This window comes from Pinus tabuliformis, chromosome 7 (assembly GCF_031772625.1).
Source record: "Pinus tabuliformis cultivar Carrire ecotype Pingquan chromosome 7, CPIR1, whole genome shotgun sequence".
Lineage (NCBI taxonomy): Eukaryota > Viridiplantae > Streptophyta > Pinopsida > Pinales > Pinaceae > Pinus > Pinus tabuliformis.
Window position 1 is genome coordinate 755,583,536 of NC_142293.1, and position 144,179 is coordinate 755,727,714.

The window sequence follows — 144,179 nt, forward strand, 5'->3', positions numbered from 1 at the left end:
AAATTAGAATCCTGCCAACAAAACCAAAGTCAATGTTGGTCAAATACTCTAAGTAAATGCTAGTCAACGCATGCCCTAATCTTTGAAATTTCCGGCCTTTAAAACTAGTCCATAAATATGTCCTCTTCCACACGTGCGAAGTAGAGAGCCTCCAAGTTGTACGAACCAATCAAGAGAGGAGAGAGAAGATGATATGATGAGTTGAGATGATGTGCAAATGAGAGAAGGGTCACTTTTATTTATGCACTTTGTTGAGGGGTGAGGAGACACATCCATTGGGCTTCATGAGCCTACATTTGACTGAGGTCGACCTTGACAATTTGTCCATGAGAAATAATAAATTCAAAGTTCCATTTCTTCTTGTCAGAGTGAGATGATCTTTATATCAAAATTGTACCTCTCGAAAAGAGGAATCCAATGCAGTAATCATCTCCATCATATGTGTTGTCATAAGGTGGAAGTTAGCCCTAGCTGCCAATTTTAACAAGTTCAGATTATAGAGAAATTGGTCGATGCATTAATCACTGATTTCATTGATATGGAGGATCAATTTGACAAATCAAGGAGAATGCTCAAAGAGCTATTACAATGATAATGTGATCCTAAAATACATTCTCCCAATTTGCCCATTATTACTAAGATCCATAAATTTGTTGTCTTACATGCATGAAATACTCATTTACATTTTGTCAAACCATCGACACAAGATAATAAAAGGCTCAAAGATTATCTCATGTAATCAATTGCTCAATCGTTAAAGGACACAAAGATGTTGAAGGTTTACACATATGACACTCTTCAAGAAGCTAAAAAGCTAAGGCTGGCAATGCAGAACAACACGATTGAATTTAGTAGAAGGCACAACAATTGATAGTTGTTCACTTCGAGCTAACTTGAGAATTCCTAATTAAACATTCAATGATTATCATGTCATAAAGGTTATGAATGAACAAATTATCCAAATGATCCCATTATTGGAAACTCAAATGGTTAGATGTCGGGTCAATATTCAACCTCAAACACCTTATGAATTGGAAAATCTTCTTTAGATTTATATTCAATGGCAATGAGTCAACCAGCCTTTGCTATCAGCTTCTACTACTCAATGATGACTTCACTTCAACTTTTCAGTTCAACCTACTTTCTATTCATTCAAAGTTTGTTTTACTTTAGTTAAAAATATTCAAGAGATGAAATAGTTCTCCCTTTTGATATGTAATCTATATAAATAACTCTAAGACTCTGTAGAAGGGGTTCTAAAATTTTGTAAGCAAAACCTTGTTGCACTTTTGTACATTGCTTTTGCTTTAATATAAGCTGTGAACCATTTTGTCAATTCCATGTTACAAAGGAGCACAATAGAATTGGTACTTTTATCAATTGTGTTTTTCTACAGTTCATAATTGGAATATTTCCTTATATATTGTTGCTTATGCTTATGATTGATTGACATGTTATCACTATTGATATATTGCTTTCTATTGATGTTATGTATGAATGCTTTATGGAATTAATTCAATTAACTATTTAATTGAATATTTATCTTCATATTGTTTTAATTAACAATATAACTTGTAAATCTATATTTCGAGTTACATGTAATCTTTATGTTATTTACCATTTTCATTAAGCATTACTGATCTACTCCACAAAAACGTGTCTAACTTGAGGTTCTAATCAGGTTATCTCCCAAATATTGATAAATGAAATTTTAACCATCAACACCACCTTTTTTTTCAGACAGAAAAATCATCATAGATTTATATTAAGATAATATAAAGAACACAATACATTTTCATATGACAGTGGGAACTGTCAAGCTATAAAAGCATATGGAACAGAATTGAAAGATCCCCAAAAGATCAGAGCCAAAATCTCAAAAATATACACAAGTATTGAAAAGTTTATGCGGCTATACATCATGGAAAGATATAAACCAAATAAAAAATGCAAGTCATATGAACCAGATTGAAGAAAGTCACCACCTTACATAATACAAATTTAAATTAATTAAAACAACATTTAACGACCTTAGCCATGATACCCATAACACTTAAAATTTCATACCCATGGTGTCTAGATACTCACTAAAACCTATGATACATTGTTTTCTTTGTCTAAATACTCATTAAAACCTATGATATATTGTTTCCTTTGATTAAATATCACATGGTGACATGACAACTTTCACAAGTTTAATTATTTTATAGGCCCACCAACAAATCAATTAAAAAGTACTATACTTTACCAAAATTGAAAATCTAGACCTTTCTGACGATATGTTCCCCACCGCTTTTTGATGTTAACTCATCCACCATGATGACAGGCCTTAATGAACGAGAGTCGAGCTCAAAGGTCATTCGGATTGACTTTGCATTCATTTTATCTAAAAAGTAATGATAAAAAAAAGGTTAAAAGGAGAAGAGTGAACCAAAAAAATTAAAAGGAAAAGAGTGAAAAAGGAGCACATGGCATGGCATGCCACCCACTCCATGCAAAATTTGAAAATGGAAAAATAACTAAAAACTGAAAAATAAGAAGCCTTTTAACTGCTTTGGCTCCTTCATTTTCTCAGTTCACTGTGTGAGGGGTTTCTCTAATTCCAGCTCTGGTTAGCGGGCACCAAGTGGAAAACAGGGCGTACGACCTCCAATGACAGAGGCGAACAGGTGCCATCAACGTTTCCTTCCTTATCAAATTTCAATGTATTAAAAAGGCTTGTTTGCCACCTTGTATCATGGATTTTTTTCGAGTTTGTTTTTTGGTTTGGATTTTTATTACTGGAAAAAGAAATGGTTGAAGTTCAGATTTTAATTACTTGAAAAAAAATGGTTGAAGTTCAGATTTTAAGTACTTGAAAAAAAATGGTTGAAGTTCAGTGCATGGCTAAGTTTGAGTGTGGTAGCTTCTATTTCAGAGTTTGTGTGTTGATTTGAATTGCTTTTAGCTGAGTTGGGCCGTAGTGGGCACGCGTTTCAGATATTCATTGCTATTTCAAATTGTCCATGGCTGAGATTAGCTTATGGTTCAGAAAAATTGTTGTTTTAGAGGTTGTAACTAAGTATGTTTCTGAGTGAAATTTTGCAAGAGGGAGGGGATTTGAACCCCTCTTGGGCATTACGCCCTAGCCCCAGGACGTCTTGAAATTTCTGGGTCGCTGCCTGTACTTACTAAATTGTGGGGGATGGGGTTTGAACCCCAGACCACCTACTTTTCCACTGAGACATGAAAGAAAAACGACCAAATTGGAGGGAGAAACGACCATAAGGCTTGCCCTTCCTCAGAGCTGCCAGAGAAACCAGCAAGTATAGAAGGGGGGCTACCAAACCCTCTTTGGTAACTAGACAGAATGGAGACACTGTAAATAGAAAGGCAAAGTCCCCCTTCCTTAAGTATCGGCTCGAAAGGAGGGAGAAACCAGCTAGCAAAACTTGTAGCTGGGTAACTCCAGCTAGTAAATAGAAGAAAAACTCAGACCCCTTACAGATAACTCCAGCTAGAAGCGGAAGTTTCAGGTCTGGGACGACCCACTTTTGCTTTTAAAGGTTATAAGGCTATGATCCCCGTTTCCGATTCCTAGGTCCTTATTCACAATAAAGGTACCTTATGCTTACTCCCTATCAAGGGCTGAAGGTATTGTCTGTTCTCCCATTCACTGGGCATGTGTTTGATCCGTTGACATGTTTGATAGGTTTGGTCCGTTGGGATAAGGATTAGAGTAAGTGACCTAAGGATTAGAGGAAGAGACTGACCTAAGGATTAGAGGAAGAGACTTTTGGATAGATTCTATTTCATTGGGGTTGAACTCTGGATAGATTCTAAATTTAGGGGTTGAATACATTCTTATGTAATGATTCTATTTTATTAGGGTCGTTTTTAAGTTATTGGTATATATGGTTTATTGGCTATAAGATATGCTCTTAGTAGTTAGTTTTATAGTTACAATGATAGAAAGATAAATTTAAATAAAAATATCTTTTTTGGACACTACTCTCTCCAACCAAGACTACTTTATTTAAATCTAGCAGCCAATTACATTAAATAAATATTGCTGGCACTGAACATTCTTGTTTAAAACCACCAAAAAAATTAATAGGGCCCCATTAAGCTTTCAGTTTGGTTTTGGATAGAAACAACGTTCTAGTTGGGCGATCTCTTTCGAGTAATTGAACGTGTCGGTCTTCCACTTTTATTACGGGTCTTCTACCTGGGTTCTGGCCTCGTCAATGAATTTGAAGAGATGTGACCAAGCAGCTATAAAAATGAAAAGCAATACTTCATATTACAGTCCGCCTCTTTCAAAATCTATCCACGATTTAACAATCTATCTATCTATCTCTTTTAAAATCTATCCACGATCTAGCAATCTATCTATCCAAGTAGTCTAATTGGTAATCATTTTTGCCCGGGCATCTTTTCCTTATCTGGCAGTGACATTTTTGGAATTGTTAGTGTTGGCATTTTTTAATAATTGCTAGTTTTAGGTGTGTAATTTACAGAAATCTCACGATATAAGTATTTTCCAGGGGGCTGAATTTATCTATACTTTTAAAAACACATTTTAAATCTCAAAAAATCAAGATTTTTGTAAAAATTACATTTTAAATCTCAAAAAATCAAGATTTTTGTAAAAATTACATTTTAAATCTCAAAAAATCAAGATTTTTGTAAAAATTGTCAAAATTTTATTGTCAAATTCTGGCCTTAACAAAAAAAATTGGACAAATTTTATTGTTGAATTCTGACATTAGGGGATTTGTCCTAGTTTAACGAAAATAGTGGAAATTCCTAAATGATTTTGACGTTTGGGTAATCCAAATTACAGCTATAAAACTTCAAGATTTTGTGTGCCCAGAGTTTTTGATGATACTCTGTCTCTTAAAGTTTCAAGATTTTGTGTACCCTAAATTCTTATTGCTGCAGTTTCAAGATTTTGTGTACCCTAAATTTTTGATAATACTATATCTTATCCCTAGATTTTGTGTACCCAAAATTTTTGATAATACCATATCTTATCCCAAGATTTTGTGTACCCAAATTTTTTGATAATACCATATCTTATCCCAAGATTTTGTGTACCCAAAATTTCTGATAATACTATATCTTATCCCTATAAAACTTCAAGTTTTTGTTTTTCCAAATTTTTTGATAATACCATATCTTATCCCAAGATTTTGTGTACCCAAAATTTCTGATAATACTATATCTTATCCCTATAAAACTTCAAGTTTTTGTTTTTCCAAAATTTTTGATGGCGCTATGTCTAAGTAATTGTTTTAATGACCTTGACCACGACGCATGTCTAAGTAATTGTTTTAATGACCTTGATGACCTATCTGATGCGTGCTTATTTAACGACATGATATCGAGTAAATACTTTACGTCGTAAGTCCGGATTCCGGTCCGCTTCGCGATCCCGGCAGGCAGCAATTCCTCCATGAATGGACAGGGAGCCCTGGTGTATAAAACCTCTGTTGTAAACCTCGGAACCATATGAATGGGAATTGACAACCTCCCACATCTGCCTTTTTAATCGTAATAGCTGTACGAGGTGGGCCGCGTTGTTACTCCACGCATCAAAAACTAGATTATTATAGTCGGTCGCCCTTTTCAGATATTCCCACTATCCCGACTCGATTTTACCGATCACATGCCCATTTCTTCATATGGGCCATGCCATCTTGTCCCACTTCTTCGACGTGGGCTGCGTTGATAACTCCACGTATCAATCACCGCCAAACTATGAACGGTTTTTCAGATGCCCCGCTATTCATTTGACAGATAATATGTGATTTTCTCCGCATGGGCCATGCCATGTAAGGCCAATTTCAAAGTATTTCGACATTCCTTTATTCAACAGTGTCAGGGTAGGGCCAGGGATCCCTTCATTCAACAGTGTCAGGGTAGGGCAGGCATCTTTCGAGTGCGTTCAATAGCCTGATACCGTACCTAATGTTTAACCTTTTTATTTTATTTTTGCTTTTTTGGATTCTTTTGGCTGAAATCCGGCCATATAATTTTGGACGTATTACCTCATGTTTAACTTTTTATTTTGTTGGAATGAGATAATCGATTGTGATATTTTATTATTAAAAACGTATAAAGCAATTTGTTGTTTTTGCTGAATTTTTTTGTTTTTTTGGAAATAGACAATAAATTATGATATTTCCTTGTTTAAAAGGTATTTATAACTGTATAAATCAATTTCTTACCCTAAACTATTCTAACAAATACCTAACACATTTTAGAGAAAATTAATTGAAAATTGACTCAATAAATTAGAAACTATTCTAACAAATCTCTATATAGAAACCATTCTAACAAATACCCAACACATTTTAGAGACACATTTTAGAGAAATTGAAAATTGAGTCAATTTGGAAACTATTCTAACAAATACCCAACACATTTTAGAGAATTAAATTAATTGGAAATTGACTAATATGCCCAGAAAAGAAAAGAATTAAAATGTGGAAAATGACAAAGAATAAATTAAAAATTAAAATGAAAAGAATTAAATGTGGAAGATGATTCAAAATTAAAAATAACGCAACTAAAAAGCGGACTCAACATTTCACATTACTTAGTACCCCTTAAATAAATTACAAGGAAAACCAGGAGTAATAAATGACAAGTAAAACTCACACTCAACTAATTTAAACTTAACCAAAACTAATTATCATACTTACCCAATCAGAACAGATGGTTGCAATTATTTTCTCCAACAAAAAATTAGCACCCATATCTTGGGGTGATCTTGGATATAGATAATTATGCCATCTGCGCGTAGATCTAGAGGCAATTTTGTATAAAGATCTTAATTAAGTGGGAATACTTAGAGACCAAGTACGATCTAGAGGCAATCTTGTATAAAGATCTTAATTAAGTGGGAATACTTATAGACCAAGTACGATCTAGAGGCAGACGCATCCTGACGTGGATGGACCTTGGCCTGAGAGTGACTGATGTGACGCGTCATAAAGTCATTCAATCGGGTGAGACGTGAGTGGTTATTGACCATCGGGGTTTTTCTGGAAAACTCTCAGCTACCTGTTCATGTTTTTATTGTGTTTGTTTTGATTAGGTTGATTCATAATTGTTATTTAAGGAAATTTTTTTTTTTGTGATTATTATATTTGCTGTTATACTTTTCAATAAAGTAAAAGTTAATTTATATTGATTTTTATAAAATTTAGTTAAAAAATTGTGCTGAAAAGCAACCAATATTTTTGGAACTATAATTCCATTAAACCACCCATCAATCTAAAACTAACCTATATTAACTCGTACATTAATAAAACTATAACTCTAAAAAATATTAATTGCCTTACTAAAATAAAGCATACTCTTAAGTGTACGTGCCACATTAATAAAACTATGACTCTAAAAAATATTAATTGCCTTACTAAAATAAAGCATACTCTTAAGTGTACGTGCACATTAATAAAACTATGACTCTAAAAAATATTAATTGCCTTACTAAAATTAAGCATACTCTCAAGTGTACGTGCATAACTGCAGGATATTTAATATGATGGAAGTCAATTTATTTCGACTCCTATCAAAATCCACTCCCATAAAAACGGGCTAAGAAGCCGTGCTGGAGTAGGGCATCCTCCGTTTTTTTTTTTAAACTGTACGTGCGTAATCGTAGGATATTTTTTAATAGGGGGGAAGTCCATTTATTTCGACTCCTATAAAAACTGGCTAAGAAGTCGTGTTAGAGTCACGGAAATTCCTATTTCCGTAGCGAAGTTAATGCGCTTTGACATGCGTTTTCGATAGTCAGATATAACATACCTAAGCCGTGTTAAGAAGCCGTGTTAGAGTCACGGAAATTTTTATATAAAAACGGGATAAAAAGTCGTGTTAGAGTCACAGAAATTCCTATTTCCATAGCGAAGTTAATGCGCCCTGACATGCGTTTTCGATAGCTAGATATAACATACCTATAGTGATATCAAGCGGCTTATTAACTTTACTATAAAAGTGGAAATGGGAGTTTCCTAGAGTCAAAATACCTGCGTAACGGTAGGATATTTTTGAATAGGATGGAAGCCAATTTATTTGAAAATTTTAAAAAGCCCTTTTTTTCTGTCATTTATTAACTGTACTGTCATTTATTAACTGTACGTGCGTAAGCGTACGATATTTTTGAATAGGGTGGAAGGCAATTTATTGGAAAATTTTAAAAACATTTTTCGTTGTTTTTGTTTTTGTTTGTATTTTTTTAAATACGTATTTATTTTTTTATGGGTAGTTAATATTGAATTGAAATTTTTCTTTAATTTAAAATATATCTTTGGCCAAAAAACAATTTATAGTTTCATGGTTACGTAAAACACATCATTTTCCATTATTAATTTTTTTTTTTTACAAAGTGGTAAACTCCAGTATCATAGAATGATCGATCATCGAGAGGTGTCATTTTTTAACATTATTTAGTAATGTGGATTTACACGCAATGTTACAAAGGGAAAACTATATTTTTTCAAATTGAAATTACTTGCTCGTTAGTCCAACTGAAGCAATTTTATGTCATACTTGGGTCCAAAAAAATTAATATTAATATATATTATATTAATATTATTATTGAGTGCAATATAGCCCCCGGGGTCACGGGTTTTTTCATGCCAATTGGTTCTTCTTTACCCATTTTCATGAGGATGGTTGTTTCTTAACCATTCTCACTACCTTTTAGAAAAGGATTCTGCTTTTGTGTTGGCGATTTTCTATAGGTAATGCTTTCTCTCTTCATGCGCGCCTTTCAAGTAAGTTCAACTATACAAGCAAGACCTATTGCATAGGTGTAACCTTCCAAAATCATTTCTTAATACTATCTATTAATATAAATTAACAGATAATATTACTATGTATTAACCCATAATATTATAAAAGAGAAAACCATATCACTATCTATTAATATAAATTTACAGATAATATTACTATTTATTAACCCTTAATATTATAAAAGAGAAAACCATATCACTATCTATTAATTAATTTACACATAATATTACAAAGGGGAAAATCCATATCACCTTAAATGACTCGCCACGTTCTCAAATTATTAACTTTCTCCTTACTTTCAAGCTTTTACTCAACCATAAACACTTTTAAGATATACCGTAGGTCAAAAGACATGATCATTCTTATAAGAATTTTTTGTTTTATTTTTTAATTTATTTCGAATGAATGAATTTTATTACAAATTTGTTTGATAATAATATTTTTTCATTTTAATTTGAAAATTCCTTACCTGGTTAATCATTTAATATATATAATATATAAAAATTCGGACGGAATAAATTATATTTTTATTTATGATATTATATATATTTTTCAATTTTTTTATTTATGATATTATATATATTTTTCAATTTTAAATTAGTAAATAAAAAATTGCATTAAAATTAATTCACTAGTTTTATTATTAATTATAATATAATAAATTAAAATTAAAATTAAATAAAAAATTAAATTATACTCAAATTATTAATATTTTTGGGTTCCAAGTTTTGAAGATTTATAGTTTTTCTCATAGTATTGTTTTTTAATATAATGAGTAAGAATACTATATTTCTACCATTTAGTATGGTAGAAATGTTGAAATGCAATGTTTATTTGAGTAAGTCAAAGTATATATATATCAAATTATTAACTTTCTCCTTACTTTCAAGCTTTTACTCAACCAACACTTTTAAGATATACCGTAGGTCAAAAGACATGATCATTCTTATAAGAATTTTTTGTTTTATTTTTTAATTTATTTCGAATGAATGAATTTTATTACAAATTTGTTTGATAATAATATTTTTTCATTTTAATTTGAAAATTCCTTACCTGGTTAATCATTTAATATATATAATATATAAAATTCGGACGGAATAAATTATATTATTTATGATATTATATATATTTTCAATTTTTTTATTTATGATATTATATATATTTTTCAATTTTAAATTAGTAAATAAAAAATTGCATTAAAATTAATTCACTAGTTTTATTATTAATTATAATATAATAAATTAAAATTAAAATTAAATAAAAAAATTAAATTATACTCAAATTATTAATAATTTTTGGGTCCAAGTTTTGAAGATTTATAGTCATAGTATTGTTTTTTAATATAATGAGTAAGAATACTATATATATATAATAAATTAAATAAAATATTAATGTAATGTAAACATTTTAACTTGGCTAAAATAAAATAAAAAATAAAACAAAAATAATTCTATAAAAGTAAAATAATAATAAAATAAAAATGACTCATGGTATTCATGTGGAATATAACCTATTTAAAGAGGGAAATTAAGCTAATTTAGATCCATCTACCAAAGACTTTAGAGGGATCAAATATCTTGATATGCAAACATTTTTAGAGTGAAAAGAGATTTGATCCCTCTTGACACTTGGTAGATCGGAAGTTAAGATGAATATAAGGTAGTGTATATTGAGATGTTGTAATGTACTGTCTTGAGCCTAGAGGTGATCTAGGATGGGTGACCTCTCGGGAAGTCTTGGTTACCGGGTGCAAGCCCTGGAAGTGATGATTGACACCATGTGATTCATTTCACTAGTTTCAATCCCACGTCCTCACCTGTGTGAACATCACCTGATGCAATGAGTGAGAAGTGGACTATTCAAAAATCTTGAGAAATTAGTCAGTTACGACTACCTCTCATGGAAATGGTCATAGATGAATGACTTATTTAACCCAGTTGAATCCCAAAATGATAACTAATATAATGCATAGCTAAAACCCCAATACTTAATTCAAAAATTTATTTATTATAAATCTTTTATAGTTTAGACCGTTTAGTTTAGTTATTTAATTAATCATATTTTGAATTTAATATAAAATCGAAGATAAAAAATATGAAATTAATGATAAAAAAGAAGTGGACTATTCAAAAATCATGAGAAATTAGTCAGTTACGACTACCTCTCATGGAAATGGTCATAGATGAATGACTTATTTAACGCAGTTGAATCCCAAAATGATAACTAATATAATGCATAGCTAAAACCCCAATACTTAATTCAAAAATTTATTTATTATAAATCTTTTATAGTTTAGACTTGATGCAGGAGCATCCGGACACGTCGATGAAAGAAAATTAGAGGAAGGAGACATGTGGGCAGCCACATGGGCAGCCAGGCCAATCTTGAACAAGATTCGGTTATTGAACTAATTTTATTTTAAAAAATCAGTTATGACTGAACGTATGTATAAAGAACTTAAAGATTCTTTAGTGAATCAAGAAGAAAAGAAGACGAGATTAGAAAACCCTGTGCGTGTGAGAGAGGGAAACAATGTAGTCGTTGGAGAATTCCGGATTAAGGCTGCGATGCCTTAAGACTGTAATCTAAGTGTGTGCATAATACAAATGTGTTTTTGTGAATTTATGTCTTAGTGTGTTTTTGTTTGAAACGTTTTCTGGTTTTCTTTTCTGCTGAAAATGAAAATAGGAATGCCACGGAACAGGCATGTCTTGGGTTTGTTTTTTTTCGAGGCAGACTATGAAAGCGAGCGTGTGTCGAGGTTGTGTTCATGCCAGCGTGTTCTTCGTAGCCTGACATTCTAAGAGCACTAAGAGTAAGGATGGGAAGGTCGTGGTCAAAGAGAAAAAGAGGAGGGGCAGGAAACCACGGGCGCAGTTGCAGAACGACCACGAGGGTTCCGAGAGTACTAAGAATTCGAAGCCGCCAGGGAAGAAGAGAGGGCGGAAACCGAAGATACGCAAGCCGGAGGACGAGGAACAAGAATTCCCCGTGTTGGAATCTGAAAAGCGTTTGAAGAGGAAGAGAAAAAGAACGAAGAATGAGGATACTGATCATAATCCCGTGAGAAAGAAGAAGAGAGCCAAGAGGAATGACGAAGACATTGTACGGGAATTGACCGCGGAGCCTTCACGTAATGGGCGCCCAGGTTCGGCGGAGGCTCCTTTGCAGTTCTCAAAGGTGTTCGATAAGCCAGAAACTTTGCGAAGGTCCCGCAGCTCTGCCTTCGCCCAAAAGGTCTTTGGACATGTCCGCTGTTTGAAAGCAACGCACCCTGTCAGAGTTGAAGAAGACGGTGTGTGTGTGGACTGAGGACGAGGAGCACCGTCATGCATTGTTACCTGGTTTGTTCCGGCGTGGGCCTTCCTTAATTAAAATGTAGCAAGAGAGATCAGAATGCAGCAGCGGAGGCGTTTTTGGGCCATAACCCACAGGTCCCAAGATCGAGCGTGTAAAAATACTGAAAATGGAGACACCCCAGACTCCGTTTTCATCAAGACTGTTTAGTTTAGTTATTTAATTAATCATATTTTGAATTTAATATAAAATCGAAGATAAAAAATATGAAATTAATGATAAAAAATAAAAAAATAATTATTTATTAAATTTTATTTATTTATTATCTTTAATTTCATATTTTTTGAATTAATTTTGTTTGATGAGAAATTGTATATAAAAAAATATATATGTTTCAATTTTATGAACTCATTTAAATTTAAGTGTAAGGTTTAAAATCACTATAACAAAGTTTACTATCTCATTTCAGAGAATTAAACACCGTAAAATACTTGGTGAAATTACATAAAAAAATAAAAAAATAAAATAAAAAAATCAAATTTATAATTAATTATAATTAATAATTAAATTAAATCAACTCAAATTCATCTTAACTCGAGATCTACCAAACCTTGAGAGGTGCAAATATATTTTAGAGCGAAAAAAATTGATCCCTCTAGGAGCTTGATAGATCAGGAGTTAAGATAGATCTAGCTTGGTTGAGCCCACAGGCTCATTCTACAACCCAATATGAGAGAGATATGTAAGTATGTCCTTGTTCAACTTGGAGTTGACACCAGTCCCTTCTAATATATATATAATCACTAAAGAGAAGTACAAATATTTCAAGGAGGTTGATAGATCGGGAGTTAAGATAGATCTAGCTTGGTTGAGCCTAGAGGCTTATTCTTATGAGAGAGATATGTAAGTATGTCCTTGTTCAACTTGGAGTTGACACCAACCCCTTCTAATATATATATATATATATATAATCACTAAAGAGAAGTGGTACAAATATTTCACTCACTCAATTATAAATAAAAAATTTATTGTAGATATAATAAAAAAATAAAAATAAATATACATGTTTGGTTTGTTTAATTAAAAGCATAATAAAACATTAATAATTTAATTCTCAGTGTCCATACTAAGGAGAAATGGTAAAAATATTTCACTCTCACTCTCAACTATAAATAAAATATTTTGATGTCCATATGAAACAACATAATCTTATATCAACTTTAAGATAAATAAAGTAGTTAAAAGTTAATAGATATATATATATATATATATATATATATATATATATATATATATATATATATATATATATAAAGTAATTGAAAAAAAATATTTTTTTTTTTATAGTTAAAACATTTTAGGCTAAGAAAAGTCTTTTTGGTAGAAATCACATAGACTATGTTAAATTGTCACTATTTTTTGCCCAAGTAAATTTTGATTCGTTTTATACATTAAAAATGCAACACAAATAATGAAAAATTAGAAGTGATATATATATATATATATATATATATATATATATATATATATATATATATAATCAAATTTGTGGAGGTGCAGAGAATTTATTCAAATTTTCCAATTTAAAAAAATTTCCACTTCATGAAATTTGATCCGTGTTTAAGATGGATCCATACTAATTCATAATCTTATATCAACTTTAAGATAAATAAAGTAGTTAAAAGTTAATATATATATATATATATATATATATATATATATATATATATAAAGTAATTGAAAAAAATTTTTTTTTTTTTATAGTTAAAACATTTTAAGCTAAGAAAAGTCTTTTTGGTAGAAATCACATAGACTATGTTAAATTGTCACTATTTTTTGCCCAAGTAAATTTTGATTCGTTTTATACATTAAAAATGCAACATAAATAATGAAAAATTAGAAGTGATATATATATATATATATATATATATATATATATATATATATATATATATAATCAAATTTGTGGAGGTGCAGAGAATTTATTCAAATTTTCCAATTTAAAAAAATTTCCACTTCATGAAATTTGATATGTGTTTAAGATGGATCCATACTAATTTATACAGATTTGGTGCATGTGTTTATATTTTTATTTATCTAGATATACTCTAGTTCCAAAAAACATCATCATTCTTATAAACATTATATCTTTGATTTTTTAATTTCTATTTATTTATTTTTTATTTATGAATGAATTTTATCACAAATTTAAGTGTGGAGAAACCTACTTCTGGAACTAACTCATGAAATTTGAAACCAGATGAAAAACTATTATTATTTTTCTACTAATAAATGTATTAATGAAATCATTATATTTTGGTAAAAGGGAAAAAATCAGAAATTTAGAGACTCTGGTTCACAATTTTTTAAGCATTCGTCTATACTTTGATGTTCTTATTATCGCCATTAAAAATCTTTATGGACATGGGACCTGATGAAGGAGCATTCAGGCCTAGTCAGCAATGTGATAGCATGATCACATGTTGTGACTAGCAAGGGGTTGAAAGACAAAGAGTTTAGTTGATTTTATTTATTTAAATATATGAGAGTGTTTATTTATTGTAAAAATGATTAAAAAGGGGTATAGTAGTTGATTGATTCTCCCAGTGTGGAGATCAGGCCAAACTATTAGATTTAATTGGTTTGAATAGAAAATGAGGAAACTGAAAGCTTGATTTAGTGGTTGTTTAGAAAAGAGTGGAGCTGAAGAGACTTTTTAGGAGAGGTTGAGAGATTTCTGGTTCTGAACCAAAAATGGTTCATGAATCCACTTTTGTAGAAAGTGTGAACTATTTGTATAATTATGGGGTTGGTTAGCTAGAGTAGGAGAGAGGCTGGAAGATTAGCAAGAGAGGCAAAAAGGAGGAAGCGAGGATTTCACTGTAACAGAGGTTTGTTATCGCATTGTCAAGCCAGAGGCGAGACTTTGAATATAGTGTTATATGGAATAAATGTTTCGGTACATGTGTTAATAGGCCATTTGTATGGGATCCTTTGCTTTTCTGTGTGTGTATGTCTGCGGAAGAACCTAAGCCTTCTTCTCTGTTTTATGTATGCGATTACGAATAGCTGTATTGAAATAGCTTGATTAATCTTGGTTCCTTAGCAGCGTTTGAGCGTTTTTATACTCAGTCAATTATTTAAAGCCTTCCCGGAGTAATTATATAAGAAATCATCATTGAAGACAGAAAGTGGCCGGGAAGCGTTTTTAACGCCGAGTTCATTGAAGATATGCGAAATCAAGACTAAAGGAAACAGTCGCGAGAAGACTCAGCAATCGTTAGATCTAAAGGATCAACGGTCGAGATTGATCACATTGGCAGAAGCCTTCGTGGATAGATTGGGTCTTAACCCTTTGCAAACACCAATTGTGATAGTGCAACGCAATGTAGACCGTTGGATCAGAGTTGATCGGACGACGGAGGACTGATCGCTTATCGCAGGATAGGAGGACCGATGGACAGGGTATCGGGATGCCGATATAGCGATCGCCGATAAATCGGAGATCAGCAATCGGGCAATGCAGAGTTTGAGCCTATCGGAGGAGTGGCGACTTAAGGTGGACCCGATATGTTATATAGGCGGGTGAATATTATTTGAGATCCGACCTATGCGTCATGGGCGGATTTCTTTGTAATTCCTTGTAAATTGCGGAGATCAGAGTCGGAGGAATGTGAGGTATATATAATTGTGCTAAAGACCCGCGGTAGGGCTGATTGTGATCAGCGATGAGGTACAACCTCGGGTCCTGTGCGGAGGTTGTACCAAAAGGTGGAAACAATGTTTTTGCGGGATTTCCTTTGTAGTTGGGTTAAAAGGGAATTAAGCGCCGATACGTGGTTTGTGTGGTTTATACATATGAACCAACGTTTTAAGGGGGAAAAGGTATTATATATGTGAATTTTGGGTTGCGACATGGATTTAAGTCCCGACAGAGGATTCGGCGGGGTGATTGAGTTCCAATAACAAGGAATTGTTATAAAGGGCTTAACCATTTGGGGATTGAAGATTTGACTCCTTAGGGAGTTACACATTTGGAACAGTTATTTTTATGCGTTTCATGCATACTGCGGGTATGTGCAGGGTTAGCCCTGCATCATTTTTGGTATTAGAGCAAGCTTATTGCTCTGTGGAGATTGATTGAGGAACTGAATTTATTTTCCAGCATATATAACTGGCATTGTAATGGATCTGATACAGTGGGAGCGCAAGGAGTCATGCGCAGAGGAATTTTGACATGTTACAGGCAATGAATACTGCAGCTGGTTATTCAAGAGAGACAGTGGAAAAGGGATTTGAGGAAGTTAGGATCAGAAAGGATCTCGCAGTTTTAAAGCTGTAATGTTATGTGTAGGTCAATGCAGGTAATGAAATTGCAGCAAAACTATTGTAAGGAAAGAAAGTGAATATGGATGTACTCAGCAAGAACAAGAATTTGGTTGAAAGAAGGATTGAAGTGTGGACAACGAAAGGTAAAACAACGTGTGTATTGTCCAGCCAGAGCGAGATGAAAGAGATAGATTAGCAGGTATGAGTTGTATTTTGATGATTGGTTCATTTGAATTGTTTTTTATAAAGGGAAGAGAGTGATAGCAGCAACACACAATAGTAGACTGTGTAAGGAACGAGAAGAGTTGTGTTAGTGGCAGTGAACCTAAATATTCTAGCTGAAAGTTGGACAGGGAGAACAGTTAAAGTGTTCTTAAGAGAAGGTGAGTTGAGGATACAAGCCTAAAGAGAGCAGAAGAGGATGCTCAAGAGGTTCCAGAGATAGAGAACCAGTGCTTACCAAAAGGCCAAGTCCAGAGAAGGGATTGGTGAGTTAAGTGACAGCAGGAAGGACTTGTTGTCACAACATTCAGAACAAAGTAAAGACAAAGAAGATTGTTTCAAGACAAGACAATGTGACAAGTTTGACATGTCATATATACATCAAGAGGATGACAAATTAGAAAATTTATGGAACAGAATTAATGAGGAGAGAGATGGAAATGGTAATATATTTTCTGACTTTGAATTAATAATTGTTGAATGTGATTTTCAAGATGAAGGACAAGCTACTCTTAGAGATATGTTTGCACTAATGAATATGAAGGAAGGTGTAAATTCTGGAGCTGCAGAAAGTTAGTCTTCCTTATGGAAACAAGAGGATGAGAGTAAGCAATGAGTTGACTTAGAAGCTTGGAATAGAGGAAGGAGAGTTGGCATAGCTCTTAACCAAGTTATTGCAGAAGAGGAAGAAGATTTCGGGAGATGTGGAAGTATAGTCCACAGACAGATTTTGCTCTTAATACAAAGAAGACTTAAATGTCGAGAGTTTATATTGAGGATGCAATTGGAAAATTGGGTGAACAGTTCAACTAAGGTTGATAAGAAAATGGAGAAAATTGAACAAAGTTCAATAATTAACATATTTGCAGCCAGAGGACAATATATAGTTGAAAGGCTATATGTTCTTGTATTAAAAAATGCCCAATCTTCTTTTGAGATTAGAGTCCATAGATGGATGATGAAAACTACAAAGATAATGAGTATAAGGAATTGTCGAAGTCAACGAATCAAGGGAAGATGGAAGGATATACAGAACAACATAAAGAAATTGGTCTATAGACAGAAGGAGATGCTGAGGATTGAGTCAGAAGTTAAAAGGAACAACCAGGTACAACAGGAGAAAATACATGAAGATAGAGATCAATTCTATTGGTATAATGACAGGACAACAGTGGATAGAGAAGCAGAGATTTATGTTGTTTGAGGAGGTGTTTATACAGGGTATCAACACCAAAACATTATGCAAAGGAGATGCTTATGAATGCAGAACAAAAAGACATCCACAACAAAAAGATTGGCAACCACGAGAAACAAAGGAGGCAGAAAATACACTTGCAGATGAAAAGGATCAGGTAACCAGTTGGGTAACGAATTCTGATGAAGTGTACAACAGAGGAAGCAGAAAGACTCATGAACAGGAGTCCATGGAAACTTTCAACTTTGGGAGTCTGATGCAGGAGCATTCAGGCCTAGTCAACAATGTGATAGCATGATCACATGTTGTGACTAGCAAGGGGTTGAAAGACAAAGAGTTTAGTTGATTTTATTTATTTAAATATATGAGAGTGTTTATTTATTGTAAAAATGATTAAAAAGGGGTATAGTGGCTGATTGATTCTCCCTGTGTGGAGATCAGGCCAAACTGTTAGATTTAATTGTTTTGAATAGAAAATGAGCAAACTGAAAGCTTGATTTAGTGGTTGTTTAGAAAAGAGTGGAGTTGAAGGGACTTTTTAGGAGAGATTGAGAGATTTCTGGTTTTGAACCAGAAATGGTTCATGAATCCACTTTTGTCTAAAGTGTGAACTCTTTGTATAATTCTGGGGTTGGTTAGCTAGACTAGGAGAGAAGCTGGAAGATTAGCGAGAGAGGCAAAAAGGAGGAAGCGAGGTTTTCACTGTAACAGAGGTTTATTATTGCGTAGTCAAGCCAGAGGCGAGACTCTAAATATAGTGTTATATGGAATAAATATTTCAGTACATGTGTTAATAGGCCATTTGTATGGGATCCTTTACTTTTCTCTGTGTGTATGTCTGGAAGAACCTAAGCCTTCTTCTATGTTTTATGTATGCGATTACGAATAGCTGTATTGAAATAGCTTGATTAATCTTGGTTCCTTAGCAGCGTTTGAGCGTTTTTATACTCAGTCAATTATTTAAAGCTTTCCTGGAGTAATTATATAAGAAATCATCATTGAAGACATAAATTGGCTGGGAATCGTTTTTAACGCAGAGTTCATTGAAGATAAGCGAAATCAAGACTAAAGGAAACAGTCGCGAGAAGACTCAGCAACCGTTAGATCTAAAGGATCAATGGTCGAGATTGATCACATCGGCAGAAGTCTTCGTGGATAGATCGGGTCTTAACCCTTTGCAAACGCTGATTGCGATAGTGCGACGTAATGTTGACCGTTGGATCAGAGTTGATCGAACAACGGAGGACTGATCGCTTATCGCAGGATAGGAGGGCCGATGGACAAGTTATCGGGACGCCAATATAGCGATCACTGATAAATCGGAGATCGGCGATCGGGCCAAGCAAAGTTTGGGCCTATCGGAGAGTGGCGACTTAAGGCGGACCCGATATGTTATCTGGGCAGGTGAATATTATTTGAGATTCGGCCTACATGTTGTGGGAGGATTTCTTTGTAATTCCTTGTAAATTGCGGAGATCGGAGTCGGAGGAATGTGAGGTATATATAATTGTGCTAAAGACCCGCGGTAGGGCCGATTGTGATCAGCGATGGGGTACAACCTCGGGTCCTGTGCGGAGGTCGTACCAAGAGGCGGAAACAATGTTTTTGCGGGATTTCCTTTGTAGTTGGGTTAAAAGGGAATTAAGCGCTGATACGTGGTTTGTGTGATTTATACATATGAACCAATGTTTTAAGGGGGAAAAGGTATTATATATGTGAATTTTGGGTTGCGATGTGGATTTAAGTCTCGACAGAGGATTCGGCGGGGTGATTGAGTTCCAATAACAAGGAACTGTTATAAAGGGCTTAACCATTTAGGGATTGAAGATTTGACTCTTTAGGGAGTTATACATCTGGGACAGTTATTTTTATGTGTTTCATGCATACTGTGGGTATGTGCAGGTGTAGCCTTGCATTAGGACCTTAACCACTATAGGGTGTGGTCTTTGACATGCTTTAAGAAAAGAATGGTCGTTAACATCATTTAATGGTTTTTTTTCCAAGTATTTATGTGAAAATATATGAATTATATTTATAAATATTATATTATATTAAAAGAAGTGAGGTGTATTATTCTCTTCAACTTTGCACATATATGTATACATGCTTACTCTCATTGTTAAAAATTGAAGACAAATAATATGTTCAATAAATTGAGTAAGGTGAGGGCTTCACTTGGAGGCAGAACACTCTACACACTTTTCATTAACAATCAATAATATATAGTTTACGAGCAAATAGGGAGGTTAGAACAACTACCTAGAAAAGAGGAACAAATTCCTAATCTAAGTCTCACACGTAACTAATGAACAGACTCTCTTAGAATACATTTCTCCATTAACTTTAACACTCCTCCTTAATGGAGAAAGGGTTCACTATCACTCCTAACATCTCCATAAATAACTCAAATTTAATTCTTCCAAGAGGCTTAGTAAAAATAACTGTAATATTGTCACAAGTATTACAATATTCAATATGGATTTCCTTTCACTGAACCTTCTCCCTAACAAAGTGAAATTGTGTAATAATATGCTTTGTGTTTTTATGAAACACTGGATTCTTTGCAAGTTTGATTGAGCTCTGGTTATCACATTTGATAACAGTTGCATATTTTTGTTCCTCCGGCATCCTGGATAAGTCTTCTCAACCAAAATGCCTCACATGTTGTTGCGCCCATTGCTTGATACTCTGCTTCTGCTGACGACAAGGATACAATGTTCTGCTTCTTGCTGCTCCATGCAATGACCTCAGACCCAATGCTGAATGCATGACCTGTTATGGATCGTCGATCATCTAGAATTCTGGCCCAATCTGAGTCTGAGAAACCTGTCAATCTGACATCAACTGAATCAATATATTTAATACCAAAGTCTAAGGTTCCTTGAAGATATCTTAAGACGCCTTTTGCTACAACCCAATGATTCTCAAGAGGATTTGACATGAATTGGCTCAATACACTGATTGCAAAAGCCAATTGCGACCTAGTTGTAATCAAGTAAATTAGTCTCCCAACCAGCGGTCTATAAAGTGTTGCATCAACCTCCTTAGAATGATCATTATTCTGAAGTTTGGTATTCTGCTGTAAAGGCATTGATGCTGCTTTGCACTAATCCATTATGAACTTTTTCAATAAACTTCTGACATACATTTCTTGAGACAGAAATGTCTGGCCAGGATCCCTCCAGACTTCAAGACCCAAACAATAGTGTAACTCTCCGAGGTCTTTCATCTCAAAAATTTGTGACATTTGCTCTTTGATTTCTTTAATGAGTTCATCAAAATTTCCTGTAATGATAAGAACATATACATATAAAGAAATCAAAACAATTTGCCCCTTTTCATCAAACACGGTATGAAAATTAGGATCATTCTTGCTTCTTTTATAACTATGTTGTAGGAAAAATGAATCAATTTTATCATACCCCAACCTGGGTGCTTGTTTTAGTCCATACAATGCTTTCTTCAATCTACAGGCTAAATGTTCCTCCCCCTGTTTAACAAACCCTCCAGGTTGCATTAAATACACATCTTTCTTTAATTCCCCATTTAAGAATGCATATTTCACATCTAACTGGTGTATCATCCAATGATGTTTGGTAGCTAAATAAATTAACATTCTAATTGTGTTTAATTTAGCTACAGGGGCGAAGGTTTCCTCACAGCCTATGCTTTCTTTTTGCGATTACCCCTTTGCAAACAGCCTAGCTTTATATTTGTCTCCCATCTACTTTAAATTTAGGCTTGTATAACCATTTGCAACATATGGGTTGTTTGCCTTCAGGTAGTTCAACTAGATCCCAAGTTTTGTTTTTAAGTATTGACTCATATTCCTCTTCCATGGCTGCCCTCCATTCACTATATTGACTTGCTTCTTTATAATTAGAGGGTTCAATAACATTTAACATACTAGTTATAAGAGCATGATCCCTATATCTTGCTGGCAACTGAATTTTCCTACCTGATCTCCTGAGTGGCGGATTGGCTTTAAATCTATTCTGATCATCCCTTGGTGGACTTGGCCTGCTACCTGCATTTGTACCATCCACATATTCCTTTTTTCTATTGCTGCTCATCATTGTCCCTTTCATCACTTCCATCTTCCACCAGTAAAGGCATGTGCCATTCTTCATTGCTTCTATCATGGTTTCCATCATCAACCTGCTCATGGAATACTACATCTCTACTTGCAAACACTTTATGAGTAGAGGGATTAAACAATTTATAAGCTTTAAACTCTGTGCAGTACCCAACAAAAATGCATTTAATGGCCTTTGAATCCAGTTTCTTCCTATCCTCTTTTGGAACATGAGCAAAAGCTTTGGAGCCAAAAAACTCTTAAATGGTTAAGTGCATACTTAAAACCTAATAAAGCTTCAAATGGAGTTTTAAAATCAAGGCTTTTTGTTGGACTCCTATTCTTCAAATATACTGCAGTATTTATTGCTTCTGCCCAAAAGCCATTAGACAGGTTCTTACCTTTTAACATGCTTCGAGCACACTCCACAAGGGTTCTGTTCTTCCTCTCTGCAACCCCGTTTTGTTGAGTGTGGGGTACTGTGAACTGCTGAACTATCCCATGGTCCTTGCAATATTTGATGAAACCACCCTTCTTGTATTCTCCCCCTTGATCTGAGCGGAGAATTTTGATGAATTTTCCTGTCTGTTTTTCAATCATGCTTCTGAACTCTTTAAAATATTCAAAAGTATGACTCTTCTTTCTGAGAAAATATACCCAAGTAAATCTCGTGCAATCATCAACAAATAATAGGAAATAATAGGCACCTCCTAATGACCTCGTTTGCATCGACCCACACAAATTAGTGTGCACAAGCTCTAGTATATCTCTCTTCTTTCTATCTACATTTGTAGGAAACTCATCTCTATGCATCTTCCCAAGAGCACATGCTTCACAATCAACATGAACATTCTTTAAAACAGGAAGACCATTAACCATACCTCGTTTCTGAAGTAGCAGCAGGTCATTGAAATTGATATGACTGAATCTTTGATGCCATAAGTCTTCTGCAATCATAACTGATGAGGTCAAGGCTTGGTGTGGTGCGCTTCTTACATTCAACTTATACAATCCTCCCACTCGAATACCTGATGCAATTGGCTTCATACGATCCAACAGATCTTTAATAACACAATAAGACTTAAAAAACTCTACCTTAAGGTTATGATCTATTATCATAGAAACAAAGATTAGATTCTTTTTGATTCCAGGTACATACATTACATTTTGAATATGTCTAATATTTCCATTAGGCAAAATGATAGGAACATTACCATACCCTTTGATTTGGTACCCTCTATCATCACCAAGGTAGATATTTGCACCACTGTTGGTTTCTTTAAAATTCTCAAACCAATGTTTGTTACCTGTCATGTGAGTGGAAGCTCCTGAGTCCACAAACCAAGTTTCTGCTTCATCATCCTCAGTAGAGAACGCAGAATCAGATACAAACAATATGAGATTCTGATTCTGATCTTCATCAACAAAGTGCCTTGCATGCTTCTTATGTCTATGGCGACCTTCATCAAACTTCTTCTTCTGGCAGTTTTTAGCTATGTGACCAACTCTACCACAATAAAAACATTTGGGTCCTGAATCACTTCTGTTTGAGGACATACCTTGAGGTGGTTTTCTTTGTGGTGTACTTCTGCCTTTCTGTCCTGCATTTGCCTTCCCTTTGAAGGGGCTTCTTCTTCACCATTAGAGCAAGATCTGAACTTTGGGTTTCAGAGTCATCCACCTCTCTTCCTCTTGCATCAGGATTCCTGTCAATTCTTCGAAATTGGGGGCTTTCTCTCTCGCATTCAAGCCTGTGATAAACATCTAATAGTCATCAGTCATACCATTCATGGTGATCGTGACGAGATCAGTGTTTGACACTATCTCTCCTATGTCACCCAACTTATCTCTGAGCTCCTTGATTCGAGAGATGAACACAACCACTGATTCATTCTCCTCCATTTTAATGGAGAGAATCTTTCTTTTCAAAAACAACAGGTGATTTGTGTTTTGATCTCGTACAGGTCCTTGAGGGTTTTCCAGATGTCGTTTGCTGATTTACATTCACGGATGTGAGGGATAATACAGTCTTTCACTGACAATTTTAACAACACTTTTGCTTTGTTCTCCCTCTTTTCCCAGTCCTGGATTGTTGCTGTTGTTCCGCCTGTAGCTAGGGTTGGCTTCAACTCATCACCGCTTGCAATCGTCCATGCATTTTGCCCCTCCAACAGGGTCTGCAACTTAAATTTCCAATTAGAGTAATTGGATCCGTCGAGCTTATTGCTCTCGTTCAGATATGCCTCTACCATCTGGTTATTCATCTTGACAGGTCTACCTCAAAGGAAACTTTGTCCTCCAGCAATTGATTAAAAAAATGGATCTATCTCTAGATCCAGAGAAGGGATCTCTCATATATATATATATATATATATATATATATATATATATATATATATATGGGTGACCTCTATTAAAAAATATAAAACAATCCCTCTCCCTCTTTTCTAAAATGCAACCCCATAACTTTCTTTAAAAAATGTACCCCCTTTTTGAATGCGCCCCAAAATGACCTCTCAAAAAATATTCTTTGATCAAAAAATCAACGATCACAAAAAACAATACCCTTCAAAAAGAAGACGGTCTCCAAACGATCAACCTTTAAATGTTGGCACAACACCTCCCACCTAGCACGCAACTTCATCAAAATTACACGCAGCTTCATGAAATTGACTTAGAAATTACGTACACAGGACTTTGAAGTGTCAACTACACCGTCGTCTGTAGAGTCTTCACGACTCACTATCGGCGTGGAGCGTTCACGCACTTTGGCCTTGTTGCACCATCATGTAGAGGGGTTCAAGCTGCCACCGAACAAGGCACCACTTCGGCCTTGAAGCGAGACAATGGGGACGAGGGAACCACCATCGACCCGTTGGAGGTTGACAACTTCGTTTGATGAACTTCATGCCAAGACGTTGTCCCTTTTGAACGCTCCGCTATGGCCCTTTGTTAGGACTCCAATATGTACCATTTTGTTATATATTTTGATATCATTTTGCCCTCAAAACTATGAGCTTCAATGTCTTTTTCATTCACTATATCCTAAGGTATATGGAAACCTTCTCTTTATTATATGGTTAATCTGTTTTACATTTAATTCCATAATACTCTTATATTTTATCAACTATTGAAGTGCATTGTTGCTAACATAAAGTTGAAGATCGCAGATAAAGTTATATGCCTTGATGAGAACGAGCGGCTGTAGCTGAAACAGCTGACTAAGTTGCGGGAACAGCCAACTACTTGCTGAAACAGCTGGTCCCGTTGCTGAAATAGCTGGTCCCGATGCTGAAACAGTTAACTCAGCTGCTGAAACAGCCGACACAGCACGCAAATTCCGTTTTGCGTAATTTGCGATTCTGAAGAACTTTTTGTGGATAATAGCAGCAAGCCGAGGATATGGTTACCGAAATTATTGTAAAGATAGCATGACTGTTGTAACAGTAACTCTTTTCAAAGAAGAACAGAGTAGTTTTGTTTTGAACAGAATCAAGATATCCGCTCTTGTGTAAATTTGTAAATGATGTCTCCTCTTTAAAAAGAGGAGACATCATCATTAGAGGGGAGCAAATTGTATTTTTGAGAACAGCATTGTGTGAACAGGAGCTAGTCTCCTTCTTGTATGTACCAGTTTTCTTGACAGATGAATAAAGACCTGTTTTGAGCATTCTCGTTTAATTCTTTCTCTCGGGGAATCTTGTGAGAAGGAAAGGGCCCGCCTTCCTCACAAGATCCACCCCTTTATTCTGTAGTTGTTTATTTCTTTGCATTATAGTTAATTCTGTTGCTGAAACACTAGTTACATGGTTTGTGATGCTCTGTTTCTTAGCGCTACATGTATTGATTGCACGAGTGGATGATGAGAGCATGTGCTGAAGATCTCTGTACATAGAGATAGGGTCTTGCTCCCATTGATTGCCTTCTTTTACTTGCAGTGTGATTGGAAACGAGAGGCCAAGTGCTGAAGATTCCTGTTCCTGGGAATAGGGTCTTGACCTCTTAAGGTTACTTCTTTTGCAGTGTGATTAGTGCCAGGCAGCAGGTGCTGAAGTTCCCACTAAGGAATAGGGTCCTGTTCCTGCTATAGTTGAATGATTTCTTTTCCCATACATTTATTTTCCCTTTGCTGTAACAGAGAAATCGTGTCTGCTATAAGTTAATTTACTTCAGCTTTAATTAAGTAGACTGTGAATTAGTAGATTGCTGAATTTAACAGTTGTGTGTGACTTTCTCTTACTACAACATTGAACTGCTTTTGAAATTGAGCATATCCAGTGCGTTATTACCTTTGGAATAAAAAGACCTTCTCGGGTTGACAATTTATGTGGAGCTCGAATTGTGAAAACAATTAGAGCGGCCAACATTTTGGCGCCGTTGCCGGGGAAGGTAATTATAGATTTCAAAAAGCATTTATCTATTTGTCCTAATGTGCAGATTGTATGAGAGGACGAGGAAACCAGAAGAAAAATAACCGCGCAGGTGGCAAGGGCTGGGGAGGACGAAAAACGTTTATTGACGAGATTGTATCAAAAGCTGAATCATCACAAAGATTGAGTTCTCGGAAGTCAAAATTTCAGCGTTCCCCTCAGTCGGATTACAGAACAGAAGAAGTCGTGGGTCCTGAAAATACAGAAGAAGTTGTGGGTCCTGAAAATACAGAAGAACCAGCAGTCAGCGCTGAAGAATCAGAGGAAAGTAGCAGAATAGAAGAATACATCGAGGAGATAGTAGAAAGCGCTGGACGACCAGTAGGAAATATTGAAGAACCAATAGAGGATTCTGACGATCGAGAAAGTGCAGTAGGAGGACCAACAATGGAAGACAACAATGAAAATTTCCTCTTTGGAGGAGGACGTACAGGTCCTGAAGAAGAGAGAAGGGATGAAAATTCTCTTTCTACCTTGGGATTTCCCATCAGTGATCTGCCTGCAGGAACAATGAAAAATATCCCATTGTCTGCCCTACCTAACTTTCATGGTTTATCTACTGAGGATCCTGATGAGTTCCTTTTTGAATTTGATATTTTATGCAGAAGCTATGATTATGTTACTAATGCTCAAAAGTTGAAACTGTTTCCAGCCACCTTAAAAGGGAATGCCTTGAGATGGTTCATGAGCCTTGGAAGCCAGGTAATCACAACATGGGAGCAAATGAAACAAAAATTTCTGCTTAAATATCAGGACTACTGCCGGACGAGAGAGAAGAAGGATGAATTATTCAATATGGCACAAAAATCGGACGAAAGCTTGGAGGACTACATCGAAAGATTGCAATACAACATACAGAGATCCGATCATCCAGATATAAGTAAGGAAATTCGCAAAACAATATTACTTAGAGGGTTAAGGGATGATTGTTTAAACATGTTAAATATGCTTGCTAAGGGAGATATATCTAAAGAATCATATGATGAGATTTGTGAACTTGCTAAAAGATGTTCTAGGGGAGCTGCAAGAAACAGAATAAGAGATTCCACCTATTCAAGGGTACAGAAATCAGCCAATGGAGGAGCAACAAGAGCAGAGATAGGTAATTTGCTTGAAGAATTTAAAACCGAAATGCTAAGTTCTTTTGCTTCGCAGATTGACACTTTGCAGGTTAAGAAGAAGCAGGCTGAGGCAGAAGCAACTCTGGCTGTTTACTGCCCGAAATGTAGAGATAAACATCCACTAAGGGAGTGCCCAAGAGATAAAGCACCAGTTTGCACCCTTTGTGAGAAAGATCATGAGACAGAACAATGTCCATCTCTACCGGGGATAAAAGCAGCGATGCAGCCAACAGAGGAAGAAGCTGAAGCAGTCTACCTTCTAACTCAAAGAAGACAGTGGCAACCTAAAGGGCAAGGTACGAATTCTGGTATGCCATTTAATCGTTGGAACAATTATTCTGCTTTTGGCCAAACAGGCTACCCCCCCTTCAACCAAATGCAATATCCACTTTTCAATCAAATGAGTTTCCCACCCATGCAAATGCAAAACCCTCCCTTTGTTGATCCTTCCATGTGGACTCCTTGGCCTCCACAGCAACCACCTCCTTTCAATCCTTGGAACCCAAGTTGGAATAATCAATCATACCCAAATCAGATGCCTCAATTCCAACAATCACTCTCTCTGCCATCAAATGCCCCACCAAACAACCAAATGAGACCCCAACTACCTGCGCAACCAAATCCTAACCCCAACAATAAAGCTGTGCAAGTTATTGAAATTCAGAATCAGTCTATATCCCCTACTATGCAATGTAATGATATTCACTTGAGATCTGGAAGAGTAGTAGAGCCTATTATTGATGATGTAACTGATTCAGATAAAAATGAAACCGAAAAGCAAAAAGAAGCTCAACCACCGTCTAACAAAAATGCTGAATTAACTGAACCTCCATTCCCCGAGCGTTTGGTTTTAACCAAAACAGCCGAAACACCTGCTTTTAATTTTATGGGGGAATTGCAAAATTTGTATATTAAGATTCCACTTTTACAAGCATTAAAAGATGTACCAATTTATGCCAAAACATTAAGGGATATTTGTGTGAAGAAACCTGGTAGGAAAACCAAGGATCCCCTTACAGTACATGTGATGGGAGACTTGTCTGCATTAATGTCCGGAAAAACCCCTCCTGTAAAATATGGTGATCCTGGCCATCCTACTGTTACAGTTCAAATAGGTAAAGCAGTAATCCCCCGAGTTTTGGTAGATTTAGGTGCAGCAATTAATATAATGACTCTGGAAACTTCACAATTGTTACAGCTGAATAACACAATCAGAGATACACCCACCATTCTAGAGTTAGCTGACCGTTCCACAATTAAGCCAGAAGGGGTTGTTGAAGACCTGCTCATATCAGTTGAATCCTGGAAATATCCAGCTGATTTTGTTGTATTGCAAACTAAAACAAAGCTGGGGGGACATCCCTTAATTCTAGGAAGGCCATGGTTGGCCACAGCTGATGCATTTATAAGTTGTAGATCTGGTTCAATGACAATTTCTAATGGTTATGAAACAAAGCAGTTAACTCTTTATCCTCACGCTACGCCAGTAGTTAATAATGAAGATTCTATATGGATGGATTATGATGATAATGCTGTTCAGCCAATTCTAACTATAGGACAAGCTTTAGCTCTTAAAGACAATACAGAAGATGAAATAATTAATAACTTTATTTGTGAACCTTCTTCTGTCATTGCTGAAACACACAATCAATTAACTGCAATTTTTGAAACTGATATACAAGAAAAGATTGAACCTGAAGATTCAGCTCAAACTTTAAACACGATCCCATCTAAGAGCGTAACGGTTGAAATTGAACCCGGTAAGACATTAAACATAAATCCTGATTTAACAGACACTGAAACAGAGCAGCTAATGAAGTTATTACACAAATATAAGGGGGCATTTGCCTGGGATTACACAGACATGAAAGGTATTTCTTCTGAATTATGTACTCATAGAATTTACATTAAAGAAGGATGCCGACCTGTTTGTCAACCCCAAAGACGGATGAATCCTAATTTACGAGAAATTGTTAAAGAAGAACTTCAAAAATTGCTTAATGCAGGGTTTATATACCCCATATCTGACAGTGAATGGGTTTCCCCGTTAGTAATTGTTCCTAAGAAAAACGGGAAATGGAGGGTATGTGTTGACTATAGGGCTTTAAACAAAGCTACCCAAAAGGATCACTTTCCCTTACCTTTCATTGATCAGGTGTTGGACAGTCTTGCAGGGAAGAAATTCTTCTCTTTTCTAGATGGATTCAGTGGTTATAATCAGATAAAAATTGCACCCCAGGATCAAGACAAGACCACTTTCACCAGTCCTTGGGGAACTTTCGCCTATAGAGTTCTCCCATTTGGATTATGCAATGCACCAGCAACTTTTCAAAGAGCTGTTATAGGAATTTTCTCAGATATGCTGAATGACTGTATGGAAATATTTATGGATGATTTTACCCCCTATGGTGTTTCTTTTGAAGAGGGATTACAAAACCTTGAGAAAGTGCTAAAAAGATGTATTCAAGCCCACCTTTCCTTAAGCACCGAAAAATGCCACATGATGATGAGTGAGGGAATAGTGCTTGGACATTTTATTTCATCTCTAGGTATTCAGGTAGATCCATCTAAAATATTAGTCATTCAGAATCTTTCTGTTCCTAAAACTCAAACTGATGTGAGAAGTTTTTTAGGACATGCTGGTTATTATAGGAGATTTATTAAAGATTTCTCTAAAATAGCTTCTCCATTGTTTGTATTGCTTATGAAAAATGCTGAATTCAAGTGGACTAGCTCTTGTCAAAAAGCTTTTGAAGAATTGAAGCATCAGCTGTCTACTGCTCCTATTTTGAGGGGGCCTGACTGGAATCTTCCATTTCACATATCCTCTGATGCTTCAGACAGTGCTATTGGAGCAGTCCTGGGACAAGAGGAAAATCATCTTCCTTATGCTATATACTTTATCAGTAAGAACATGACCTCTGCTGAGCTTAACTATACAGTTACCGAGAAAGAGTTCCTTGCAGTAATCTATGCCATTAATAAATTCAGACACTATATTACTGGTTATCCTACGTTTGTGCACACTGATCATTCAGCTATTAAATACTTAATGAACAAATCTGTTACAAATGCTAGAGTTACCAGATGGCTATTACTATTGCAGGAATTTGATATTACAATTATAGATCGGCCTGGTAAAGAAAATGTGGTGGCTGATTTTCTTTCACGGTTAAAAACTGATAATGATATTCCAGTAGATGATAGTTTTCCTGACGAATATTTGTTTGCAGTTTCTGCTCATTCTCCATGGTATGCAGATATTGCTAACTACTTGGTTGCAGGAAAACTACCAGCACACCTGTCATATAGGGAAAAAAGAAGAATTGTTCAACAAAGTGCCAGGTATAGCTGGATCAGCGGATGTCTCTTTTATACTGGGCTTGATCAGGAGATTCGAAGATGCATTAGAGAAGATGAAGTGTATGACATACTGAAAGCTTGTCATGATGGCCCTTATGGAGGCCATTTTGCTGATAAAAGAACAGCGCATAAAATTCTGAGGATGGGTTACTATTGGCCCTCACTATTCAAGGATGCAAAGAAGTATGTAAGGGCTTGTGATAGTTGCCAGAGAATGGGTCAACCCAATCATAGAGACCAAATGCCACTAAACCCCCAGGTAGTTTCTGAACCATTTGAAAGATGGGCCTTGGACTTCATAGGACCCATTAACCCTCCATCCAATCAAAGAACCTATATATTAGTCTGCACAGACTATATGACTAAGTGGGTGGAAGCCAAAGCACTTATTAGAGCCAATGAAGAGGCTGTTTTGTCCTTCTTGTTTGAAGATATTTTCACTAGATTTGGAATCCCCAGAGAGCTAGTTACTGATGGAGGACCTCCATTCAATTCTCATGGTTTTAAATCTACTCTTCACAAATATCATATTCAACATAGAATGACTACACCATACCACCCCCAGGCCAATGGGCAGGTGGAAAGCACAAACAAAGTTTTAGAGGCCATTCTAACTAAAACAGTGAAGGACAACCGAAAGGATTGGTCCCAAAGGCTCCCTGAGGCATTATGGGCTTACAGGACTACTTGGAGAAACACTACCGGTTTTTCTCCCTATGAATTGGTTTATGGTAAAAATGCTATTTTTCCTGTGGAATTTGAAATTAAAACTTTAAAGACTGCCTTAGCTGTTAATCTTGATTTGAATGATGTGCAGACAGCTAGATTGCAGCAACTTTTGGAGTTGGATGAAAAGAGATTGGATGCCATTCACCAAACAAACATGATTCAGCAACAAAGGATGAAATGGCATGACAAAATTATCAAACACAAGCAGTTCCAAAAAGGTAATTGGGCCTTGCTGTATGATTCACGGTTTGAAAATTTTCAGGGAAAGCTACGCACACGTTGGCTTGGACCATATGAAGTAGAAGATGTCTTTCCAAATGGAACGGTAAGACTTGTAACAATTGATGATGCTAAAACACCTCTACTAGTCAATGGCCATAGGCTCCGTTTATATGAGCGCCCTGTTTCTAGAGAAGATTTCAAGACTGCTTGCATGACTGATATTCATTATCTTTTTCCAGGGGAGTCTTCTGCTCCTCACAGCACTTAATTTTCTGCACTATATTTTTAGTAGTAGATTAGATTTAGCACTAATAATCCCTGTCAAGGATTGGCATGTTACAATTGAATTTTGCAGATTCTGGAAAGGCAATAAGGAGGACTGATTCATCATGAGAAGATCTGAAGCTTTAAATCAAGAAGCTTCCGCCCATCATTTTATCCTCTTCCCCAATCATTCCCACCACTCCCGAAATATCTTCTTTCAGTCTGCGTTACCCATCCCTTACTGTTGAAATAAACCCTTATCATTCACAGACCTAAGTCAGTTATCACAATTTCCTGATTTTTCCCGTGGCTGAAACACCTGTTTTAGCAACGTAACACCAATTTTTCCCGTTGCTGAAACACCTGTTTCAGCAACGCAACACCAATTTTTCCCATTGCTAAAACTCCTGTTTCAGCAACATAACACCAACTTTTTCCGTTGCTGAAATACCTGTTTCCGCAACATACCATTGATTCTACCCATTGCTGAAACACCTGTTTCAGCAATACATTATCAATTTCCCCCGATTGATGAAACACCTGCTTCAGCAATGTATCGTTCGTTGTCAGTTGCTCAAACATCAGTCTCAGCAACTTGATTTTATCAAAGCAGCATCTCTCTTTGACGACATATAAGCTTTCGGGTCCTTCATGACCATATTTCAGATCCTTTTGGTGAAAAATTACTTGCAATATACCAGAATCAATTACACAGACCCTTCTATGATCATTCAAGGCTATTGCAACCAACACTTCGAGTTATTAATTAAAGGTAAAGTATGAGGTATATGGTTTTAATGTAATTCGGTTAAAACATATTAAAAGAGAAGATTTCATGTCATAAATGATTGCATATCTCCCCGCGTCCAATCACTATCATACCATACGTAGGAGGGGGGAATTCCAAAAATGGAATGATTATTTCGCATGCACCAACCTGCCGCCGGCTATCATACCCATTTTTGCCGTCATTTAGACTATGCAGCCATTGTTGCAACTACTAAGTCTGATCAGGGTCTGAGAGTACTGAATTGTGCTTCTGCGGAAAAACTCAGAGCTTTAGCCATGGGAAAGGCGGCCATTAGAAATGAGCCCGGCTCCATAAGTCTTCTACAGCTCTTTCCTGAAGCATATCAGATCTTCCAACGAGCAGGGTGGACAGCATATTTCGAAAGGTTGGGAGATTTTAACGCAGAGGACGTATTAGAATTCGCACAGAACTTTGAAGGCAATTTCTCAGTGGTCCGAGGGGTTCGAATCTCAGTGACAGAGGATGACATAGTTCAGGTATCAGGGTTGCCAGCTGAGGGCATTCGCTGGTTCAGCAGGAAGACGGTCGTTCTTAATGCGCAACAAGACTTTTTGCGCCCGGACGAGCAAGTGGAACCTAGAGGCCGCGGGGTCAGTCTGCATTCACTTCCTCAACCATGGCCATCAGTGGCAGAATTCGTCAAACACTACCTCACATGCGAAGGGCGTTATCAGGTAGTGTACAATCACGACTTTGTTCTGCTGAATCATTTGAGAAATGGAAGATTGGTTAATATCCCCTATTACCTGCTTGGTTGTATTAAAAATATGTCGTATTACTGTAAGCAAGCCAAATCTCCCATGACATCCCTTACCCATCATCGCTTATGTCAGCTGTTAATACAGAGGGGTTTTGCTCAGCAAAATCCCCCTCTGCAGGCCCTACCTGAAATTCCTTTGCAGGCCCCACCTGAAGCTCCTCTGCAAGCCTCACCAGAAATTCCCCAACCACCTGAAGCCCCACCACAAATTCCCCAACCACCTGAAGCCCCTTTGCAAGCCCCACCCGAAACTCCTCAACAGGAGAAAACGTCCCAATTGTCTGAAAATCCTCATGAAGAACAACAGGAGGAAACCCTGAATTCTCCCGTCAACCCAACCCCGAGCTCGCCACAGTTAGCAGAGCTAACACCCTCTACTATTCCTGTCCCTAGTGATGATTCTCCAACACCCCCTTCTTCACCCATTAAGAAAAAAAGGAAAACCCCAACAGTCACAAGTTCTAGACCGCGGACAAGGTCCACATCCAAAATTCCTATCTCTCCGCAAAACCCTGTCCTGAAGAAAAAGCACTCCCATTTGAGAAAAAGGAAAGGCAGCGATTTTGCTACCTTCCTACCAAAAAGAAAGAGGACAAAGACTGTTGAGGCAGAATTTACCTCCATTTTCCCTAACCCTGCCACTATTGTATTGAAACCCTTATCCCCATCCCGAACTCCTCAGCCGGCTTCGTCCGAAGACACTGTCCCACAAAAATCAGTACCTCGGGATAATACGACAATGGTTATGGATCAAGAAGTGACTGCTCCACAAGAACCAGTCACTTGCCCAGCGACTGTAACACAAGAACCAGTCACTGAGGAAGAAGAATACACCAAGCAGGTTGATAACGGGAAATGCCCAGTGACTGTTCCACAAGAACCAGTCACTGAGGCAGCAGAATTTACAGAGCAGGTTGATATTGAAAAATGCCAAGTGACTGTCCCACAAGAACCAGTCACTGAGGCAGAGGAATTTACAGAGCAGGTTGTTAGTGGAGAATGCCCAGTGACTGTTCCACAAGAGCTAGTCACTGAGGCAGAAGAATTCACAGAGCAGATCAATACTGAAGAATGCCCAGTGACTGTTCCACAAGAACCAGTCACTGAGGCACAGGAACACAACAAGCAAGATGATAGTGGGAAATGCCCAGAGATTGAAATGACAGAACTAGAGACTGAAATGCCAGAACTAGAGACTGAAATACCAGAGCTCGAGATGGAAATACCAGAATTGGAGATTGAAGTGCAGGAATCCATTCCTAACCCGGTGGATGAAACACAAGAACCACCCACTGTGGTACCAGAACTGGAAACCGGAACACAAGATTCCATTCCTAACCCGGTGGATGAAACACAAGAACCACCCACTGTGGTACCAGCATTAGTCACTGAGAAGCAAGAATTCATAGGGGAAATACAAGCACCACTCACCGTGGTATCAGAACTAGTAGCTGAGGAACAAGGATTCATTCCTGACAGAGCACGAGGACTATTTACTGTGGTATCAGAACTAGTTTCTGAAGAACAAGAATCCATTCCTGGCACGATGGATGAAACACAAGAGGCACCCATTGTGGTGCAACAACCAGCTACCACTGTGCACCAGCAAAATATTCCAGCAGAAACAACTAGCATACAAGGCCCACATACGATGGCATCTCTACTGCAGGAAAATGAGTTCCTGAAGTCTGAAATAGAAGCCTACAAAGCTGAGTTAGCCATGGCTCGAGAGGCTTTTGAAAAAGAACTCAATCTCCATACATTAGCACAAGTAGCCTCAATGCAGAACAGGGAGACATGTATAGAATATATGTGCAAGGAGTGTGGCACAATTTATCAGAATGCAGGCTATAAAGTAGTTGAAATTTCACTCCCTGAGACAATTATGACAGAGGGAACACAAGAGGAATGCCCCACTGCTCCACAAGAGCCAGTAGGACCTCCTGTGATGCAAGAAGAAGAAGAAGAAATCGAACAAGAGATATCTCATCCCTTGGGGACTGATGCAGCAATCCCGGCAGAAGAAACACTGCCAGAGCACACCACTATTGATTCAGACATTCCAGCAGAAGAAACATTGCCAGAGCATATGACTATTGATTCAGACATTCCAGCAGAAGAAACATTGCCAGAGCATATGACTATTGATTCAGATATTCCAGCAGAAGAAACATTGCCAGAGCACATGATTATTGATTCAGATATTCCAGCTGAGGAAACATCGCCAGAGCATACTACTACTGAAACAGCTGTTTCGGCAGAAGAGACACTGCCTCAGCACACTACTGGTGCAAGTATCCCAACAGAAGAAATAATGCCTCAATGCATTTCCTCTGAGGCAGCCATACAGACAGAGGGAATAGTGCCTAAGCCTACTACTTCTGTTAAAAAGACACAGACTCGGCTATGGGACCCATTGGAACAATTCAACAGATGGAAGAAGGAACATGCTGAGAAACAGGATATAGTATTACAACAGCATAAGTTGCAATGGCAAAACTTTGTATACACTAACTGGGAGAACTTGGAGCAATTACTGCAAGAGCACAGGGAATATAAGAAGGAAGCCAGACAGTCTAAGGAACGGATAGCCCTGATGTTTTCATTGGTAAGGAAGTTGATGGTCACACGCAAACCTTCTGTAAATTATGCTCTTTTTCTTGCTGAACGACTAGCTTATTTTCAAATTAAATCATTAGCACATGGTAGACCACATGAAGTATTGACTTCAGAAAAGTTTGTTGAGACCTTCAAGGAGGCCCCTGAAAGCGACCAGCATCTGCTGTGCGAACTCTACCTTCATAATGAAGCCATGCCTGAAGAAAGAAGAATTAATCTTATTCCAATTGCAGGGGACATACAAATTAGGGCATTTTCTTCATTTTTGTCTAATCAGCTCACTTGGCAGACTGCATTCAATACAAGCAGTCATAATGAGGAGAATAAACTCCTGTGGATTAGGCCAGAGCCGGCAAGCCCAGCCATGTTTATAGCACAGTACTATGAGTTCTTGCAGAAGCCAGGTATGAGCGAGCACATAGAGCAATTACAGGCTTCAATCCTTTTCAAGTGTCAAGAGCATATTCGAATGAAGGGTCCTGCTGCACTAAAGGCCAATGATCTCTTTTGGCAACATTCAGATAAGGAAAGACAGGACTATCATCCTTTTAACCCTCTCAATTTTCATGCTGCATTGTATAGAGTCCCTAAGTATATTGATTGCATTCAGCATTGTGGAGTCAACTGGATTGGGTATCATTTCCGTTTTCCAAGCTTATGGCTGCCTTCTGAAAAATATCAAAATCATTACTTGTTGACTGACGAAGAGGAAGCCTCGGCATGGCAACAGTTGCAGACCAACAGCGGATTTCGAGCTCCTACAGATGCCACTTTCTCCAGCTACTGCTTGAGTAATCTGCATTGCCAGTCCCAGTACTCAGACTCTGATTCAGACGAAGGGGTTGCCTGAGGACATGCAACATTTTTAGCTGGGGGGGATGTTAGGACTCCAATATGTACCATTTTGTTATATATTTTGATATCATTTTGCCCTCAAAACTATGAGCTTCAATGTCTTTTTCATTCACTATATCCTAAGGTATATGGAAACCTTCTCTTTATTATATGGTTAATCTGTTTTACATTTAATTCCATAATACTCTTATATTTTATCAACTATTGAAGTGCATTGTTGCTAACATAAAGTTGAAGATCGCAGATAAAGTTATATGCCTTGATGAGAACGAGCGGCTGTAGCTGAAACAGCTGACTAAGTTGCGGGAACAGCCAACTACTTGCTGAAACAGCTGGTCCCGTTGCTGAAACAGCTGGTCCCGTTGCTGAAACAGCTGGTCCCGTTGCTGAAATAGCTGGTCCCGATGCTGAAACAGTTAACTCAGCTGCTGAAACAGCCGACACAGCACGCAAATTCCGTTTTGCGTAATTTGCGATTCTGAAGAACTTTTTGTGGATAATAGCAGCAAGCCGAGGATATGGTTACCGGAATTATTGTAAAGATAGCATGACTGTTGTAACAGTAACTCTTTTCAAAGAAGAACAGAGTAGTTTTGTTTTGAACAGAATCAAGATATCCGCTCTTGTGTAAATTTGTAAATGATGTCTCCTCTTTAAAAAGAGGAGACATCATCATTAGAGGGGAGCGAATTGTATTTTTGAGAACAGCATTGTGTGAACAGGAGCTAGTCTCCTTCTTGTATGTACCAGTTTTCTTGACAGATGAATAAAGACCTGTTTTGAGCATTCTCGTTTAATTCTTTCTCTCGGGGAATCTTGTGAGAAGGAAAGGGCCCGCCTTCCTCACAAGATCCACCCCTTTATTCTGTAGTTGTTTATTTCTTTGCATTATAGTTAATTCTGTTGCTGAAACACTAGTTACATGGTTTGTGATGCTCTGTTTCTTAGCGCTACATGTATTGATTGCACGAGTGGATGATGAGAGCATGTGCTGAAGATCTCTGTACATAGAGATAGGGTCTTGCTCCCATTGATTGCCTTCTTTTACTTGCAGTGTGATTGGAAACGAGAGGCCAAGTGCTGAAGATTCCTGTTCCTGGGAATAGGGTCTTGACCTCTTAAGGTTACTTCTTTTGCAGTGTGATTAGTGCCAGGCAGCAGGTGCTGAAGTTCCCACTAAGGAATAGGGTCCTGTTCCTGCTATAGTTGAATGATTTCTTTTCCCATACATTTATTTTCCCTTTGCTGTAACAGAGAAATCGTGTCTGCTATAAGTTAATTTACTTCAGCTTTAATTAAGTAGACTGTGAATTAGTAGATTGCTGAATTTAACAGTTGTGTGTGACTTTCTCTTACTACAACATTGAACTGCTTTTGAAATTGAGCATATCCAGTGCGTTATTACCTTTGGAATAAAAAGACCTTCTCGGGTTGACAATTTATGTGGAGCTCGAATTGTGAAAACAATTAGAGCGGCCAACACCCTTCAAATTAGTTAAGACTCTCATGTCGCCCTCCACTGTCTCGTTACTGTCTCTCAGCGGCTACAAGGAAAGCACACGCAGTAAAACTTACATCGTTGTCACAGATTGATGAACGTGGAGGTGCAGCTCTACCAATAGTGAAATTCGACATCGACGATCCACCACTGCTTCACACAACACCTCACTCTGCCTCGCCCCAACGTCTTCTTCAATTAACCAATGTGGCAGCTGTGTGTGGTCTTAGCTAAACAACGCATCCACACTGACCACTCCAAGATGGGGTCGTGCGCAAGAAGTCCCAGATTCTCTGCAGCCACACCACGCCAGATTTGCTGCAACCACACCACGCCTCCATTGCCCCAGATCCGCTGCTCTCAGGTCAACCGACCTTGCCCATGATTCACTGCAAAGATCTCCACCCCTGCTACTCCACGATTTCAAAAAGAAACCGCAGATCCACCAACAGACAACAGATTTGCCAACAATCTCCACGGATCACGCAACACACTAGCAAATCAGAGATCAACTCAGTCGCAACCCATCTAGCAGTAGATTTACTTAGCACCTTCGGATCCCATTGCTGCAGATCCACTCAATTTCCGACCCACGCAACACACCGAGCTCAAATCCGGTCAAAACTCACGGTTCAAACTCCACGTGGACAGAGCAACGCGTTTTCTCCCTTAAATTCCACGTTGATGGCCCACGCTGAGAGAAATTGCTTAAAGGAACGACCTAAAAGCGTATGTTTCTCCCCAGTAAGGGCACTGATCAACACCTAAAAGTGCGTTTCTTGAGCCAAAATGAGCGCTGATCAAGCAGAGAAAAAAAACAAATTTTCTCCAAACTTTCTCCGCCACCAAGAACAGACCCGCCACTAAGGGCCACACTACAGCTACCGGGGACTCTCAGTCACCAAAGCACTCTCGCTTTGACTCACTCAACCCTGAAGCTCTGATACCATGTTAAAAACTGAAGACAAATAATATATTCAATAAACTAAGCAGCTCTCAGGCGAGGGCTTCACTTTGAGACTGCCTTTGGCTGAACGCTCTACACACTTCTCATTAACAATCAAGAATATATAGTTTACGAGCAAATAGGGAGGTTAGAACAACCACTTAGGAAATAGGAACAAATTCCTAATCTAAGTCTCACACGTAACTAATGAACTGACTTTCTCCTTGAATACATTTCTCCATTAACTTTAACAAAAAATCCAATCAAATTTATAATGATTTAAATCTAATTACAAGGATAAACTTATAGATGTTAATATTCATTTTAATATTTATAATATATGCTATATTATTTTTAACACTATTCTAATATATACACATATACATTATTTATTTTTATTTTATTTCAACTTCTAAAATTTTGGAGATTTGGTTTGGCTTGGTTTTTTTTTTCGAGATTGGATAGGTGATTTGTATTATATGAGATTACAAAATATAGCATAAGATTGTCTTGTTATGCACATCAATATTGCACAAGGGAAACCGTGCCAGTAGTATAACAAAAGTGTTTTTGTCTAAGTAAAAGTGGCATGAAAAAAAAATTCAATCAATTTTTTTTGGGACTTCACGTTAAAAGTGGCATGCTTTTGACTTTGGGAGGTGCCATGAAGGTACCTTCTTCCCATAAACTTGGTGAGTATGGGAACCATGAGGGAGGCAAGAGACAAGGACATCAAGAAAGGGGAGGGAATAGTTATCTTCAAGTTCCATAGTGAATTGCATGTGAGGGGATTTTTGTTTTCCATATTTGTCTAATTTAATTAATCTACCCATTTAAATTAATTTGAATTCAATTCTAACTCTTTTATTTGATATTTTAATTCCCTATTTCCTTAATTACTTAAATAATTAATAATTAAACCATTATTTAATAATATCAACGGTCTCATCATTCCCCTACACTAACGGATATATTCCAACTCTATCCTCTATTTATATTGGTCTAGCGCTCTTCCCACCATCAATTTGGTTTCTGTCCCTAATGATGGGTAGAGTTCACTTGAAACATCAAACATGTCAACAAATACAACACACAATTTACCAGAAGCTTTCATCAACATCAAGTTAATGACTGTGAAAATCTTCATGCTAAAGTAGTATTTCTTCTTTTGGGTTGCCATCTTGGAAACCATAACAAAAACAGTGAAGCATAGAGTAAAAAACGAACAAAATTAAGTTTAACAGATTGAACAAGAGTTGAAAATTCCATTGTTTCCCCACCACTGGGGAAACCAACAACAAGAAACAAAATCGAAAACCTTTGGAGACTGCTTAGTCCGAGTAAAAAAAAAAAAAAACTAAATAGGAACTCTGAGAGAAACATATCAATAGCCCAAAGGGCAGGCAAAAAGAGCAAGAACTAGGATGAAAATGCAGTGAAGCTGAGCATTGAGATGACATCGATGTATCAAGGTTGATAGATTGTTCCTCAACCTTGCATGGCAGTGGAATTGGAGAGCTAGGCGACGAACCTATCTCGAGCTTGGATATCCATTTGATTTAATTTGGATCATTATATTGTTTTTCATCCATCTTGATGATTTCAGAGCGGAAAATGTGGAGGAATCAACTTACAAAATGTTTTTTTACCGGCGAGACCCAATTTGGCAAATTGGGGTTTGAAACCTTCTGGGAGTAGTTTGAGGCATCAAGTGACATTTTATGGGGGGTAAAACTTTACCACTTAAGCAGCATACCATTGTTTTAGCTATTCTCCACATAGAGACCTTCCCAACGATGTAATAATTACCTCAATCAGAGTCCATATTTAAAAGTTATGCCACTTTGAAGTTGACCTTCCCTTTTTTACCACCATAATTTGAGAGGATTCCATGTCATCCCCCATTATTCATGGAAAAGGGGTTAGCCACATGATCATGATGAAGAAGACTTTGGAAGAGTTAATATTGCAACTCTAGTTAAGAATTGAAGGAGTCAAACCTAACCACTAGTAGGTTATTGGGTTGTGTTATAACTTGGTAAGTAGGAGGAAAAGGGGTTCCATTTCATTCGAGTGCATTTTGTTCCATAGAAAAGTAAAATACCAAAAAGAGGAGAGGGGGAGAGAAAAGATAGAGGATTTGTGCACTATAACAACCCACGAGTCACAGGTTTCATTTCTTTGTATTTGCATTCATTTTCCATTCAGAGAAAGAGAGTAGAGTGACCTCACTTTTCAACGAAGTTTTCTCTTGGAAGGGGTTCCTAGGTTATATCTTGTGTTAATTTGTGGTTTGTGAGTTTTATTTCATTGTTCTCTATTTTTTGCATAATTATAATTCGCATGCATATGCAATAAACAATAGTTTACAAATCCAAAAGTATAAGGATAAATAAACCCTCATAGTGTAGATTTTGGATTTTAAGCATAATTTTTATTGGATCTATTGTGACAAACTGTTCGAGTACCATGAACCATGTACCATTCATAGTCCTTACTCAAAATGAAAGTGAAGGTAGACCTCAATCGGTACCAAGGTGAGAATTGATGCTATGAAGTTGAATCATTGGTTGTAGCAATTAGAAGTTTATTTTAGTGTTCATCATATAGATGAAGAACAAAATGCTTGGCTAAAATTAGATGGCCATGCCCTGACCTGGTGGGAAAGTGGGATCCTCTAGTGACTAAGTGGGAGGATTTCAAAAGCCTCATCAAGTCACAAATTTACCCTATCAGGTAATGTAGAGGACCAGTGGATATGATGACATTATTTTAGGCAAAAGCAAGGGTAGAGTGTATATAAGTACACCAAATTAAAAAAGATGGCCATAATGCTAGGTATCTCCCCAAATAACCCAAATGTACTCCTCAAGTATCTAGGGGGTCTAAATAGCCACTAGCAGCAACAATTGATGTTGTTCAGACCTAAATCAATGGATGAGGCTTGCGTACAAGCACAATACTTGGAGAACATATGCCAAAAGAAATGGAAATCGAGTGGAACGCAACAGAAACAACATCAGACTACTTCTAAGGAGGGGAAGAGGAATTATAAAGGGGGAAAAGATAAAAACACGACAACCACAACACACAAGTGCAAAGATTCCAACAACCACTGCAACCACTGTAACATTGATGGTCATACAAAGGAGAAGCACCAAAAGTTGCATCCAGAGGTTAGCCTGAAGAAAGAAAAGAAAGACAATATGAAGAAGAATCTCATGGTCACTGATTTAAGCAACCAAGTTGAAAGAAGCTCGAATGTGGATGAGAAGATCGTATGTACATCAATGTAGAATGAGGTGAATTTGAGTAGCCTTTAGCAACAAGAAGAGAACAAAAAGACCAGACCCTTCCACATAAAGATATAAGCTAAGAAGGCCAAGTTTGATCCTCTGTTCGACTCATGATCATTAGCAAATTTCATTGCAACAATGTTAGTCAAAAATTGGGATTGGGAGTTCGTTATCATCCCAACCTCATGTTCATTGGGATGGGTAAATAAGGATGCATAAGTTAAAGTAACCAAATAGTGTGAAATCGATCTGCTTTAAGTGTTGATTTTATTGATGAAGTAGAATTCGATGTACTTCCCCTTGATGCATGTGGAGTAGTATTTGGAAGTCTTTATATGTACATACATAATGCAATCTTCATGAAGAGAACCAACCACTACCGCGTCATCAAGCATGATTTTTTTTTTTTTACCATCAACGCACATAAGGGCAAGTTGAAAATTTCGCTAGTAAGTACCAACCAAGCCAAGAAACTGATTAGTTTTAGCAAAAAGTATGTTTTATTGTTTTTAAGAGAAAATCAGTGTAGACGAGTAAGTGAAAGAAAAGTCTTCCTTGGATGGGTGTATTAAGAAATAGAAACAACAATTAGAAGAGTTGTTATAGGCATGCAAAGATGTGTTCCAAGAACTTAAAGGGCTACTACTAAAGAGGGAAGTGGAGCATGATATCCAACTATTGTTGTACTCCCCATTCACAAACGCTAGGCAATACAAACACTTTGTTATAAAGGCAAGTGAGGTAAAGAGGAAGTTGTAGGAACTACTAGAACAATGTGCCATTCGACCTAGTACCTCACAATGTGGTTCACCCATCATCACTGTGCCAGATAAGGATGGTACTTAACAAATGTGTATACATTATAAGGCATTAAACAAAATTTTGCTCAAGAACATGTACTCCTTGCCTAGGATAGATGATCTATTGGATAATTTGTAGCAAGCCAAATACTTCACCAAGATGGGCTTAAAGTTTGGATATAATCAGGTTTCAATCAGAGAAGAAGATACTTGGAAGACTGCATTCAAAACCAAGTAAGGTTTGTATGAATGGTTAGTCATGTTGTTTGACCTATGCAATACACCAACTACATTTATGAGTTTAATGAATGATATACTACGCCCTTTTATAGATTCATTTGTTATTGTTTATTTCGATGATATATTGGGATGCAATGCTACTTGGGGGGATCATATTGCACATTTGACGTAGGTGCTAGAGATAATAAAGAAGCAGCAACTGCTAGAAAACTTCAAGAAGTGTGAGTTTGCACATAAATCTTTGGTGTATGTAATACATGGAGGGGAGCTAAAGATAGATCTTGCAAAGATGGAGGCCATCATGAAGTAGTCAATGCTTATTAATGTTTATAAGGTTAGGGATTTTGTTGGGGCAACACAGTACTTCAGGAAATTCATAGCCTCTTTTTTAGCAGTGGCAACACCACTCCATGCCATAAAGTAAGTGGTAGGAGTTTCCAATGGGGAAAGTGTCAACATAGGGTCTTTAAGGAGTTAAAAAAGAAGTATAGTCAAGCACTAATTTTGGCATTATCAAACTTGCAATAACCCTTTGAGGTGGAGACAATTATGAGTGGGTATGCTATGGGAGCTGTCTTGTTGCAAGGAAGAAGGCCTCCATGCTACCATTTTAAAATATTTCATGGGGTAGTTGTTAACTACCTTATTTATGGCAAGGAACTCTATGTCATGGTGCAAGTTGTGAAGAAGTGGAAGCACTATTTTATGGGAAAGTAGACAATAATCCACAAATATCACTAGCCGCTACATTATCTGTAGACTTAGACTAAGCCAAGTGGATGGGGTTTTTATGGCAATTTAATATAGTAATCAAGTATATGAAGGGTAGCACAAACAAGTTGGCTTACATGCTTTCAAGGCCACCCACATCAAAGATCACAACTTTTGGAACTGTGATGCACATGGAGCTATTCAACCATGATGCATATAGAGAGGCATATTCAGAGGATGAGGACTTCAAAGAGGTGTTTTAGTAGTTGCAAAGCTAGAGTCATGTACACAATGGTGACAACATATTTGACTACCATCTCCAATACAGGTTACTTTACAGGCTAGATAAGTTATTTGTTCCTAAAGGTGAGCAATTGCAATTAATTAGAGAGGCTCACACCTCCAAGGTTGTAGGGCACTTTGATAAAGGGAAGATAGTGGCCAACTTGAAAAGATGTGTGTATTGGCCTAAGATGCAAGAACATGTAGCTAGGTTCATAACATGATGCATGTTTTATTATACTACCAAGTCTAGTAATACAAAACAAGGTCTATATCATCCCTTACTTGTACCCACTCATCCTTGGGAAAGCATTTCCATGGAATTTTTAGAAGGTTTACAAACAATTAGGAAGGGACATGACTACTTGTTCATGGTAGTTGACAAGTTCAACAAGATGTGTTCTGATGCCTTATAAAAAGACCATGAGTGAGCTAGAAGTAGCAAACTTGTTCTTTGGACAAGTTTGGGTGCACTTTGGGATATCAAGAAACATTGTTTTAGACAAAGACACAAGATTTCTTAGTGCATTTTGGACTACATTGTGGGAGAATATGGACACAAAGTTTAAGAGGTTTATAACATTCCATCCTCAAATAGATGGGTAGACAAAAGTAATCAACATGACTTTGATGCAACTTTTGAAGAGTTACACTCAAAAGCATCTAAAGGCCTGGGATGAAAAATTGGTATATATTCAACACTCTTATAACAAATATGCTCACACTTTACTAGTAATTTCTCATTTGAAACTTGTTTTGTATATTTGCCACCTTCACTTTTGGATATGCATATGGGCGACAAAGAAGAGCGAGGGAGGATCTTATAAGGGATACCTTGAGGGCTAAAAAATTTATTGAGATCATCAGGTAAATCCATATATAAGTGCAAGAGACATTGTAGAAGTGTAACACCCTCCTCCCACATCTGCCCAAGTAACCAGCCAACCAGGGTAAACATGTGACGAGAGACTACTATGATTGGATTCGACCTCCTATGCGACCTTAGGGAAGTGGAATTGACGGAAACATAACACACAAACATTCCACATCAGCTTCAAGACCCTCAGGAACTAATCCAACACTTCAGACAGCTTACCCTTGGGTCCCACTATGCTTTTGGACAACTTAGGCCTCAGTCGCTCTCATGCTATAGGCATAACAGCGTTTAGAACCCCATAGTCTCTCTCACGGGCTTGCTTGCCAGCATCCAGAGATCCATTTTGCCAGTTCTGTGCCATCGTCCCCAAGATTTGAGCCACTTTTTCAGCCCTAGAGTCTAGGCCACTGCCCAGAATGGAACAATAACTTAGGAGCAGCAAAAGAACATGGAAACAATGATGCAAAAGCAATAAGTTAAACAAGACCTTAATCAGGGTCCTACTAGCCATGACAGACATTTCGTCAAACATATTGCAAACATGTAATCTACAGGTGTAACTAACAAAATTAAACATAGGGATCTCATAATTATCTAAGAATCGCTAAGAACCATTGTTCTCTCATGTCATTTGCTTCATTATAATCTATTAGGTCATAGGTACATTATCCATTCATTTACAAGTAAAAACATGTTGAGAGCCATACATAGTCACTATCATAAAAAATACATATAATCAACGCATTAACAACATAAATACCATAAATATATCAGCCTTAAGATCCACATATAAATCAGTACATTAACACATGAAACTAAGGGAATGAATTCTTCGTTACAATAAACCAACCGGAGATGGGACTACCACGTTCCACCTGACCATAGATTGGCTGAGCCAAGTCTCTCTTCAGCCAATCATCCCCGTGCCATATTCCAAGCATGAATGTGGGACTCATAGAACACACCAAAAACACCAACAAGCATGGATGCCACTAGAGTTCTCCACCTACACCGTGAGGAATTTGAGTGCCTCCTAGTCTCTTAGGCTTTACCGTAATCCACAGTCTGATCCAGGGATCACTAGGCCCTACACCGAGACACACTCTCTAGGATTTACCCTACATCCCATCCTCGGGCTACTATGCCCAAAGGAGAGAAATCCACCTCTTGGCTTTATCGTATATCCTGCGATTTGTCGGCAAGAATTCCTAGGCCCACCAAGGCCCACAATCTCGGCTTTACTGCAACCCACAGTCTGGTTTAGGAGTTACTAAACCAATGGCTTTACCGTGATCCACAGTCTGGTTCAGGGACCAGTAGGCCATGTGCTTCTCATTTCGGAGATCCACCCCACTTAGCTTCGAATCCATCTGGCCATCCAACATTAACCGAAGTCTGAGAACCCATCTCATCAAAGCTATCAAGAAATGGCAAGGCTAGGCTAAAGAATATTGTCACACCTGGCAAAACCCTTGCCATGATAGAAAAGAACCACATGTAATACCATGCATGCCAAATCTAGCAAAGAAAATGCACATGCAAGTCGGTACCTGCAATGACTCCTGCTGTAGCTGCCTGATCCTGCCTTTCTCTGCTTGATATTTTCTTCCTCTTGCCTTCTTTGTCGTTCTTGCTCCAATGCCAAAGTGCTCCAAGAAAACTCTAAGTGTCCAAGAGTGAGTGAGAGAGAGAGAATAATGAGAGAGCTCCAAAACTACACTGACAAAAGGTTACCAACTGATCCTCAGAAGCCTTTTTATGAACGAAGCCTCTATTTTCTTCATTTTCCATTATTTTCCTTCAATTTCCTCCTCATATGCAACTTGTGACCTTTCAACTCGTTTTTCTCCTAATTTCCATTATTTTCATAAATAAATGTGCCAAAATTGCCATTTTTCCTTTCTAAAGCCTTAGCCATTGCCTTTGCCAATTTCCTTAGCCATAAACAACCAAATGAACACCCCTTAGGATGTCTTGCCCAACATTCAGCTTGGAATAAGTGTCCCATCAATCGTGGTTATTATTTTTAACTTTTATTACGTGGAATTTTCACCATGGCTGTTATAGAACCCTCCCCCTTGGGGGACACCGTCCTCGGTGTTCAATCACACATATACCTCAACAAACTACTGGAAAGAAGACATATTGCTCATGGAGCTTTATAACATAGCTCGATGCAGTATTTACAATGATCACTCTGCTGAGTACCAAACCACATGACATCATAGCAACATGATAACATAGTATAATGACAACATAAATATAATGACATGACACCCATACCACTTAGTGAAGCTTTATAACATAGCTCATGGCGGTATTTACATCCATATACATATGTACATATATCAATATCACCAAAACATATACCAAGACATCATATTAAAACATATACTATAACACCATATCAAAACATATACCAAAACACCATCTCAAGACTGCTTTGCCTCAATCGGCAAACAAGGAAGGATGCATAGCCCACATTTAATCTGCCATCTCCCATGTAGCTTCATTGGGCCCAAAGTGCTTCCACTGCACTTTAACTTGCTCGATTACTTGGTTACGTAGCATGAAAATCTTTTTATGCAATATACACTTAGGCTCCGACGGGAATTCTCCATCTGGTTCCACCTGCAATAAAGATTAGTCAATCACATGATCAACATCTTTAACATACTTCTTAAGCAATGATACATGGAAAACATCATGGACTTTCACTGTCGGAGGTAGTACAAGTTGATAGGCTACTAGCCCAATCCTCTTAATGATACTGAAGGGTCCACAAAACCATGGTGCCAACTTGGCACATGATCCAATCTGCAAGGGGCTCTTCTTCAGTTAAATACGCAAGTACACCTGTTCCCCAAACTTGGAACTCCTTCAACAACCTGTTCCAATCTGCATAGCTCTTCTTCCTATCCTGTGCTGCCTTTAGATTCTTCTTGATCACCTACATTTCCTGTTCCATTTCTGCGAACATATCTGGTCCAATCAATACCATGTTAATCGAATCACTCCAATTGATGGGAGTGTTGCAACTTCACCCATACAATGCCTCAAAAAGTCTCATCTTCAATGACTCTTGATAACCATTGTTGCAGGCAAACTCAACCAAGGGAAGATACTCCTCCCACTTCCGCTGCTGATGCATCACATACATACTCAACATGTCCTCCAACATCCTGTTGATGCTCTCAGTCTCTCCATTTGTTTGTGGATGATATGCTGTATTGAAGTCCAACTCTGTACCCAAACCTGCAAACAACTCCTTCCAAAACTTGGAGGTGAACTTTGCATCCTTGTCTGACACAATCTTCTTTGGAGAACACCATGCAATTTGACCACATCTTTGATGAATACCTGTGCTACATCGCTAGTTGAGAATGTAGACTTCACTGGAATGAAGTGTGCAACCTTTGTCAACCTATCCAAAACAACCATGATGGAATCACGTTGTCTCGTTGTCTTCGAAAACCCTGTGATGAAGTCCATGGAAATGACCTCTGTTGTCACTAAAACTGTGCACTGCAAATAACATACATCCTTTCCTACGACTACGCTTTGCTTTCATAACTATCACTATCCTAACTGATGTGGCTTTCTTCTTACCCTGCAAGACTCTTGCTTCCCCATTGTCATCAACACACTTAATGGATTTGTCATAACAATCTACCGTGGTTCTATGAAGATACAACCAATCCATGCCTAACAACATATTGTATGATCCCAATGGTAATACATTTAGATGTGTTGTGGTAGGCATACCATTTAAATAAAATGTGCAAGCTCTTACCCAATGATGAACTCTCTTCTTTGTACTTGTAGCCATCTGCACTAACCAAGACTTTGTATGCAATTCTGTTAATTTTAGGTATGTTCTATGCTTAGAGCAATTTATTTCAATTTTCACAGTTAGCTCAATATCTTTTCCAGATTAGCAATCACATCAGAATTAAAGTAAATTGCAGATAGAACATAAACATAGATTGCAGAAGACAAGCCAAGACAAGAGGACACAAGATGTGGTGCTAGCTAGGGACAAACCCCAATGTGGGGAAACCCTTGATCAATTCTTCTTATATGTTCTTCAATAGTTCAACAGAGAGAGAGAGAGAGAGAGAGTACATTTGCAACAGAAGTCAACACTTTGACTTGTCTAAATAAGAGCATAGATCATATCTAAGAAGATGATACATGAGGTAGCTGAACTCAGTTGAAGACATACTGCTTCAATTGATTCTCCATCGCCTTGCTGCACCTGTCATTGTGCTGCTCATCATCATGCTGCACCTCACTGTGCTGCACCATGTTGCACCCATCATCACTATGCTGCATCTCATCATGCTTCACTAGTCATGGTTGTACCCATCACTGTGCTCAATGTATACTGCAAAGTATCATCACGCTGCACCACTGTCATTAAGCTGCTCTTCATCACATGCTCCCATCATTGGGCTGCACTCGATCATTATGCAGCACTATACTAACATGTTGCATCAACTGCTGTAGCCAACCATAATGCTTCATCAATATTATCCACCATGTGACCTTGCTGTCCCATGCATCTTTGCAGCACTATGTAGCCCAACTGTCCCATGTATCTTTGCAGCACTATGTATCCCAGCTGTTCCATGTATCTTGCTGCACTAGTCACCTTGCTGTCCCATGTATCATGGCTCCACCAAGCTCCATTGCCTAGCTGTCCCATTTACTAGCACTGTTGTCCCTTCAACACTGTTGTTCCAAGTCTGCCTTCACTGCTGCTTATATTGTGACTGGTTAGGGCATCTGGTAGTCCTTACACACCCATCTATCAGTCCACAAACAACCCTCAAGGACTGCAACATACCTTCATGAGTCACCTCCCCTAGCACGTTGCTATTCAGGGCATATTTGAGCCCTCAATTCACCTTACGCAAGTCCTAATTGTGATGCTATGGCCTGCGGCCTAGCACACAGTACTTCTGTAGCTTACGACCCACATATCAAGCCCAAAACATGCCTCATCTACCTTGGCCTTCAAGGAAGGTACTTCAGCCCTTTATAACAGCAATTCAGTCTTCATAAAATGACCCTAAAACAATCCACATTGATTTGTTCCTCTTGCTGGTTAGGGCAACCTTAGGATTGCGGTTAGGGTCACTCTAAACCACCAGCTTGTGGCACTTGTTTGGATTATGGCCAGGGCTTGTATAGACCTCCTCTAAACATCGTTGTGGTAGCCTCCTTTACAGCGTTGAGGCTTCTCCTTCAAGACTGTGTTAGGCCTCTTTCTAGGACAATGTTAGGCCTCTTCTAGACTGCGTAGAGACTAGCGTATAGGTTAGGGCTGTCTTCCTTGATGGCGTTAGGGCTTCTCTTCTTCCAAACTTGACTACGTCCTCTTGGTTAGGGCAGACTGCGGCTGGACATCCTTTAGGACAATGTTAGGGCAACTTTAGGTTAGCGTAGAGGTTCCTTCCATGGCTTTGCTGGCCTGTCATCTTTGCTGCGGCTAGGGCAACCTCCTTTCCTACAACGTCTAGGGCTTCTTCCTCCTAGATTTCTCTCGCACTAAAACCCAAGACAAGTGGAGAGAAATCAAGTGAGAAGTGTGTGTGAAATGACTCTCAAGTCATCTCCTTTTATACTAAAACGTTGAGCACATGAGGAGTTTATTGTTTGCTGGCCGACCTTGATGAATTGTCTTATAACACAAATAAATTCATAACTCCATGAATACTTATCGGAATCGGATGATCTTTAGATCAATCCTACACCTCTCGATGAGAGGGATCAAAGAAAAATATCAGCTGCCATAAATAAGATGACCCACATGGAGTTTGGCCCTAGTTGCCAATTTTAATACTCCCTCTCAACTAGGGAGAACTCCATCTGCTGATCCATCTGCCAGACTGTATTATCTTTGCCATCAGTGCCCTGCACTACTCTGCTCTGTTTTGCTGAACCATGAAGAAGAAGAATTGCTCGAGAATGTCTCATACCATTCTCTACTGACCCGAAGTCATTTCCATATGAAGAGAGTGTGTCATACCACTCTTACTGACCTGAAGTAAGTTTCATTGATCCCAGATCAGTTTCGTTGATCCCAGATCAATGGAGGTCATCCTAGCATAGGGAGTACGGTAGATACAATGATGTATCCATCGATAGTACTACTATGGTCCCTAATCCCATTTCCCTGCCCATTGGTCAGATGAGAGGTACTTCCCATGAGTCCCAAACTGCATGGGTAGGATGCCTCGACAGGAGAACCACTCATCCTGTCCCTACGTCGCCACAGTATCACAGGGGAAGGCTGAGCCATTCACTGTATACACAATGCACCATTAAGGGAGGGTGAGTTGCCCTATGGTTTCTTGTTGCTCCAAGAAGAACCCCATCCGCTGATCCATCTGCTAGACTGTATTATCTCTGCCATCAGTGCCCTGCACTACTCTGCTTTGCTCTGCTGAACCATGAAGAAGAAGAATTGATCGAGAATGTCTTGTACCATTCTCTACTGGCTCGAAGTCAATTCCATATGAAGAGAGTGTGTCATACCACTCTTACTAACATGAAGTAAGTTTCATTGATCCCAAATCAATATCACAAGAGAGTGTCTCAAACCACTCATATTGATCCCAGATCAGTTTCATTGATCCCAGACCAATGGCGGTAATCCTAGCATAGGGAGTATGGTAGATACAACGATGCGTCCATCGATAGTACTACTATGGTCCCTAATCCCATTTCCTTGCTCATTGGCCAGATGAGTTCCAAACTGCATGGGTAGGATGCCTCGACAGGAGAACCATTCATCCTGTCCCTAAGTTGCCACGGGTATCACAGGGGAAGGTTGAGCCATTCACCCTATACACATCGCACCATCAAGGGAGGGTGAGTCACCTTGTGGTTGCTTGTTGCTCCAAGAAGAACCCCAAGGCCCCCCGGAGCTCCTAGAGCTCAATGCATGCATCATGCAGGACCCTCATAAGAGGGTCTCTCAACGACTCTATAAGTCGTTCGGGAAAGTCACAAATTTGACCTTTCCCTGGGGCTTTCACAGAATGTCTATGACCTGTACATCAGTCACAATGCGATGGAGCCCCCTCGCTCGTCGACGTACCACATCCCAGATACGGTAGTCCCTGATGTCTATATGCTGGAGCAATCATAGAATACGAGATTTCTCAACAATCGAATCCACCCTGGTTGACACAGAAGATCACGGTGGTATCCATCATGTGCACAAACAACTCACTGAAGAGCTTCCGCAACCAGGCAGCTTCACACGAGATCATACTCGTAGCTATGTATTCGGTCTCAGCGGTGCTCAAAGCAACTGTCTTCTGCTTCCTGCTCATCCAGGATATCGAATAGAACCCAAAGAGAATCAACACCCAAAAGTGCTCTTAAGATCCTCCACACTGCCTGCCCAGTCAGCATTCGAATAATCATGTAGCTTCACATTTCCGGCAGTGTATCTCAATCCATGAGAGATTGTGCCCCGAAGATATCTCAGAAGATTCTTGGCACCAATTCAGTGAGGCCCAACCATATATGAGCTCACCATGCTAACTGCAAAACATATATCTGGACGAAATTTCACCAAGAACATCAATGCGAATGAGTTTATGGGACTCAGAGGCATTTCCCAAATCTGGTTTGGCATCACTACCACATAACTTCTGAAAGTTAAGCTCCATCGAGGTAGTCATGGGCTTGCAGTTCACTATTCCAAATCTGGAATCCAAATCCCTCTTACTTCTGCAAATGAGAGGGTCTGCACCTGTCAGAAAGAGGTCGACTTTAAAAGGTGTTGGTATGAGAGGTCTATCATCCACAACCTTCAAGCAATGATTTGGATCGGATTCACTCCTAATGAATCTCAACTTCATCAGACAACTATCAATCCTCTCATACTACGCTTAGGTGTTTTGCTTCAAGCCATAGAGGGCTTTCATCCACATGCATACATGAGATTCCCGATCATGAATCTTAAACCCCTCGGGTTGTCCAAACTTGTGGACCTACTACATGAGGGGAATGGTCCCCTTGTAAGATTTTCCTTCGGTACATCTCAGACATGTACCTTCATGCTCTTCTTGAATTCAGGCATCCCTGTCACCATCTGACTCACATCGGGTAGGGCCCCATAATAAGTAGACCTCCGGTGCTATAGATGAGATGTGTCGACTGACATGGTCCCCAATGGACCATCCTGCAACTTGATACAAATTGCCAACCCTGAACTCAAAAGCATCTTTGAAAATTTCATTTTCAAACACGTACCTTTCCATCGATGAATGCCACCCTGAAACCTTTGACTTCCATTGCTGAAATGGACACCAGGTTCTTCTTGCGATCAAGTACATAAAAGAGATTTTGTAAATGAATCGAGTTACCCTTATTCACTTGAGGGGTAACATTCCCTACACCCTTTCCGGGACCGGTGGCATCGACTCCAAGTATAATCCCACGATTGTTTCCATCTCTACCAAATTAGAGAGAGCACCCTTCTATCCAATGAAGTGCCTTGAAGCACTACAATCAATAAGCCAGATTCCCAAAGAGTCTGAAGGAGAGGGCCAATACAAGATAACACTTCTTTATTTTATCAGAAACAATATTTGATTCTTCATACCTGGGGTTCCTTGCTTTCTTTGAAGAGTCCTCCATTTCCTTGATGACCTGCATTACTTTTCATTCCTCTGATCATTGAAGATGTCCCTGGAATGATTGTTATCATCATCAAGTGATGTGTCCCTACCATTCAGACATTCCTTCGCATAATGGCCAGATTTATTACAACCAAGGCATCTGCCTTTCCTTCCACCCTTAGATTCAAACTTCCCATTGAAGTGATCTTTAGGTAGGCCATCAGAAGCTTCCACTGCGCCATTCTGATAATATTCTTTGTTTTGATTTCACCCTTGGTGAATTTGAAGAGGAATGAGGAATCCATTGATCCTTTTGTCCTTTCCCAACTGTCTTCGGTGATTTCTCTCTCACTCTTGCTTGTGCTTTGTCTTCACCTCAGCTCTCATACCATGTTAATTTTAGGTATGTTCTATGCTTAGAGCAATTTATTTCAATTTTCACAGTTAACTCAATATCTTTTCCAGATTAGCAATCACATCAGCATTAAAGTAAATTGCAGATAGAACATAAAGATAGATCGCAGAAGACATGCCAAGACAAGAGGACACAAGATGTGGCGCTAGCCAAGGAAAAACCCCAATGTGGGGAAACCCTTGCTCAATTCTTCTTATATGTTCTTCAATAGTTCAACAGAGAGAGAGAGAGAGAGAGAGAGAGAGATCGTACATTTGCAACAGAAGTCAACACTTTGACTTATCTAAATAAGAGCATAGATCATCTCTAAGAAGATGATACATGAGGTAGCTGAACTCAGTTGAAGACATGCTGTTTCAATTGATACTCCATCGCCTTGTTGCACTTGTCATTTTGCTGCACCTCATCATCATATTGCATCTCACTGTGCTACACCATGTTGTACCCATCATCACTATGCTGCATCTCATCATGCTTCACTATTCATGGTTGTACCCATCACTGTGCTCAATGTATACTGCAAAGTATCATCACGTCATGCTTCACTATTCATGGTTGTACACATCACTGTGCTCAATGTATACTGCAAAGTATCATCACGCTGCACCACTGTCATTAAGCTTCTCTTCATCACATGCTCCCATCACCGGGCTGCACTCGATCATTATGCAGTACTATACTAACACGTTGCATCAACTGTTGTAACCAACCATAATGCTTCATCAATATTATCCACCATGTGACCTTGCTGTCCCATGCATCTTTGTAGCACTATGTAGCCCAGCTGTCCCATGTATCTTTGCAACACTATGTGTCCCAACTGTTCCATGTATCTTGCTGCATTAGTCACCTTGTTGTCCCATGTATCATGGCTCCACCAAGCTCCATTGCCTAGCTGTCCCATTTACTAGCACTATTGTCCCTTCAACATTGTTGTTCCAAGTCCGCCTTCACTACTGCTTATATTGTGACTGGTTAGGGCATTTGGCAGCCCTTACACACCCATCTATCAGTCCAAAAACAACCCTCAAGGACTGCAACATACCTTCATGAGTCACCTCCCCAAGCACGCTGTTGTTCAGGGCATATTTGAGCCCTCAATTCACCTTACGCAAGTCCTAACTGTGATGCTATCGCCTGCGACCTAGCACACAGTACTTCTGTAGCTTACGATCGACATATCCAGCCCAAAACATGCCTCATCTACCTCGGCCTTCAAGGAAAGTACTTCAACCCTTTATAACAGTGATTTGGTCTTCATAAAATGACCCTAAAACAGGCCACGTTGTTTTGTCCCTCTTGCTGGTTAGGGCAACCTTAGGACTGTGGTTACGGTCACTTTAAACCACCAGCTTGTGGCACTTGTTTGGACTGTGGCCAGGGCTTGTAGAGGCCTCTTGTAAACAACGTTGTGGTAGCCTCCTTTACAACGTTGAGGTTTCTCCTTCAAGACTGCGTTAGGCCTCTTTCTAGGACATCGTTAGGGCTCTTCTAGATTGCGTAGAGACCAGCATATAGGTTAGGGCTGTCTTCCTTGATGGCATTGGGGCTTCTCTTCTTCCTAACTTCACTGCGTCCTCTTGGTTAGGGCAGATTGCGGCTGGACATCCTTTAGGACAATGTTGGGGCAGCTTTAGGTTAGCGTAGAGGTTCCTTCCATGGCTTTGCTGGCCTGTCATCTTTGCTGCGGCTAGGGCAGCCTCCTTTCCTCCAACGTCTAGGGCTTCTTCCTCCTAGATTTCTCTCACACTAAAACTCAAGACAAGTGGAGAGAAATCAAGTGAGAAGTGTGTGTGAAATGACTCTCAAGTCATCTCCTTTTATGCTAAAACGTTGAGCACATGAGGGGTTTATTTGGTTGCTGGACGACCTTGACGAATTGTCTTATAACACAAATAAATTCATAACTCCATGAATACTTATCGGAATCAAATGATCTTTAGATCAATCCTACACCTCTCGATGAGAGGGATCGAAGAAAAATATCAGCTCCCATCAATAAGATGACCCACATGGAGTTGGCCCTAGTTGTCAATTTTAACAAATTTCTTACGCAAACCACACTTATCCACCAAGTCAGGACTAACATAGCTATAATTAGATACAAGGTCAATCAAAATAGAAATAACTTGATCACAAAGTTTACCTTCCATCTTTATGATAAATGCTTGGTGCTCTGCCTGTCTGTTGTCCATGACTGCATAGATACAAGGAATACTCTGCCCTACATCTTCAACAGTTTGTGCCTGTTGTGCACTGTATATGTTAGGCCTACCACCCTATTGCTGAGGAAAATCTCTCCTGAGATGTTCCTCACCACATGTCAGCCACTCCAATCAACTAGTGCCCTCACCTCTATGCTGCTGCTGTGACCCATGTCCCTGTCTAGCTACATTGAACTTCTTTTGTGGTGCCATATTTTCTTTCCCATCTACATTCTGAGACCTTGTTCTCTTAGGCTGCCATTTACCTTTCCTTTTGTCTTTCCCTTTCCATCCTTGTCGAGATTCATTCTTACAGTTTGACTGTTCATAACAATGCTTCAATTTCCCAATGACTTCCTCAAGTTACCAAGGTTCATCATACTCAATCTGATCTCTAAATGCTAATGGAAAACCATTTACAAATTGTTGAACTTTAGCTTCAGGACCCTCAGGGACTGATCCAACACTTCATAGAACTTACACTTGGGTCCCACTGAGCTTTTGGAAAACTTAGGCCTCAGTAGCTCTCATGTTATAGGCATGACAACGTCTAGAAACCCAGAGTCGCTCTCATAGGCTTTCTTGCCAACGTCTAGAGACCCATTTTGCCAGTTCTTTGCCAGCGTCCCCGAGATTTGAGCCACGTTTTCAGGCCTAGAGGCCAAGTCACTGCCTAGAATGGAATGATAACTTAGGAGTAGTAAAAGAACAAGGAAACAATGATGCAAAATAAAAAAGTTAAATAAGACCTTAATCAGGCCCCTACTAGCCATGACATCCATTTCGTCAAACATACCTCAAACATGTAATCTACAGGTGTAACCAATAGAATTAAACATAGGGAACTCGTACTTATATGAGAATCACTAAGAACCATTGCTCCCTCATGTCATTGGTTGCATTATCATTTATTAGGTTATAGATACATTATTCATTCATTTACAAGTAAAAACACTGAGAGCCATACATAGTCGCTGTCATAAAACATACATATAACCAACACAGTAACAACATAAATACCATAAATATATTGGCCATAAGATCCACATATAAATCAGTACATTTACGCATGAAACCAAGGGAATGAATTCTTCGTTAATGAAAGCAATAAACCAATCGGAGATGGGACTACCTCGTTCCACTCAACCATCGATTGGCTGACCCAAGTCTCTCTTCAGCCAATCACCCCTGTGTCATATTCCAAGTATGAATGTGGGACTCATCGAACACACTAAAAACACCAACAAGCATGGATGCCACCAGAGTTCTCCACCTACACTGCGAGGACTTTGAGTGCCTCCTAGTCTCTTAGGCTTTGTCGTAATCCACTGTTGGATCTAGGAATCCTTGCCATTCGTTGGCAAGGATTCCTAGGCCCACCGAGGCACACAATCTTGGCTTTACTGCAACCCACAGTTTGGTTCAGAGGTTACTAGGCTAGTGGCTTTACCGTGATCCACAGTTCGGTTCAGGGACCAGTGCGCTATGTGTTTCTCATTTCGGAGATCCACCCCACTCAGCTTTGAATCCATCCGACCATCCCACATTAACCGAACTCTGGGAACCCATCTCATCAAAGCTATCAGGAAATGGCAAGCCTAGACTGAAGAAAACTATCACACCTGGAAAAACCTCTGCCATGATAGAAAAGAACCACATGCAATACCATGCATGCGAAATATAGCAAGCAAAATACACATGGAAGTCGATACCTGCAATGAAGCCTGTTGTAGCTGCTTGATCTTGTCTTTCCCTGTTTGATCTTTGCTTTCTCTTACTTTCTTTTCCGTTCTTGCTCCAATGGGAAAGTGCTCCAAGAAAACTCCAAGTGTCCAAGAGTGAGAGAGAGAGAGAGAATAATGAGAGAGCTCCAAAACCAGACTGACAAAAGGTTACCAACTGATCCTCTGAAGCCTTTTAATGAATGAGGCCTTTGTTTTCTTCATTTTCCATTAGCCCAACATTCAACTTGGAATAAGTGTCCCATCAACCGTGGTTATTATTTTTAACTTTTATTACATGGAATATTCACATGGACTATTACAGAACTCTCCCCATTGGGGGACATCGTCCTCAGTGTTCAATCACACAAATACCTCAACAAACCATTGGAAAAGAAGACATACTACTCATGGATTTCTATAACATAGCTTGATGCAGTATTTACAATGATCACCATGCTGAGTATCAACCCACATGACACCATAACAACATGATAACATAACCACATGATAGCATAGTAGCATGACAACATAATCATAATGAAATGACACCCATACCGCTTAGTGGAGCTTTATAACATAGCTCATGGTGGTATTTACATCCATGTACATATGTACATATAGCAATACCACAAAAACATATACCAAGACATCATATCAAAACATATACCAAAACACCATCTCAAGACTGCTTTGCCTCAATCGACAAACAAGGCAGGATACATATCCCACATCTGATCCACCATCTCTCATGTAGCTTCATCGGGCCTAAAGTGCTTCCACTGCACTTTAACTTGCTCGATTGCTCGGTTCTGGAACATGAGCACATTTTTCTGCAATATACATTGAGGCTTCGGCTGGAATTATCCATTTGCTTCCACTTGTAATACAGATCAGTCAATCACATGATCAACATCCTTAACATACTTCTTAAGCAATGATACATGGAAAACATCACAGACTTTCACTGTTGGAGGTAGTGCAAGTCGATAGGCTATTGGCCCAATCCTCTCAATGATATTGAAGGGTCCACAAAACCGTGGTGCTGGCTTGGTACATGATCCAATCAACAAGGATCTCTTCTTCAGTTTAATACACAAGTACACTTGTTCCCCAACCTGGAACCCCTTGAACAACCTGTTCCGATCTGCATAGCTCTTTTGACTATCCTGTGCTTCCTTTAGATTCTTCTTGATCACATGCATTTCCTATTCCATTTCTGCCAACATATCTGGTCCAATCAATACCCTGTTAACCAGATCACTCCAACTGATGGGAATGTTGCAACTTCATCCATACAATGCCTTGAAAAGACTCATCCTCAATGACTCTTCATAACCGTTGTTGTAGGCAAACTCAACCAAGGGAAGATATTCCTCGCACTTCTGTTGCTGATGCATCACATAAATCCTCAACATGTCCTCTAATATCTTGTTGATCCTCTCTGTCTATCCATCTGCCTGTGGATGATAAGCAATACTGAAGGCCAACTCTGTGCCCAAACCTGCAAACAACTCCTTCCAAAACTTGGAAGTGAACTTTGGATCCCTGTCTGACACAATCTTCTTTAGAACACCATGCAATTTGACCACATCTATGATGAATACCTATGCTACATCGCTAGCTGAGAATGTAGACTTCATTGGAATGAAGTGTGCAACCTTTGTCAACCTGTCCACAACAACCATGATGGAATCATGTTGTTTCACTGTCTTCGGCAACCCTATGATGAAGTCCATGGAAATGACCTCCCATTTCCACTCTGGAATCGCGATCGGTTGTAGCAATCGACCTGGATGTTTACATCTTGCTTTCACTCACTGACAATCAAAACAACTAGCCACAAACTTTGCTACATCCCTTTTTAGATTCAACCAATAATAAAATTTCTTCACTGCAGTTAATATCTTCTGATAATCTGGGTGACCTGAATAAGGTTTCACATGAAACTCTCTCAAGATCACCTTCTTGAGCTCGTTGCTATTTGGCACATATATTTTGTCTCCGAATTTGACGAATCCATTCACTGTAAGACAATAATCCACACCCTGTGCACCTGCCCCTGTACCTGTGCCTGTGCCTGTACTATCACCTGTACCTGTACCACCACATGTACCTGTATCTATACTATGCTGCAATGTATGCATAATCTCAATATATCTAACATCCTGCTGACCTACCTACAAGATCCTATCCTATAAGTCTGTCCCATAGGAGCTCATAATTGCCAAGTGATTTACCTGTACCTGCCTGCTGAGAGCATCTGCCACCCTGTTCTCTTTAACTTTGATGTACCTGATCTTGAAATCAAACTCACTGATCGTGGCCAACCATCTAGCCTACCTGGTGTTCAAATTTGGCTAGTCAAACAAATATCTCAACCCAATATGATCACTCATCAGTACAAACCTCCTGCCAAGAAGATAATGTCTCTACATCTTCAATGCATGTATGATCGCTGCTAACTGAAGATCATGTGTCGGGTAGTTCTGCTCATGCTCATTCAACTTTCGCGACCCATAGCATACCACCTATCTATTCTACATAAGGACTCCACCAAGTCCTCTCTTGCAAGCATCTGTGCATACTACAAATTCTTTGGCCGTATCTACGATTTGTAGCACTGGTGCATGTGTCAACCATTGCTTAAGTTGCTCAAAGCTAGCCTCACACTCCTCTATCCATTTGAACTTCTTACCTTTCCTTTGCAATGATGTGATAGGATAAGCAATCTGTGAGAAATTCTTGATGAACCTCCTATAGTAGCTTGCCAACCTCATGAAGGACCTCACCTCATCCACATTCTTAGGAGCTACCCACTCCATGATGGCTCTTATCTTCTCTGGATCTACTGCAGTGCCCTCCTTGGAGACAACATGCCCCAAGTAATGTACCTTAGTTTGAAAGAAATTACACTTGCTAAGCTTAGCATACAACTGATGCTCCCTCAACAACCTCAATACTGCTGCTAAATGCTTGACACGCTCTTCCTCATTTTTAGAATATACCAGTATATCATCAATGAACGCAATAACAAACTTATCTAAATACGGACGTAACACACTATTCATCAAGCACATAAATGTACTTGGAGCATTAGTTAAGCCAAATGAAACTACAACAAACTCATAATGCCCATACCTAGTTCAAAAAGCTATCTTGTAAAGGTTCTCCTCTTTGATGCATGCCTGATGGTATCCAGATCTTAGATCGATCTTCGAGAACACTGTTGCTCCCTTCAGTTGATCGAACAAGTCATCAATCCTCGGTAAAGGGTACTTGTTCTTGATGGTCACTTTGTTCAACTGCCTGTAGTCCATGCATAATTTGAGGGTTCCATCTTTCTTCTTTACGAACAACACTGATGCGCCCCAAGGTGATACACTTGGCCAAATGTATCCCTTGTCCAACATTTGCTTCAACTGTAGTTTTAACTCAACCAACTCAGGTGTGTTGATCATGTAAGGTGCTTTTGATGCTGGAGTTGCCCCTTGCACTAACTCAATAGAAAAGTCTACTTCCATGTGAGGTGGCAACTCTATAATGTCCTTAGGAAATACATCTCGAAACTGCTGCAAAACTGGGTCCCTGTTCAACACATCGACATCCTCAACCTCCTTACCCTTGTCATTAGAAATGTGCATTGCAAATAACATACACCTTTTCCTGTGACTACGCTTTGCCTGACTGTCACCATCCTAACTGATGTGGCTTTCTTCCTACCCTGCAAGACTCTTGGTTCCCCATTGTCATTAAGACACTCAATGGCTTTGTCATAACAATCTACCTTGGTTCTATGAAGATACAACCAATCCATGCCCAACAACTTACTGTATGATCCCAATGGTAATATGTTTAGATGTGCTGCAGTAGGCATACCATTTAAATCAAATGCGCAAGCTCTTACCCAGTGATGAACTCGCTTCTTTGTACTTGTAGCCAACTGCACTAACCAAGACTTTGCATGCAATTCTTTACTCAAACCACACTTATCCACCAAGTCAGGACTAACATAGCTATAATTAGATCCCGGGTCAATCAAAATAGAAATAACTTGATCACAAAGCTTATCATCCATCTCTATGATAGATACCTGGTGCGTTTCCTGTTTATTGTCCACGACTGCATAGATACGAGGAATTCTCTTCCCTATATCTCCAATAGTTTGTGCCTCCTGTGCACTGTATATCTTAGGCCTACCACCCTGATGCTGCGGACAATCTCTCCTAAGATGTTCCTCACCACATGTTGACCAATCCAACCAACTAGTGCCCTCACCTCTATGTTGCTGTTGCAACCCAAGTCCCTGTCTAGCTACATTGAAATTCTTTTGCTGTGCCATATTTTCTTTCCCATCTGCATTCTGAGGCCTTGTTCTCTTAGGCTGCCATTTACCTTTACTTTTGTCTTTCCCTTTACATCCTTGCCGAGATTCATTCTTATGCTTTGACTGTTCATAACAATGCTTCAATTTCCCAATGACTTCCTCAAGTGACCGAGGCTCATCATACTCAATTCGATCTCTAAATGCTAATGGAAAATCACTGACAAATCGTTGAACTTTAGCCTTCTCATCAATAAGATATAGTACATACCTCAATAGCTTTAGAAACTTGGCCGTGTACTCTTCATCTGTCTTTGACCCCATCTTTAGCTCATAGAATTCTTTGGTCTTACTGTCGTAGTACCTTTTTGACAAGTATTTCTTCCTGAAAAGCCTCTTGAACTCATGCCAACTCAAGTCATCCGTCCTGATGTCTCTGACCCGCTTAACATCTTCCCAACAAATGTCTGCTTTACCTTTCAAGCTGAAGATAGCGATTTTGGCCTTCATGTTATCTGTGTACTCATGAAACTCAAAGAATTTGTTCATCCCAAGTATCCAAGCCTCTGCATCTTCCGACTTCTTCACATCTCCATCAAAAGTAGATGGCTTCACTTTATTAAACTGATCTGGCAAGTGTCCCATATAATTCCTCTGGTAGGGATGATAACGATGCCAATTATGATGTCTGTCAGAACCAGAACTAGAATAGTACCTTTACTCACCGTCACTCCTATCCAGAGTCTCCAACAACCTGCCATATCTCACTGTATCAGATCTGTCTGACTTGTGTCTACCAGGAGACCTACCGCCATATGCTCCATTAGTTCTGTCGTCTTGTCCATGGCTGATACGAAGTGGTCCTTGTCGTTGCAATTGACAAACTCTGAAGAAGTATAGCATTAACCTCTGCTTGCTTCTCTTATGCTAGTATGATCTTGTCATTATCCACTTTACAACTTCTTATTTATTCCTTTAAGCTTCTCAGTGTAATTGCTAAATCGGAAGAGTTCCCAACGCCATACCGCTTTTCGGATTCATAGGGAGAGTCTTTGTAGTCAACCATCTTGCTAGCCATTTGATATTTCTTTCCTGCAATGCATAATATGTCAAATAAGCCAAGTCACAATAAATCAACGTACCTTAGTATAATTTGGGGAGATATCTTGTTTGCAATATCAACGAATTAGCATGTCACATGTATAACATAAATATAACAGCGTATAGACATATGCAAATAAATGCATCAACACATAAACATCATTCTAGTTAGGGTCCAGTTATCAATGCAAGACCATATCAGCAATGCATGCTATGGCCTCATGCATGATAACAACCACTACATTGTACACATTGCCACATGCAACCATCAACATGCATAAGTAATGCCTAATCAACTACAGATACGCAAAAGCACATGTAGTTGAGCATAAACGATCAACTCTTGTAACCAAACCTACAAGACTGATACCTGTAATCAAACATACAAGAATGCAAACTAACATATAAGGTGTAATCAAGCGACATATAACAATATGTAACCAGTCATATACTCATGATGATGCACCCCACAAAATCAATCATCAAGTTCCTCACGACAACCCTACTACAACCATGATCAACATTATGCAATGCAACAAGCACATGGAATGCAAGTGTAAGAGACACAATACAACTGACATGCATGCATGACCAACACACACCTCCCATCCAATCCGAGGGGTGAGCAATGCTTTGATACCACTCTGTAACACCCTCCTCCCACATCTACCAAAGTAACCAGCCAACCAGGGTAAACATGCGACGAGAGGATACTATGATTGAATTCAACCTCCTATGTGACCTTAAGGAAGTGGAATCGACGGAAACATAACACACAAACATTCAACATAAGCTTCAAGACCCTCAGGAACTAATCCAACACTTCAGACAACTTGCCCTTGGGTTGCACTGAGCTTTTGGACAACTTGGGCCTCAGTCCCTCTCATGCTATGTGCATGACAACGTCCAGAAAATCAGAGTCGCTCTCACAGGCTTGCTTGCTAGAGTCTAGAGACCCATTTTTCCATTTTTGTGCCAGCAACCCTGGGATTTGAGCCACTTTTTCAGGCCCAGAGCCCAGGTCACTGGCCAGAATGGAAAGATAACTTAGGAGCAGTAAAAGGATAAGGAAAAAATGATGCAAAAGAAATAAGTTAAACAAGACCTTAATCAGACCCCTACTAGCCATGACAGGCATTTTGCCAAACATATCGCAAACTGGTAATCTGTAGGAGTAACCAACAAAATTAAACATAGGGGTTTCGTACTTATTTGAGAATCGCTAAGAACCATTGTTCTCTCATGTCATTTGCTGCATTATCATCTATTAGGTCATAGATACATTATCCATTCATTTACAAGTAAAAACATGCTGAGAGCCATACATAGCTGTTGTCATAAAACATACATATAACCAACATAGTAACAACAGAAATACCATAAATATATCAGCCATAAGATCCACATATAAATCAATACATTTACACATGAAACCAAGGGAATGAATTCTTCATTAATGAAAGCAATAAACCAATCAGAGATGGGACTACCACATTCCACCCAACCATAGATTGGCTGAGCCAAGTCTTTCTTTAGCCAATCACCCCATCCCATATTCTAAGCATGAATGTGGGACTCATAGAACACACCAAAAACACCAACAAGCATAAATGCCTCCGGAGTTCTCCACCTACACCATGAGGAATTTGAGTGCCTCCCAATCTCTTAGGCTTTACCGTAATCCATAGTCTGATCCAGGGATCACTAGGCCCTACACTGAGACACTCTCCAGGCTTTACTATTCATCCCATCCTGGGTCTACTAGGCCCAACGTAGAGAAATCCACCTCTTGGTCTTATCGTATATTCTGCCATTCGCTGGCAAGGATTCCTAGGCCCACCGTGGCACACAATCCTGGCTTTACCGCAACCCACAATATGGCTCAAGGGTTACTAGGTTAGTGGCTTTACCATGATCCACATTCCGGTTCAGGGGCCACTAGGCCATGTGTTTGTCATTTCGGAGATCCACCCCACCTAGCTTCGAATCCATCAATCCATCCCACATTAACCGAAGTCTGAGAACCCATCTCATCAAAGCTATCAGGAAATGGCAAGGCTAGGTTGAAGAATACTGTCACACATGGCAAAATTCCTACTCTGATAGAAAAGAACCACATTCCATACCATGCATGCCAAATCTAGCAAGGAGAATACACATGCAAGTCGATACTTGCAACGAAGCCTACTGTAGCTACTTGATCCTGCCTTTCCTTGCTTGATCTTTGCTTCCTCTTGCCTTCTTTGTCGTTCTTGCTCCAAAGCGAAAGTGCTCCAAGGAAACTCTAAGTGCCCAAGAGTGAGAGAGAGACAGAATAATGAGAGAGCTCCAAAATCAAAGTGACAAAATGTTACTAGCTGATCCTCAGAAGCCTTTTTATGAATGAGGCTTCTATTTTCTTCATTTTCTATTATTTTCCTTCAATTTCCTCCTCACATGTAACTTGAGACATTTCACCTCCTTTTTCTCCTAATTTCAATTATTTTTATAAATAAATGTGTCAAAAATGCCATTTTGCCTTTCCAAAGCCTTAACAATTTTCTTTGCCAATTTCCTTAGCCATAAACAACCAAATGAACACCCCCTAGGATGTCTTGCCCAACATTTAGCTTGGAATAAGTGCCCTATTAATCATGTTATTATTTTTAACTTTTATTACATGGAATTTTCACTAGGGCTGTTACAAGAAGTCACAAGAAAAATATAACCCTCAACATGATCAACATAGAACATAGAAGTCCTTCAAGGTGGGATAAAGATTAAGGTTACATTTGAATAAGGAGAGGCTAATAAAAGTAAAACATGTAACATGGTACCTTTGAGATAGTTGAGAAGGTGGGCGATAACGTCAATAGGCTTTGTCTACCCCCATTCAAGTGCATTTACTTAATGGCAAATATATAGAATTTGAAGCTTTATGAGCCCTCCATGCTAGAGGAGGAAGAGGAATAAGTTCTACATTTTCTAGAGGATTTTGCACTAGATGCTCCGACAAAGTAGATTGATGATACAATTTTGTAGAAGAAGTCCAAGACTACAAGACAAGGAAAGCATGACCTTTGGTAGATTGGGTTGAAAGGACAACCTCTAGCAAAGGCTAAATGATACACCCAAGAGAAGGTGGAGGAAATATTTCCTCACTTCATTTAGTAGAAGCTTTGGGGACCAAAAACCTCCCAAAATGGGTAGAAGTGATCCAGATTGGGTAATTATATTATTTTTCATCTATCTCTATGCTTTCAGAGTGGAAAAAGTAAAGAGATTAGCTCATATAACCATTTTTACCAATAAGACCCAATTTGGCAACTTGAGATCTGAAACGTTTTAGGAATAATTTGAAGCATCAAATGACATTTTTTGGAGATAAAACTTTGCCATTTAAAAATATTAAATTATATAAAATATATTAAAATTAAATATTCTAAAAAATATTTTAAACTTTTAAAATGTCTTTTTAATGTTGAAATCTTCACTGTTTTAAAGATCACTTACTCATTCCCTTGTAAACAAAATGAATTTTCATTTAAAAAAACTTAAATTATATAGAATGTATTAAAATAAAATATTTTGTTTCATTGAATTTTTTTAAATTATATAAAATGTATTAGATCAAAATATTTAAAAATTTTCCTATTTGTAAATAGAGTATAGAATTTCTAGGAATGTTCCCTCTTTTAGTTTTAGAACTCTATTGTTTTATGGGACACTTAACTCGTTCCCCAAAACAAAATGAGTCTTATATACAATGTGTTAGAATTAAATATTCTAAAGCCTTGAAAAAGAGGATCTCGTTGAATATGCAATTATTTATTTATAGCGAATGATTAAAGTTATTAAAAAATAATAATGTAAGAGGGAAAAACAAATGAACTAAAAATATATTTAAAAATTTAAAACTTATACTTATATATATATATATATATATATATATATATTTTTAACAAGGTCAGGTAGTTGATATATTATCAAAAGCTTTGTTGGAGCAAGCTCATATTACAAACGACTGCAAAAAGAAAAACATCTAAGCTAGGAGATAAGAATGTAGTCTCTTCTCCTAGGCTAGTGTTCAAGACTTCATGTATTTTTATGGGTATTCTAGTGTACTGCCTAACAAACTGACCTATTAGAAAGAGAAATTTACAAGCCATGGGTTCTCTGACGGTTTTTTAAGGCTTATAGACTGTTTGCTCCTGAGTTGGCTGTTTCTTCTTTTCATATTTGATCGAGTTCTCTCCTTCATTACTTGTGCTGCTGATTTTGTAATGTGCCACTGTGGTTCCATTTGAGTTGATTTCCTGTTCTTCCTTTGGCTTTGCATTCTGCTCCTTGTTTGCTGTGCTTCCTTGGATTTGTAATGCCTGAGGTGCTTTTTCTTCTTCTGGTGTTGACCGCTTTCCTTTTGTCGGGCCATTGGAATTGACGAACGAGATTTTCAGTTTAATAACTGCCCAGATTAAGTTGCAAAGATTGGAATCATGGGAAGGACGGTAGAGATTATCCAGAGGTGCTGCAGTCTGGAGGAACTGTCGCTGCCGTCGATGAATCAAATCAACGGTCATCGGGCGCGAAAAGGTTCGAAAGATAATCAATGAGAAAGGCGGGATTAAAGGCGAAGGTGGTATTTCGGGCGGATAAGAAACCGTGAGTGGTAAAAAGGGGAGGGCGCCCGATTCCATTGACCGGGCGACACGTAGCAGCGGAGGAGAGAGAGAAAACCGCTTTTTGGGCGGGTAATCTCCGAGCATGTTGTCGGCCTGAAATCGATAAGAACCGTCAGATCCGATGGGGACAGATCGACGGTGGGAGAAAGTCGCACAAGTTTGGAAGGGCGGGCTGATCGCCAACCGTCGGATCAGGCGCCAGATCAACGATCCAGCTTTGATCGGAGAGAGGAGGGAGAAGCGGTGCGATGAAGGCTTGGGGGGGCAGACCCGACGATATATTTAGGTGCAAATGAAAGCTTATTTGAAGTCTGAATTAAGCTCTCAGTCATGATTTTCCATTGTATTTCGGTAATAATGAGGTCCCAAAGAGGATCGAAATTTGAACATAACAGAGGCTTTGCGCTGCAATGGGGCGCTCGGTGGAGGGAGCGGAGGGGATGGGGGGATATGGGGTGAACGAACTGGGTAAGAAGAGGGGAGAGGGCTTAATGTGAAGTCTGCGCACTTAGTAGAGGTAACGCTGAGGGCTATTATATAAGGAAAGAAGGGGCTTTGAAGCCAAAAAAGCACTATACTGACCTGGAAGGTGAAGATTTCTTCACTGATATTGCTTCTAAGATGATTGCACCCTCTATCCTTATAGTGCTTTAACGCCACCCGATCCCTGCCTTTGATGAAATATTTGCAACATGGTTCTTGTGGCCATGATTGCGATCTTCCTTCCTACTATTTCTCATGCTACAGTCTAAAGATTCATGGATTCCTTATGCATTTCTGTGACTTCCTGGCTGTTACTACAGTGATGAGTCCTTTGTTGCTTTTTGACTGTTGTTTTTTGATTTATTGCTTTTATCCTTGTGGTTTTTCCTTGATTTTGGTGATCTTTATACTTGTGCTTTTTGCTGCTCATTAAGGAACAAAGTTATGGTATTCTTCCTGGTTTTCACGAACATGCCCTTCATTTCTTTCCGCTGCTTGGTTTGCAAAATAGTCCGCCTGCTGATTGTGAACTCTCAAGATATTTCTGAAGATTACATTTCCAGAGCCTTCCAAGTTCTTCCTTATTCTTCTAAGAATTCTGTTCATGAACTCATTGCTTGGGTTTTTGTTTCTTGCCATTGCCTCTATTATTATGGCTGAATCGCCTATTATGATAGGATTTTGAATTTCTCTTTTTTTGATAATTCTTGTTCCCATCAGCAAGCTGTATGCTTCTGCGTTATTATTTGGGATTTGTCCCAATCCCCATTCATATGTGACATTTTCTTTCCCATCAGGATCTACGATTATTCCCCTTGACCCTGCCTTTCCCGGGTTATGCTTTGAGGCCCCATCAAAGTATAAACAGTGTCTGTTTTGATTTTTCCTCCAGTTTGTCAGTTCCTCTTCACTCATTCTTATTTTCCAAATATTTCCTGAGTTTATCTTCCTGTTTCCTTTTTGTCCATTATTGTTTATTATGGCTTTGCTGAGCCAATCTCGCTCTTCCTGCTGAAGAGTGCTATGATCTATTGGTGCTGTTCCTTTGACATTGAGGATTTCAGAAGTTAAACCCCACGTTTTTGAGAGGGTCTTCCCTATCCTTGGAATTTGATTTTTGAAAATGCACTTATTTCGAGTCAACCAAATTTGCCAACATAGAACAACTGGGATGCATTTCCTTATCCTTTGAATTGTGACTTTCTTCTTTGCAGTGTATAGATAGGCCTTCTCGAGGGTCTGAAGAAAGTCCGGCAAGGGCTGTTCAAAATTTATTCTTATTTCCAGAGGACTTATCAGCTGCTGCCAACATTCTTTGGCAAAGGTGGATTCTTGGAATAAGTGCTGAATAATTTCTTCAGCCTGCATACATAATGGGCATCGTTTTGGGCCTTGAAAGCCCTTTTTTCTTAGGTTGTCACTGGCCAATATTCTCCCTTTTAGTAGAGTCCAGATGAACATTTTGATCTTAGGCAGACTTTCTGATTTCCAAGCTATTTTCCAAGAATCCCAGTCTTGTTGATTTGGTTGTCCTTGAAGAATTTTATATCCAGTCTTAACTGTGTAGTGTCCACCGCTTGGGTCCCAAAGATAAGCATCTTCCTCATCAAAGTGGATTGGCGCTGCGCCTTTTAAGAGCTGCCTGATTTTGCTCCATTGCCCTTCCATATCTATCGGGATTGCCAAGCTTTTCCAATCTTGCCACTCCTTTTGATCCCAAAGAGATATAGAGTGTAAGGTGTTAAAACCTTAGCTTTCATCCACTCATGTATGTCTTCAGTTTCTGGATGAGTCTGTAATGGTTCTTTTCCATGATTCTGTCCTCCCAAATTGAAGTTGTTTTTCCATTGCTTGGGATTTTAGAAATATTTCTACTCATTAATGGAATTGTTTTTTAAACCAGCGTCCATACTTGGGTACATGGTCTTATTGGGATATTTCCATTGAGCAGTCTTTTCCTGGTGCCATCCATATATTTTGTTATAAGAGTCCTTTTCCACCAACTCTCTTTTCCTGTAATTGGTCTCCATACTATTTTCATTCCCAGTGTTGCATTCATGAGGCCTCCTTGTTCATAAGGTAGTACTACTTGCTCTCATCTGACCAAGTTAAATTTTTTGTTTTCTTGCTTCCCCCCTTGCCACATAAAGCTTCTTAAAATAAGCTCCATTTGTTTGTGGGCACTTGCTGGGGCCATGATTATGGCATATTGATAGATAGGTAGTGCTGCAAGGAGTGCTTTTATTAGAATTACCCTTCCTGCCATATTCAGCCACATCATACCCCAGCTTTGTATTTTGTTTTTCATTTTTTCAATTTGTTTAGTCCATATTTCTGTCTTCATGTTCTCTTTTGAAATTGGAAGTCCCAGGTAAAAGAAGTGTGTCCATTTTTCCTGTATAGGGATGTCTAAGATTTGTGAGATCCTTTGCATAATTCTGGGAGGGGTGTTCCATCCATATATCCTGCATTTTGTATTGTTTAATAGCCCACCTGAAACCTGTAAAAAGTCATCCAGAACTTTTTTGAACCTCCTTGCTATTATTGTTGATGCCCCTCCCAGCAGCAGTGTGTCATCAACAAAGAGTGAGTGGTTTATTTCTTTTACTGCTTTTGCTATTCTGATCCCTGTGATATTTCTTTCCTTTCTGTGACTTTCTAGAGCCCTGCTTAATGTTTCCGCCATTATAATGTATAGGAAGGGGGAGAGAGGACAACCTTGCCTAAGGCCTCTTGTGCTTTGAAAGAAATCACTGGGCCTTCCATTTATGAGGGGGGAAATCCATGGAGTAGAGATGCATGCCTATATGACTTCCACTATTTCTCTAGAGAATCCAAGTTTTTAGATATGGATAACTGACTCTGTCAAATGCATTTACCATATCTAGTTTGATTATGAGGCCTTTTTCTTGCCTTAGTATACTGGAGTGAACCACTTCCTGTACAATAATTACATTATCTATGATTTCCCTGTTGGGCACGAATCCTCCTTGATTTTCAGATATGATTATTGGAAGTACTTCCTTGATTCTATTTGCAATTATTTTTGTTATTATCTTATACGATGAATTGCAGAGAGAGATAGGGCGAAACCTGTTGAAAGTTGAGGGGTTTGCTTCTTTTGGGATAAGAGCAAGATAGGAGGATTTGGTGTTGCCTCCTATTTCTTTTTTTTGAAAACATTCTTCACCATTCTTAAGAAATCCTTTCTGATGGTATACCAATGAAATCTGTAGAATGCTATTGTGAAGCCATCTGGCCCTGGAGATTTGTCCGGGTGCAGGTTCCATATGGCCGTCACTACCTCTTCTTCTGTGGGATCCTTGCACATTGCTGCATTTTGTTCTTTTTTTGTTTTTCTTTTTGTGTGCTTTAAGAAGTCTTCACTTTCAACCATTTATTCGTTCGCTAAAAGTAAGTTTTTAAAGTGCTTATAGGCTGCTTTTTTTAGTCCCTCTGCTCCTTTGACCTCTTGGCTTTCAACTTGAATTTTTTCTATTTGGTTTCTTACTCTTCTTATCTTCATTGTGTTATGGAAAAATGATGTGTTTTTGTCCCCTGCCTTGAACCACAAACTTTTGATTTCAATCTTGCCTCCTCATCTTCTTTCCTATTTTCCCTATATATTTCCCAAAATATTTCCTTCTCTCTTAGATAATCTTGCTTGCTTTCTTCTTTGTTTTCTTTTTCAGCTTGCATGCTGTCCATTTTCTGCTGTAACTCTTTTCTCTTTTCCTTTTTTTTTTTTTTAATTCATTTGCTCTTGCCCATTCCTTTAATTTGTTTCTTGCAGTTTTTAATTTTGTTTCCCAAATACACTGTGGTGATCCTGTTACTCTTGTCTCTCATGCTACCTTGACTAAGTCGTTGATTTCTCCGTTGCTGTCCCAAATTGAGCTGTATCTAAATGGGAGTGGACCCTGATTTTCCATTTTTCCCATGACTATTATCACCGGTTTATGATTAGATGCCGTGGTATGTAAAATTTTTGATTTTATGGCGCTGTGCACTGTTGCTATATTTTCTTGTATTAGAATTCTATCAAGCCTTTCTTTTATGTTACTTTTGCCCACTCTTTTATTGCTCCAAGTGTATTTCCCATTGTTTGGCGGGATATCTATCAAGTTGTGCTGTTCCATTAATTCTTCTAGAGTATCCCTAGATGGGTCTGTGTGATATGTTCCTCCAAACTTTTCTTCTATGCTTCTTACCAAATTTAAATCTCCTCCTAGTATTATTTTCCCATCTTGCACTTCTTTTAATGCTTCTTTTAAGGTGTCCCAGCATTGCTCTTTTTCCTTGTAATGATTTGGGGCATATATATTTATGACACTATACTTCTCTTTTGTACTGATTTGCATTAGATCCGTTTGGATCCAGTGCTGATCTTTTTTGTATTTTATTAATTCCCAAGTTCTTTTTTTCCATATTGTGCATATGCCTCCTGATGCTCCTGTTGCCTGTATTGCTTCCCCTTCATAATTTCTGATTTTTTTTTTTTGATATTTTCAGTTTCTTCGCTGTTTGTTTTGTCTCCTAAATCATAAGGATGTCTGGGTTTTCTTTTGCCAGAATGTCTCTTGTGGCATTTTCTTTGATGGGCGATCCCATTCCTCTACAATTCTAGGAGACCACTATCATTATTTACTTGTTGGGTGGTGCATGGCTTCTTTCCCTCTGGGCTGACTTTTTTCGTTGTTTCCGAAATTCCTTCCTAAGAAGGTTTCCATAGGTTGCCGTGTTCCTAATGCCATTTCCGTTGCTTCATCCTTGATTTCTTTGTTTGTCTTTCTTCCTGATTTTTTTTAGTATTCTACATTTGGGGGTACTTCCTTTGACTGCTTTCTGGTTAGGATTCTGTCTACTAAGCGAGGGGGAGGGGTATGAGTGTTTGAAACCAGAGGGAATGAGAGGGGATTGGGGGTATGTTGTGGGGATCTGGATCTTGGTCTAAGGGATGGGGGGGCTGAAGGATCCAGAGGTTCAAAAGGGTTAGGGCTAGCAAGAAGGTTATTAACTTTTGGTGATGGAGGATGGGGGTCAGAGGATGTGGAGGGCTGTGAGGAAGAGAGATTTGGTTGTTTGTAGACTGTCTTCTTTCTTTTTACCTGTTCCCATTTGTTTTCCGGATCTTCACTCTTTTCATTTTTTTTTGTACATCTATTTGCAAAATGACCGTATTCGTGACATACCTTGCATTTGAAGGGGATTTGTTCATAATCCAGCTGTTGTATGTGCGTCCACTGGTCCACTTTGATTTTGATGGCTTTTGGTAGCCCTTTCCCAAGATCCACTTCTACACATATTCTGGCGCATGCATGCATATTTTCCTTTGGCTCGCACCTGTCTATATATTTCCCAACTGCGTTTCCTATTGCTTTGACTGAATTGTCCCCCCAGCAGTGAAGGGGAAGGTGTGGCAGTCTGACCCAAACGGGGACGACATTGGGAACATCCATTTCTGGATCGAAATCCGACGTCCATCTATTTCGATACAAACCCTAATATCCATAAAATAAGGTCCATTCCTAAATATCAGATCTCGATCCTCCTTGGTTTCAAAGTGGAAGATGAAGTAACCTCTTCCACAAAACCTGATTGAGATTTTCCCATCTATTGACGCAGTCCAGTTCCTTTCTACCCATTTTTGCACAGTTTTGGGTGATGGCCATAACCTAGTGAACTGCCCCACTAATCCACGCTCCGCTAGAGAAAGTGTTGCTCTGCGGGGAAGGGTAGGAGGGAGTGAGATTTCAAGAATATCTTCCAGTCGTTTAACAAACTTGGTGACTGATGGTCTGTTCTTTGCCGGGTCCATTGCAGAAATGAGAGAGGCAAAAGCTTTTGCTATTCCTTCATTTTCTTGCTGCTGATTTGAAGGAAGCTCTCCGTCCTCTAATGCATCCATGGAGCTCAAGCCCCAACAGCAGGAGGCCGCTGGGGGGAAGCTGCGTGCAGCTGCGAGCTTCTTGCTGCGATCGTTGGCTAGGGTTGCGCAGCTCCTTCAGCAAGCGCGCTCTTCAGAACCCGAAATTAAGAATACCATTTATATATATATATATATATATATATATATTGATTTAAAAAAAAAATTTTATATCAAGATACCAAAGTAGCATTACAAATTCTTTATATTGCTGGTGTTACATACTAGATTGATTTATAGGTTTTTATTTTTAACATTTTATTTCGTTGGAAAATCAGAAAGATATAAATATTTTCTTTATGTTGATAATTACTTGTGATATTCTTACGTTCTTATTATCTTCCTCATGTTTTTTTTTTTTTTTTTAACTTATTTCATCAAGTAATTACTAAAACATAACACGAAGATCAAAGACACAGATGTACGCAGACAACCAGGGAAAAACCCCTATCTAGGGGAAAACCCAGTCAACAACTCTTCCTTCAATAGTTTCACGAGATGATCCAAGACTCCTTGACCTAGACACATACTTCCTCCGACCACCAAGTTAGCCCTTCCCTTCTTCTGCAGATGATAACCTTCCAACAACAACTTCAACCTAGATGTAGTAGCAGATCTTTGACCCAGAGGCAGCAACAAAAACTTCGATCTAGTAGCAACAACAAAAACTTTGACCTAGTAGTAGCAACACTTCGATCTAGGAGAAGCAACGATACTTCAACTTAGGAGCAGCAACAAAAACTCGACCTTGATGCAACACTTTGACCTTTCAAACAATTAGCCCAGTAAGTTCACACATGTGAGAGAAACAAAAACTTCGGTTTCCTTCTCCAACAAATCTCCTTCTATATCTTTTGCAATTTTGTATTCTTTTGCTTCCTTCTCTTGGATATCAAACTTGTTTGAGTGATGCTCCAAATGAACCGAACTGCACTTCTATATATACCCTTTTATATGGGTCGAATTTCCCTCATGTAGGTTGACCTGATTAGGTAAGGGTCGACTTGGTGTGGAGGTGACAAATGACTTATTTTACTCAATAATAATTCTTTTTACATGATTCAAAAGCCTAAGAAGGGTCTCACACAATGGACAATGACTCTAATGACTCAAGACAAAACCTAAAAGTTTTTAATGGGGACTTTGATCTATAACATGATGACCCAAGCATGAAACCCATGCTTTAATGAGTCATAATAATAATAAATTTCTTTTTCTTTCTTTTGATAAATACATTTCATTATGACTCATATAATTTATGAAGACTGAACCTAGTTACATTCTTCAACACTCCCTCTTAACTAGGGAGCTATTCATACATACAAGTACATGGAAGATCTCAAAACACATGAACCATGAAGAGTTTAGGCACTCATAGTGTCATGGACTAGATTCCTGACCAGAGCAATCTATCCGGGTGGGACTAAGATGGACTAAAGCTTTCAACCTCTCTAGGTACCATCAAGCTTACTTGCTAACCACCAACCCAGGGAACATGGTGCGTAATGCAAGGTTAGAGCTCTATGACCAACGCTACCTCCCATACTTCAGGAACTAGACATCAACACGTATGCTGGCCAGATGTCCTCCTAGGCATTATGTATTACACACAATGCCTCAACACATAAAATCTCTCCCGATCAAACATATCAGTAACATCAAGCATGCTTCCAAAACTTCGAGAGATTTACTAGAACAATCACAACCCCAATCAATAACAACCTTTCAAATACACATAAATAAACACGAAACTTCGGGGTTTTGAAACATCTTGACACTGATTCATAGTAGGAATTAAAGGCTTCCCAAACGATTTTTTACAGAAGCTTTCCCCAACCTTACAACTTCGTTTCCTACTTTACATGCATCAACATATTCTACAATCATATCTTTCCTTCTTTTAGCAGTCCGTCAATATGCATTCTCCAATTTGTTCTTTAAGGTATCTATTATGACTATAATATGCCCTCCCTCTCAAACTTAGGAGATTTCTTCTATCCAGGCTCCCTCTTAACTTAGGGAGATCAACTTCATTTCCATAGCATCAGAGAATATTTGATGGCTTCATCCATTTTTATCAAAGTCATCTTGATTATTATCATTCATATAACTTCCTTCATCATGCTTATCAATCGAATCAACTTTACTTATGGATATCTTCAACATCTTGAAGATTATGCACCTGCACAACTAAAATAGAAAGTACAACCAAATACACATATAGAAGCATGAATTTAACTATATTAGAATCATGGAAGCATTAGACTTTATATATCAAATACCTAAACTTAGTTAGGTTCATAATCAACAAGAGACACATACTTTAAACTTCAAGTTCTTGCTTAGGTTTTGTTACAAACCCTAGATCACATTAGTCTCATTATATCTAGGGCCTCAATATTTCTTTCAGAGATATGACAAACTCTACTATAATATATTGCAAACCTTAGAAGCAATTCAAACAACAACTTTATAACCCATATGATAGACTTCTACTAGGATTTAATGCAAACCCTAGATTTCATACGCTAAGCTTCAACAATCAAAACCAATCATAGCACAATCTAAGGTTCAACAATATGACCAATTTTTTTTTGTAAACCCTAGATTTTATCATCATAATAGAAACAATATCACCATATCTTGACATTCTACTAAGGCTTAGTTATAAACCCTAGAATTTACATACTATGAGCATCAACGATTAGGTTAACACATATACATATTTAGGATTTCATAATCACGCACAAGCATATCAATATCCATTAGGTAAGCCCCAGACACAAATATCAATACATTTAAAGTCAGAGATATAATGATCTTGATTAGGCTAGCGTTTTCATTAGACGTACAAACATACACCTAGGGTTTCATTCCTAGAAGCTTACTCTAGATATTATAAGGGTTTTGCTCAAAAACCCTAATTTACCAAAAACTCAAGGTCTAGGAATGCATTATCATCTAACCCTAGAGGGCTAGGGTTTCCACGCAATACTAAAGCCCCAAACATGACATTACCATCAAAACCCTAAACATCAAAAGGATAGTATTTTCTAGATTTCATCAGTAACCCTAAGTAGGCTAGGGTTTTCACATTAGCATTGACATACCCTTAGGTTAGGGTTTCACAAAGAACCTTTTAGGGTTCCATAAATGTGATGATTTTAATGAGGGTAGATTCAATCTAATGATTAATCACCCAAATAAGAATCTTTAAGATTCACAGGTCCTAGACATAACACTTGTTAGTAATGTAAAGCGAATTTGTTAGAATTACTGAATATACCTTTATCATGAATAGAACAAAACTTATGATCTAGAACATACCTTTGAGTTTTTTTCTAGACAAACCTTGTAGGACATCAATTCCAATAGAACTTTTATCAAGCTTTGTGTTGTAAGATCTTCTCCATAGCCCTTGAGCATATCAATGAGCTTTTCCTAAACAGGGAAAATATGAAAAGAAATGTTATTAGCATCTAGTACAACCTCGTTTAGATAAGAGAAGGAAACCAAATATGAAAAGGATAATACAAGGAATAAGATACTTATCTTTTAAAAATGATAATGGTTCCCTCTCAATCCAATCTTGAGGGATACTTATAACTATATTAAAACAATTCAAAATATTTTTCCAAAGCATGTGAAACCTATAAGTACTAGAAATCAAAGCATAAAGGAAAATAATTCAAAACTTTAGAGTAGAAGGATATATAAGGGATAGAGTCCTAAGAGTCCCTAGCAAATAAGTCTTTGACTTTGGATTCTTCCATCTTGTTCTTCTTTGGTGGTCCTTCATCAACAACATTTGCATGTTCCCTTTCTCTCTTCTTATTTTTCGGATTCTCAGGACAATTGCTTCTATAGTGACCCATCTTGTGACAATTGTAGCATTCAATCTTGGATAGGTCTACCTTCCTTCTAGGCCCTTTAGACTTCTTGAAGGTTCCTTTGTTCTTGTGATGAGCGGAATAGGCATTTGAAATTTTTTCCTCTTCATTCTCTTTGTTGCTTAATGAAATTTTGACTTTTTTGTGACTACATGCATCCCATAATTGTTTGAATGTAGGAGTTTCTTTCCAAATGTTGATACCTGATGAAAAGGCACTCCAAGATGTTGGTAATCCTAGAACTGCAGTGATTACAAGCTCCTTTTTAGGTACTATCTCATCTATTGCCTAGAGTTCATCTTTGATTTTAGCTATTCTTACAAGGAAGGATGCCACAGTGTCCTCCTCTGTTATCTTCATAGTTATTAGTTCATTCTTAAGACTTGCAATTTGAGAAAAATTCTTGATTGTGAATAATTTGGATAAGGCCTCATACATATTTTGAGCGGAATCTATGTTGGATATATATGGGATGAGGTTGTCCTTCATTCCATCCACCATTACGATTATGGTCAATATCTTTGTTTCTCCGAACTTTGCCTTCTCTGCATCACTTGGTTCATTTGTAGGCTTCTCTACTTTTTCTTTAACTAGATCCAAGATTTTATTATTATCGAGGATGAGATCTATCCTCTTTTTCCATGCCCTGTAATTGGATGCTCCTAATTTGTTTTCTCCCTTCATTGAGTTAGACATTGTTCTTGAAGATAGTAGGCTTGACTTCTTATATGACCCTTTTATTTGATGACCCGTATTCAAACTTCTTAAAACTCCTTATTTTCCTTTCAATAGATCTTTAGGCTTCTTTCTTCCTTCTTCTTCACCTTAGCTTTGATACCATGTTGGAAAATAAAAAAAGCAGAAAGATTTTCTTTATGTTCATAATTACTTGTGATATTTTTATGTTCTTATTAACTTTCTTGCGTTTTTTTTCTCAACTTAGTTCATCAAGCAATTACCAAAACCATAACACAAAGATCAAAGACACCAGATGTAGGCAAACAACGAGAGAAAAACGCCTATCTAGGGGAAAACCCAGTCAACAACTCTTCCTTCAATAGTTTCACAAGATGATCCAAGAGTCCTTGACCTAGACACAGACTTCCTCCAACCATCAAGTGAGCCCTTCCCTTCTTCTGTAGATGATAACCTTCCAACAACAACTTCGACCTAGATGTAGCAACAAACCTTTGACCCAGTATCAACAATAGAAACTTTGATCCAATAACGACAACAAAAAATTTGACCTAGTAGCAACTTTCGACCTATTAGCAACTTCGACCTAGTAGCAACAACAATTTGACCTAGGAACAACAACAATATTTCGACCTAGATGCAGCAACAGGAACTCGACCTTGATGCAACACTTCAACCTTTCAACAAATAACCCAGTAAATTCACACTTGTGAGAGAGAAACAACCCAAAAATTTTATTTTCCTTCTCCAGAAAATCTCCTTTTTCTTCTGCAATTTTGTATTCTTCTGCTTCCTTCTCTTGGATATCGAACTTGCGTTAGTGATGCTTGAAATGAATCAAACTTCACTTCTATATATACCCTTTTCTGTGGGTTGAATTTTCCTCTTGTAGGCCAACTTTATCAGGCAAGGGCCGACTTGGTGTGGAGGTAACAAATGACTTATTTTACTTAGTAATAATTTTTTTTACATGATTCAAAAACCCAAGAAGGGTCTCACAAAATGGAAAATGACTGTATTGACTCAAGACAAAACCTAGAAGTCCTTAATGGGGACTTTGACCTATAAATACATTTCATTATGACTCAAATACAATTTACGAAGACCGAACCTAGTTACATTCTTCAACATATCTTTCTTACATCAATTGAACCTACAAAACTATTAGTCATAGCTGAAGGTGGAGCCCTATCCTTGATATTTTGAAGGAACTCTATAGCTGTCGAATCTGCCCTCACTATTATTTCTTTCTTGGTGTCGAAGTAGTTAGACTCATGAGTGTGTTTTCACCCATTGATTGCCTAAACTATCATGCCTAAACTATCATAATTTAATCCTTATCATTGACCTTTTTCATTAGGGTCCTCTCTGCAAAGGGATGAGATAATGCCATTGGGTGTTGAACTAGATTTGGAGAAGCTGAGTTGTTAGGGGATGGCTTTTGCTGCTCAACATAATCCTTCTTATGATCTCTAGAATTCTTGGAGCTTGAAGCAATCTTCGAATCTCTCCATCCACGACTGGATTTATTTGGATCTTGGGTGTCGTATGCCACTTTTGAATAAGGACATGAATTCTGAAGGTGCCCAGGTTGTTGACCTGTTCTACAACTTAAATCGGTGTTTTCGTAATCCAGTGGTTGATGAAATTATTTTTCCTCACGCATGAGGATCATTTTGTCCTATAAACCTTCACTAAGATCCACTTCTACGGATATTCAGACAAATTTGATGATCCCTTGAGCCAATGTATTATTGTCTAGTTTAATGAAATGACCTATTGAATTTCCGCTAGGATCTTTGCCTGAATCTAGTGAAGAGGTAAGTTTGGGAGCCTTACCCAAACTAGAGTGGCTAGCAATTTCATAGCAGTGAAATTAAAATTCGGAAACCATGGCTGAACCGAAAGACCAACTTGGCCCCAAAACCAAGGTCCTGGTAAAAGGCCTTCTGCAGATCTTCCATATTTTTAAATACAACCACAAAAAATCATTTTGAACAAAAAAAAAACTCAACATCATGGGGACCTTTTTTGGTGAACCCAATCCCAGAAGGCAGAGGAAGAGGGCCAAAACCCATTAAAATGAGAGATAATCACCCTACGTTTGTAATCTGCTACCCTAATCTTTGAGATAATAACATTTATTGAAAGCTTTTGTGTGTCCTTAGATTGCTCCACCACAAAAGCTTGCCCAGAGAATTCTTTTGGAATCTAAGAACTGGAATAGGGTTTTAAGGCATAGGGACTTCACTCAATGAACCTTTGACATATCACATGCGTTCGTGCCATACTAAACAATACCCCTAATTTGATTACATATTGGAAAATACCGCTAGAAATTACATTATTCAACCCCCTACCAATACGAACACAATACACCTTCCAATTTAAAAAATCCCTACTTTCACTAGATATTGTAGATATCCATTTTGTCATTAACATTTTTATACCCCTTTATATTTTTTCATTAACTTTGAGCTCCATTTTTTATACTCACTAATATAAAAATCCTTTACCACTTATTATATGCTCAATATATTATGCCATTTTTTCCTCGATATATATCCCCCAATATGAACGCATGTGGTATGGTAATGGTCCCCTAGTGAAGCCCCTATGGGTTAAGGACATCCTTAAAAGTTTTGGGCTTCGAATCTAAGACTTTCCCTCTTCCCTAGGAACCACCATTTAAACATGCAACAAGAGATATAAAGGCATCATTCTGGGTGCCGTAATTTTTGAGACAATTCTCCATTTTGAGCTCCCTGCCTTCGAAAAGGAATCTCATTGCCCGCACAAGAATTATTGTCCGCTTCTGAATGTTGGTTGCGAGCCTAAGAACATAACCCTCTTCTTTGACCATGATGCATAGGGAGGACTCTTCGAACAAGGATCTGACAAAAAATGGGAATTTTTAAGAAGCCAAATTCCCAACTCCTTGATTTGTCGGGATTGAGCCATGAACGACCTCCACAGGCAAAGGAGTAACCTCAAATGTTTGAAAGGTTTTGTCAAACAATTTGTAGGTACTCTCGTAACCTTGATGAACACCTTGTTTAGGTATTTGCACAAACAATTCACTGAACTCCATCCTACTCATGCGTTCTTTCAGTCCATGAATCCTTGCGGGCTTAAAAGCTCCTTGAATAACCACCCAATAATGGCCATTGAGGGTTATTGCAACTCCATTGTAATTCATGCCAAGCTCTATTGCTTCTGGCTGAATGGATTCTTTGGACAACTCATAGTAGCCCTAGCTGCCACCCTAGACCTGAAGACAATGGGCGAGGATGCAAATGAGGCACACAGAGTTCCTGCATTCGTAAACCTGCGTACAAACTTCATGTATCTTGTATACGTGAAACATTTCGCTGAACTGTAAATTAACTGGTCGTTGTTGCTACTGCTTTTCTTATCAATTAAAACAATTAATTAAAAAATTAAAGATCTCTCATATGATAATGTTGAAAAATAAAAATAAAAATTCTTTTTGAGTAGAAATTTTTAATTTAAAACCAAGTATGACTTTTATATTAACATATTAAAAGATCAATGTGAATTTTCTCTTTAGATTAGATATACATGACCTTTCTTTCTAAAATTAAAGAAACCATATGAGTAGAACATAGATATGAAAATTAAACCATACTAGTACAATTTATATATTGGTAATGACAATTTTGTCATTATTAGTTTCTGCCAAGGCAAGACTCTAGCAATCGATTTGCTTTTGACTACCCATTAGTTGAGTTTTGACCAATATATTATCTAATGTTTAGTTTTATATATATATATATATATATATATATATATATAGATAGATAGATATGAACCAATTTGTAATCATCCTATTGGTTCATATTTTGAAGGTCTTATTTCCATCTTCATGACACATGCACATTGAGCTTAATGAAATAATCGTTTTTTTAGTCAGATTCTATGCCACCTTCAAGATTTGTGCAACTTCCATCACTATCATTACTCCCCATTGATATTTGTACCCATACGAGAGCTTCATTAATGTAATGATTTTTAACTTCTTTGTGAGTAAATAGAGATGCAAAAATCACAAATTCTTTGCTATCTTAAACAAAGAAAGCAATTGAAGTTAAGAAAGCAATTGAAGTTATCGTTCTTGTTTTCAAGATTATGAGCCATGGTACGTCAGGTATGGATATGGATATGTTCGATTATTATTGAAAGTTGATCTGTATTCAATGATTTCTTAACTATTGGTATTGCATGTATGTTCAATTATTAAACTCTATTATGCCTTCAATGGTTTTTTCTACTGTTGGTATTGCAGGGATTGCATGTATGTTCGATTTGGATATGGATATGTTCGATTATTATTGGAAATTGATCTGTATTCAATGATTTCTTAACTATTGGTATTGCATGTATGTTCGATTATTATTAAAAGGTGCTTTTCCTTCTATGGTTTTTGTACTGTGTCTGGCTGAATTCTACATGATTGAATATAATTTTCATGATTCATTCCTTAATTAAAGCTTATAAATCTATGCTTCAAGTGTTGCACGAATGTTCGATTATTATTGAAAATTGTTTTGCCTTCAATTATTATTTAATTGTCTCTTTATGGAAGCCTGTGTGATTGAATAATATGCAGAAATTTCCATGATTAGTTCCTTAGTTACAACCTATCTTACCCGCATAGTGTTGCACGTATATGGTTGTAGGGCAAATCACAAAAGTCATATAAGGACTTCGATCGCTTTTGGTTATGTGGGAAATTGAGATGAGTATCATTAACTTTTGTGCACTTTTAAAAGAATCAAAATAATAAGTGCCACGAAAAGCATTATACGCGTTGATTTGTATGGATTGTTTAGAAAAAAAGTTGTGGAAGGCAAAGTATGGCTTTAAATTTGATGGCGACAATGTGTTGGGTGCGAAGCGCCATTTTATACATTTTAGTGTTATTTGGATGATGGGGACTTTACAATGATGACATTGGAGCCCCGAATCAAAACCTTTATTTGGCTCACTAAACACAAAATGTACGAAACAACGAAGGTAATGAACTGTAACCACCTCATCTCATATTTACCCATTTTAACTTGTTCATTAGGGTAAATATGAAGATGAGAGTTACTATGCGAGACTCGATTGCTGAGATGCACTTATGGAAAATTGGGTCCATATGTCCAGAACTGACTGCAACCACCCAGTGACACATGATCACACTATTATCAGCCCAACTTGACCCAACACTATTTCTTTTCAGTTTCGTCTCCTTAAATTTAACAAAACTTTCTATTTTTGGCAGTTTTCTCAGGTTCTAAACTTCCAAGGCCGTTTTGAGGGCCTAAACGACATTTTTCAGGGAAAACAGAGAGACTAGAAAAGTGTGAGATTGGAAACGAGGTATTATGATAGTCAAACAAAGATCATATGCCAAAGTTATGACCTCGGGAAGTTGGAGGTCCGAATTACTCATTTATACAAACACTTTGTGTACATAGTACCTGTAGGTTATAAATACATATATGTTCATTAATTCAATAAGTTCACTAGAGAATCATAATTGACACTATAACAAAGCTAGAATTTCAATCTCAACTCAGAATCTAACCTAGATTGACCAGAACATACTAGGCATTTCGTCAAACACATGACATACATGTAAGCTACAGGTCATGAATGCATATCTGATCATAAAAGTTTGATATTCATCTGAGAATCAACAAAAAAGCCCTACGCCTTCTCCACATCGCTGCAACAACACTTATTAGTCCATACATTCATCAACCAATCAATAGTTAAACCATTCATGACAAGAGCCATAAATAACATACGTCATGTAACCAACAAATAACTAGTAAATAACCAACATAGGAACCATGGCAACTCAACCATAATATCACCAACATAATCACTACAAATATGCATGAATCACAATAGAAGAATAACTCTTATTAATATATGAAAATACCAACCAAGTCAGGGACTTCCACGTACCACTCGACCATAGATTGAGCTGAACCAAATCTCTCTTTCAACCAATCACCCCCACGCCATATTCCAAGCATGAATGTGGAATGTCATGCAATAAACCAAACAAAACCAAACCAATACTTCCAAAGGCAAAACCACCTCAACCCTCAACCAGTGATTCCACCTCACGGTCGGAGATCACTAACACCAACCAGATCGGTCTCTACCCAAGTTGTCCAGGATTCCGGGAACTAGTATTTCAACCCACAGCCTTCCAAGACTCCATAGCATTTGTGCAACTCGACTCCAGGGACTAGTATCTCAACCCACCAAGGGCTCCAAAGTGTTTGTCCCAACCTAGGCGCCAGGAATAGTAACTCAACCCAAGCTGTTCCAAGGCTTCCAAAGTGTTTGTTCCAACTCACGACCATAAGGAATTATGAGCACCAACCAGAAAACAATCAATCAGGAAAACCCACAACACCATGGCTATCTAGGAAATGGCAAGGAAAGGCTAAAAGCATTGTAAATCTAGGCAATCCTCCATACCATTGACAACACATAACCAAATAATCACATGCATATGCCATACATCCATAAATCAACAAGAAAAACACACATGCAACCTGTTACCTGCAAAGAAATTCAGCTGTAGCGACTAATCCAGATGTTCCCTTGTGCTTTCCTTGTTTCCTTTGCCTTCTTTCTCCAAATCCAAGTGAATCTTAAAGTGCTCCAAGCAAGCTCCAAGAATGCTCAAGTGTGCAAGAGTATGAGAGAACGAGAGAATAAAAAAGAGCTCCAAAATTGAACTGGCAAAAGGTTGGGAACTGATCCTCAAAAGTCTTTTTATCATTGAGGCCTTTATTTTCTTCATTTTCCTTCAATTTTGCAAATCTGTAACCCTTCATCTCCTTTTTCTCCTATTTCCTTTATTTTCATAAATAAGATGTCAATTATTGCCTCTTTGCCTTTGCCAATGCCTTTGTCAATTTTCATAGCCATTAATCAATCACTAGGGATACCCATCGCTATGCTTTGCCCAACATTCAACTTGGAATACGTGTCCCATGATCTTGCTTTTATTTTTATTTACATAAGAAATCAACCAGGGGCTGTTACATGGGCGAAGCTAAACTCGATGGAGATTTTGGATGACAATTATGCAGATAGGCCTGTTTGTTTTGGAATAGGCATTTCGTAATTTTAATCTAATCATTACTAATAAGTGAATAGTAGAGATTTAATTTTAATGAAATATTCCAAAATATAAATAATACTACACACAAATTAAAGGTTAGATTGATTTATAAAGTAGTTATGATATTTTTACACTTTTAATTAAATTGATTAAAAAAAGTCATATGAATAAGTATCATATGAAGTGAATTATGATATTTTAAACATGTAATATTAATAAGCCATGTTATACCGCCTTGATATTGTAATAATTCTTACCTTCTCCATTATTTTTCACAGTTATTAGACTTAGTAAGATAAATTTTAGAAAAACCAAAGAAGTATTAATAAATATTGTTTCTTATCTCTTTTTCAAAACATCGACAAGTTATGAGACGGTCAATGGTTGAATGATTAACCCAAAAGAATCCCAAGAAAAATACCTCATAAGTTTCACATTATTAGTCCCTTCTCAGGCAAGACTCTAGCATCATGTTAAAGCCCATGCCAAATTGATCAACGCAACGTAATTGTGCATTGTACTAAACAATTTGTGATTCAGATGTATATGGATGCGACATCCATTTACTTGTATATGCACATAATGTAAATGTAATTTGAACAAGTGCTACCAAAGTTACTTAGTAATTGAATTACAAGATTTTGCTTTGTGCTTTCTAAATTTATTAATCTACTCCATATTTTATTAATATGGGTTTAAATATGTCATATTAAACTAACAATTTCTATATACAAATTTTGTAGCAACGTAATCTTTAATTTTAATAGCAGAGACTACACTGTCCTGCAACAATTTTTATATAAATAACAACACAATAATAACAAAATAAAAATATTAAATATGAAAATTAAACCATATCAATAAAACATAAAACATAGATATTAGTAATGACAATTTTGTCATTATCACAACGCAATAATGGTAAGGAAAAGGAGTTTAAAAACTGAACCTAAACATATTAATCACAGGGGAATAAATATATTAATGAGAGGGGAGGGTTTTTGGATTCTCATTCTCCTTCTCAGAAGTCGGGATGTCCAAAATTGCTATTTTTTTGACAAGGAAAGAGACACTGCCATCTGATTTCTTGATATGAAATTAAGGACCTAGGAGAATCTACCAGCACATTCCCTATAATTTTTTATTTTCCATTATACATAATTTGTAATTTTCTACAAGCACATTCCCTATAATTTTTTATTTTCCATTACATAATTTGTAATTTGTGTGTAAACATTTGGCACTAACAACAGTGTCGCAGACTATCTAATATCATTGTCCCACATTTTCTTCTATTTACTTTGTGGAGACAATTCCACTCCATTCTAACCTTTGTTTTGCTAATCTCATCTTGTGCCATCAAGAATGTTCTCTTCCTAGTAGAGTTCCACAAAGAACTAACCACTATGATTGCGCTTATGATTGGGATGGCTCTGGTGACTTCAATGGCCCTTGCCTTCTTTTTTGGATTGTAGATTTCGAGACTTGATAGATAGGGATCAGATTAAACAATTAACCTCACTCCTTTTTTGTTGGATGTTGAAATATTTCCAGACTGTAGAATTGACATAAATCCAGCTTACTAGGAATAAAAATAGAAAAAATAAACAATTATATTTAAAAAATATTTAAGCCATAAATTTTAATGTAAACCGATAAAGGATAAAAGGTAAGCTAAGTGAAGGAATAACGTTAGGACGATGGAAAATCCGGTGATAATGGGTTTCAACGAAGGATTAAGTTTATTTTCTTTTCCACAACTACATTTAATTCTCTGATTTATTCTTTTATTAACATCTAGATTAAGTTTATTTTCTTTTCCACAATTATTTTTAATTCTCTGATATATTCTGTTATTAGCATCTAGATTGTTGTACTGTAAACTACACATTATTTTCTTTTCTATATTTTAATTCTAACTTATTCTATTATTAACGTCTACATTGTTGCTGAGTAAGTTATAAATGTGGTGTGCAGAATCAGGGAAAACCTCGTATTCATCGTTAGCCTACATCTCACATAAATATTTTTCCACCCAAAGAATAATTAAGCTTCAACACTGATAGTGCGCGGATAAAGGGTAATTTTGATGCTACTGCAACGCTGTTTAGCGTGGATAACTATGGAACCAAAGGAAACGACGCCTCCGACGAAAAGCAGGTAGGACATAAATATTTACAAGTAATCCATTCATTACAAATTTATGAGGGTACTGTTTATGATAAATGGTGAAGTAAATGGGTTGTGAGTAGGTTTGAAATTTCAAATTTACCTTGCTTATCAAATTTTGATGATGATCATTTGTTTTTCGTGCTGGTCACTTTACTCTTTGTATAGATTTATGAATGTGAGGTATACAAATTAGTTTATTCTTTATGTTAAATTGTTAAGTAAATGTGTTGCAAGTAGGTCCAGAATTTCAAATTTATCTTGCTTGTGACATGGAAATTTGATGAAAATGATTTGTTTTTTGTGTTTGTTGTTTTAAATTTTATATAACTTTATGAGTATGAGGTAAATGTGCAAGTAGTTATACTTAAGAAGAAAAATCTTCTAATCATAATAACTCACTAATTTATCTCGATAACATCGATAACATTGAAAAATTGTTGATAAAATTTATGTCAATGACATTCAACTAGCGAATGTCACTACTCCAATCTTTGTGTTTATAAGAATCTCATTTCCAACAAAATAATGGTGACAATAAATAAGTACTACAACTAAGTAAATTCTCGAAATTAGCCTCTATTTAAATCATTCATTAGAATTTAAATCACTTATTAAAATTTATGACTATGACAATGAACTTGGATACGTCAAATTTATGGTTTTAACTTTTTTACTAATCATTTTTGACATTTCAAAATTTTTCCTCACTGTCAAATAAAATTAAAATGCAATAAGTTTTTTTTGTATAACATTAAATTCCAAACTTGGTATCAAAATCTCATCTTGAACTATTGTGTCAAGAGTGAATGCTAGTGAGTTGCCATGATGAAATAAATCACCACTAAAATAAAATATATACAAGCACAATTCAAATTGAAATAAATCAATGCCCATGGGGCGTAAAATAGAGGGTGATGAGGTGTACTGTTAAGACACTTCGTGATATGAAGGTCATCTGTTTGAAACTCCGTCTTGAGTGATTTTGATTGCTTAGATGCCCCCAGGTCACGGTTTCTCATGCCAAAAATTAACCGTGCAGTCATCTCAAGGATCACACAACTTAACAAACAAAAAAAATTGAAATAAATTATAATGGGAATATAAAAGACAAGAATTTCAATTTATTTTTTATCCATTTATTTTCAAAATAAATCCAATTTCTCTCTCCCACACATACATTAAATATTTATTTTAATTTACATAAAATAAAATATTTACATAAATTTTATTTTATTTTTTAAATATTTATAAACTTGGTAAACATTTATTTTATTAAGGAATTTAGACTTCTGTGATCCATAACATTGTTTAGATAATCTTCGGCGAAATCACATAATTAAGTTTTTATTTTTTAAAAACTTGGAAATTGTTTAAGCATTCATCGATTTTGACAATAACATTTAAAAAATGCATTTTCCTCTTATGTCTATATCAGCAACTTCCAACAAACCATCTATAATAATTATGATAATTTGTGAATAAAGATATGTATAAATTTATTTTAACAAATATCAAAGTAGGATAAATTTATTCTAACTCTAAATTTATCAACGTCGAATAAGGATCACGTACCTTAAGATGCAAATTTTATATATGTTATGTTTCAAATTTCATATTATAGGTGGTTCCACATTTTCTTTAATTTCAACTTCTAACAACTATCTATGATAATTTATGAATAAACATAAACAATTATTAAATTTGGAACTCTAAATTTATTGAACTTCAATAGGGATTAGAGTTTTTGAGATGCATCATATATATATATATATATATATTATTTATTTATGTTATATTCCAAATTTCATATTAAACATGGAAGAAATTCTACATTTTCATTTAAAATACACCAAAAATATTTTAACAACAATATTTGTTTGATTTCCAATTACTCTATATAATATATAAATCACTGCTGGAGAGGGAAAGTCAAAAAGAGAGTGGGAGGAAAGTAAGGAGGATGGGAGGGTGAGAGAGAACGATGCAGGGTTTGAGGACATAGGAAATGATAAGGGGAGAGAGGGTAGATGTGGAGAGAGAGAGATATAAATAGAGGGAGAGACAGGGAGGGGGAAGGAGAGAAGGGGATAAACAAGAGAGAGAGAGGAGAAGAAGGGTTTAAATGGAGAGAGTGTGGGGAAAGGATAGAGAGAGTGAGAAAGAATGAGAAGGGAAACACGGAGAGGGGTAGAGAGGGCAAGCAAAGGGGGAGAGAGAGAGAGCATGGGAGGGGGGAGAAAGGGTCGGGGAGAGAGAGAGAGTAAATTGGGTTGAGAGATATAAAAATGGAGGAGAGAGGGGGGGGGAAGAGACATAATGAGTGGGTGAGAGACGGGGGTGGGGGTGTGGGTGGTGGTGCGAGGGAGTAATTGATTGGGAGAGGATGATAGAGAGTAACATGGACAAGGGGTAGATGTGGGAAAGAGAAGGGGGAAATGAGGGTAAAGTGGGGAGAGAGAGAGAGAGAGAGAGAGAGAGAGAGAGAGAGATCACAAAAATGTACTATTAAAATCAACTTTGAAAGAATTGATATGATTCAAGATGATGATGTCATCTCTAGGGATAAATATTTTTGGAGGAAAAATAAGAAAACATATTTTTTAAATCATATTTTTACTTATCTTCTTATAGGCTTACTTAGATTTCAATTGTAGAAACTAACTAGATGTAGAATCAAATTCCACACACAAAAAGTAGCAACTCTACATGCATTTTAGTTTGATCAACATTGAGAAAAATTGAAGATACATGAAAACATGTTTCTTTCAAGAAGCACACTTTTCATGTATTTTCAATTTTTCCTGGTGTAGATCTAGTATAAAGTATATAGAGTGGGTACTCGTCAAATGCAAAATTGAATTTTGTGCCCAAAATGTGTCTACACTTAATATTTAAGTGAACCTATAAGGAGATAAATCATTAATACAATTATAAAGATAGTTATTTTTCTTCCTTTCCTTTAAAAATTCATAACCCTTTTTTAATTATTTTTTTGCTTTAGGAGACCCATTTTATACCATCAAATTACACTAATGGAAAGAGAGGGAGAGTGTCTGGTGGGCGAGGTTGTGCAGGGAGGTCGGGTTGGGGAGTGGGGAAGTGGGGGAGAGACTAAGGAAGGGAAGGAGCGATAGAATTAGAGGGAGGAAGGTGGAGAGTAATGTAGATAGAATAAGTTAGGTATAGAGGGAGAGAGTGGGGCATGGAAGAATGAAGGAGAAGGAAACAGGGAGAGATGGGAGGGGGGTTAGAGAGAGAGAGAGAGAGAGAGAGTCGAGGCCTAAGTTCCCCCTTTCAACCATGTTCCAACAATGAAGCTCATAACTATAGCTCAAAACCTTATAATGGTTCCCATATCCCAACTAGGAGAAAGATGATACTCTCAAGACATGTGGTGGTCAAATGTCTTGTTCTTGGATTTGGATGCTTGGAACCTTACTTTAGGTTCTAATGCTCAAATTTTCTCCATTTGCCACATCTAACAACCAATGAACCATACTTGGTTTTCAAATATTGAAATGGCCTCCATATTTCTACTTGAAGGGTAAATGTCTCAAATAAATCATATATGGTTGTTAAATGACTCACTTATAGCTCTTGATCCTTAAAAGCTACTCTTTAGGCCTAATGAGCCAACATCAACACTTGACCTTGGTCTAAGTCTTATTGATACCTACTCAAAACATTGTAATTGTGCCAATATGTCTATTAAGAGGTAAATTATACATTTGGGAGGTTATGTCTATGGGTTTAAGGTGTTGTTTGTGGTTCAAGATTTCATGTGGTTTCAAGGTGTTGCATGTGGCCTTGGATGTATGAGTTGTTGGCATTGCCTATGGTTGAGGATGTTAGTGCCACTAGGATGCTTTTAGCAACATGTATGATCCAAACTTATGCAAGAATAAAATAGAATACAGATATAACAGAAACATAGAAATGCAGCAAAAATAAATCTTCATTTCATTAGTATCAAAGAACTGAAAGATGCTTACATACATAATATAAATAAACTAGCTTAGGCGATGGTAGCTTGTCTTTTAAAAGAGACGTGTTGGCTACATGCCTCTGAGCTATGTTACAATGAGGCGCAAGGACCTTTTTATTATTGAACAACAAAGGGAAACCATAAACAACCAAAACCTTAACCCTAGGTGATGGAACACCAAGAGTTTGTGGGCCCTGTTGGGGTTAGTTGGGTAGCCAACTTCCCGGGTCATAACTTGGTCATATGATCTTCGTTTGGTGCATATGATACCTCGTTAGAAAGGTCTCTTCGAGTACTATAATATTTGTGGCAGGTCTATGGATACGAGCCTATTATGGACTTCAAAAAAATACCATTTACAGGGTCAAAAGAGCTTTGGAAGTTTAAGACCCAAAAAACTGCTAAAAATAGTAAATTATCCTAAAATCACGGAAACTTATGAAACCAATTGGAGGTTCAGGTGGAATATGCAGGTGGCCACCAATATCCACCTGGATCAGTCCTCCCCCCTTAGGAAGCAATGGTCCCCATTACGTGCAGAGCCTCCATGGGGTGGGGAAATTTCTGTTGAACGTGGTCCCTGGTGAGCCACTTGCCCTAGTGAAGAAGTTGGCATGCTTCAACATCTCGATATAGATGGATCCTCTGCTGGCGAGTGTTCTTGATCTGTGTGTCCATGATCCTATCAGTTGTGGCCTATTCGGTACATCTTGGGTTGAGCTCTGTTGGTGTCAGCTGCTTAGCAATGTCGGATGTGTCCAACAATAGTGGAAAGCATGGCCGCAATCAGTCTAAATTGAATACAAGGTGCAGGCCAAGGAACGATGAGCTCAAAAGCATTGTGCCCTACAACCTTAGTGATGGGTGTAAGACCCATATCAAAGCGATCAAAGCTTGCGGTGGGCTCCAACGAGGCGCTCCTTTTGCAAATGTAACCAAACTTTGTCGTCCACTTGGAACTTGTGTGGCACCCGGTGTTCGTCATGATGCTCATTGTACTTAGCATTTGCTCTGTCGAATATGTCATGGACCTGCTAGTAGATGTGTTGAATGCGCTCAATGAAGTTGTTAGCCCTGTCAATTTCAGACTAGACATGAGTCAGATTTGCTTGAGTAGATGCAAGTGGTATGACAACATCAATGGGACATAGTGGCTGGAATCCCAATCCCACTTGAAAGGGGTTATGGCCAGTTGAACTGTGGATAACTCTGTTGTAGCTGTGTTGGACATAAGGGATGATTTCATCCCATGTGCATGGATGCTTCAAGTTGTACATACGCAAGATGTGCATGATCAACTTGTTGACAACCTTTGTCTCACCATCAGTTTGGGGGTGGAAGGTCGTCGACTTAGTGAGCTTGGTATCCAACAACGACGAGAGGCTTGAAAAGAATGTACTTAGGAACCTACTATCTTGATCAGAGATAATGGACTGTGGGATCCCAAAGTGTACCCATACTCATTCAAAGAAGAGTTTGGAAATGGCTTTTGCTGTGATGCTCTTCTTGCAGGCTGCCAGAATGGCCATCTTAGAGAACATGTCGACGACCATGAAAACATAGTCGCTGCCATGGTTGGTAGAAGGAAGGCCCGACATGTAATCCATGGAGATGGATTCCCAGGGTCGACTAGAAGCATGTAGAGGAGTATATAGGCCTTGCTTCTTGATTGTAGGTTTGGAAATGGTGTATGCAATGCAGGATCTAATGTACTTCCCAACATCATGTTGAATGTTTGGCCAGTAAAAATACTTCTGCAACACTGTCATTATCTTTTCTACCCCAAAATGTCCAGCGACTTGACTGTAGTGTGGAGTCCCAAATCATCTTGGCACACTCGCTTGAAGGAACACAAATGTGTCTCAGGTGGCATAACAATGCGCCCTGGAGGTGAAAGTCTGGAACTTGCTTACCTTCGAGGAGCATTTGGTATGTGGTACCAAATTTTGGATCACTCTTGTAAAGATGTGGCCATCTCAAAGTCTTGTGTCCTCAAGAGTCAAGCACAGTGATCAGTGCCATAACCGACGGTCGGTTGAGGCAGTCTGCAACGTTATTGGTGTTGCCCTTCATGTACTTAATGTTCAAATGGAACTGTTGCATATATGTGGACCATTTCTGATGGCGATCATTTTGCAACTTAACTTGTGTTTGTATGAACCGCAAGGGTCGGTGGTTTGTGTGGATGACCGTTTCCTACCCCAGAGTGTAATGCTTCCATTGTCAGCATGCTTGCACAATGGAATACATCTCTTTGTCATAGGTGGGATACTTTCAGACTGTATTTGAAAGTGTCTCACTGTGATATGCCACCAGATGCCCTACTAGGTAAGAACTGCACCAACAACATAGTCAGAGGATTTCAAATGGTTGTTGCAGGGTTGATAATGTGAGCACTGGTGCAGAGTAGAGGCGATGCTTCAACTCGACAAACGCCTTTTGTTGGGATTCAGACTAAAAGAACTTTTCTTTCATTGTGCCCTTGGTGACTTGACTCAAAGGCCAAGTGATATGAGTGAATCCCAACACGAACTTGCAATAGAAATTGGCAAGACCTAGAAAGTTGCGGAGCTCTTTTAGAGTGGTTGGGGTTAGCCAATCCCGAATAACTTTTATCTTGGCTTGGTCCACATGCACACCCCGTTCATCAATGATGTACCGCAGGTATTGAACTTGGGTCATACCAAAAGTACATTTCTCCAAATTGACACACAATTTGTGTTGTCGCAGGGTTTGGAGGACCTGTCGAATATGGTGTATGTGCGATTCCCAACTTTGGCTGAAGATCAGGATGTTGTCCATATATACTGCCACGAACGAGTTGGTGAAGGGCTACAAGATATCGTCCATTAGCCACATGAAGGTTACAGGGGAATCCGTCAACCTGAAAGGCATGACCAACCATTTGAAAATTCCCTCCTTGGATTTGAAGGCAGTGTTCCACACATTGGAGGGTTCGATTGATACCTAGTGATAACCAGACTTCAAGTCAATCTTGTTGAAATATTTGGCCCCCTTGAGCTAGTCCAAAAGGTCATCAATTCGTGAGATCAAATACCTATTCCGGACAATGATCTTATTCAATGCCCAATAGTTAATACATAGCCTCTAGGTTTCGTCCTTCTTCTGTACCAACATGATTGGGTTTCTACAAGGTGATAAACTTGGCCTGATGTGCCCTTTTTGCAATAACTCTTGAATCTGTGTCTTGATTTCATTGTTCTCCAAAACAGAGCATTAGTAGATTGGTCCATTGGGTAGCGGTGCCCCTGAGGTCAAATTGATGGAGTGCTTGACTTGACAGTGTAGGGGTACCCATGTGGATGAGGGGAAGATTTCCTTGTACTCCTCCACGACCTTGTCCATCTGATGATGTTGTGTGGAGGAGCCCTTTCTGGAGGCTGTGGATGTGGCCACAATCTTCCTCTTGCTCTGAGGGAGAATCATAAGAAGGACAAATTTCCTGGTGTAGGAAATGATCTTACTACATTGTCTAGTAGAGATCAAAGAAAAAGTGGTACGCAACGCTACCTTTGGTATCTAGTACAATTTCTAAACCAAAGTAATAATAGCTGAAGGAGGTCTAGATTCATATACAACATGACACTTCCATAGGTATGACTGAGCTAATAAAACATCACAGACTTCCAAAGGTGCAACATCGCACAATACCTCATCTGCAAAGGGATTGATGTTATAACGCAAGCGACACTGCTGGCTGACACAAAGATCTCACCCTTCGTGGAGCCACCCAATGGTGTATGGATGTGGGTGCGACGTCATTGGCAACTTCAATCTTTTAACGACCTCAGTTGAGATTAGGTTCTTTTGGCTCCCACTGTCAACAATGACTTGCACCGGTGAACCCTTTACCCACGTCTGTGAGTGGAAGAGGTTCTCCCTGTCCTCTTGATCCTCAAGTTCCACCTTTTGGAGCTTGGTGGTGGCTACCGTCATAGTGGGTTCGATGTCAATGATTTGTGTTCCCTTGTCGGTCTCCTTGTCGAGTTCGGCTCATAATCAGAGCATGCATCCGTCTCTAATTCTTTTATCCCGACCAACGACACTTCCTTTGCACGACATTCGTTTGTGTTGTGAGTGGGATTTTTATGGAACTCACACCTCTTGCCAATGTCTTTCTTCCCCTTCCCATTATTCTTGGCTTTCGGCTTCGAGTAGTTGTCTTGGGGGGTTGCGATCTGACTTTGCCCTTTGCTATGTGGCTTGGGGGTGCCTTTGCTCTGCTTCGGGTTCACAGATCCAAAGTTTTGATTCTTCTGCTTGAATTTCTACTTAATCTTGGTAGCATATCAGTATGCTGCACCAAGCGAGGAAATGTCCAGGAACTCCATGTCCTCCTGAATGTATTTTTGGAAACAATTGCAGTACTTGAGCACTAAATGTTTCTCAAAATATTTGATACCCAACTTTGTGCGCAGGGTATGGAAAAGATTTGTCAACTCATGCACATCTTCATCCCTTTGTTGCCATAACATAGTCCATTGTATGTACTTGCCCTCATAGCTCTCCATAGGGTAATAATGTTCCTTGATGGCATCTTATAAAGAATTCCAAGTGGGTGTGACTGAAAACAGTGAGGGTTGTCTCTCGTCCCTATGTTCACAGTAGGTTTCCCACCAATCCTTGACATGAGGGGCGACTTTGAGGAGTGCAAAAGTAATATTTTCCTTATTAGAAAAATCATGAACCGAAAAATATCTTTCCAACAAATTTAACCATCTATGTATGGCGTTTGGCCTTCAAATATGGGAATGTCAAAGTTGACTTGTACCTCGAAGGGAGTGCTGCCTCTAGAGTGGCTACCAGATGAGTGTCACTTGTGGGCATCCGCTGAAGGATCTGGGTAATGTCCATCATCACGTTCCTTTGTCGCTTGAGGGCTTCTTCAAGCAATATTTTGAAAGGATCTATTGCCCCCCTGTCTTTCTTTTTTTCTGCTATGGGAGGCCGATCTTACAAAGGTTAAACCAGTTCGAGCCCTAACTCCTTATACCTCGACCTCCGTGGGGACATACAAAGAAAACAAAGAAAACAAAGAAAGAGTAGACCGCTCGATACCACTGATCCGAACTTATGCATGAACGAAACGAAATACAGATATAAACAAAAACACAAAATGCAGTAGAAATAAATCTTCACTTCATTAATATCAAAGCACTGAAAGATGTTGACATACAAAATGGAAATAAACTAGCTCACATGATGGTAATTTATCTTTGAGAAGAGATGTGGCAGCTACATGCATCTAAAGTTTAAACTACGTTACAATGAGGCTCACGTTCCTTTTTATTATTGAATAACAAAGGGAAACCCGAAACAACCAAAACCCTAACCCTAGGAGATGGAACGCCAAGAGTTTGTGGGCCCCGTTGAGGATATTTGGGAAACCAACTTCCCGGGGTCGTAACTTGGTCATATGATCTCCGTTTGGCGCATACGATACCTCTTTAGAAAGGTCTCTCCAAGTACTATAAGATTTGCGGCAAGCCCCTGCCTACTAGTGGGCCTGCTGCAGGCATAATAAAAAGGATATTAATCTACAACACAGAAAAAGGATTAGTGGAATAAACTGACTTGTTGGCTCTGTGGTCAACCAGGACACACTTCAAATCGTTGTCCCCTGGCAGATGAATTTAAGAAAAACAGAGGGAAGAAATCTTTTGAAGCAACAAAGAAGAAAAAAGCAGTAAAGATAGAAAGCATGGTGTCAATCATGTGTTACAAATGTGGTTCTAAAAACCACAAGTCTAAAAAATGCCCCAGCCTCTCACACAGAGAACAAATACAACAACAACAAATCTGATCAACTTCAGAATCCTCTGAATATTCTTCTGTAGAATCCTCTGAATATTCTTCTGTAGAATCCTCTGACGAAGAATTGAATATGCACATGAATGAATGCAATTGTACTGATTTAGAAAACTGCCAATGTGACTCAAGCACTGAATCAGAAAGTTCTTCTGATGAAGACTTGTCTCTAAACCAAAAGAAAAGGTTCTCATGGCACAAACGATAGATGATGCTGAGGCAAAGTTAGTTGCTCAAATCAGAACATTAGAAGAAGGGGAAATGAAAGAAAAGTTACTTGAATTTTTTTTGAGTACCATGCACAAAAACGAGGGAAGCAATAGTAAAGCTGCTTCAAAAATTGAATTCAAGGCATTATTCGTTGATGCCTCTTTTGAAAGAAATACAAGAGCCTTCCAAAGAAGCCAACAACAATCTAAGGCTAGATCCTTAACATTAGGAGAAGTCAGCCAAGAAATTCATCATCTTAAGAAGGAAATTGCCTCCCTAAAACAAAGATCTCTGAGCTGGAAAAAGGAAAGGCACCTGAAGAAGAAAATGATGAATATTCTACCAACCCAAATGTTGAAATCTTTGAAGGAAAAAGGGATGACTTTATGGATTTTAGAAATATGAGAGTCATGACTATCCAATATCAACAACATCATGTTATGTTGGATATCTATATAAATGGTGAAATGTTTTCCCTAAAGACACTTATTGACTCAAGAGCAGATGTCAATATACTAAATTCAAAGATAATACCTGCAAAATACTGGGTAAAGTCCTTTAGATAGGTAATTGGGTTAGGGAACAAAGATTTATTGTATGAAGTTCCTCAGGTTTCTATCTGCTTCAAAGAACATTGTATAAAACTAAAATTTGTTGTTGTTGACATTCCTATTGATTGCATCTTAGGAAATGTAATTTTCGCTGCTGTAGAGCCACATGGATCAGGTAGACTGAAAAATGGAAAGGCTGGCTACTTTATATTTGTACCAATCTCAAATGGTAAGTTGTAAACAATCAAACTACTTTTTATTTCTACTCCAAGGGTATCCACTATGGTACAGGCAATGTAGCAAATTGAGAGAGCCACAACTAAACTAGAAGAGCTCAAAGAGCTAAAAACTACCATGAAAATAGGAGACTATCTTCAGACTCCTATAATCAAGCGAAGGATCTCAAATTTGTAATCACAAATACAAAAAGAACGCTGTGCTGAAGAACCAAACGCTTTTTGGCATAGGAAACATCATTGTGTGGAATTATCATATAAGGAAGAATATGAAGGAAAACCTTGCAAGAGTAGAGCAATTCCCATGAACAAGGAATACAAAGATCTTTTTCAAAAGGAAATTGCAAGCTTGTTAGAAATAAGACTAATAAGAGAGTCTAGAAGTCCTTGGAACTGCTATGGCTTTTATGTCAATAAGCATTCAGAACACTTAAGGGGAGTTCCAAGATTAGTCATAAACTACAGACCTTTAAATATTGTTCTTTCAGATGATACTTACGCTATTCCCCATAAAGGGAATCTCCTAGCAAAGATTTCAGGGCTAAAGTATTTTCCAAATTTGATATGAAATCAGGTTTTTGGCAAGTGGCAATCCGAGAATCTGATAAATTTAAAATATTTTTCAGTGTCCTAGCAGGACACTATGAATGGAATGTGATGCCTTTTGGGCTAACACATGCTCCTTCCAAATTCCAAAAGGTCATGGACACAATTTTGAAACCATATTTTGATTGGTTATTGGTATATATTGATGATGTGCTTATATTCTCTAAAAACATACATGAACACTTCAAGCATGTTTAGAAATTTGTACAACTGGTCACAAATAATGGGTCAGTTCTCAGCAAGAAGAAGATTGAACTTTTTCAGACAAGTATCAAATTCTTAGGTCACACAATTAAAGATTGACAGATCACTCTACAAAAGCATGCTCTAGAACTTGTTGATAAATTCCCAGATATTATCACTGACAAAACTCAGCTGCAGAGATTCTTGAGATGCTTAAACTATGTGAGCAGTTTTTATAAAGATTGTGTTAAAGATAAAATATTATTTAATCAGAGTTTACAAAACATCCACAAACATGGTCTCAGGCACACACAAAAGCCATCAAAAGAATAAAAAATAAGGTAAAAACTCTCTTTATTCTTCATATTGCTGATGAATATTCTTTCAAAATTGTTGAAACAGAGGCCAGCGACATGGGGTGGGGAGGAATTCTAAAGAAGAAGAAAGAAGGAGAAGAACAAGTTGTCCAATTTGTCTTAGGAACCTGGATCCCATTTGAAAATAACTACTCTACTATAGAAAAGGAAGTCAAAGCAGCATGGAACTGCATTGACAAATTTGATGTCCACCTAATCCATAAAAATTTTCTTTGAAGGACTGATGCCTCTGCACTAAAAAAGGTCCTCAACAGAGACATAAAGAAACCTGGAGAAGCTAAGTTTGCAAGGTGGCAGGCTTTATTTGGAAATTTCGACTTTGAAGTCGAACACATTAAAGGAGAGAATAATTGTTTACTTGATTTTTTGAGTAGGGAATACCTTAGTCAAAAAGATAATGTCATGTTAATAATAATAGAATGGGATCTTTCCCAGCGTACAAAAATTCTAAGAAGCATTCCTGAAACACAAAGTTGGGAAGAATACTGTACAAGTTGGAAACCTACATGGCAGCAAAGAAATACAAAGATACTAGATTCAAACCTACAATCTCATATAGACATACAACATCTAGTACCAGAAAGAAAGCTCTACCCCAAAGGTAGCAAGTGGATACATGACATGGTGTATCAATGGAGTATGTTAGCTACTCATTTGGTCGAAGAAACCCTAAGCTAGGATTTTCGAGATATTAATGTAATCTGGACAGAAGAAGGCAGTCAAAAAAGAGTTTTCAATAAGTTTTTTGTTATTAATCAAACCAGATGGCCAAAATGGTATGATATGTTTGGAATGTGGCCACACTGTGTGATCCAACCAGTCTCTTTCCAGATACTATTTATAATTTCTCAGAGTACAAAAAACTATGGTGGGATATTATGAATGTAGACAGGAAGGATGAAACTCATTACACTAGAGTAAAATTTGGAGCTCCATGGACTACACAAAGACAGAGGCAGTGTGAATGGTTTCAACAATGGTGAGCTGATTTGGTATTAACAAAACAGTTGTGGACCCTCTCTTCAGATAGCTTCTTGCTTGTCAAGTCGCAACATCTAATAAAAGCCTAAGCAATCTATCTCTGGTAAAGAGCTATAGAGTCTCTCTTTGAAAAATTGTAAGAAAAATCTTCATAAATAATATGAGTATCAATTTCTGAGTTGAACTTTCATCTGAGTATTTTCCTATTTTTCGCCTATGTTATATTGTCTATTGAGGAAGTATCTATGAGACAAGAGGTTAGCTTGAGGTTCGCCGAGGTTTGAGGAACACCATTCCGTTAAACGCAGGAGACTGTGTGAAGGACGCTAGGGTGTGAAAGTTCCGAGGTTTGTGTAAAGTTCGTGTATTGATCATAGAGAAGAGACTCAACAAGAGCAAGCTTTGTGTCTAAATCCCTGCAACAAATTGGTATCAGAGCCAATAACATTTGGTTCATTACGATTAGTACTCAAAATTTGTAGTTCTAGAAGATCAGTCCCTTTCAGAGAGCTTGAAGTTAAAGAACAAGTTGAAGAAACCCATTAAGAGATATGTTTGCATCATCATCTAAAAGGGTTATAAATTCTGCAGAACTTGAATATTTAGAGAGTCAGCGTTCACCTAAGTAGTGTTTTCCTAGTATCTCCTCGACAAAAGTATATGCTGACTTGTCTATGTCACATCTTAAAGCTGTAACTAGAATATTTATGAAATAGAGTATTAGTTAAATACAAAAAAACTCTGATTCTATATAAAAAATTTCTCTGCTTGATACTAGAAAACTTCAGAATGAAGCCGAGCAATTGGGAACCAAATATCTACACATGAGATGTATAAGAATAGGGATAAATCCCCTGGTACATAGAGGGTTGAATACTTATGTTCTCGCCACAATTAGAGATTTGACACATAATAAGTATTCAGATTCATTAATAGGAGGGATGGTTGCTCCATTATCAAATGGACCGGTCTATTTTGACTGTTATCCAATTTTTTCTGTCTATACCTTTGACGAACATATCAATGATATTTTGCAACTCCAAATCCAAACAACGAGGTTTGATATGAAGAAGAAAAGAAGTAATATAGCCATCCAAATGCGTGGTTGTTAGACACACCAATACCCTCTATCCTGTTGTCCTCCATGCTCCCAGTAAAGAATCACAATCTAGTGTGGTTGTTCTAACAGATGCTCAAAATCAAAAGTTAGAACACCAAATTATCAAATAGGAAGACTTAAGTTTCCCAGAACACTGGGTTGTTGATAATCCAAAACCCCCTACAATGCAAAAAATCACTTCTACTGATATAAAACAAAGACCATCATTTGCTGTAGTGTCCTTTCCTAGAATATCTACCATAGATCACAAAAGAATTGATTTAGCCTGCAAAGCTTCATCTATGTACATAGATCCACAATATAGTGATATTGCCAGTTCTCATCTATTATTTGTAAATTGCCAGCATATGGATTTATTTGAATATGCCCAGATTGTAAACTTTGCCTCTCTGCAAGTTATGTGTCCAAACTGCAATAAGAAAGTAAATCTCAGTAGTCTTGCCGACTTTGTTATACATCAGAACCATCACCCCAGAATGGGAGAATCCCCCTCGACAACTTTTGTAACTCCCTGTCCTAATCCAAAATGTTCTGATATTCCATTCCCACATGATTCTGAACATGTGATGATGAGTCATGAACTTCCTTCGTTGGAAAATAAGATCTCTGCGTTAAATAAATGTTCAACAAAATGCGTCCCTCTGGTATGCCTCGATACGGTCTAGGATATCTAGAACAACTAGATGACCTGATCCCTCAATCCAGATTTAATAATTTTGTGCCCTTCTGATTGTAAGAAGCCTTCAAAACTAGAAATGCACAAATTCTTCTCAGTTATGGAAGGATGCAAAAAGCATATGATTGATAATCAGTGGATAAAAAATATGCTAATTTGGGATCTATATATCCATCCTGAGGCTGAAATTTTTGACCTTAGTACTCCATATCCTGAAAAGATCGGGCTATCACATGAATGGAAGACATACATGAAAAAGACAAACATTTGGTTATCCATTTATGTTAAAATTGGCAACCAGGGCAAAACTTCATGTGGGTCATCTTATTCATGGTTGATAATATTTTTATTAGATTCCTCTCTCCGAGAGGTGTAGGATTGATATAAAGATCATCTGATTCCGATAAATATTCATGGAGATATGAATTTATTTTGATTATGGAATTATTATCAAGCCGATCTACAACTCATGTAGGCTCAGAAGCTCAACAGTCACATCTATTCACCCACCAACGTTGTGTATAAATATAAGAGGATTTTTCCTCATTTGGCCTCACTCATCTCATCACATCTCTCTCTCTCTACTGCGCAGATATGGGTCTCTTCTCTACTGCGCTGAAATGGGTCTCTCTCTCTCACACGTGAAGCCGGAAGCTGTTGAATTTGAAGCTGCAACTGTAGAAGTAAAGATTGACTTGCGTGGCCTAGAAGATCTCCTCTTTGGAACTGCGCTGTAGGTTCATCTGAACCTCCTTTGAAAGCCGCAACTTTTGGTGGTGGAATGAAGTCAATCTGACGAACGGTTTGCAAGATATCGACTGCCCTAGTTTGAAGCCAGAAACTGCTGAAACTGAAGTTGCAACTGCAGAAGTAAAGATTGACTTGCGTGGCCTAGAAGATCTCCTCATCTGAACTGCGCTGTAGGTTCATCTGAACCTCCTCTGGAAGCCGAAACTTTTGGTGGTGGAATGAAGTCAATCCGACTGTCGGTTTGTGAGATATGGTCTGCCCTAGTTTGATAATGAAGCCGCTAATGCTGATGCTACTGATCTAGGGTTTGCTACTGCTGATATCAATCAGATTTATTGTACTATTTCTCTCTGTTGAATTATTGAAGATAAAAGAAGATTTGATCAAAGGGTTTCCCCACACATTGTGGGGTTTGTCCTTGGCTAGCCGCCACATCTTGTGTCTCTTGTCTTGGCTTGTTTTCTGTCGATCGTTTAATGTTCTATCTACACTTTAATTTATGTACATGTGATTGCTAATCGGTGGAATATAATAAGAAAAGAATTAAACTGTTATAAGCATAGAACATACCATAACTTAACATGGTATCAGAGCTGAGGTGAAGACAAAGCCCGAGCAAGAGCAAGAGCAATCATCGAAGAGAAGATTGGCAAGGCTATTCTAAAAGAACTATGGGGTCCTCAACACTCTTTTCTGCCAAAGACAAGCTCCATGAGAACGCTGACTATCACGGATGGAAGATGTCTATCGATCTAACCCTTAAGATCAAGGAGTGCTGGACCATGTAAGAGGCAATATTGTTGAGCCTTCATCAAATGCATCTGCTGCTGCCTGGAACAAATGGAAAAATGGAGAAGTCAAAACAAAGAAGATCATCCGGGACTCTATCGACAAGCGCTTGGTGGCCTACATCTCTGAACTGGACACCTCCAAGGAAATCTACGATAGACTGGTGAGTTTATTTAAAGTTAATGATGTAAATCAAGTTTTGTTTCTTAGAAATAAGTTGAGGGAAATCAAGAAGGGTCAAGATGAAAGTATGCAAGCATACTTCTTAAGAATCACCGAGATCAAGAACGATCTCCTATCTATTGGGGAAACCATTACTGACAGAGAAATGGCACTCACAACTCTCGGAGGATTACCGTTTGAATGTTATGTGTTCAGGACTACTCTTCTGAACAATAATGTAATTCCTAGTTTCGAGGAATTAATGGCTAGATGCATTCAAGAACAAACAAGGGTAGAAGAGCAGGAAATGCCCTTGCCTAGAGGTCCTCCTGCTGCTTTTTCTTCTCATGCTAAGAAAAGAAATAATTTTGGGTCTAAATCAAAAGGAAAGGCTGGACCTAAGGGTGGAAGAAAAGGATGATGTTACATCTGCGATAAAGCAGGTCACTATGCAAGGGAGTGCCCTGATAGAAAGGACACTCACCGTGACGATGATTAAAATCCCTCTCATGGTAATTGAAGGAATGGAAAATTCAGCATCAAAGGAAAAAGGAATGCGGGAAATCAAGGAAGAGGGCAACCATTCAAGAAGGCTAGAAATTCCAGGTATGAATCTAACACTGTTGACGATAAGCAGGCTGAATATTATCTACCAGTTGCTCTATCTACCTCCGCTCCTTCGGACTCAATGGGAATTTGGCTCATTGATAGTGGTGCCTCAAGACACTTCACTGGTTACAAAGAAGTACTCTATAATCTGGTAGAGAAAGAAATAACCTGGAAATTGTCCTTGGAGATGACATGAAATACCCAGTGAATGGTGTAGGCAATGTTTCTCTTAAACTGAATCAAGGTAATACGATTCACTTACAAGATGTATTATATGTACCTGATCTCAAAAAGAACCTGGTATCCATCTCGGGAATGGAAGACAAAGGCTATAAGGTAACCTTCAACGATGGTAAGGTACGCATATGGAAAAATAATGTTAAAGATGCCTTTACTCTTGGGTTTAGTGTTGATTCATTATATCAGGTCGATGGAAGTCCGCTAGGCGTCATGTCTTGTGACACATCTCTTTAGTCCGAACTTTGGCATCAGAGATTTGCCCACCTTCATTACAAAGCTCTACCCGATGTAAGACAGATGGTAACAGGGATGCCCGAATTCCAAGTAGAGAAATAAGGTGTATGTCTGGGATGTGCCGAAGGAAAGCTCAAAAGGGGACCATTCCCTTCAAGCCAAAGCAAGGCCTCCGATATATTACAATTGGTTTACTCAGGCATACCTGAGGTTGGCATTAAGAGGGAGACTACTACACCACATACTTCTGAGCAGAATGGTGTGGTGGGAAGGAAGAACCACACGATGATGGAAGCTGTCCGGGCCATGCTACATGATCAAAGACTTCCAAAGTTTCTATGGGCTGAAGCTGCAAACACTGCCGTATATGTACAAAATCGATGCCCTCATCAAGCATTGAGTTCCAAGACTCCTGAAGAAAAATTCACCGGTAAGAAACCTGATGTTTCTCATTTTAAAATTTTTGGAAGCCCTGTATACTTTCATGTGCCGAAAAAGAAAAGAAATAAATTGGGAGCATCTGGAAAGAAGGGAATTTTCGTGGGCTATGGTGAAAATACTAAAGGCTATAGAATCTATGTAGCCGGCCAAAGGGAAGTCATAATTAGTCATGATGTCACCTTTGACGAAGATATGGCTCTCAGCAAGGTGATCAATCTTCTGACTTTGAGGAGCTTTCAAGAAGCCGACACCAGGGAACCGAAAGAAAAGGATGATGAATCAATGCCTGATGTAGAAGAACCCATGGATCCGATTGATCCTCCTTCATATGAGCCTTCCTCTTCTAGGAAGAGGCCTTCATGGCTTAAGGGGTTACTTGATGATGCTGAAGGACATGCTGCACCCCGAGGAACCTTTCGTGAAAGTAAGAAACCTAATAGGTATCAAGGATACCTGACCATCATGAGCACGATCATACAAAATGAGCCTTCGTCATTCTCAGATGCCATCAAGCATCAAGTAGGTATAGACTATGATGAGATATTTGCACCTGTTGCCAGATATACGACCATCCGCTCGATCAAAGCCCTTGCCGCTTCACAAGGATGGAACCTACATCAGATGGATGTCAAGATTGCGTTCTTGCACGGTTTGATCAAAGAAGAGGTCTACGTGGAGCAACCCGAAATATTTGAGATTTATGATTGAAAATATCAGGTATGCAGGTTGAAGAAGGCTCTCTATGGGCTGAAGCAAGCACCCCGAGCATGGTATGAGAGGATCGATAGCTACTTGATGAAGTTGGGATTCACTAGGAGTGAAGCCGATCCTAACCTTTACTTTAAGGTTGAAGATGAAAAGCCTATCATACTGGTGTTGCATGTGGATGACCTATTTCTAAAAGGTGCAAACCCTCTCATTCACAAATGTTAGAGGGAGATGGCTTTTGAATTTGAAATGAAGGACCAAGGACTTGAAGTGTGGCAAAAGCCAGGAGAAATTTTCCTATCTCAAGGAAATATGTGGTGAAAATATTGGAAAGATTCGGAATGGTGGACTACAAGCCTGTAACTACTTCGATGGAGCTTGACTTCAAGAAGTTAAGCGGTAGTGCTGCTGGACCTGTTTTACGAAATGCTACCGAGTATTGGCAACTCGTCGGAGCATTAATGTTCTTAGTGAACTCCCGTCCAGATATATGCTTTGCAGTCAACACGTTGAGCCAGCATATGGTTGAACCCCACCACATACACTGGATTGGTGCCAAGAATCTTCTGAGATATCTTCGTGGCACAATGGGTTAAGATACACTATCGAAGATGTGAGACTACTTGGATATACTGATGCTGATTGGGCAGGCAGTGTGGTGGACCGTAAGAGCACTTCCGAGTGCTGTTTCACCTTGGGATCTGCTTCGATATCCTGGATGAGCAGGAAGCAGAAGTCGGTGACTTTGAGCACCGCTGAAGCAAGATATACTGTTGCTAGCATGACCTCGTGTGAGGCAGTCTGGTTGCCAAAGCTCTTCAGTGAGCTGTTTGGATACCATTGTGATTCTCTATAACAACCAGAGGTGGGATTCGATTATTGAGGAATCCCGTATTCGTCGATTGCTCCAACAGATAGACATCATCAGGGATATGGTAAGTTGATGAGAAAGGAGGCTCCATCGCATTAAGATGATGTACAGGTTGATACACCTTGTCAAAGCCCTGAGGAAAGATCTAATTTGTGATTTTCCCAAACGACTTGGAGTCATCAAGAAGCCCTTGTACAAGGGTTCTGCATGTTGCATACATTGAGCTCTGGGAGCTCTGAGGGCTTGTGGTTCTTACTGGAGCAACATACGACCACAGGGTGACTCACCCTCCCCTGGTGGTGCGCACTGGAACAAGATGATTCGCTCTCTTGTGGGACAAGATGATTCGCTCTCTTGTGGAACATGATGATTCGCTCTCCTGTGTAGCAGGATGATTAGTTCTCCTGTGAGGCTTGGATTGATGTGTTCTCCATGGCGATTGTAGCAGGATTGATGTGTTCTCCTGTGAGGACAGGATTGATTAGTTCTCCTGTCGAGGCATCCTACCCATGCAGTCTGGGACTCATGGGAAGTACCTCTCATCTGATCAATGAGCAGAGAAATGAAGTTAGGGACCATAGTAGTACCGATGGACGCATCGTTGTAACTACCGTACTCCCTATGCTAGGATGACCTCCATTGATCTGGGATCAATGATACTGGTTTGGGACCAGTGGTAGGAGTTGTACCATACTATGACGCTGACTTCGGGTCGGTTGAGACTGGTCTGGGATCAGTGGGACATACTCTGAGACTGACTTTGAGTCAGTGGAGGATGATATTGGTCTGGGACCATTGGAGTTGTACTCACTATGACGCTGAATTTGGGTTGGTTGAGACTGGTCTGGGACCAGTGGTACATACTCTGAGACTGACTTTGAGTCAGTATGATACATCCTCGATCATTTCTTCTTCTTCATAATTCGGACAAAAGCAGAGCAGAACAGAACAATGCAAGAGCAGAGCAGAACAGAGCAAAACAATACAGATCAGTGCAGGGCAGAACAAGACAAAGCAGAACAGGTAGAATAGAGCAGAGCAAGGCAAGGGTCAGGCTGTACAGGGCAGTGCATTTGATGGATGAATAGTAACGACCGATAGACAGATTGCAAATGAAGTTCTCCATGGTTGAGAGGGAGTGTTAAAATTGGCAACCAGGGCAAAACTTCATGTGGGTCATCTTATTCATGGCTGATAATATTTTTTGGATTCCTCTCGTCGATAGGTGTAGGATTGATATAAAGATCATCCGATTCCGATAAGTATTCATGGAGATATGAATTTATTTTGATTATGGAATTATTATCAAGCCGACCAACAACTCATGTAGGCTCAGAAGCCCAACAGTGACATCTATTCACCCACCAACGTTGTGTATAAATATAAGAGGACTTTTCCTCATTTGGACTCACTCATCTCATCACATCTCTCTCTCTCTACTGCGCAGATATGAGTCTCTTCTCTACTGCGCTGAAATGGGTCTCTCTCTCTCACACATGTGTAGCCGGAAGCTGTTGAATTTGAAGCTACAACTGCAGAAGTAAAGATTGACTTGCGTGGCCTAGAAGATCTCCTCTTTGGAATTGCGCTGTAGGTTCATCTGAACCTCCTTTGAAAGCCGCAACTTTTGGTGGTGGAATGAAGTCAATCTGACGAACGGTTTGCAAGATATCGACTGCCCTAGTTTGAAGCCGAAAACTGCTGAAACTAAAGTTGCAACTGCAGAAGTAAAGATTGACTTGCGTGGCCTAGAAGATCTCCTCATCTGAACTGCGCTGTAGGTTCATCTGAACCTCCTCTGGAAGCCGAAACTTTTGGTGGTCGAATGAAGTCAATCCGACTGTCGGTTTGTGAGATATGTTCTGCCCTAGTTTGATAATGAAGCCGCTAATGCTGATGCTACTGATCTCGGGTTTGCTACTGCTGATATGAATCAGATTTATTGTACTATTTCTCTCTGCTGAATTATTGAAGATAAAAGAAAATTTGATCAAAGGGTTTCCCCACACATTGTGGGGTTTGTCCCTGGCTAGCCGCCACATCTTGTGTCTCTTGTCTTGGCTTGTTTTCTGTCGATCGTTTAATGTTCTAAGGCATTATTCATTGATGCCTCTTTTGAAAGAAATACAAGAGCCTTCCAAAGAAGCCAACAACAATCTAAGGCTAGATCCTTAACATTCGGAAAAGTCAGCGAAGAAATTCATCATCTTAAGAAAGAAATTACCTCCCTAAAAACAAAGATCTCTGAGCTGGAAAAAGGAAAGGCACTTGAAGAAGAAAATTATGAATATTCTACCAACCCAAATGTTGAGATCTTTTAAGGAAAAAAGGGATGACTTTATGGATTTCAGAAATATGAGAGTCATGACCATCCAATATCAACAACATCATGTTATGTTGGATATCTGTATAAATGGTGAAATGTTTTCCCTAAAGACATTTATTGACTTAGGAGCAGATGTTAATATACTAAATTCAAAGATAATACTTGCAAAATATTGGGTAAAGTCTTTCAGACATGTAATGGGTTAGGGAACAAAGATTTATTGTATGAAGTTCCTCAGGCTTTTATTTGCTTCAAAGAACATTGTATAAAACTAAAATTTGTTGTCGCTGACATTCCTATTGATTGCATCTTAGGAAATGTATTTTTCGCTGCTGTAGAGCCACATGGATTAGACAGACTGAAAAATGGAAAGGCAGATTACTTTATATCTGTACCAAGTTCAAATGGTAAATTGCAAACAATCAAACTACCTTTTATTTCTACTCCAAGGGTATCCACTATGGTACAATAAATGCAACAAATTGAGAGAGCAAAAAATAAACTAGAAGAGCTCAAAGAGCTAAAAATTACCATGAAAATAGGAGACTATCTTCAAACTCCTATAATCAAGCAAATGATTTCAAATTTGAGATCACATATAGAAAAAGAATGCTATGCCGAAGAACCAAACACTTTCTGGCATAGGAAACAACATTGTGTGGAATTACCATATAAGGAAGAATATGAAGGAAAACCTTGCAAAAGCAGAGCAATTCTCATGAACAAGGAATACAGAGATCTCTGTCAAAAGGAAATTGCAAGCCTGTTAGAAAGAAGACTAATCAGAGAATCTAGCAGTCCTTGGAACTGCTATGGCTTTTATGTCAATAAACATTCAGAACAGTTAAGGGGAGTTCCAAGATTAGTCATAAACTACATACCTTTAAATACTGTTATTTCAGATGATAGTTACCCTATTCCCCATAAAGGGAATCTCCTAGCAAGGATTTCAGGGGCTAAAGTATTTTCCAAATTTGATATGAAATCAGGTTTTTGGCAAGTGGAAATCCAAGAATCTGATAAATTTAAAACAAATTTTAGTGCCCCAGCGAGACACTATGAACGGAATGTGATGCTTTTTTGGCTAAAGCATGCTCCTTCCAAATTCCAAAAGGTCATGGACATGATTTTTAAGCCATATTCTGATTGGTTATTGGTATATATTGATGATGTGCTTATATTCTCCAAAAATGTCCATAAACACTTCAAGCATGTTCAAAAATTTGTACAACTGGTAAAAAATAATGGGTTGGTTCTCTGCAAGAAGAAGATTGAACTTTTTCAGACAAGTATTAAATTCTTAGGCCACACAATTAAAGATGGGCAGATCACTCTGCAAAAGCATGCTCTAGAACATGATGATAAATTCTTAGATATTATCACTGACAAAACTCAACTGCAGAGATTCTTGGGATGCTTAAACTATGTGAGTAGTTTTTATAAAGATTGTGCTAAAGATAGAATATTACTTAATCAAAGGTTACAAAAACATCCACAACCATGGTTTCAACGACACACAAAAGCCATCAAAAGAATAAAAAATATGTTTATACTCTACTGTAGAAAAGGAAGCCAAAGCAGTATGGAACTGCATTGACAAATTTGATGTCCACCTAGTCCACAAAAGGTTTCTTTTAAGTACTGATGCTTCTGCACTAAAAAAAGTCCTCAAAGACATAAAGAAACCCGGAGAAGATAAGTTTGCAAGGTGGTAAGCTCTATTTGCAAATTTTGACTTTGAAGTCGAACACATTAAATGATAGAAGAATTGTTTACTTGATTTTTTGAATACAAAATACCTTAGCTAGAAAGATAATGTCATGTTAATAGTAACAAAATGGGATCGTTCCCAGCGTACAAAAATTCTAAGAAGCATTCTTAAAACACAAAGTTGGGAAGAACACTGTACAAGGTGGAAACCTACATGGAAGCTAAAAAATATAAAGATACTAGATGCAAACCTACAATCTCATACAGACATACAACATCTAGTACCGGAAGGAAGGAAAGATCTACCCCAAAGGTAGCAAGTGGATACATGACCTTAAACATACTCATTTTGTTTTGATTTAACAATGTTGAATTTTATAAATAATTTTTTTATTTTCTATAATTTTTTTTACAGGGATTTATCCGTATTTTAGTTGAAAGTTTGAACATCTTATTACATAATTTATGGTATACCATGATATTACAATCATTACCTTTTATTAATGCCATGTACTCATTTTTATAGTATTAATAATTTTTATAAACTAATAATTATATTAAAAAAATAAATTAAATATTTTAATTCATATATATATTAATTTTTTTTAAAGTTAAAATCTAAATTCAAATTTAATAAGATAAAACATATGCATTTTTATAAACTAAATAATAAATTATTGTTATTATTTTTTTTCCAAATATAAATTCAAATTTTAAAAATAAAATATATGTATTTTTATAAACTAATAATTATATTAAAAAAAGTTATTGAATATTTTAATTCAAATTTTAGGAAATAAAATATATAATTCTTGATTTGGACACAACCTTGATTTGGATCACTAATGCAGTTCAAACGTAAATACAAGTATAACATATTATAATTTTTTTAATTTTTTAAAGCTATATTTGTATAGGCATTGAAATCATAGCATACTCTTTAATTGTATAGAACTTTTTTTTAAGAAAAGGAGGGACCCCGCCGAAAAAGCATTATATTACAATATATACAATTTGCAATACGTTGCGTCACACTTGACAGCAACCCAGCAATAGACTATCATATTTTGCCCGTAAGCAACTCAACATGTTTGGCCTGAATCTAATCCGGGTGGGGAGGGCAATAGTGCTCCGTCCCAACCACCCTAGACAACACGGGATACAAATTAGTGATCTTTACCAATTAGTGAAACAAGTAAAAGTAAAATTCTATTATAAATTATATAAAATGTAGTATAATAAATATTATAAAAATATTATGAAATATGTATACTTTATAAAATAATAGAATATAATATTATTTTTTTATTAATATAGAATAATTAAATTTTAAAAATTATAACCCATAAAAATTGATAATCAGTAGCAAAATTTAAACAAATATAATAAATGATGAATTTAATATAATAAATTTTAATAAAATTTATTTTTTAAAATTAAACAAATATAATAAATGATGAATCTAATATAATAAATTTTAATAAAATTTATTTTTTAAATTATATATAGAGTAAAAATAAAAGATAAAAAATAGTAAAATATATATACTAAATGTCAAAAATATGAAGAATCAGAAAACAATTATTTATGTTGAAAAAGCGAGGAATATTTAATGAATGGATATGAAATCAAAGAATACTTAAAAAGAAATTGGAATATTAAATTGAAAATACCTTAACATAATTTAAAATTAGATATGTTAATGGACTTATCTTTCCTAGTGACAAGGCAAGGACCATCTTTATATATTTTAATAAAAGATGAAAACTGAAGTAAGGAATAAAGAAAAGTTGAAGGACCAGTATAATAGGCTTCGCCGAAAGAAAAAGGATAAAAAATGAAGTAAGGAATACAGAAAAGCTGAAGTACCAATATAATAGGCTTTGCTGAAAGGTTTAGTTTATCTTCTGCTCCACTTATTTTTTTTTATTAACGTCTGCATTGTCGCTGAGTAAGATAAGAATATGGTGTACAGACTCTCGGAAAACCTCAGCATGTGGACGCGATTATGCGTCATCAGCGCACTTGTCTATACAGGTCTTTCCTCACAAGAGGAATGTGATACTGCACCAGTTTTTAACGTGGATAGCTATGGAGCCAAAGGAAACGGTGTCTCCGACGACAGTCAGGTAAAACATAAATATCTACTCTCGAAGTAATTCGTAGTTTTAATTTTTTAAACGGATCCTTATGTTAAATTGGTGTAGATAAATGTATCCAGAGTTATGTCAGTGTGTTCTGTAACAAAAAAAATGGAATTTAATGAGCTGCATATATTTTCCTGATATCTTGTCGTTGACAGTTTACTCTTTATTTCCTAAGAGTTCCCAATATTATTACTATAATTACTATATATTGAGTCTAACCTATAGAGCATTATTATAATTACTATATATTGAGTCCAACCTATAGAGCTTGATTAGCTTAGTACCAAATAAATTTTTGGTAAGGTCTTCAGAGTATGTTAGTGGGTGGAAACAAGGTTCTTATTGCTTAGAAGAATAGCTTGATTAGTTATGTTTCTAGTACAGTTTCCTAATAAAAGGACACTACCTTTATTTCTTAGCGACTATTCTATATTTTTGTGGAAACAATTCTTGTTCCTGATGATTTATGTTATAAAAAGCACAATTGATAGATAATATGTAATAGATTTTTATATACTTCTTCTTAGTATTAATATTTGAAATCTCCATCCATACACACTAATTAAGAGGGTCTTTCTTATGAAACTAAATAATAAGTGTTTATGTAACAATCTATTCCTATGCTCTTAATATGGGAGGATTTCTTGTAAAATACAAATCTCTCAATGCGAAGGACCTTAGATTATTCATCATGATATCAATTTTATTCCAGATCCAACTTAGTATAAGTCCATTACTCTGTGAAAAACCATGACAGTTTCATGCAAGGATCATGACTGTACTGAATTCTATTTTATAATTATTAATTTGTCTCTATCTTTGTTCACAAATCTTATCCAACTTCTTTATTTTAACATAATTTAAATAAATTTTATTTTAAAAAATATAATTTTATATAACTTATTTTTTATTTTTAAAATTATTTTTTTTATTATTTAAAATAAAAAATTATAACATTCATCCCATTTGGTATGATGTCCTTCCATTTTTAAATTTTATGTAATCTTATTGAATTTTAAATCAAAAAAAGAAATTGATAAAAGAAGATATATAAAAATATATAAAATACATCGATTCAACTATCTGTAACACAATTTGAAATACCAAAAGTCTATATCTCAATTTCTTTTTTTCATTTATTTCTTATGCATTCATAGATCTTTTTTTCATTTATTTCTTATGCATTCATTGATAAATCTCCGTGACATATCTCTACGAAGTGGATGAAAAGCTTGTCAAATTAGGCATGGATGAGATCACTTTAAAAAATGTTAACCATAGTTATGTGATCAGGCCTTCTTGGCAGCTTGGAATGCAGCATGCAACAGCAGCTCGGATTCTGTTTTTCTGGTTCCAAATGGGAAAAGCTACCTGGTTAAACCCATCAACTTTAATGGTCCTTGCAAGAGTGTCCATTTGACTGCACAGGTAATAATCCAGATCTTCTCATTTTGCAATATATATTTTCATATAAATTTTAAGAATTAAACATCGTTTGCTGTCATGTAATATCCCTGAACATCAAACAGATATCAGGCAGAATAATCGCCCCACATGATCCCTGTCGCTGGAATCCCCAAGAGCGCAATGAATGGCTCATGTTCTCGAAGGTGCAAGGATTAACTATTAATGGCGGAGGCATTATTGATGGGACAGGCCAGAAATGGTGGGATGGTGATTGCAACCGAGACCAAAACCATGTAAGACACATTGCTCGGCAAAATAAATAGCTATTGCATGATGTGTTTTTGTAGCTTAGTTCAATAGCTATATGTGTTAAATAAAAGGAAATTTTTATTTTTAGTTTAGTCATGAGGATTATACATTAACATTCCATCGAAACTCATTAGCATATAAATAAATTCAGTTATGTTAGAATATATATATATATATATATAATTTTTTATTATTATATTGTTTTTTATAATAATATATTATTTTTTAAATATTTGTATTATAAACTATGGTTAAAAAAATATCATTATTATTAGTTTTTATAATATTGTTTAGAATTATTATTGCTATATTAATTTTTTTATATAATAATGTTTTTTTTTAATAATTTTATTATTGACATTTTTGTTTTTTTATTTTGTGCTATACAGATGTGCCTGAGTGTCCCCACAGTAAGCTTACCTAAACATTCTTTAAGCATTTTCCTAAACTGATTATGAACCTAACAGTTTTACCTCAATTTCATAGCTTTTTAGCATTGCTAACCTAAAATTGAATGCAGGCATTTATGGTATATTCTTGCTCAAATGTACATTTGAGAGATTTGAAGTTCCGAGACAGTCCAAAAATTCATGTTGAAATAGCTATGTCAACACATGTTCAAGTCGAAAACTTGGAAATTGTTGCTCCGGGCGATAGTCCGAATACAGATGGAATTCACATCTACGCCTCTCAACATGTAGTGATTCAGAATTGCACAATTGCAACAGGTTGGTTTTGGTTACCATAACTCATAATATCCTTCACTTTCCTCTTTTGAGCTATAATTGACTGTTGTGCAGAAAACAAGATTGTAATAATCAAAATCCTATCAAACTCTACAGGAGATGATTGTATTTCTATAGTTACACAAAGCTCAGACATTGAAATCAGCAAACTAGTTTGTGGGCCTGGACACGGAATAAGGTAACGAGGTGGCGCCTAGTTTAATATCGAAAATTATATCTTAGACACGAAGGAACTGTTAATGATGTTTTTGTATGAGCAGTATTGGAAGCCTCGGCAGCGGTGATTCAGAAGATACAGTTTCAGACGTGTTTGTTAATGGAGCTTCTCTCAATGGCACACAAAATGGAGTACGCATAAAAACATGGCAGGTAATTCCGATATTAAATCTTTATGTATCATAACAATGCTTCTAATTTATTCAGGCACAGTTGATAAATTATACATTCAGTACAAGTCATATTGTGGAAGAACTCTCAAACTCTAATTTTGTTGATACAGGGCGGTTCTGGGTATGCCCAACGAATAATGTTCCAACATGTGAACATGATTAATGTCTCAAATCCCATTATTATCGATCAATATTACTGTGCCGCTCCATCGCCATGTCACAATAAGCCGTTAAAACCATGCAACAATCATGTAAGTAGAGTTCGCTCCCTATTTCCTTCAAACAAGGGAAAATTCGGTACCAAATTTGTTTCATAGCATTGAGTCTCCTCGTCTGTTGTTGTGGTGAATGTAGAGTTCCGCTGTTCGAGTTCACAACGTGACGTACACAGACATCACTGGCACTTCGGCAACGAAAGAGGCAATAAAACTTGAGTGTAGCGGGAGCGTTCCATGTACAAAAATAGTGATGGAGGGTATAAGCCTTCACTTGGATAACGGAGACCCGGCCACATCTTTCTCAGATAACGTTCAAGGTTCTAGCGATGGCCAAGTCATTCCTCCCGTTAATTTCACATCACCGGGCTTGCCAGCATCAAATTAATTTAGTACTGCGAGTTATCGGTTCTCTCATTGGTTCTGCAATTATCTTCGTCGGCGCCATGGTGGTCAGATGCAGTTGTTAGTCTGAAAAATATTTATATTACGTTGAAATATGTGAAGATGAATGGAGAGGTTTAAAAAGTCATGTCAAGCACCAGTATTGATAATAACCACACGAGTATGGATAATAGCGAGGTACAGAATATGGATAATAGTTTATAATCGGCATAATTTTATAATGTAATAGGTGAAATGCTTTTTTTTTTTTTAATATTTTATTATTATTGTATAATATTTGGTAGAGATTTTTAAGAATTATAAGTTTTAAGTTGTTTAATGGGTAAAGTTTTAGTATTTTATAGGATTTTTAAGTCGCTGAATTTATTTATGTATTTATAATGCATTTTAATAACAAGAAATCACATTTTTGCTAAAAATTTAGGGACTAGGTACTAAATCTTTTTGGCCTTTTGGGCCTAGTCCATCCCCACATAGCATGTGCAATGTCTGAATGAGGCTTTCACATGAATATTATAATACTGATTCTCCTTATTTTTGTTCAATGTCAAGTCTGCGTGCCCACATCTTAGTTTTCGTAGTATCCCCAGTTTTGTAAGTGTGTCTGATGCACTATTTAGAAGGATACAATGCAACACCAAGGTCTTGTATTTGTGCTATTGGTTCGACATTTCTTCAAGAAGATGGGTAACACAAAGTCACTTTCTATGTAATCTTTTTTCTGAAATAATAGAAGCCTAATCTTAACAAAAAAAAAATAATCTTGCTGAAAATTATATTGTCAAATTTTAACTAAAAAATTATTTTATCTATTATATATATATATATATATATATATATATATACTCAATTAGAAATAATATTTTAATTAAACTATAACAAATTTATAGTTTAATGATATTATTAGTAATTTTATATTTGATTTTTATCTTAAAAATATTTAAAATTGGATTAATTTAATCAAAATTAATGATCGTTATTAGTAATTTTATATTTGATTTTTATCTTAAAAAATATTTAAAATTTGATTAATTCAATCAAAATTATTATTTGATATTGGTTTTGACCTTTTTAATTAATTGAACAAATTTAGAATTCAATCATTGTTTATTTCCAAAGGAAAAATAATTTTTTTATTAAGAAAATAAAAAGTTACATCTGTAGATGCTATAAGCATGCTTGAAGTATGTTGTCCACATTGCTGCAAAAAACCAGAACCTCCATGAGGACATATAAAAACACACCCTCCCCAAAGGGACTAAGTTATTTCTCTATCATCATCACAGTATCAAAAAACCATAAGTGGACAAAACAACCCTCCTATAAATAAGTTTTATAAAAACACCCTCCCCAAAGGGACTAAATTATTTCTCTATCATCATCACAGTATCAATAAACCATTAAGTGGAGAAAACAACCCTCTTGTAAATATGTTTTACATCATTGTTTGACGAAATAGATCTAATATCCATACAAAAATGCAAAAAGTATATCGTAACCATAATAAAAAAACAGAAGCATAAAAGTAAAGCTTTCATGGTACTCCCATGTCCCTATAGAAGATAAAAGATACCATCTCATCTGATATAGGCTCGTTGATCGAACACACATCAAACCATCATACGCTGATACTCTTGTCCAAGTCCCCAAATCCTATTGCAGACTTCCCTTAGAAAGGAAATTTGTTGCGGTGTTCCACCCCCTGTAGACGTGACAAACAAATATGTAATAAAAAATCATCTTAATCTATACAATTTCTTCAATAATTGGGAACAAAATGTGGTTTTGACATCTCTGACTCATTAAACTAATTAATAACATTTAATGAATCTTCAAAGATTTGCACAGAATCAATCCATAAGTCCCTGATCCAGCATAACAATAGTTTCAGTGTTTGGAGCTCTGCAAAGTTGTTTGTTCCTTCCCTAAGGCCTACTGAGGCTTTCCAGTACCTGTGTTCATTATGATAAATGACCAGTCTTGCCCCACATTTGTTTTGAGCATCCGATGCTCCATCAAAATAGGCCCAGGGTATAAGAGGGTTTATCTGTTCTTCCTTTATGATTCAGGAGATTTGTGGGGAAGTAGCCAGTGGGAGGTAGAGCAAGAATTGATGCGCATTCGATTGAATGGTGCCAAGGGGACATCCCTAAATATCCCCTTATTTCTAGCCAACAAAATGCCTCAGGAGATGATCGGTGGAATATTTTTTGGATTTTCCTCTTGATTTTCTTGCCACCGGAGTTGCCAAGCCTCCATGAGAGACTTCCCTCTCCAGCCTTGCCTGATTCCCATGAGATTCAATGCGAGCTCCCAAACTTTTGAAGTGAAAGGACATGTTAGGAAAACATGGTTTGTAGTTTCTTTTGCATTTTTTCAAAGTGTATACTATCCAGGTCCGTTCTTGTTCCTTTTATGTAGATTATCCCAAATAAGGACTTTATTTGTAAGGAGACACCAAAAGAACAACCTTGCTTTTGCTGGGCACTTCAGCTGCCAGAGGGATCTCCACCACCATTGTTGGCCTCCCTGGAATCTTCTATCAATCTGGTAATCATAGCCATATTTTGGGGAGTACATGCCATTTGGGGAATGTACCCACTGAAGCTCATTTGGACGGTCTCTTAACCTGACATTTGATCGAATCAAGTCTCTAATGAAGGATTTCCATATACCTCTCCACCGCGGATGAATTTGAAGGGCTATGACAGTTTTCCAACCTTGTTGCCAAAGTGAGGACTCTTTAGGGGCCGCAATCTAGTTGAGGGAGGTTATGCCTTGATTGTTGAGGAACTCCTTAATCTCCCTTGGGAGAGAAAACATATTTTCCCCTATTCTTACTTTTTCCCCATTCCCAACCATCCAAGCCAACCCTTCTTCAATTATGCCTATTGATTCTAGAGTAGCCTTCCATATTGATGATGCATTGGTTGGTTTTTTATTTACTTTGCGAATCCACTCCTCCATAGGTTCAGGGTCTATATATTTTCTCTTTACTACCACTGTCCATAAGTTTTCCTTCCTTATCAGCCTCCATGCCAGTTTTGCTACTAGTGAGGATGCGAAAATGGGTAGATCCTTAATACCCCAGCCTCCCAAGCCTTTGGGATGGCTATTTTGTCCCAAGCAACCCATGGAAGGACACCCTCCTCTTTTGAATCGACCCACAGAAACCACCCACACAGTTTCCTGATCTGAGCTAAAATGCCTTTTGGTACCCATGTGGGGGCAATCTAGTAAACCAGAATCGCCATTACAAATGATTTTATTAGTACCAACTCGCCAACCCTTGAAAGCCACTGATAGCTCCTGTGTTTAATCCTCTTTTCAACTTTTGTCAACAACTAGTGCTAGTCGTGTTTTCTATAGTTATCTGGCTTCAGGTGAAAGCCTAAGTATTTGAAGTTGTTTGTCATAGGAATTGTTGGATAAGAGAGGCTTGTAGTGACTCTGTTTATCTCCACCACCGAGCAACCTTCGTAAGCTATGGAAGATTTCTGCTCGTTTATGCTCATTCCTATAGCTTTTAAGAAAAGATCAAGTGTGATTTTTAGTTGTTGGATGTCTTCTCTCGCCCCATTACTGAACAACATGATATCATCTACAAAAAGGAGATGGGTGATGAATTTTTTTTTTTAGCTACTTTGATGCCTTTTATCTCCCATCTGTGCTTTGCTGCAATGGTTAGTTGATTAAGACCTCCGACCGCTAGTAAGAACAACAAGGGTGACAGGGGGCATCCATGCCTCAACCCTCTCTGGCTATGAAAAAAGGGGGAAGCAACTCCGTTGATAAGTATGACAAAGCTTACATTTGTAATGCATCCCATGACCCAATTTATGAAACCAATGTCGAACCCCAGATGGGTTAAAAGTAGGTGAAGGTATATCCAACTAATTCTGTCATAGGCCTTCAATAAATCTATCTTCACAATGAAACCTTTTTTCTTGCTCCTTTTCATACTGTGCATGGCTTCTTGAGAAACTCTGATGGCTTCATGTATCTGTCTTCCATCCAGGAATCTGAATTGTTCTCTTGATATGTTCTTGGAGGGGATGGGGTTTAGGCATACATTTATAACTTTTGCTATGGTTTTATAGATACAGTTACAAAGCAAAATAGGATCGAATTCCTCAAAATGCTTTAGATCGTCAGTTTTGGGGATGAGGGCTATGAAATTTGAGTTGAATGGTTCATGTATCAATCCTCTGACTCTCAATTCCTCCACCACCCCAGTTAATTCATCCCCCATAAGCTCAAAAAAGTGTTGGAAGAGTTCTACAGTCCATCCATCAACCCCGAGACTCTTATCCTTCTGCATTGTTTTGAGAATTCCTTCGACTTCTCCCTTTGTAACAAATGCCATTATCATATCGTTTTCCTCATCTTCCGCATATCTGGGAAACAATTGAGCCACTTGAATAACCTCTTCTATAGTGGCTTCTTCTTGAGCTCTGAACATGCCTTTAAAGTGGTCCCTACCCAGGCTTGTTATCTTGTCAAAGGATTTTGCTATTCCTCCCTCAGGTTGCTGCATTTCCTAGATAATGTTGCAATTCTTCCTACCTTTTGCATAATTTTGAAATAATTTTGTGTTTTCATCCCCAACCGAGAGCCATATTGCTCTACTTTTGAGTCTCCACTGCTCCATTCCGCTCAGTATCTTCCTTTTTGAAATTTCCAGTTGTTTGATTCTTTCCTTTTTCTCTTCTGTCTCATAGCCATCCACCTCCAGACTTTCGAGGGTCTCAAGTGTTTCCTTTATAAGTTTAAGCTCATATTCCTCCCTGTTCCTTTTCTCCTTTGCCCATGCTATTGTTTCCTGTTTCAACCGTTTGAGTTTTCCCATGAAAATATCGGCTAATGACAGGCCCTGATCAGCAGTCACAAACCTCCATGTTTCATTAACTAAGGTATTATATGCAAGGTCTTTTAGCCATTCAGGATTGAATTTAAAAGGGGAGCCTGGATTTCTGCAAGACCCTTTCAGTTCGAGGATAATAGGAAAATGATCAGAATCACCACCAGATCCAATCCATTGTCTGAAAAAAGTTAAATTGTTGACCAGATCCTCCATCAGCAGAAACCGGTCCAATCTCTTGGCAACCCGAGCCTCTTTTGTTCACCGATTCCTCCAAGTGGGTCGGGATTTTATCAAGTTTACATCAATGAGCTTCCCCATCATGAGTTTATTTGTAAAGTAGTCAGCCAGAGGGTCCGCTTGAGCATGAGGACCCCAAGTCTCCGACATGCCCAGAGAGAAGTTCATATCCCCTCCCATCACCAAATTTGGGGCCTTCATGAAGGATTTAAGAAACAAAGAGTTCCAAAATGTGACCCTATCCTGACACAGACCATAGACATTCAGGATATTTAGCTCCGATCCAAGTTCAGATGAGTAAATCTTGACCCCCAATATCTGATCCGATCCCCAGGAATTTAGGAGTTTTATGTTTCTGTCATTTAGTCCCACCACAAGCCCCCCCGATCTTCCTTTGGCATCCAAGGTCACAAATGACCATCCAAACATCATTTTACACAAATATGCCTTCACCATGTCCCCATCCCCCAGGGTTTCTTGTAACAAAATAACATACGGACAAAGAGATTTGAATAATTCCTTAAGGGCTAGCTTTTTACAGCTGCTAGCAAAACCTATGCAATTGAAGGAAAGGATGATCATTTAAAAACCACCTCAGGGGACTGCGTCGCTCTAAGCACCCCTCGTAAAGAAAGATGTTTCCCATCCACTATGTCCAACTTGGCTTTCAGCCGGGCTTTCGAGAGATTTGATTTTCTTCCTCTAGTTTTTCGGGTGATAGAGGGCTCTCGAGGACTCCCCAGCCCACCCATGGAGGCAGGCATGAGTTCCTTTTTGTCGCTAGGCCGAAGGTTATAGTGGGGTCCCGCTAAAAACGACGACACATAATTGCTTGGGAAATGCAGAGGAGGAGGGCACCTCCAGGCTAAGGACATGGATTGAAGTAATGATGTTATCCAAAGAATTGGAGGTTTCACACTTGGAATCCATAGATGATAATAGAGTCATGGAGGGACCATGCCATGATACAACATCATAAAAAGAAAACAATGATTCAAATTCAGAGGTGATGGAGCGTAAAGGAATACTGACTGACTACGAGGCTGGTTCTATATGTATCACTTTGTTTCGAGCCTCTTGATGTCGCTCACTTCTTGACCTATCTTGATTCCCCTGTAGACTAGGCAACACTCCCTCAATCTCCATTTCAGCCGGATTAGGATCCCTCTGAACACCCTCAATCATTGCTTGACTTGCTTCCTCCCCCTCTGCTGCCCCCTGCTCATCAGTCCTCAAATTTCCCTTGTGGCACCTTCTCCGACGAAACCCAAATGGACAATCCCTTGCCATATGACCGTGTTTATGACATGTGTGGAATCAAAAGGGCAATTCTTCATAATCAATTATCCGAGAATGTGTATACCCCTGGAGCTAGAGGTTGATTTTTTCCGGTAAACCCTCCCTTGGGTTCAATTTTACCTGTAAGCGAGCCACAATTATGTTCTTTGTTTCCAGAAATGTCATGTCTGCTTCTAGGATTGTTCCTATCTCGTTCTCAATGGCCCTGAATACATCCTATGTCCATAAATGAGGAGGCAGCATTGGGAGCTGTACCGAGACTAGAATCTCCTTCAGTTTCTCCCTTTGCGCATCAAATAATCGCATCCATTTTTTGAAAATTATGGGAGAAATGCCGAAACACCAATTTTGCTCGAACACCCATTCAAGAATCTCACCTTTGCTGAAGCGAACCATGAACCAACCTCTAGCTAATATAATGATTTCTACCTAGGCCTTCGACACTCCTTTCTGTTCATTGTCAGTCCATTCAAGTATATATTCAGCTGAATAATGTCTTTCTTTGGCTCTCCCAGCTAAGATAAACTTTGTGGCCTCCATGGCCTTGTCCAACTGAATATCAACTCCACGAACTAGGTTGGGACATTTCGCCTTTTTCCTTATTACTTTCCCCATTTTTTGCTTTGCTCCTGTGGTTTGACCATTTCTTCTCTACCCTGATGCCAAGTTTTCCTACTCTTCCCCCACATATTCCAGATCTTCAAAAATCCTATCTAATCTCTCCTCTACGAGTAACGACTGGAATAAGAATTCCCCTAAATCAGTTGATACCCCTTCCACTTCGGATCCGTGAGCTGTGCCCCTCCCTCCCGTCGCCAAGAGGCCGGACTCTCGTTCTTCCCCAGACCCATTTCCCTACTTGTCTTGTATGTAGTCACCGCCACTTCGCTACCCTAATTTCCATCAAGATTCATGACTCTCCAGCGACTTCCACTCACCAACAATGGCCTCCTGTAGACCCCCTGATAGAGTTGGATTTTTTGATGCGATTTGGGCCTCCTCCTCCCTTGTCCAAGGGACTAAATTCCATGTCACCGCTCTCTCAATCCTTTGAGATGAACCCCCTTCCTTAGCCTGATTTCCTGATACCAAGCATGATCTTAGTCCTTCATTCCCCCATAGACCACTACTTCGAACTATGTCTTCCAGGCCTCCCAAGAGGTAAATGGGTTCAGAGTGTCCAAAGACCGTTGAAGCGACCTGATTCCTCACCGACACCTCTATTACCTAGATCCCTGAAATCGCTGAAGACTTGAAAACCTCCCGCAAACCACTGTCAAGGCTTTGAAACCCCTCTGATGCATTGTTTGGCTTCCTTGAAACCGTAAAGCAAAAACCATCCCCTAAACTCCATTCAAACCCTGTAATTCCATTCTTTCTAGCTGGCGACTGATGTGGAGGCTTGACCTTATCTAGGTTTTGCTGAGTTGGCTCCAGCCCCCATACAAATAGAATATCCTCTAGTTATGGTTCTGGCTCCAAGTCCTCACAGTCCCTTAGGTTGACCATCGTTGCTAGCTAGTAGAAGAATGTAGATCGGTATGCGATAAAACCCTTGCATCTGTTACCTCCTGCACCAGGTGCGTGCTAAGAACTTTCTAGATTGCCTAAGCTTCCAACCGACTCCTTCTTCCTAGCGAGAATGCAGGTCATCTAGAATATACTTTGATGTAGTCTACCCCCCCCATCATTATCCTCTCATGTACCGTCCTTTATTGTCAGGGGAGCTACCACGTGGTCCAAAAAGGCGCCTAGTACCTGTTGTACTTGTTTCCTATAGGTAGTCCTTGGTTGCAAAACCTACGCCAGGAAACCAACTCAACCAGCCTTTAGGTTCAAGCTGGCCCTTGAACTATAGGGGGCTCCCTCAGGTGTTACGAGGCTTTGTTTAACGTTGTTCACCTGTCACTGAACAAAAGCCTTTGAAGCACAATGCCCAGATTTATGGTTTTAATTGGGGGGGGGGGGGGTTGGCGATCAATGACAATACCTATCCATGATTAAAGTCCTCTCTCACAAGGTCCCTTCAGAACGTGTCAACTTCTAGCCTGACAGAATGACTTAGCTTTTCAAGGATTATGATAGAAGTATGTAAGGAGATTCCTAATAATTAAGCAATCAGACATACTTCTTAACAACTAGGGAAATTTGGATGCGTGTAGCAGATTTCTACAGGCCAAACTAAAACCAATTCTAAGAGGAGCTATTTCGGACAGATAGTCCAATAAGCTAATATATTTTAATGGCTATCAGAAGGCATAAAGCAAAAACCAGTCAAAGAGGAGTTATCTTGGACAAACAGTCCAATAAGCTAATATTTTTCTAAAGGTTATGATTTTACAGGGGATTTTAGAGAGATTAAGACTTAATCTACACTTACCCACACCTTCATATAAATGCTTTGAACATGTGTAGAAATAAGATATGAAACACTAGAAAGACATACTAGAAAACACAAAATTTTGTCAAACTGGAGCCGGAAGGCTTTCATTAGAAATACTATAATAGAAGATATTACAAAGTGAAGAGCCTTGGCATCAAAAGCCCACACATATTACTTCAATTGATGAAGTATTTATACAATTTCCTCACAAAATATCTTGATAAAAATATCAAGAGCTATTACAAATATTTGAAAATTGTATTACAAAAATAGAACACAAATAAAGGTAACTAAAACTATTTGAAGAGTTCTGGTACTATCCTTGAGGATTTATGTTGATAAAGAAGAGAAATTCAAATTTGATTGCAACTCATATTTGATGAGGTGGCCTCCAAGTCACTAACTGTCTTTGAGCTTTTTCCTCTCGAAATTCTGAAAAATAGGGTCCTGTAATACCTTTGTTTCTCCCAAACCATAACATTTGTTAGAAAACTAAGAGAGGATTTTGTAAATTATGATGTTGAAAATAAAAACCTCTTTCAGTTTTTGAAAATTCATTTCCACCTGCTCGACACCGCATTTGAAAACACTTGCTAAAAACAGGAAAATTCGGGAAATCATGCCTACAAAGGTTCATCTGAATATCCCAAACCATAACCTATATTACAATACTGAGAGAGGTTTTTGTATATTAGAATTTGAAGAACAAAAACCTCCTCCTGTTTACCACAATTAATTTCTGATTATCCACAATATGCTATGCAAAATGATGACCGAAACGAGAAATTTATGAAAAATATGCCTTTAACGAATCATAAACATCTCCCAAATCATAAGATATGTTAGAAAAATGAGAGAGGTTTTTGGAAATGATGATGTTGGAAACAAATACTCTTTCAGTTTTTGACAATTAATTTTTAGCTGTTTGTAAACCATGTTTTAATTTACTTTATTACATCATTTAATCATGTTTAAATGCATGATTAACTAAATCAACTAGCTAATGAAACTTAAATTTACATTTTGAGGGTGCATTTACCCTTGCAGACCCATTATTTATTTATAAACTACTAAAACCTATTATATCAGCAAATTTAAATTATCAAAATTAAACATGTTACAACATCGACTCCAATGGGGCCTGCCTCTCCCTGTGGGATGCAGAGAACTAGTAGACTATCTGCCTTTAGTATTGGGCATGGAGTTATACCATAAAACCATCAACCACTGATCTTCCATATTATGTAGAAATATAACCAATCCCCATGGATTAATTCTGCCATTTGAATACTCTGCTACTGCACACTACAACCTGCAACTGTGAAATGCAACCATATGCCTGCACTAATTCAGATACTCTTTCATATTGAAATCTGAAAACTGAAAATTTCTAAAGACTGAAAATATAAGTTGATCTATCATATACCCTTCAAATCGCACCACTCATAAACAACGAACACGCTGATCTACTGCACACTGAAACTCAGAATATCTATTCAATCGCCACACCTCTATCTAACTGAACTGAAAAACTTTACACTTTTACGTGTAATCTACTTTCCAATGCAACCAAGTGCGGATTGGATTTATTGACAAATCACATTGCCAGCAGCTAAAAATTTAAAGAATACATTCAATATGACATGAAATCCCATGGGAAACTTATACTCACAGGTGTACTTTAAACACTGCATCCTCTGTGGACATTTTACATTTCTAACCATGGCTGAGAGTGAGAGACATATATTGTTGATTGAAAGTATCAATGAACCTTGCACAACAGTAAAGACAGCTGAAATTTCGAAACAGTGGGATCAGTTACACAATGGAATCGCCATATGACAAAGTGGAGTCGCCATGTGAAAGCAATGCAACCAATAATAAATGCCTACTCCTTGTTCACCAGCAAGGAATAGATCTAATCTTTATCGTTCCCCGGAGAAAGATATCTTCGTTACTTCACTCCTCGGCAATGGTGCCATATGTTGTACCTGTTTCCCATAGGCAGTCCTTGGCTGCAAAAACTATGCCAGGAAACCAACTCAAACAACCTTTAGGTTCAAGCTGGCCCTTGAACCGAAGGGGGCTCCCTCAGGGGTTACGAGGCTTTGTTTAACGCTGTTCACCTGTCATTAAACAACAACCTTTGAAGCACAACGACCATATTTATGGTTTTAATTGGGGATGGTTGGCGATCAATGACAATCCCTATCCATGATTAAAGGCCTCTCTCACAAGGTCCCTTCAGAACGTGTTAGCTTCCATCCTGACATAATGACTTAGCTTTTCAAGGATTATGATAGAAGAATGTAAGGAGATTCCTAATAATTAAGCAATCAGACATACTTCTTAAAAATTAGGGAAATTTGGATGCGTGTAGAAGATTTCTACAACCCAAAAAAATATATTCAAAGGAAAATGAAGGCCAAACTGAAACCAATTCTAAGAGGAGCTATTTCGGACAGATTGTCCAATAAGCTAATATCTTTTTATGGCTATCAGAAGGCATAAAGCAAAAACCAGTCAAAGAGGAGTTATCTTGGACAAACAGCCCAATAAGCTAATCTTTTTCTAAAGGTTATGATTTTACAAGGGATTTCAGAGATATTAATACTTAATCTACATTACCCACACCTTCATATACATGCTTTGAACATGTGTAGAAATAAGATATGAAACACTAAAAAGACATACTAGAAAACACAAAATTCTGTCAAACTGAAGCCGGAAGGCTTTCATTAGAAATACTATAATAGAACCTATTACAAAGTGAAGAGACTTGGCATCAAAAACCCACACATATTACTTCAATTGATAAAGTATTTATACAATTTCCTCACAAAATATCTTGATAAAAATATCAAAGCAATTACAAATATCTGAAAACTGTATTACAAAAATAGAACAGAAATAAAGGTAACTTAAACTATTTGAAGAGTTCTGGTACTATTTTTGAGGATTTCTGTTGATAAAGAAGAGAAATTCGAATACGATTGCAACTCATATTTGATGAGGTGGCCTCTAAGTCACTAACTATCTTTGAGCTTTTTCCTCTCGAAATTTTGAAAAATATGGTCCTGTAATACCTTTGTTTCTCCCAAACCATAACATTTGTTAGAAAAGTGAGAGATATTTTGTAAATTATGATGTTGGAAATAAAAACCTCTTTCAGTTTTTGATAATTCATTTCCATCTACTCGGACACCGCATTTGAAAACACTGGCTAAAAATAAGAAAATTCGGGAAATCATGCCTGCAAAGGTTCATCCGAATATCCAAAAACATAACCTATTTTACAAAACTGAGAGAGGTTTTTGTAAATGATGATATTGGAAACATAAACCTCTTTCAGTTTTTTAAAATTCATTTTCAGCTGTTTGTAAACCATGTTTTAATTTACTTTATTACATCATTTAATCATGTTTAAATGCACGATTAACTAAATCAACCAGCTAATGAAACTTAAATTTACATTTTGAAGGTGCATTTACCCTTGAAAACCCATTTTTTATTTATAAACTACTAAAACCTATTATATCAGCAAATTTAAATTATCAAAACTAAATATGTTACAACATTGGCTCCAATGGGGACTGACTCCCCCTGTGGGATGCAGAGAACTAGTAGACCAGATGCCTTTAGTATTGGGCATCGAGTCATACCATAAAACCATCAACCACTGAACTTCCATCTTATGTATAAATATAGCCAATCCCCATGGATCAATGTTGTCATTTGAATACTCTTCTACTGCACACTGCAACCTGCAACTGTGAAATGCAACCATATGCCTGCACTAATTCAGATACTCTTTCATATTGAAATTTGAATATTGAAAATTTCTAAAGATTGAAAATATAAGTTGATTTATCATATACTCTTCAAATCGCACCACTCATAAGCAACGAACATGCTGATCTACTGCACACTGAAACTCAGAATATCTATTCAATCCCCACACCTCTATCTAACTGAACTGAAAAACTATATACTGTTAGGTATAATTTGCTTTCTAATGTAACCAAGTGCAGAGTGGATTTATTGACAAACCACATTGCCAGCAGCTAAAAATTTGAAGAATATATACAATATGAACATGAAATCCCATGGGAAAATTATACTCACAGATGCACTTTAAAGCTGCATCCTCTGTAGACATTTTAGATTTTTGACCATGGCTGAGAGTGAGAGACATATACTGTTGATTGCAAGTATCAATGAACCTTGCATAACAATAAAGGAAGCTAAAATTTCGAAATAATGGGCTCGGTTACCTAGTGGAATTGCCATATGACAAAGTGGAGTCGCCAGGTGAAAGCAATGAAACCAATAATAAATGCCTACTCCTTGCTCACCAACAAGGAATAAATCTAATCTTTATCGTTCCCGAGAGAAATATATCTTCGTTACTTCGCTCCCCGGCAATGGTGCAAGATGTTGTACCTGTTTCCGATAGGCAGTGCTTGGCTGCAAAAAATACGCCAAGAAACCAACTCAACCAACCTTTAGGTTCAAGTTGCCCCTTGAACCAGAGGGGGATCCCTCAGGTGTTACAAGGCTTTGTTTAATGCTGTTCACCTGTCACTGAACAACAACCTTTTAAGCACAATGACCAGATTTATGGTTTTAATTGGGGGTGTTTGGTGATCAATGACAATCCCTATCCATGATTAAAGGCCTCTCTCACAAGTTCCCTTCAGAACGTGTCAACTTCCAGCCTGACAGAATGCCTTAGCTTTTCAAGGATTATGATAGAAGAATGTAAGGAGATTTGTAATAATTAAGCAATTAGAAAGACTTCTTAATAACTAGGGAAATTTGGATGCGTGTAGAAGATTTCTATAGCCTAACAAAATATATTCAAAGGAAACTAAAGGCCAAACTGAAACCATCTCTAAGAGGAGCTATTTCGGACAGATAGTCCAATAAGCTAGTGTCTTTTAATGGCTATTAGAAGGCATAAAGCAAAAATAAGTCAAAGAAGAGTTATCTTGGACAAATATTCCAATAAGATAATCTTTTTCTAAAGGCTATGATTTTACAGGCCATTTCAGAGAGATTAAGACTTAATCTACACTTACCCACACCTTCACATAAATGCTTTAAACATGTGTAGAAATAAGATATGAAACACTAGAAAGACATACTAGAAAACACAAAATTCTGTCAAACTAGAGCCGAAAGGATTTCACTAGAAATAATATAATAGAAGCTATTACAAAGTGAAGGGACTTGGCATAAAAAACCCACACATCTTACTTCAATTAAAGAAGTAATTATACAATTTCCTCACAAAATATCTTGATAAAATATCAAGAGCTATTACAAATATCTGAAAATTGTATTACAAAAATAGAACATAAATAAAGGTAACTAAAAGTATTTGAAGAGTTTTGGTATTTTCCTTGAGGATTTCTATTGATAAATAAGAGCAATTCGAATTTGATTGCAACTCATATTTGATGAGGTGACCTCCAAGTCACTGAATGTCTTTGAGCTTTTTCCTCCCGAAATTCTGAAAAATAGGGTCTTATAATACCTTTGTTTCTCCCAAACCATAACATTTGTTAGAAAAATGAGAGAGGTTTTCGTAAATTATGCTGTTGGAAATAAATAACTCTTTTAGTTTTTGAAAATTCATTTCCACCTGCTCAGACACTGCATTTGTAAACACTAGCTAAAAACAGGAAAATTCGGGAAATCATGCCTGCAAAGGTTCATCCGAATATCCCAAACCATAACCTCTGTTACAAACCTGAGAGAGGTTTTTGTATATTAGAATCTAAGGAACAAAAATGTCCTCTAGTTCACCACAATTCATTTCTAATTATCCACAATATTCTCTGCAACAAGGTGACCGAAACGGGAAATTTATGGAAAATATGCCTTTAAAGAATCATAAGCATCTCCCAAATCATAAGAGCTATCAGAAAAATGAGAGAATTTTTTTTAAATGATGATGTTGGAAACAAAAACCTCTTTCATTTTTTGAAAATTCATTTTCAGCGGTTTGTAAACCACGTTTTAATTTACTCTGTTACATCATTTAATCATGTTTAAATGCATGATTAACTAAATCAAAACCAGCTAATGAAACTTAAAATTACATTTTGAGGACACATTTACCCTTGCAGACCCATTTTCTATTTATAAACTACTAAAACATATTATATCAACAAATTTAAATTATTAAAACTAAATGTGTTACAACATCGGCTCCAATGGGGACTATCTCCCCTTGTGGGATGCAGAGAACTAGTAGACCAATTTCCTTTAGTATTGGGCATGGAGTAATAACATAAAGCCATCAACCAGTGATATTCCATCTTATGTAGAAATATGACCAATCCCCAGGGATCAGTGCTGTCATTTGAATACTCTACTACTACACACTGCACCCTGCAACTGTGAAATGCAACTATATGCCTGCACTAATTCAGATATTTTTTCATATTGAAATATGAATATTGAAAATTTCTAAATACTGAAAATATAAGTTGATCTATCATATACTTTTCAAATCGCACCACTCATAAACAACGAACACGCTGATCTACTGCACATTGAAACTTAGAATATCTATTCAATCCCCACACCTCTATCTAATTGAACTGAAAAACTTTACACTATTAGTTGTAATATGCTTTCCAATGTAACCAAGTGCAGAGTGGATTTATTGAAAAACCATTTTGCAAGCAACTAAAAATCTGAAGAATATATACAATATGAACATGAAATCCTATGGGAAACTTATACTCACAGGTGTACTTTAAAAGTTACATCCTCTGTAGACATTTCAGATTTCTGACCATGGCCGAGAGTGAGAGACATATACTGTTGATTGAAAGTATAAATGAACCTTGCATAGCAGTAAAGACAGCTGAAATTTCAAAACAGTGGGATCGGTTACCCAGTGGAATCACCTATGACAAAGTGGAGTCGCCAGTTGAAAGCAATGCAACCAATAATAAATGCCTACTCCTTGTTCACCAACAAGGAATATATCTAATCTTTATCGTTCTCTGAGAAAGATATCTTCGTTACTTCGCTCACCTGCAATGATGCCAGATGTTGTACCTGTTTCCCGTAGGCAGTACTTGGCTGCAAAAAATACACTAGGAAACCAACTCAACCAGAGTTTACCTTCAAGCTGGTCTTTGAACGAGAGGGGGCTCCCTCAGGTGTTATGAGGCTTTGTTTAACGATGTTCAGCTGTCACTGAACAACAACCTTTGAAGCACTATGTCCATATTTATGGTTTTAATTAGGGGTGGTTGGCGATCAATGACAATTCCTATCCATAATTAAAGGCCTCTCTCACAAGGTCCCTTCAGAATGTGCCAGCTTCTAGCCTAACAGAATGACTTAGCTTTTCAAGGACTTTGATAGAAGAATGTATGGAGATTCCTAATAATTAAGCAATCAAACAGAATTCTTAACAACTAGGGAAATTTGGATGCATGTAGAATATTTCTACAGCCCAACAAAATATATTCAAAGGAAATTGAAGGCCAATCTGAAACCAATTCTAAGAGGAGCTATTTCGGACAGATAGTCCAATAATCTAATATATTTTAATGGTTATCAGAAGGCATAAAGCAAAAGCCAGTCAAAGAGGAGTTATCTTGGACAAATAGTCCAATAAGCTAATCTTTTTCTAAAGGTTATGCTTTCACAGGGGATTTCAGAGAGATTAAGACTTAATCCACACTTACACACACCTTCATATAAATGCTTTGAACATGTGTAGAAATAAGATATGAGACACTAGAAAGACATACTAGAAAACACAAAATTCTGTCAAACTGGAGCCGAAAGGCTTTCATTAGAAACACTATAATATAAGCTATTACAAAGTGAAGAGCCTTCGCATAAAAATCCCACAGTTATTACTTCATTTTCTGAAGTATTTATACAATTTCCTCACAAAATATCTTTATAAAAATATCAAGAGCTATTACAAATATCTTAAAACTGTATTACAAAAATAGAATAGAAATAAAGGTAACTAAAACTATTTGAAGAGTTCTGGTACTATCCTTGAGGTATCTGTTGATAAAGAAGAGAAATTCGAATTTTATTGCAATTCATATTTGAGGAGGTGGCCTCCAAGTCACTAACCATCTTTGAGCTTTTTCCTCCCGAAATTCTGAAAAATAGGGTCCTGTAATACCTTGGTTTCTCCCAAAACATAACATTTCTTAGACAACTGAGAGAGGTTTTTGTAAATGATGATGTTGGCAATAAAAATCTCTTTCAGTTTTTGAAAATTCATTTCCACATGCTGAGACACTGCATTTGAAAACACTGGGTAAAAACACGAAAATTCAGGAAATCATGCCTGCAAAGATTCATCCGAATACCCCAAACCATAACCTTTTTTACAAAAATGAGAGAGGTTTTTGTATATTAGAATTTGAGGAACAAAAAAATCCTCCTATTTACCACAATTCATTATGATTATCCACAATATGCTCTGCAAAAAGGTGACCGAAACAGGAATTTTTTGGAAAATATGCCTTTAAAGAATCATAAGCATATCCCAAATCATAAGAGCTGTTAGAAAACTGAGAGAGGTTTTTGGAAATGATGATTTTGGAAACAAAAATTCTTTTTAGTTTTTGAAAATTCATTTTCAGCAGTTTGTAAACCATGTTTTAATTTACTTTATTACATCATTTAATCATGTTTAAATGCATGATTAACTAAATCAAACTGCTAATGAAACTTAAAATTACATTTTGAGGGCGCATTTACCCTTGCAGATCCATTTTTATTTATAAACTACTAAAACCTATTATATCAACAAATTTAAATTATCAAAACTAAATATGTTACAACATCGGCTCCAATGGGGACTGCCTCCCCCTGTGGGATGCAGAGAACTAGTAGAGAAGCTGCCTTTAGTATTGGGCATAGATTCATACCATAAAACCATCAACCACTGATCTTCCATATTATGTAGAAATATAACCAATCCCCATGGATCAGTGCTGTAATTTGAATACTCTGTTATTGCACACTGCAACCTGCAACTATGAAATACAACCATATGCTTGCACTAATTCAGATACTATTTCATATTAAAATTTGAATATTGAAAATTTCTAAAGACTGAAAATATAAGTTGATCTATCATATACTCTTCAAATTGCACCCCTCATAAACAACGAACACGCTAATCTTCTTCACACTGAAACTCAGAATATCTATTCAATCCCCACACTTCTATCTAACTGAACTGAAAAGCTTTACACTGTTACGTGTAACCTACTTTCCAATGTAACCTAGTGCGGAGTGGATTTATTGACAAACCACATTGCTAGTAGCTAAAAATATGAAGAATATATACAATATGAACATGAAATCCCATGGGAAACTTATACTCATAGGTGTACTTTAAAAGCTGCATCCTCTGTAGACATTTTAGATTTCTGACCATGGCTGAGAGTGAGAGACATATACTATTGATTGCAAGTTTCAATGAAGCTTGCATAACAGTAAAGGCAGCTGAAATTTTGAAACAGTGGGATTGGTTACCCAGTGGAATCGCCATATGACAAAGTGGAGTCGCCAGGTGAAATCAATGCAACCAATAATAAATGCCTACTCCTTGTTCACCAGCAAGGAATAGATCTAATATTTATTGTTCCTCAGAGAAAGATATCTTCGTTACATCGCTCCCTGACAACGACGCCATATGTTGTACCTATTTCCCGCAGGCAGCCCTTGGTTGCAAAAACTATGCCAGAAAATCAACTCAACCGGCCTTTAGGTTCAAGCTAGCCCTTGAACCAAAGGGGGCTCCGTTAGGTGTTACGAGGTTTTGTTTAACGTTGTTCACCTATCACTAAATAACAGCCTTTGAAGCACAATGGCCAAATTTATGGTTTTAATTGGGGGTGGTTTGCGATTAATGAAAATCCCTATCCATGATTAAAGGCCTCTCTCACAAGGTCCCTTCAAAATGTGTCAGCTTCCAGCTTCACAGAATGACTTAGCTTTTCAAGGATTATGATAGAAGAATGTAACGAGATTCCTAATAATTAAGCAATAAGAGAGACTTCTTTACAACTAGGGAAATTGGGATGTGTGTAGAATATTTCTACAGCCCAACAAAACATATTCAAAGGAAACTGAAGGCCAAACTGAAACCAATTCTAAGAGGAGCTATTTCGGATAGATAATCCAATAAGCTAATATCTTTTAATGACTATCAGAAGGCATAAAACAAAAAATAGTCAAAGAGGAGTTATCTTGGACAAACAGTCCAATAAGCTAATCTTTTCTAAAGATTATGATTTTACAGGGGATTTCAGAGAGATTAAGACTTAATCTACATTTACCCACACCTTCGTATAAATGCTTTGAACATGTGTAGAAATAAGATATGAAACTAGGAAACACAAAATTCTGTCAAAATGGAGCCAGAAGGCTTTCATTAGAAATACTATAATAGAAGCTATTACAAAGTGAAGAGCCTTGGCATCAAAATCCAACACATATTACTTCAGTTGATGAAGTATTTAGACAATTTCCTCACAAAATATCTTGATAAAAATATCAAGAGCTATTACAAATATCTGAAAATTGTATTACAAAAATAGAACATAAATAAAGGGAACTAAAACTATTTGAAGAGTTCTAGTACTATCCTTGAGTATTTCTACTGATAAAAAAGAACAATTCGAATTTGATTGCAACTCATATTTGATGAGGTGGCCTCCAAGTCACTAACTGTCTTTGAGCTCTTTCCTCTCGAAATTTTGAAAAATAGGGTCCTGTAATACCTTTTTTTCTCCCAAACCATAACATGATTTAGAAAAATGAGAGAGGTTTTTGTAAATGATGATGTTGAAAATACAAACCTCTTTCAGTTTTTGAAAATGCATTTCCACCTGCCCGTACACCGCATTTTAAAACATTGGCTAAAAACATGAAAATTCGGGAAATGATGCCTGCAAAGGTTTATCCAAATATCCCAAACCATAACCTCTGTTACAAAACTAAGAGAGGTTTTTGCATATTAGAATTTGAGGAACAAAAAAATCCTCTAGTTTACTATAATTCATTTATGATTATCCATAATATGCTCTGCAAAAAGGTGACCGAAACAGAAATTTCTGGAAATTATGCCTTTAAAGAATCATAAGCATCTCCCAACTCATAAGAGCTGTTAGAAAACTGAGAGGTTTTTGTAAATGATGATGTTGGAAACATAAATCTCTTTCATTTTTTGACAATTAATTTTCAGCTGTTTGTAAACCATGTTTTAATTTACTTTATTACATCATTTAATCATGTTTAAATGCATGATTAACTAAATCAACCAGCTAATGAAACTTAAATTTACATTTTGAGGGTGCATTTACCCTTGCAGAGCCATTTGTTTTTTATAAACTACTAAAACCTATTATATCAACAAATTTAAATTATCAAAATTAAATATGTTACACCATCGGCTCCAATGGGGACTGCCTCCCACTGTGGGATGCAAAGAACTAGTAGATCAACTGCCTTTAGTATTGGGCATGGAGTCATACCATAAAACCATCAACCCCTAATCTTCCATCTTATGTAGAAATATAACCAATCCCCATGGATCAATTCTGCCATTTGAATACTCTACTACTGCACACTACAACTTGCAACTGTGAAATGCAACCATACGCCTGCACTAATTCAGATACTCTTTCATATTGAAATCTGAAAACTGAAAATTTCTAAAGACTGAAAATATAAGTTGATCTATCATATACTCTTCAAATCGCACCACTCGTAAACAACGAACACTCTAATCTACTGCACACTGAAACTCAGAATATCTATTCAATAGCCACACCTCTATCTAACTGAATTGAAAAACTTTACACTGTTAGGTGTAATCTGCTTTCCAATGAAACCAAGTGTGGAGTGGATTTATTGACAAACCACATTGCCAGCAGCTAAAAGTCTGAAGAATATATGCAATATGAACATGAAATCCCATGGGAAACTTATACTCACAGGTGTACTTTAAAAGCTGCATCCTCTGTAGACATTTTACATTTCTGACCATGGATGAGAGTGAGAGACATACATTGTTGATCGAAAGTATCAATGAACCTTGCACAAAAGTAAAGACAACTGAAATTTCGAAACAGTGGGATCGGTTACCCAGTGGAATCGCCATATGAGAAAGTGGAGTCGCCATGTGAAAGCAATGCAACCAATAATAAATGCCTACTCCTTGTTCACTAGCAAGGAATAGATCTAATATTTATTCTTCCTCGGAGAAAGATATCTTCCTTACTTCACTCCCTGACAACGGTTCCAGATGTTGTATCTGTTTCCCGTAGGCAATCCTTGGCTGCAAAAACTATGCCAGGAAACCAACTAACCAGCCTTTAGGTTCAAGCTGGCCCTTGAACCGAAGGGGGCTCCCTCAGGTGTTACGAGGCTTTGTTTAATGTTGTTCACCTGTCATTGAACAACAACCTTTGAAGCACATTCCCTATCCATGATTAAAGGCCTCTCTCACAAGGTCCCTTCAGAACGTGTCAGCTTCCAGCCTGACAGAATGACTTAGATTTTCAAGGATTATGATAGAAGAATGTAAGGAGATTCCTGATAATTAAGCAATCAGAAATACTTCTTAACAACTAGGGAAATTTGGATGTGTGTAGAAGATTTCTACAACCCAAAAAAATATATTGAAAGGAAACTAAAGGCCAAACTGAAACCAATTCTAAGAGGAGCTATTTTAGACAGATATTCCAATAAGCTAATATCTTTTAATGGCTATCACAAGGCATAAAGCAAAAACCAGTCAAAGAGGAGTTATCTTGGACAAACAATCGAGTAAGCTAATCTTTTTCTAAAGGTTATGATTTTACAAGGGATTTCAGAGAGATTAAGACTTAATATACACTTACCTACACCTTCATATAAATGCTTTGAACATGTGTAGAAATAAGATATGAAACACTAGAAAGACATACTAGAAAACACAAAATTCTGTCAAACTGGAGCTGGTAGGATTTCATTAGAAATACTATAATAGAAGCTATTACAAAGTGAAGAGACTTGGCATCAACAACCCACACATATTACTTCAATCGATGAAATATTTATATAATTTCCTCACAAAATATCTTGATAAAAATATCAAGAGCTATTACAAATATCTGAAAACTGTATTACAAAAATAGAACAGAAATAAAGGAACCTAAAACTATTTGAAGAGTTTTGGTACTATCCTTGAGGATTTTTGTTGATAAAGAATATCAATTTGAGTTTGATTGCAACTCATATTTGATGAGGTGGCCTCCAAGTCACTAACTGTCTTTGAGCTTTTTCCTCCCGAACTTATGAAAAATAGGGTCTTGTAATACCTTTGTTTATCCCAAACCATAACATTTATTAGAGAACTGAGAGAGGTTTTTGTAAATTATGATGTTTGAAATAAAACCTCTTTCAGTTTTTGAAAATTCATTTCCACCTACTCGGACACCGCATTTGAAAACACTGGCTAAAAACAGGAAAATTCAGGAAATCATGCCTACAAAGATTCATCCGAAAATTCCAAACCATAACCTCTGTTACAAAAAAGAGAGAGATTTTGGTATATTCGAATCTGAGGAACAAAAACCTCCTCCAGTTTCCCACAATTCATTTCTAATTATCCACAATACTCTCTGTAAAAAGGTGACCGAAACGAGAAATTTCTGGAAAATATGCATTTAAAGAATCATAAGCATCTCCCAAATCATAAGAGTTGTTAGAAAACAGAGAGAGGCTTTTGTAAATGATTATGTTGGAAACAAAAACCTCTTTCAGTTTTTGAAAATTCATTTTCAGCTGTTTGTAAACCATGTTTTAATTTACTTTATTACATCATTTGATCATGCTTAAATACATGATTAACTAAATCAACTAGCTAATGAAACTTAAATTTACATTTGGAGGGCGCATTTACCCTTGCAGACCCATTTGTTATTTATAAATTACTAAAATCTATTATATTAGCAAATTTAAATTATCAATACTAAACAGGTACAACATGACCTCCCCTCGAGGCAACCCTGGCACGGTTCCCCTGCAACTCTAGCTGTCATCCTCCTAATCATAGAAACTTCTAGTCAGAATTCAATCATTGTTATAAATGATTTTATATTTAATTTTTAACTAAAATTTATTTATTTGATTAAAAGGATTTAAAAAATTTGACATAAAATTTTAAATTGATTTAATATAATACTTATTTTCAAAATGTTTAATGATATTATATTTTCATCAAGAGATGTTTTACAACCCAGTATAAGGGAGATGTGTAATGTAAGTAATTAATGTAATATAAGTTTTCCAACTTATATATGAGTGTGTGTGTGTGAGGGAGATGTGTAATGTAAGTGTTAGCTCTGCTACATACTTCAGCTTTCGGGAGGACCAAATATTAGCTTGGCCATGTGTTTATGCTTAGAAAAATAGATCGCGGCAATCTTCTCTTCCTTTTTCCTTCATGCCCATTATACTCTTCTCTTTGTGGTGCTATTTGATCGCTATCGCACATTTTCCCGCCGCCTCCTTTCACCTGTGTCTTTCGCCGATGCGATATTGTGATGCGATCTGATCGCTATCGCGAATCGCATCCTTGCCCTGCTTTCTCAATTACGATCCGTGTCTTCTCTGATGCGATATTGCAATGCAATCTGATCGCTATCACATATCGCATCTATGTGTGTGTTTTTGGCTCCGCCCTTTGTCTCCCTCCGCGTTGCGATGCGATGTGATCGCTATCGCATATCGCAACCATTTGTGTTAAGGCTATGCCCCTGACTTCCATCGATGTGATACTGCGATCGCTTCCCCGCTGTCGGATCTGTCCGCCAGTGATCTGACGGCTCTCGTTTGTTCGCTCCCATTTCCTCCTGAAATTTTCCTCCAAGTCGATCTCCGTCGTTGTTCTCTGTGATCCAACGATGGTTATCTATCTGTGCCATTACTCCTCACCAACTGCATTTAAAGACAGAATGGCCGAAGGACAAAAAGGACCAGCCTCGAGCAGATCAGCACATTTATCAGTTATGGAATTCCACTCCACCAGCTCGAGAAGTACAACAGAACAGCAGAAGGCCATCTTCATCCATTAAAACAATCAAAATGAATTAGAAAACCCATATCAAATTATAAATGTGGTTGGTGATCCATTAAGACACCTCCACGCATACTCTAACAGAGATTTTTTGTAGACAAACTCTATATATACTGAGAAAAACTATGTAATCAGTTTGATGAGTGTTAGCTGAGTGCGAGTTTGCTATGAGATCCAACTTCTGGAGACTGTAACTGCTATGTGACCTGCAGCATCTGGTCTTCATTCCCAACTAAAACAAAGCTTCTTTTGCTGTTACTTGCTCACTTTTCACTTCTTCTATGTTCTAGGCTGTGCCTGCTTTGCATGTATTTCATGGTCTGTAAATGTTTAGCATCAGAGGGGCCGTCATCCTGCCTCTGTGTTACAATTTAGTTGTATCATTGGAATTGCTTGCAGGTGTCTGTTGTTTTAATACCAGAGAGCTATCATCCTGCCTGTGTATTAGACAATAGATTTACAGACCTCTTAACTGGTTGCAACCGACCATCACAGGGTCCTGTGCATCTGCCGGTGTGGTCAGTCTTCTCCATTATCACCTTATTCCCAAGCTGTGAGTAATTGGTGGTTAAAACCCTTGTAATTTGGGGTGTTCACCCATGTCTGGGGTAAATCATAGTAGGAGTGGTTATCTGGCTTGAATGTGCAGCATTTCTTTCATTCATCCATCATTTATCCAACAAAAAATTGTTGAGTTTGTAATGTTCCCGAGCATCACCGATATACAACCTAGGTGAGTTTCTTGGGGTGATAACATTAATTGGCGCCGTTGCCGGGGACAGGAGAATCGAAGCTCAGCTTCCCTAGGAGAACGACATAGTTTCAAGCTTTGATGACAGACAAGGTTTGAACACAGTATTTCGGTTGTAATCATCTGTCTGGCGACTCCATATTGAAGTTCTCGCTTAGTTTATGAGACACACTAGAAGAAATCCTTAGAAATCTCTGGCTGAACCAGTACTTGAACTTGAAAGGACTACGAAATTGAAGAAAGCTTCACACAAAGGGGCATCAAGATCAGGTAAGCCTAAGAAATCTAATTCATCTCTGAAAGATAGAATTGTAGCTGAAGAATTACAGCTTGAAGACTTGCAAGTCAGCACTGTTAATAAGCAGAAACTTTCAGAGATTAGTTCAGCCCCTTGTTCAGTTAGTTCCCCTTTGAATCTCAGTCCAAAGAAAGCTTCCCATTCAATCCAAAACATCCCGTATTCATTACCATCCATCACATTGCTTCCTTCTCCTCCATCTGTTAGCATTCTTCCAAATACTCCAATCATGGCAGGACAGCAAGCACCTACGAGAATAGAAAGAATTGTAGCTGCTAGATATGGACCGTTGGTGTTGCCTGTGCCTTTAAATCCTATGCCTATGGGAGAATATCAGAAGTATATGCCCAAATTCACTGGAACAGAGGGAGTAACAGCAGAGGAACATTTAGAAGCTTTTTACAGTTATGCTGATAATTTGGATATAAGTGAGAATGATGTGTGGATGAGAGTCTTTGTCCAGAGCCTTGATGGGGAGGCTAGGAAGTGGTTTAGAGAATTACCCCAGAGATCAATAACTGATATAGAAGCATCAGATGATGCATTTTTGAAGCAATGGGGAGATAAGAAGGACTTGTTGTATTATCATACTGAGTTCGAAAACTTGAAAAGAGAGAAGGGTGAGTCTTTTCCTGACTTTAATAAAAGATTTAATAGGATGTATAGTAAAATACCAGCTGAGGTAAAACCTACTCCCACAACTGCCAAACTCAAATATGCTAATGCTTTTGATGTTGATTTCTGCTTGTTGTTGAGAGAAAGACGTTGTGCTACCTTGGCTGATATGCAGGATGCAACCCTAGAGGTGGAATCTAATATCATGGCAGCAGAAAAACTCAAAGGTCATGCTGACAAAAGAAAGAGGGCCAGTGAGAC

General features: G+C 37.7%; 1 protein-coding gene and 1 pseudogene across 1 annotated transcript; one reads left to right on the forward strand and one right to left on the reverse strand.

Moving 5' to 3' along the window:
- The first annotated feature begins 2,443 nt into the window (after window positions 1-2,443).
- LOC149249721 (putative polygalacturonase At1g80170) lies at window positions 2,444-118,657 on the forward strand. The gene is made up of 11 exons (XM_089458769.1): window positions 2,444-2,669; window positions 88,932-89,114; window positions 114,696-114,849; window positions 116,161-116,295; window positions 116,397-116,567; window positions 116,973-116,993; window positions 117,104-117,311; window positions 117,426-117,507; window positions 117,590-117,698; window positions 117,829-117,969; window positions 118,073-118,657. The coding sequence occupies exons 2-11, from the start codon at window positions 89,044-89,046 to the stop codon at window positions 118,319-118,321; spliced, it is 1,341 nt and encodes a 446-aa protein (XP_089314895.1). The 5' UTR covers window positions 2,444-2,669; window positions 88,932-89,043; the 3' UTR covers window positions 118,322-118,657.
- Window positions 20,421-20,924, reverse strand: LOC149249722 (secreted RxLR effector protein 161 pseudogene; annotated as a pseudogene).
- Window positions 118,658-144,179: the final 25,522 nt, after the last annotated feature.

Coding starts and splice junctions, on each gene's coding strand:
- LOC149249721 (XM_089458769.1), top strand. CDS start 89,044: ATGCTACTGCAACGCTGTTTAGCGTGGATAACTATGGAACCAAAGGAA. Junction 114,850..116,160: donor GTGTCTCCGACGACAGTCAG/GTAAAACATAAA, acceptor TTATGTGATCAG/GCCTTCTTGGCAGCTTGGAA. Junction 117,312..117,425: donor GAATTGCACAATTGCAACAG/GTTGGTTTTGGT, acceptor CAAACTCTACAG/GAGATGATTGTATTTCTATA.